A 144,179-nucleotide genomic window follows, 5' to 3' on the forward strand; every position below is an offset into this window, starting at 1 on the left:
GTATCACCACCTGGTACGGCAATTGCACCATGCGCAACCGCAGGGCTACCCAGATAGGGGAGCGGTCAGCCCAAACCATCATCGAGGGTCAGGGTTGGGGAGTAACGGATTACATGTAATCCGATACATGTAAGGGATTACAAAAAAGCGGTAACTGTAAACCGTTACATTACTAGCTAAAATAGATTGGATACTTTTGATCAGATTAAGGATACTTTTGAAATATTAGATGAGTACTTTGAGGATTACTTTTAAATTCAGAAAGGGTGTTTGCGGTTTCCATTGAAAAAAGTCGCAAGTTTAAGTTTGTTCCACCAGAGCGAATCTGACCACAAATCAGAGACCACTATGATGACACACCAAATGGGTTTGATGGATCGTGGAAAAAGAGCAGGAATAGGCTTTTGTGGGTTACAGTCCAAGCTATGTCTTCCAATGGTGCGACTGCTGTCATCATCCAAAGATTATCCAATTTAAATAAACGCTTGGAGGTAAGGATGAAGCAGTGGTATAGTCTACGGCGATACGGATATCACCTATTATTGATATCTACATAGCGCATTGATGTGATTCACACTGCTGCTCTCTCATTTAGCTAGTTGCACCTTACGGATTGTGGTTGTTGTGGATGGCTGTTCACAAATCTAAATGTGTATTTGAACCCAATAATGCTGCCTATCAATCATTGTTTTTGAAACCAGTGGACAGACAGTGAAAAATGCGCTCTTGCAACAGCTGCACAGTGCGGATCACAGTCTATGGAATAAAAGTGGGGCTTTTATTGCTCAATCTATTTCATGCTGATAAAAAAAAATTATTCATAGACCTAAATAAACACTTTTTTACGTATAAATATATATATATACATATCCATTGATTCTTGAAGAATATAAAATTTAAGCTTGTTTTTTCCCAATGTTGTAAATGTAAACAAACACTGTACAGCCTCATAACATGGTTAAAACATCTATAGCTATGTTTATTAATCTGAGAGTGGTTACATTTCTCCAGGCCCATGCATCATATGGCATTCGTTTTCACATGTAAATAGCACTTTTCAGTAGTGCTCAGAGCATGCCATTCCATGAGCGCAGCATTTATGAGCCCAATCAGTCCTCCATGACAAGCAAATCATAAACAACAGAGTAGGGCTGGCTAATAAGTCCTTAGATTTAGGGTCATGCTCAGGTAAAACAATTTTGCTAATCTACTGTATACTTCCAAGTCCTATTCTTGAAGATCAAGGGGTATACCATTTATTGGAATGATTGGAATTCTGATAGACTTTGGATTTGAATGTAAAGATATCATTTAATCATATTATTATATGTAGTAGAAAGCGATGGGTTAGAAGAAGCCAACATAACCAACCCACAAGTTAAATATAACATCCATATATGGCCAGCTATATAAACTTTAACATTGATTTATCCTGGAATAGATGTCATTCAATTGGTAACAAACATTTTTGTCTTCTTCTAATGCCTCAAGGGAAAAGTAATCTAAAAGTAACGGAATGTAATCAGATTACGTTACTGAGTTTGGGTAATCCAAAAGTTACGTTACTGATATGTATGTATATGTACTCCATATGTATAGACAGTACTCTATATCATCTACTTGTCACGCTTCTACTAAAGTTGAACCCAGAAGCAGACCAGGACAAGGAGAGTAAGACGAAGGTGAGTATTTATCTACAAGTTTGAATGTTGTGATAGAAAAATCCAAGTGGCGGAGCGGGCAGCGGAGGTGAGTTAATGGGGTTGAATAGGCAGATCCAATGAAGTAACTGAAGTCACCGGCGACCAGGTAGGGATGAGATGAGTGTTCCGGGTGAATGACTGTAGACAGAAAAAACGGAGGTGAGTTCAAGGCAAGCAAGACGTACAAAACAACAAAACAAACTCTATCAAACTGGAGGCTGATACACTGGCACAACATACTGTTCATGGCTAACGATCCGGCAGGGAATGGATGTCAGGTCAAAGCTTATGAAGTGGAAGGGTGATGATCAGGACCAGGTGTGCAGATAGCTGATGGGATACAGGTGCGGGTAATCAGAGATCTCCCAACTAGCTACGTCGTCCGGCAACCAGATAGGGTGCGTTCCAGGACACCGGAAAAACACTTCTGAACAGAACACAGGCAAAAACAGACTCAGGAAACGGGATTCGTGACACTACTACATTTTGCCTATGCCGCACGGCCATCGCTCATCCATATATTTATATGTACACATTCTTATTCATTCCTTTACATTTGTGTGTATAAGGTAGTTGTAGCGAAATTGTTAGATTACTTGTTAGATATTACTGCATGGTCGGAACTAGAAGCACAAGCATTTCGCTACACTCGCATTAACATCTGCTAACCATGTGTATGTGACCAATAAATTTGATTTGATTACAATTTTGGATAGGTAACTAGTAACTGTAACGGATTCCAATTTGAAAATAACCTACCCAACCCTGCCGGAGGTACACTGCCTGCACTCCAGGACATCTACAGCACCGAGTGTCACAGGAAGGCCTAGAAGATCATCAAGGACCTCAGCCACCCGAGCCACGGCCTGTTCACCCCACTACCATTTGGAAGGCGGAGACAATACAGGTGCATCAAAGCTGGGACCGAGAAACTGATAAAGAGCTTCCATCTCCAGGGCATCAGTTACCACTAGCCGGCCTCCGCCCAGTACCCTGCCCTGAACCTCAAACACTGTCACTAGCCGGCTACCACCCAGTACTCAACCCTGCACCGTAGAGACCGCTGCCCTATGTACATAGTTATTGAGCACTGATCACTTTAATAATGTTTACATACAGTTTTACCCACTTCAGATCTTTTTTTTTACAGTATTCTAGTCAAGACTCATCCTATATAACTACTGCTATACAGACTTTTCTATTCACATACTGTCTATACACACCATTCACAGACATATCATTGATATTCTCAGGTCCGGAAGCTAATTTCATGAAATTAAATCCATTTTGCGAAGGAGTCTTGCATTGTGTATTTATCTGCTGGATTCTTGCCATAGCTCACACTAATATATCTAATGCTGTACATATCATTCCTAGTATATCTTGTGTACATTCATCTGGTATAGATACGTATACATTTCTTGATTTCTTGTTGTTCTTTCAGGTTTTTAAATGGATTATTTGTGTACCTGTTTGCCATTTTACTGCATTGTCAGGCGCTAGTAACAGAAGCACTATAACATCTGCTACTCTGTGTACGCGACCAATAAACTTTGATTTGCATCCGAGGGCTTCAGAGGTGCACCACGATGTGAGAGAAAAGAGGTATTGACTTGTCGTTCTATCACTATCCTCCTCTCCCTTTGTCTCTCTCTTATTTACTTACTTACTTACTGACTTTATTGTCCCCATGGGGAAATTTTGTTGCAGTGTCATGTACACATTTAAAGTGGTATTTAAATACAAAACAAAATTGACAATACAACTTTCATAACAGTTACATACCAATAAAACATTTTAAAAATAAAATAAAAAATAATAAAAACTAGCCTGCTGGCCTTACTGAGTTGATAAGAACATTAGCCCAAGCTATTTAGGAGGGATATCACACCTAGCACAAATTATTGTCTAGTTCTGTTTTTACTGCCAAGGGGTGCCCTATACCTGCGCCCAGAGGGGAGTATTTCAAAGTCCGGGTACAGGGGGTGGCTTGGGTCTAAAATTATTTTGTGAGCCTTGCGGAGGGCCCTGACCTTAAAGATCTCATCCAGGCCTGATTAAAAACATAAAAGAACGTCACACACACTGCAGGATGCAACAGAGCCGCGCCCCTAGGAGTGATTAGGTCATTCTGAGGCCCTGTTCCAGGAAGTAAGTGTGCATTTTATGCTTCCAGTTGTGATATTCTTTAGTTGTTGTTGTGAGACTGTGTGTGCGTGCAAACGAGAGAGAGAGCTAGTGAATTCTCAACACTCCATGCCTCAGCACACTTAACACAACAACAGATGGCTGTGTGTCATCAGAGCATTCATTCAGGCTGCACATAGAGTATGCATGGAAGAAGTAACAGCAGAGAGAGGCTGTTTACTCCACCACAAGCTGTCCCTAGGGGTAGATGAAGGAAGATGTAGGCCTCTTTTCAGCACTGAGTTTATCATGGAGGCCTATGGCCAGAGCTGCTTGGGACATCATCTTCATTGATTAGCAGCATTGCCATGCATGGGCTTTCAATTAAGTTTGTTTACCCAATACCCATCACCATGCCAAGTTCAATCGAGTACAGGCTTAACTGAATGAACAACAAGGATGGAATATGACATTTTATTAAATAGTTTGGGGAATGGCCTCGTCTCCAAGGGAAGATCCTCAGAGCCAGATGATGTGATGGCAGGTAGCTCTATGCAGTGCTGCTGGCATCAAACCCCCCCCCCCCCCCCCCCCCCCCCCCTGGGGAAAAGGAGTTCCAATGACGAGTCTTAAGGTTATTATAGCTGGTGTTTGTGGGGAGGTGGATGGTTGTCAAAAACTGCTGCTGAAAAACAGCAAGTGAGAGAACAAGGGTAAGTTGACATATAAAGTCAGTATTCAGACCCCTTGACTTTTTCCACATTTTGTTACGTTACAGCCTTATTCTAAAATGGATAAACAATATAAAAATCCTCAGCAATGTACTCAATACCCAATAATGACAAAGCAAAAACAGGTTGTAAGATTTTTTTGCACATTCATTAACAATTTAAAAGAGATCTTATTTAAATAAGTATTCAGACCCTTTGCTATGAGATTCTAAATTGAGTTCAGGTGCATCCTGTTTCCATTGATCATCCTTGAGATGTTTCTACAACTTGATTGGAGTCCACTTGTGGTAAATTCAATTGTTTGGACATGATTTGGAAAGGCACACACCTGTCTATATAAAGTCCCACAGTTGACAGTGCATGTCAGAGCAAAAACCAAGCCAGGAGGTCGAAGGAATTGTCTGTAGAGCGCCAAGACAGGATTGTGTTGAGGCACAGATCTGGTCAAGGGTACCAAAACATTTCTGCAGCATTGAAGGTCCCCAAGAACACAGTGGCCTGCATCATTGTTATATGGAAGAAATTTGAAACCTTCAAGACTCTTCCTCGAGCTGACCGCCCGGCCAATCAGCAATCGGGGGAGAAGGGCTTTGATCAGGGAGGTGATCAAGAACCTGATGGTCACTCTGACAGAGCTCCAGAGTTTCTCTGTGGTGATGGGAGAAACTTCCAGAAGGACAACCATCTCTGCAGTACTCCACCAATTAGACCTTTATGGTAGAGTGGCCAGACGGAAGCCACTACTCAGTAAAAGGCACATGACAGCCCGCTTGGAGTTTGCCAAACGGCACTTAAAGACTATCAGACCATGAGAAACAAGATGCTCTCGTCTGATGAAACCAAGATTGAACTCTGAATGCCAAGCATCACATCTGGAGGGAAACCTGGCACCATCCTACGGTGAAGCATGGTGGTGGCAGAATCATGCTGTGGGGGTGTTTTTCAGCAACAGGGACTGGGAGACGAGTCAGGATTGAGGCAAAGATGAACAGAGTAAAGTACAGAGAGATCCTTGATGAAAACCTGCTCCAGAGCGCTCAGGACCTCAGTCTGGGGAAAAGGTTCACCTTTCAAAAGGACAACGACCCTAAGCACACAGCCAAGACAACACAGGAGTGGCTTTGGTGTAACGGTCCTGACCAGTTTTATGTTGTTTTTGTATGTGTAATTGGTCAGGGCGTTAGTTTTGGGTGGGCAGTCTATGTTATCTGTTTCTATGTTGGTTTTGGTTGCCTGGTATGGCTCTTAATTAGAGGCAGGTGTTTTGCGTTCTCCTCTAATTAAGAGTCATATTTAGGTAGGGTGTTCTCACTGTTTGTTTGTGGGTGATTGTCTTCCGTGTTTGTGTTATGTTTGCACCATACGGGACTGTTCGGTTGTTCGTGTCATTTCGATGTAGTCTGTTCCTGTCCGTAAGTGTTACGTTTAGTTATGTAAGTTTATGTGCAGGTTTCGTCTACTTCGTTTTTCTTGTTTTGTTATTTCGTAAGTGTTTTGGTTTTTTCGTGTTGCCATCATCATTGCAAATAAAGAGATGGCTTATTTCCCAAATGCTGCGTATTGGTCTGATGATCCTTCTCTCCTCTCCTCATCTGAGGAGGAGGAGAGCGACAGCCGTTACAGAATCACCCACCATACCAGAGCCAAGCAGCGGAGTCAACGGAGTAAGGGACAGGAAAAGAAGGAGCAATGGACATGGGACGATATATTGGACGGAAAGGGTTGCTACACTTGGGAGGAGATCCTGGCTGGTAGGGATCGCCTCCCATGGGAACAGCTGGAGGCACTGAGAAGAGCAGAGGCTACCGGAGAGAGGAACCGGAGCTATGAGGGAACGCGTCTGGCACGGAAGCCCAAAAAGCCCGTAAGTAATTCCCAAAAATTTATTGGGGGGGGGCTAGAAGGTAGTGGGCCAAGGGCAGGTAGGAGACCTGCGCCCACTTCCCAGGCTTACCGTGGAGAGCGGGAGTACGGGCAGGCGCCGTGTTACGCAGTAGAGCGCACGGTGTCTCCTGTACGAGTGCATAGCCCAGTGCGGGTTATTCCACCTCCCCGCACTGGGAGGGCTAGATTGGGTATTGAGCCAGGTGTCATGAGGCCGGCTCAACGCGTCTGGTCTCCAGTGCGTCTCCTCGGGCCGGCATACATGGCACCTGCCTTACGCATGGTTTCCCCGGTTCGCCTGCATAGTGCGGGTTATTCCACCTCCCCGCACTGGTCGGGCAACCGGGAGTATTCAACCAGGTAAGGTTGGGCAGGCTCAATGCTCAAGAGTGCCAGTACGCCTCCACGGTCCGGTATTTCCGGCGCCACCTCCCCGCCCCAGCCTAGTACCTACAGTGCCTACACTACGCACTAGGCTACCAGTGCGTCTCCTGAGCCCAGTTCCTCCTCCATGCACTCTCTCTGTAGTGCGTGTATCCAGTTCGGTGCCTCCAGTTCCGGCCCCACGCACTAAGCTACCAGTGCGTCTCCAGAGCCCTGTACACACTGTATCTTCTTCCCCTACTAATCCTGATGTGCTTGTCCTCAGCCCGGTGTCACCAGTGCCGGTACCACGCATCAGTTATAGAGTGGGCTTTGAGAATACAGTGTGCCCTGTCCCTGCTCCCCGCACTAGTAGGAAGGTGCTTATCCTTAGCCCGGTGCCTCCAGTTCCGGCACCACGCACCAGGTCTACAGTGCGCCGTATCCGGCCAGAGCCATCCGTCTCCCCAGCGCCATCTGAGCCATCCGTCTCCCCAGCGCCATCTGAGCCATCCGTCTCCCCAGCGCCATCTGAGCCATCCGTCTCCCCAGCGCCGTCTGAGCCGCCCGTCTGCCATGAGCCTGCAAAGCCGCCCGTCTGCCATGAGCCTGCAAAGCCGCTCGTCTGCCATGAGCCTACAGAGCCGTCCGCCAGACAGGAGCCGCTAGAGCCGTCCGCCAGACAGGGGCCGCTAGAGCCGTCCGCCAGACAGGAGCCGCTAGAGCCGTCCGCCAGACAGGATCTGCCAGAGCCGCCAACCAGACAGGATCTGCCAGAGCCGCCAACCAGACAGGATCTGCCAGAGCCGCCAACCAGACAGGATCTGCCAGAGCCGCCAACCAGACAGGATCTGCCAGAGCCGCCAACCAGACTGGATCTGCCAGAGCCGCCAGCAAGCCATGAGCGTCGAGAGCCGTCAGCCCGCCATGAGCGTCGAGAGCCGTCAGCCCGCCATGAGCGTCGAGAGCCGTCAGCCCGCCATGAGCGTCGAGAGCCGTCAGCCCGTCATGAGCGTCGAGAGCCGTCAGCCTGCCATGAGCGTCGAGAGCCGTCAGCCTGCCATGAGCGTCGAGAGCCGTCAGCCCGCCATGAGCGTCGAGAGCCGTCAGCCTGCCATGAGCGTCGAGAGCCGTCAGCCTGCATAGACCTGCCAGAGTCCCTCAGCCGGGATCGGCCAGAGTTTATCAGCCGGGATCTGCCCCTTGTCCCGGTGCTGCCCCTTGTCCCGGTGCTGCCCCTTGTCCCGGTGCTGCCCCTTGTCCCGGTGCTGCCCCTTGTCTCGGTGCTGGTCTTTATCCTGGTGCTGCCCCTTATCCTGGTGCTGCCCCTTGTCCCGGTGCTGCCCCTTGTCCCGGTGCTGCCCCTTGTCCCGGTGCTGGCCGTTTATTTAGGGGATGTGAGTTTTAGGGTGGTCATTTGGAGGGGAAGACAAAAACGGGGAGTGACTATGGTGGTGTGGGGACAGCGTCCAGAGCCGGAGCCACCACCGTGGTCACCTGCCCACCCAGACCCTCCCCTGGACTTTGTGCTGGTGCGCCCGGAGTTCGCACCTTGAGGGGGGGGTTATGTAACGGTCCTGACCAGTTTTATGTTGTTTTTGTATGTGTAATTGGTCAGGGCGTTAGTTTTGGGTGCGCAGTCTATGTTATCTGTTTCTATGTTGGTTTTGGTTGCCTGGTATGGCTCTTAATTAGAGGCAGGTGTTTTGCGTTCTCCTCTAATTAAGAGTCATATTTAGGTAGGGTGTTCTCACTGTTTGTTTGTGGGTGATTGTCTTCCGTGTTTGTGTTATGTTTGCACCATACGGGACTGTTCGGTTGTTCGTGTCATTTCGATGTAGTCTGTTCCTGTCCGTAAGTGTTACGTTTAGTTATGTAAGTTTATGTGCAGGTTTCGTCTACTTCGTTTTTCTTGTTTTGTTATTTCGTAAGTGTTTTGGTTTTTTCGTGTTGCCATCATCATTGCAAATAAAGAGATGGCTTATTTCCCAAATGCTGCGTATTGGTCTGATGATCCTTCTCTCCTCTCCTCATCTGAGGAGGAGGAGAGCGACAGCCGTTACATTTGGGATAAGAATCTGAATGTCCTTGAGTGACCCAGCCAGAGCCTGGACTTAAACCTGATCAAACATCTCTGGAGATACCTGAAAATAACTGTGCAGCAACGCTCCCCATCCAACCTGACAGCTTGAGAGGATCTGCAGAGAAGAATGGAAGAAACTCCCCAAGTACAGGTGTACCAAGCCTAGCGTCATACCCAAGAAGACTCGAGGCTGTAAAGGTGCTTGAACAAAGTACTGAGTAAAGAGTCTGAATACTTAAGTAAATGTAATATTTCATTATTTTTTTTAATTAGCAAAAATGTCTAAAAAACTGTTTTTGCTTTGTCATTATGGGGTACTGTGTGTAGATTGATGAAAGACTATTTAATGCATTTTAGAATAAGGCTGTAGCCTAACAAAATGTGGAAAAAGTCAAGGGGTCTGAAAACATTGTGAAGGCACTGTAAATACATTCCAAAATATACATAAAAAATGATGTATTATTAACTAGCTAACTCAAATGAGCTGCTAATGTAATGTTTGCTACTGTTAGATAATAGTTTAATTCACACATTGTTTGCATTGTTCAGCTATATGTTCTCATTTTAAAAGTGCTACCAGTAGACAATGTATGAGGCTAATCATTATACTGGATTTTGTACATGCCTTGTGCTGACATGAAATTGTTTAGTGCAAATCCAACCCTTGTAATCTAGGTTGTGAAATGTCTTGAAGCAGGAGATGATGGGGTCCTTAGCTCAAAACATACAACTACAACCAAGTTCAATGCCAGATACTTTTTTCCCCAGAAGGTCTGAGTGGCACTTGGAGGTGCTGCTGTGATAATGAAGATGGTTTGCCTAAAACTACCACAACAATTACATTGTCTATGCTAAATGTGTTTAAATTGTAAATAAATACAATAGTTGTGCTATAATAAATATTTTTATTAAATGGTGCTAGGCAAAACAGAGATTACAAAATACTTTTCATTTCACCTATACAACAATAGTCTATTATTAAAGTACAGAATGTTTAATATATCAACAATTGTCTTTTAGACGTCCTAAATTACATTACATATATTAATAGTTTAAGGCGGCACTTTTGGTTTAAGGCGGCACTTTTGTCATGATGACAAGGTGAAGGTGCTCTCCACGTAAATGACACAACAGAATCATTGAGATTGTCCGAAGCACAGCCTATGACCATCTCGTATAACGGAGGGTTGGCTTCTTTCATATCTGGAAAATGACAAGTAGAAACTGATGCTGCTGCAGAATTGTTCATTTTCACAGTGGGAATCCAATCGACATGGGTGTCTTCTTCAGGTCACCTATACTATCAGGGCTCTTAAGTGTTTGGTTGTTTTAAATTCATTCAAGGTGTTTTAGTGTTAAATAAAGATTACATCTATTGTAGGGCTTGGACAACCAATAGATAGGACAACCTGGTGTGTTCTCATTGAGGCCTTTGTCCTATGCTGTAATGTCCATACATCTTCCCTCATGAATGAAGTTATCAAATGATCATTGTGTTGGAGTTTTATTGGATAATAATGTCCTTCAGGCTATATGGACATCATATTGTACAATTTGCTTCTCCCCTTTTCACAGTCATGGCTAGAAGGGTTCCAGCTTTTGTCAAATTAAAGTAATATTTGACATTTCATAGTAGATTAGGATAATTTAGCAGGTTTGTAAAAAAAAGTTATGTTTAGCTAAAATGCAAAAATATAACTTTTTACATTAATTTGACAAAAGCTATATATCCCTTTTAGCTAGGACCCTTTTTCCTAGAATACATGGTTTCTTTCAAGACGAGGTCGTTTTGGTTGATTTGTTGTCAGTGTCAGAGTAGGCCTAGAATACCATCGTATTAACAATGATTCTGCTAATGTCTCCAGTCATATAAAGTGTAGTAGAATTGCATGAAATGTTTATGAAAGGCCACATTTCTTCTGTGCAAAGGAAAGAAATGTATCTGACAGCCTATAAACCTATGTTACTGCACATTTATTAATAACATAAATTATCACTATCCAATCTACTCATCATTTTAGGAATAGTAGGCTTACATTAATCTGTAAATGCAATGATAGAGGCATACAATCCTTTGTTATAAAGGGGAATTTCAATGGTGAAAAAACTCACGCGACACATGCTAATAGCTAGACTACAAGTTATCGAGCTAGCTAATTTTGGCTAATTTAGTGTTGTTGTTAACACCTGGTTAGCACAACTGCAAAACTAAACTCGAAATTGATCATACTTTATTTCCCAGTGATTCAATTATAAAGCAAACCCTGTTTTGACAGCTGCCTGGGTTCAGGTCTTGACGGGCAAAAATGTTTCTTCGCTTTTCTGACAGTTCTTGAGTCTTGGTGTCACCAATGGTGTTTCATGATTGCGGGGAATCTGTAAACATGTTTTTTTCCCTGTTGTCTTTCCTGCCTTGTTAGAGCAGCCAAATACTCCACAGAGGCGACTCCGGGATGCTGGCCTTTTAGGCAGAGTTGCAAAGAAATAGCCATAACTCAGACTGGCCAATAAAAAGAAAAGATTAAGATGGGCAAAAGAACACAGACACTGGACAGAGGAACTCTGCCTAGAAGGCCAGCATCCCGGAGTCGCCTCTTCACTGTTGACGTTGAGACTGGTGTTTTGCGGATACTATTTAATGAAGCTGCCAGATGAGGACTTGTGAGGCGTCTGTTTCTCAAACTAGACACTCTAATGTACGTCTCCTCTTACTCAGTTGTGCACCGGGGCCTCCCAATCCTCTTTCTATTTTGGTTAGAGCCAGTTTGCGTTGTTCTGTGAAGGGAGTAGTATACAGCGTTGTACGAGATCTTCAGTTTCTTGGTAATTTCTCGCATGAAATAGCCTTCATTTCGCAGAACAAGAATAGACTGACGAGTTTCAGAAGAAAGGTCTTTGTTTCTGGCCCGTTTGAGACTGTAAACAAACCCACAAATGCTGTTGTTCCAGATACTCAACTAGTCTAAAGAAGGCCAGTTTTATTGCTTCTTTAATCAGGACAACAGTTTTCAGCTGTGCTAACATAATTGCAAAAGGGGTTTCTAATGATCAATTAGCCTTTTAAAATGATAAACTTGGATTAGCTAACAGTTCTGCCATTGGAACACACACACGCAGTGATGGTTGCTGATAATGGGCCTCTGTACGTAGATATTCCATGACAAATCAGCCATTTCCAGCTACAATAGTCCTTCACAACATTAACAATGTCTACAATGTATTTCTTATCAATTTGATGTTATTTTAATGGAACATTTTTTTTTTTTTTCTTTCAAAAACAAGAACATTTCTAAGTGACCCGAAACTTTTGAACGGTAGTGTAGGTAATGAGGTAAATAGTGAAGGACATTCCACACATGGCTAACAGGAAAGAGGAGAAGGAACAGGAGGATATGCTGACAGTGATACGTTTCTATTCACACCCACTATGCCCTTAGAATAGGAAACAAAAGTGTTATGTTATCCTTACTGGAGGAAGTTAAATGAGCATTCAGACCAACGTTCCTTATTGATCTTTCATAAACTACATTTCATCTAGCAGCTAGCTATGTTATCCTGATATGGACACACATTAGCCAGGCCGTAAGTGTTCTTTTATAGGAACTGGCTCAGAGTTAATAACTTGGCTGTATTACAAATGCATTAGAAGTAGGCCTACATTATGACCATAGAAGTAAAATGGAGTTCATATATTTTACTGAACCTTGTGTATTTCCTGTGAAGCCAGTTCTGACAAGCTTCTCTCATTGGTTTGCCCTCTCCTTTGGTCCTGCCCCAAAAGGACATGATTGACAGAAAATAGCTATATTAGCCAGGCCTGTGTGAGTGTGGCTCAGTAGATGTGGTAGCATGTAGGCTACGTAGGCTATGCTGTAGGCTGGCCTTAATGGTTATTTCTTCACCACTAGAGACGACCTCCTAGTCTAACCCAGGAGTCCACTATTTCAACAGGAGATTGAAGATGGAGAGACTTTTCGTGTGGAGAGAGAGAAAACAAATAAGGCTATTTAGATTATTTTTTCCAGTTGAGCTATGTGCTGCACGGAGCTGGCTGGCTTCACTCTGTTGTCAGTTAGATTTGTTCTGGACTGATAGGGCTTTACACTTCTGTCTGCCAGAATAGGTCAGACAGAAAAGACAGGCAGCCTCCTCCCCTCCTCAAACCTTCTCTGCTTATTGAATTCACAGTATTCTCATAAAACAGACAGGCTGCGAGATACAGGGAGAGAGATAGAGGGAGAGAGATACACAGGGAATTCTAACAGAGAGGGTGAAATGAGACGGTAGGGGGAGAGAGGGAGGATTACTGACAAAAAGGATGAAATGATGTGGCGGAAGAGAGAGAGAAAAAGAGAGAAGGGTGGATACTGACAGATAGAGGATGAAATGAGAGGTTGGAGGACACGGATGAGTACAGAGAGAGAGAGAGTGAGGGGGCAAGCTGACAGGAAGGTGAAGGAAGCAGAAAGAGAGGGGTTAGTTGAATGGTGTGATGGTTGGAGGAGAATAGAAAGGGGTGGACAGCTCTCTTTATGGACATCATGTGCTGGGAGGGAGAAGCAACATTCAGCTCAGAGAGAGAAAGAGGTCAGTAACCATACAAGACTGGCTTCCCTACCTGCTGTATAGTCAATGTTCCACAACAACATAAAAGTAAGATGCACTGGTTTGAGGGGTGAATGATACCGACTGCCCTTTAGAGTGTGTTATTAGGTGAACAATGACACTACAGGCTGCTTCGGAGTGGAGCTCACCGCTACATATTACATGTGAAGGTTGCATCATAATCTAGGTTATTTATCTGACTGCAAAGTATGTGTATGTGCTTCCTTGTAAACCATGTCTTAAGCACTTATACACCAATGTTGAGTGTGCAAGCAGTAGTGTCTGTGTGTTTGTGCTTTTCTGACATTTTCTAGCCTTGTGAAACCAGCCTGAGGTCACAATAGTTCACACTGTGAGTTCAAATATGAACACAGACATGAAACTGACCTACCTATAAAAGCAATGTCTTCTTTTCCCTGCTTTTCTTTGTTTTCCTGATCACTCACTGTTAGTTACAACCGTCAAACCTCATCCTGTCAGGGCAAAGCAGTCACCATGGCAACTGCCCCTTGTAGCAACTTTTTCCAGGGAGGATATTGAGGTGAAGGTGTGGGTAAGGTAGGGTACTAGGGGGTAGGGTAACCTATACTACACTAGCTGGCAGGCTGGGTGGGTGAGGTGAAGGTATGGGTAAGGTAGGGTACTAGGGGGTAGGGTAACCTATACTACACTAGCTGGCAGGCTGGGTGGGTGAGGTGAATGTGTGGGTAAGGTAGGGTACTAGGGGGTAGGGTAACCTATACTACACTATCTGGCAGGCTGGGTGGGTGAGGTGAAGGTATGGGTAAGGTAGGGTACTAGGGGGTAGGTTAATCTATACTACACTAGCTGGCAGGCTGGGTGGGTGAGGTGAAGGTGTGGGTAAGGTAGGGTACTAGGGGGTAGGGTAACCTATACTACACTATCTGGCAGGCTGGGTGGGTGAGGTGAAGGTGTGGGTAAGGTAGGGTACTAGGGGGTAGGGTAACCTATACTACACTAGCTGGCAGGCTGGGTGGGTGAGGTGAAGGTGTGGGTAAGGTAGGGTACTAGGGGGTAGGGTAACCTATACTACACTAGCTGGCAGGCTGGGTGGGTGAGGTGAATGTGTGGGTAAGGTAGGGTACTAGGGGGTAGGGTAACCTATACTACACTATCTGGCAGGCTGGGTGGGTGAGGTGAAGGTATGGGTAAGGTAGGGTACTAGGGGGTAGGTTAATCTATACTACACTAGCTGGCAGGCTGGGTGGGTGAGGTGAAGGTGTGGGTAAGGTAGGGTACTAGGGGTAGGGTAACCTATACTACACTAGCTGGCAGGCTGGGTGGGTGAGGTGAAGGTATGGGTAAGGTAGGGTACTAGGGGGTAGGGTAACCTATACTACACTAGCTGGCAGGCTGGGTGGGTGAGGTGAATGTGTGGGTAAGGTAGGGTACTAGGGGGTAGGGTAACCTATACTACACTAGCTGGCAGGCTGGGTGGGTGAGGTGGAGCGGCACCCATATTTCTTCTCCTTATCAGATCACTCTGTCTTCATGAAGCTGTCCATTGCCATACAGAGGGTTTAGACAGGACAGGACTACTCTCTCTACAGCCAGCACACAGCTAAGGCAGGAGAAAGGTCCTGGTCAAGGTTTCTGGAGAAAAAAATTACAATAAAATATATAACATTTGGTGACAACTTTTTTGTCTTTTAAATTCAAGATTTGGAGAGCTGCCTGGATGCATGGATAGATGTTAATAATAAAAAATAATAATAATTGGGAACTCAGTTGAGGTCTCAAATAACTGTTAAGAGGTAGAATAGTAGAATACACAAGGTACAATTCAGATATTTGGTTTTGCATCAGCAGTTTTTCACACAGTCATTCAATTAGCCATGTCAGCTAACAATTTTTAGATTGGTAAGTTAGTCTAGCCAGCTATCTAAACTTGTAGTAACCATGGCCGAATACTGATCGGGGCTCATGCCCAGGAAAGAATGGTGCTGGAATGGATAGCTACCGCTTTACGGCTCCTAAACAATTTACACTGATCTTAGCTATTTTTTTTGTACATGTTTCCTCCATCGTTTCCTTTGACCTAAAATTTGGATGAAGATTTCTACTTCTAGTCTGCGGCGCAGGACATACTACTTACCCGGGATCAGGTCCTAATCTTAGAGACTTTGAAGAGAAAGAGACAGTGCAAGAGAGGCTGACGTGCGGGCACCCTGACAAAACTACATCGGCGAGTAGATAAAGCGCCTCTACCCTCCGTTCTATTAGCAAACGTACAATCACTGGAGAACAAACTGGACAAGCTCCGTTCGAGACTGTCCTATCAACAGGACCGGAAGAACTGAAATATCCTGTTTCTCAGAGTCGTGGTTGAACAAGGACATGGATAATATACATCTAACTGTTTTTCTATGCATCGGCAGGACAGAATGGCAGCTTTGGGTAAGAAACTCTAGATCAACTTTACTCCCATACAGAATCGAATACAAAGCTCTCTCTCGTCCCCCATTTGGAAAATCTGACCATGACTCTATCCTCCTGATTCCTGCTTATAAGCAAAAACTCAAACAGGAAGTACCAGTGACGCGCCCAATAAGGAAGTGGTCCAATGAAGCGTATGCTAACCTACAGGACTGTTTCGCCAGCACAGACTGGAATATGTTCTGGGATTCATTCGATGGCATTGAGGAGTTTACCACATCAGTCACCAGCTTCATTAATAAGTGCATTGACGATGTCATCCCAACAATGACCATACGTACATATCCCATACAGAAGCCTTGGATTACAGGCAACATCCACACTGAGCTAAAGGCTAGAGTTGCCAATTTCAAAGAACGAGAAATTAATAGGGACGCTTATAAGAAGTCCCCTACGACCTCTGAACAGCTATCAAAGCAGGACTAAGATCGTATCCTACTATGCCGGCTCTGACGCTCGTCAGATGTGTCAGGGCTTGCAAACTATTACAGATTACAAAGGGAAATCCAGCCGCGAGCTGCCCAGTGATGCGATCTTACCAGACAAGCTAAATGCCTTCTATGCTCGCTTCGAGGCAAGCAACACTGAACCATGCATGAGAGCACCAGCTGTTCCAGACAACTGTGTGATCCCGCTCTCTATAGTCGATGTGAGTAAGACCTTTAAACAGGTTAACATTCACAAAGCCGCAGGGCCAGATGGATTAACAGGACACGTACTCAGAGCATGCGCTGACCAGCTGGCAAGTGTCTTCACTGACATTTTCATCCTCTCCCTGACCGAGTCTGTAATACCATAATCCCTGTGCCCAAGAACGCCAATGTAAATGAATATCGCCCCATCGCACTCACATCTGTAGCCAGGAAATGCTTTGAAAGGTTGGGTCATGGCTCACATCAACACCGTCATTCCAGACACCCTAGACCCACTCCAATTTGCATACCTCCCCAACAGATCCACAGATGAGGCAATCTATATTACTGCACTCTCCCACCTGGACAAGAGGAACACCTGTGAGAATGCTTTTCATTGACTACATCTCAGCGTTCCACACCATAGTGCCCTCCAAGCCTATCACTAAGCTAAGGACCCTGGGACTGAACACCTACCTCTGCACCTGGATCCTGGACTTCCTGACGGGCCGCTCCTAGGTGGTAGGCAACAACACAGCCATCATGCTGACCCTCAAAACGGGTGCGTGCTTAGTCCCCTCCTTTACTCCCTGTTCCCCCACGACTGCGTGGCCACACACAACTCCAACACCATCATTAAGTTTGCTGAAGACACAACAGTGGTAGGCCTGATCACCGAAAACGATGAGACAGCCTGAAGAGAGGAGGTCAGAGAACTGCCAGTGTGGTGCCAGGACAACAACCTCTCCAACGTCAGCAAGACTAAGGAGCTGATAATTGACTACAGGAAACGGAAGGCCGAGCATGCTCCCATTCACATCAAAGGGGCTGTAGTGAAGTGGGTCGAGAGTTCCTCTGTGTCCACATCACTAAGGATCTGTCATGCTCCACACACATCAACACAGTCGTGTAGAAGGCACGACATTAATGGTCTCTTCCCACTCTGAAATGCTGAAATTATTTGGCATTTGACCGCAAAATCCTCAAAAAGTTATATAGCTGCACCATTGAGAGCATCTTGACTGGCTCCATCACCGCTTGGTAATAGTTCATCCGGGTAGCTATTTGGTGTAACGAATGTCGTCGGGAGAAGGAGAAGAGGACCAAGGTGCAGCGTGGTACGTGTCCATAATACTTTTAATAAATACGAACACTGAACACTGAACATAAACAACAAAGCGACAAATGAACAGTTCTGCAAGGTGCAATACACAAAACAGAAAACAACTACCCACAAACACAGGTGGGAACAGGCTACCTAAGTATGGTTCTCAATCAGAGACAACGATAGACAGCTGCCTCTGATTGGGAACCATACCAGGCCAAACACATAGAAATACAAAACATAGAACAACATAGAACACCAGACATAGAATGCCCACCCAAATTCACGCCCTGACCAACCAAAATAGAGACATAAAAATAATCTCAGGGCGTGACATTTGGTTAACTATTTAACTGTCTGCATTGACCCTTTGGCAGGAAATTTACTTTTTTTTAAAAACCCGCCGTCGAGGGTGTCCACTAAAATATTTTGCCCCAAAAGGCTTGAGCCGGCCCTGTAGAGTACTGTCCCAGTTTTGTGCCATGGCTGGCATTACTAAGGGGCAATGTCCCCGTCAATAGAACCTCTTTGGGACTGTGGGTGGTGTGTGTGTGTGTGCGTATGTGTGTGTGTGCGTGTGCCTGTGTTTGTGTGCGTGTGCGTGTGTGTGTGTGCGTGTGCGTGTGCCTGTGCGTGTGTGCGTGTGCCTGTGCGTGTGTGCGTGTGCGTGTGTGTGTGCGCGCACGCGGAGGCGTAGGGGTGTGTTAAAGCAGGTGATGGAGTTTAACAGGGTCTGTTCAGGGTTCAACGAGCACACACAGCTCATCCCTCGTAGCAGAGGAGAATCACTGATTGGCTGCCGTTCCTACTGCCACAGCAACCCCTCAAACATCCGTTCCCCTCCTCCCTCCTCCCTTCTGCTCCTCCCTCCTCCCCCTGGTCTCATCGCAGCCTGGCAGATGAATCGCTCAGACAGGTGAGAAGGCTCATCAATATTCATGAGGAGGGATTTCATCTGACTGTACGTGGCCCCTTCCCCTCTCCACTCTTCTCCACTGCGCTGCGTTCGTCCTTCATGGTGAGCAGCACTGTGCCCTCCCTCCCATCCTGCAGGTTAATCTGGGCCTTCTGTGTGTGTGTGTGTGTGTGTGTGTGTGTGTGTGTGTGTGTGTGTGTGTGCGTGCGTGCGTGCGTGCGTGTGTGTGTGTGTGATGGGTGACTGTGTGCCCCCCTAGTGAGGATGGGTGAGGCAGGCCTGTCATATGGTCCCGCTGAGAGAAAGAGCACCTCACACCCCTCCCCCACTCACCAGGTCGGTTAAATCAAAAATATGAAGTGCCTGCTGCACTCCAGGACCAGGATTGCCTAGCCCATGGGCTAAGGTATATAGTAAATTCACTAAAGGTAGGCATACTCAGTGTGTAGCCTGCCTGCATGCTTTGTTGAGACTGAGACTTCCGCTCTGAGGTGGTTGTGATGAAAACGGCTGACAGAAATACTGTGGGGGATTTTTCACGTTATTGTCTCAGAATGCTCCTTTCTTAAAACTGCCGTAGATCCATTTTTCATGTGATGATGGGTTCACTCTCTTCTCTGGTGAAGCACAAGAATATGTAACAGTGTGTGTAGCCTATACTGTTCCTCCTCTGTGAGCCTGTTTGGGTAGTATTGTTGTGCATTATTATATTATAGCCTGTATTATGTATTATTAGAAGGAGTATTGTATTATAGCCTGTATTATGTATTATTAGAAGGAGTATTGTATTATAGCCTGTATTATGTATTATTAGAAGGAGTATTGTATTATAGCCTGTATTATGTATTATTAGAAGGAGTATTGTATTATAGCCTGTATTATGTATTATTAGAAGGAGTATTATATTATAGCCTTTATTATGTATTATTAGAAGGGTATTGTATTATAGCCTGTATTATGTATTATTAGAAGGAGTATTATATTATAGCCTGTATTATGTATTATTAGAAGGAGTATTGTATTATAGCCTGTATTATGTATTATTAGAAGGAGTATTGTATTATAGCCTGTATTATGTATTATTAGAAGGAGTATTATATTATAGCCTGTATTATGTATTATTAGAAGGAGTATTGTATTACAACAAGGTCAATGTTCAGAAGGGACGACCCTATTAAATCAAACCATAGTTTTTTAGGATGATCTGTTTTGATTGTGGGTTCTGTTGCAGCTGTAATTGGATGGAGTGTATAATAAAATATGTTTATACGTTTATCTTACCCTGAAACAGACAGTGGAGAGAGGTTTACCCCTGACAGATGGTCAGATGGGTGGATGGACCTCCTGTAACGGTTTCTCTCCTCCTCTTCGTTTGAAGAGGAGGAGTAGGGATCAGACCAAAATGCAGCGGGTTTTGAAAACATAATGATTTATTAAACGACGAAGACGAACACGAAACAACACTTGTAATGATTACAAAATAACAAAACGAACGTAGACAGACCTGAACTAGAGAACTTACATAAAACACGAAGAACGCACGAACAGGTACAGACTACAAACAAACCGTTACAGTCCCGGGTGGTACGAACATACATACAGACACGGAAGACAACCACCCACAAACAAACAGTGAAACCAGCCTACCCTAATATGGTTCTCAATCAGAGGAAACGTCAAACACCTGCCTCTAATTGAGAACCATATCAGGCAACACATTAAACCCAACATAGAAACACAAGGCATAGAATGCCCAACCCAACTCACGCCCTGACCAACTAAACACATACAAAACAACAGAAAGCAGGTCAGGAACGTGACACCTCCCGTGTGTGTGCGTGTCTGTGCGTGTGTGTATGAGTGTGTGTATGAGTGTGTGTGTGCGTGCGTGCGTGCGTGCGTGTCTATGTGTCTTTGTGTGTGTGTGTGCATGTAGGCACGGGTTTCAGTGTGGTGGGAGGAATGGGCTTGTTTCATAAATATATATGTACATATTTGTTATTCAAATCCAAGGATAAAAGCCATGGTGGAAGGATTTACTCATGCCTGCAATGCAAGGCAAGGCAAGACGAGGGGAGCCTAGGGAAGCCTAGGGCGGCAGGTAGCCTAACGGTTAAGAGCGTTGGCCCGGTAACTGAATCTCCGAGCCAACTAGGTGAAAACGCTGTCTATGTGCCTTTGAGCAAGGTACTTAACCCTAATTGCTCCTGTAAATTACTCTGGATAAGAGTGTCTGCTAAATTAGTAAAATGTCAAATGTACATGTAAGCCATGTTAGAGGGAGAGAGAGAGGGAGGGAGTTGGAGAGAGAGAGAGAGAGAGAGAGAGAGAGAGAGAGAGAGAGAGATGGAGGGAGGGAGTTGGAGAGAGAGAGGTAGATGTGTTAGAGAAAGAGGGAGTGATTGCTTCTATTCATTCTTATTAGCTAAGCGCTAGCTAAATATAACGCTAGTAGGGATTGTACTACAATTCCACCAGATATTTATCCTCCACCACACACACCCAATGCAAATGTGGATAAGACCTGTTTATAATTAGCTTACTACCTGTTTTAAGGTATTTATTGGTATTGCCTAGAGATGCCAGGCTTATGTTTGAATTGTAGGTTGTGGCGGTTTTTCTATGAAGCTGCTCTAAGCTGAATGATAAAGACATGCATGTAAACAAATAGAACGATTATACAATCTCTTTTCTCATAGGCTGAACCAATTGATAGGCCCGGCTACTATGTAGGCTACCCTGCAGTGTGTCTATATAGCTTAGTAACTACTGTACACCAAGGGTCTAGACCAGGGCTCTCAACTCTTACCCTACGAGGTTTTTCTGCCTTTAAATTATCCATTAGTCTAGACTATAGCTAAGAACTTAAGAGAGGTAGGCTATTTAGCCTGATTACTATGGGTGTATCTCAATAGCGTTATGGGCTTTCCTTTCCTCATCTCCTTCCTTTCCTCGTCTTCTTCCTTTCCTCGTCTCCTTTTCTTCATCTGCACTGATGTGATGGAAAATGTGACAGGTGAAACAAATAGACCTACTTGGCCTGAATCTTATTGCTTTCACCTGTCCTGTGTCTTAAGATCCGTGCAAACGAAGGAAAGGAGATGAAGAGAAGAGGCCATGTATGTTGGACATAGTCCTCTACTGCCTCATCCATCCACATGTCACATCTATCTGTTATCCTTGAACCAACAGAAGGCTCATCAGTCTGATCTCTCTGTGTGTGTGTGTGTGTGTGTCTGTGTGTGTGTGTGTGTGTGTGTGTGTGTGTGTGTGTGTGTGTGTGTGTGTGTGTGTGTGTGTGTGTGTGTGTGTGTGTGTGTGTGTGTGTGTGTGTGTGTGTGTGTGTGTGTGCGTGTGCGTGTGTGTGTGTGTTTGTTTGTGTGTCTGTGTAGTTGTGCCATTTGTCAATGTCCACTGTCTTCAGCTCTGTGAAGACTGGAGTGGAATGGTGATGGAATGTTGACAGATTGATGTTGCTTGAAGCTTGTCCATCCATTCATCCTTCACAACAGCAAATGTGCATTGCATTTGCCACAGATCATCTCTCTCTAGCCGCTACATTCATAATGTAGAGCCCGACCCCTCTCTCACTCTCACTCTAACTCTAACTCACACTCTCTCACCCACTCTCACTCTCTCACTCACTCTCACTCTCTCACTCTTACTCTTACTCTCACACACACACACTTCTGGGAATGTGAAACAGACATCATTAAGGAATGTTGTGAGAACCTTTACTGCTCAATCATTTTCTCTCCATCCCTCTCCATCCCTCTCTTCATCTGGATGTCACTGTGCCTGCTCGACTTGTTTAATCAGCAGTTTCCCCCCCAGATAATTGGTGTTGGTCCTGCTAGTAGCGCTGTAGAATACAGAATGGGACAGAGGGTTTTAGTATGCCTCTCAGCTCATCTCTCTTCTGTTGCCTGTGATATCTGACCTCTCTTGTCTCCTATACGGCTTGACGTTGATTTGGAGGGCATTGTTAGCGGAGGGCTGCAATTAGATGAGGGTGGCAGTGAGGGTGGAGGGGAAGGGCTGTGGTTGGTGGGTTAGGGGGGCTGATTTACATAAGGCTTAGCCCAGATTTGGACACACTCTGAGAGATCTGAGGAGCAGGCCTGAGGGCCACGAGCTAATCATCCATGGCCTGTCAGAACACTGTCACCCCTCGTGTGTTTGTGTGTGTGTGTGTGTGTGTGTGCGTGTGTTTCACGTACGTACAATAGTGCTAGGCAACAACAAACTCTACTAGAACGAACATGAATCACCTATTTATTCAGAAATGTATTCATGAATGTATCAAGGGCACCCTATCTGACAATCTCAAAAACTGTTTCCATTTTCCGCACAACTAGATAGGAAAAGTTATCTGTCTCTTACTTGCCTTAGAGAAGGAGGGAGCGATAGATGGAGAGAGAGAGGTTAATCCAAGGATCAGAGAAGAAGAGATCTACTGTCTCTTTCTTTATGCTGTATAGTAGTTTAAATGTGTACATTACTACAGTATCCTCTCTGCTTAGACTGGTAAATCACAGAGATACCATATTCTAGCTGTTATCGTGTCATGTATCGCACTGGAATTCTAAAGAAAGGAAACAGGCAAAATTCTGTTCAGATCACTTACTATTTAGTTAGATATTGTGTTACTTTAACTACACAGTTAAACAAGTGATTCCATGCCGTTACATTAGATGTCAAGTGTAACGAACCGTTTACACTATGAAGCGGCATGGCGCGGTGAACCATCGGAAGCTATTCCCTTTCAATGGAAGGAAAGTGAAAGAAGCGGAGTGGGCGGGGACCGTTGAGTGATGTGAGCATGGGCGAGGGAGCTGAACAGGGCCGGACTAAAATTAGGGAAAGCTGAACTTTATTCAAATCCTCTGCGATATTGCGACGCGACTGACCATAGCTTTCAAGCCCGGCTGGATTGACTGACAATGGCTGTTGATATGTAGCACCCACATGAGGGCAAGGCTAGCGTGGCCAAGCGAGTGCAGCTTCTATAGTGTAAATGGCCGGTAACTGTTCATTTTGTTTGTGCAGTGGTGTGGGTGTTCTAACTCTCATCTGTCTGTTCCCTTCTCCAGGAAGCAAGGAAGCAGCCCCCTCCATTGAAGTGTGTACCCCTGCTGTGTTTGTGGGAGCTTTTGGGGACTGGGTATGGGGAGGGAAGAGTCTAGGAGAAACACTTTGTTTAGCTTTTTCTCCATTTTCAACAGAGCCAGGAAATATTGGGGGACGGGTGTTGAGTAAATAGCTCTGTCTTTCTGTGTCCGTCTGTCTGTTTGGCAGAAGTTGGGACAGGTTGTGGGTGGTGAGAGTAAATCATAGAGAATAAAAGAGGCCTCTAGTGGCCAAAAGGCTGTGTTAGCTTGGGTAGCACCATTGAGGACTTCCACCATTTCAATGTAGTCAACTGGGTGGGACTTTCAACTTCATTGTCTGATCCCTCCTGGTGACCCTGTTGGAGTCATGTCCAACCGGGTCATCAGGAAGGATCAGCCAATCGTGAAGAAGATAATTGACTACTTCAAAAGGGAGATTGCCTCAATGGCGCTGCCCATGCTGTCACAGACTCTATAATGGCACAGATACAAAGATGAGCCCTCTATCTATCTCTATGGGCTCAACCGTCACACTTCTCAGTTTGGTGGTGTCCCAAATGGCACCCTATTCCCTATGTGGTGCATTACTTTAGACCAGGGCCATAGCTAGACATCAAAGGCTAGGCCTACGTCACAGAACAGGATCAAAGAATTAGCCTGCTAACTTTCCTATTCTCAAACGTGGAGGCTATGGGAAAGCCTCTACAAGGCTAATACCCAGGCAGCCCCTCTCTGTATACTCCATCCCAATGCCGTTCCTACCTCAGTGTTGCCAGAACATTCTATTCCAATTTTCTGCGTACTGTCTGCCCAGTGCAGTCGTCCACAGCTGGACAGTGGTGTAGCCAAAACCGCTCCCCTGGCACTTTATGCCCCCCTTCCTTAACGCTTCATTTTGTCCCTGTCCAAGTTGACATAAATTGATTGGATTAAATCCTGTCATTAACAGGCTGGAAAAGCGGTTCAATATGCTCGCCTCGCTCCCCAAAGCAGGGCTGTTTGGCCCTGGTCTCCCCTCTCCCTTCACAGCCTGCTCGTTCTGCTGCCAACACACAACAGCAACAAGTCCAGGCATCCCTCCCTGGCCATGGCTCTCTGGCTCTGCCAAGGCAAAACTAACACCATGGACTAGACAGTAGCTTTAGCTGCTGCTGATGTGTGACGTTCAGGGTTGAGCTCTTATGGATGAGTTGTTAGAGGACTCCTAACTATCCCTTCAAAAAGAGTGTGTTCAAAAGCCTTGGTTTTACCTCTGATATTAAATCTGTGTGTGTGTGTGCCCTTCACAGTAGCTGGTGAGGAACCAGAACTACAGGGAGCACACAAAAGGCAAGGCAAGGGAGGTGGAGGAGAGAGAGAGCTGCTTCCTAAGGAGTACGAGGAGGGGCTAGTGGCTTGGCCTGCTCAGACCATAGCCGAGGGCCACACCGCCTTCAGCTGGGTCCATCAGACCATAGCCGAGGGCCACGCCGCCTTCAGCTGGGGCCATCAGACCATAGCCGAGGGCCACGCCGCCTTCAGCTGGGGCCATCAGACCATAGCCGAGGGCCACGCCGCCTTCAGCTGGGGCCATCAGACCATAGCCGAGGGCCACGCCGCCTTCAGCTGGGGCCATCAGACCATAGCCGAGGGCCACGCCGCCTTCAGCTTCGGCCAGCGACGAGCATGTCAGTACAGCTAACACATTCCAGCCTGGCTCCTGGACACCAGCAGCCAAGAAAAAAATAATACACACACACACACAAAAAAAAACAAATGGGTCACCATACGAGTATTGCGATGCCACGATACTGGATTTTCCAGGGTGAAACATAAAACCCGAAGCAGTCTGAACTCTATGGTCTTTTAAAAACCTGCTGTTGTGTGAACTGTTTACCTTAAGAAATGTCTGCTTATGTTTGGTTCCTAATTTCCTTGCCATGATACTGAGTATAGTGATACTGGTACCTAACACACTATGGTATACACACAATACAGTATAAACACGAAATAGGCCTTCACAAGTTTCCCTCCATCCTTGCCACCATTGTTCAGTGACCCACCTGAAAAGACTGGTCAATTGAAAGCAGCAAGGTAGAAGAAGGATGATGGGAAGGACGCTTCATAATCCCTCTCCTTTAGTACAGGGAACTTGAGGATGGAAGGTGGACTGGATCGTATTCATTAGTGCACACCTTAGCAAAATGCTTGGCAATGGAAACCGGTCATTTCAAACAGATTTGACAAAAGCGGTTTCCACCACAACGTGTTTTATTACGGTTTTCAGTAATGAATACAACAACGGACATGATGTAAACTAATGGGAGCTCTCAGCTCTGTTATATGAAAAAACCTTTCGTGTTGAATCAGGGAATACTTGATATAGTGGGTGGCATTCATGGGGTGTGGAAGACACATTTTCTGATCTCCCCAACTATACTGTAAAGGCTTTGTATATGAGTTGTGTTGTAGGTAATCAAGGTATATTTGATGATTTTTTTGTGGATTGCAAATTAAACTACCAGGCTTGAGGAAACTGGGATGTGATGTAGGTGCTGGCAAGTAGGTGGTACAGTGTTGCTCAGTTGGTAGATCATGGTGATAGCAATGTCATAATGGTGGGTTTGATTCCCGCTGGGGCCACCCATAAAAAATAAAGGTATGCACACACTATTGTAAATTGATTTGGATAAAGTGTTTGCCCAAATGGCATATATATATATTAAATATTTTCAGTGACTTTTTTTTTTATGGCTTTACATATGTGGTATGATATACACCCCATCATCTGACACCACAAACCTTTTAACCAAATGAAGCCCATGCATGAAAACTGCCTGGAACACATCTTGGTCGAGTTCCTGCCCGAGTCCATACCAGACTCCTGCCAGATCTCAAAACGATTGGATAGGTGTTTAATTATCAACTATGATATAGCAGTCTATACCCGACTGAACAGTTGATGACATAAAACCATTGGTTGATGCAGTGCAATGCCTGCGCATCAAGTCAGGTTGGAACTCAACCGCTTTCAATTAAGCATCATACAGGCAGGGTTATGGGAAATTATGTTTTGAAGAAATACAAGCCTATTATATTTAGAACTTAATTTAATAAAAACAAGCAAGTGATTCAGAAATGTAACAAGTAATTTAAAATAGAGAAAAACAAAGTAGTTTATGAAATCATTGGAGTTGAATTGTTACAAATGGAATGCTAAGTACAGCAACACCAGCATAATCAGACAATCCCGGTTTACACGCTGATAGCTCAAATCAAACGAGCATCCTCTGTCTATACAGTTCCCTCTCAGCTCTGTAAGGCCACCATTTAGGGCCTACAATCCTTCCTACACTGGACAGGAATGATGGTCTGTGGTCCTGCACTGGACTGGGTTTAGGAGGCGAGGGGGAGCGGTGTTGCAAGTGAAGAGAGTGTTGAGCATAGCTGTGTACTGTAGCTCTTCTTTCTCCCTCCACAGCTCAGTCTTTCTTGGTCCTCTTGGCCTTGGCGATATTCTCCTGACGTTTCTGCTTCTTCTTCTGTTCGCGGTCGCGCACTTCAATCATCTTGGCCAGTTTCCACGACAACAGGGCGCTGGCGATGAAGAGGGGTGTAAGCGCCAGGATGACAGTGGTCAGAAAGCCGTACGGGTCCTTGGCCGCCCATTCCACCAGGTACTCCGCCCACGCCCGCACGTCAATCATCCTGATCGCCAACAGCAACTCCAATCCCAAACCTGGAACATGGGAATGAGGAGAAGGTTTATTATTTACACATAAGAAGCTTGCAACAAAACATTGCCACTGCCTACACACTGTTGCCCTGCTGAACATTAAACTGCTGACTGGGTACAATTTACTCACCACCAACAGGTGCTGCTACTCCCCCCAACAATAAAACACACTTGTCTTTTCCTACTAGCAATGACTTTGATAAATTGTTGAGGGGAAATGTACTTTATACAAATGATGTGGTCTCACCTAGCTATCTTAAGATGAATGCACTAATTTTAAGTTGCTCTGGATAAGAGCCTCTGCTAAATTACTTAATGTCAAATGGAAGTAGCCTTGGCTCTGTTGCTACAGCCACACAGTTTCAGATTCTGGTGACATCTGTTAATTTCAAATCTAACCAATGTTATGTTTACATTGGATGTCTTGTATGCAAGACTTTATACCTACCGTGTACTGGTATACAAGTGAAAAACAGTCAAATTGCCTCTGTAATTTTAAAGTCTCAACCACAGATAGTTCCACGCCAATAAGAGATATTCAATGAGCATGAAATAGCCTATGCACAACGCAGTGAATAGACACATTACTTTAGTACTGAGTCGCTCTGGATAAGAGCGTCTGCTAAATGACTTAAATGTAAATGTAAACAAGACAGATTGCCTCTTTACAACTAACATTAGCTTAGCCACTAACCGTTAGCTACATAAACTCAGCGTCTGTAATCAATTAAGCTAGCGTTAGGTAGGTAGCTATCTTATTTGCATGGTAAAACAGCCTCATCGCCCTAGCAACTTTGATCTAGTTTCGCAGTAGACACAGCGGCAACTATTTAAATCAAGGCTATATAACATTGGTATAATTAAGTTAACATACTCACTTAACAGAGTTTTCTATTTTTATCCCACGCTGATCCGGCACCCTACCACCAGGAAGTTGGTTCTTGCAATTGGTTATGACGTGTACAGCCTGGCATGTATGGAATTGTAGTTTTATTGTGATAGAAGAATACCAGTGACCTGACTCAAGACAAATTAAATTAGGTTAATGCGTGCGTTTGAGCAGATCCATGTTGTCAAGCCGCTTTACATTGTGTTGCACTATTAGACCAAAATTGGGCTTATTCGACATTGCAGCCGACTGACTATTTATAGATCAGTCAGTCAGTCAATCACAATTTACCCACAATGCATCATGGATTTGATGCTCTTGAGCTGATCACTTTTGTCAATCGGTGACAGTCGTTGGTCACTACCTTTCAAAGTGTATTTATTGTATTATAAGTACCAAAATTGGTCTTGTTCGACGTTGAAGCCGATAGTACAGGCGACTGCTGACTGACAGTTGTGTAAAGTACTTAAGAAAAAAAGTAGTAAGATACTACTTAGGTAGTTTTGGGCATACTTTACTATTCATGTTTTTGACAACTTTTACTTAACTGCATTCCTAAAGAAAATAATATACTTTTTATTCCATACATTTTCACTGACACCAAAAAGTACTCGTTACATTACGAATGCTTAGCAGGACAGGAAAATGGTCAAATTCTCACACTTATCAAGAAAACATCCCTGGTCATCCCTGCTGGCTCTGATCTGGCAGATTCACTAAATAAAAATGCTTTGTTTGTAAATTATGTCTGAGTGTTGGAGTGTGCCCCTGGTTATCCTTAATTTTTTTATATATATATATAAATATATATTGTGCCGTGTACTACTCAAATCATGCTACTCATTATTATTTGTAGCTCATTCAGTCACCATTTACCAACAATACATCATGGATTTGATGCTATCGAACACGGCCCATTGGGTGCTTTCAAGTGGATCACTTTTGTCAAGTCGGTGACCATCGTTGGTCACTGACTTTCAAAGTGTGTTGAATTGTGGGAATAAAAATTGTCTGACTTGCACCTAAATGTCGACTGTATGAACTTTATGAAAATCCTGTTATCAAAGGTGTCCACCTCACCAACGATCTATCATGGTCCAAACACACCAAGACAGTCGTGAAGAGGGCACGACAAAACCTTTTCCCCCTCAGGAGGCTGAAAAGATTTGGCATGGGTCCTCAGATCCTCAAAAAGTTCTACAGCTGCACCATCAAGAGCATCCTGACCAGTTGCATCACTGCCTGGTATGGCAACTGCTCGGCATCTGACAGTAAGGCGCTACAGAGGGTAGTGCGTACAGCCCAGTACATCACTGGGGCCAAGCTTCCTGCAGTCCAAGACCTATATAATAGCCGGTGTCAGAGGAAAGCCCATAAAATTGTCAGAGACTCCAGTCACCCAAGTCATAGATTGTTTTCTCTGCTACCGCACGGCAAGCGGTACCAGAGCGCCAAGTCTAGGACCAAAATACTCCTTAACAGCTTCTACCCCCAAGCCATAAGACTGCTGAACAACCAATCAAATGGCCACCGGAATATTACATTGACCCCGCCCCCTCCATTTGTTTTGTACTATTACATTGACCCCGCATGTGACAAATAAAGTTTGATTTGATTTGAAGTTTTGACTGCAATTGACTGCAAGTTTCTGCAATTGCTCTTAACCAACTTCATGCTGCAGTCATCACCTGCATTGTGGGAGGTTCTATTGCCAATAATAGAGTGGATATACAAATTTTATGTGATATTTGAGGTTCTCTCTCACTAATTGATTATACAATGTACACACACCACAGGAGGTTGGTGGCACCTTAACTTGGGAGAACGGGCCCGTGGTTATGGCTGGAGTGGAATTAGTGGAATGGTAACTAATACACCAAATACATGGCTTCCGTGTGTTCGATGCCATTTCATTCCCGCCGTTCCAGACATTATTATGAGTCATCCTCCCCTGACGCACATATATTTCAGTTTGTGATTGTGTGATCAGGGGGTTGGAGACATGTTTATTTCGACATTAAAAGGAAAAACTTATATTTAAGCTACCCTTAAGGTAAATATAATTTACTTAAGTAAAGCTACTTTGAATAAAGTAGTTCACTACCTCCAAATGACTTTCTGAAAAATTATCATACGTAAATCTGAAATATCAATGACTACAAATTGCAAGAACAAATCATTTTGCAGTCATATGTTAACTTACTGTCTAAATTAGCCTATTAAACACAACTACATTTCCAATGAGAAATAGAATTAGGCAAATGTGATGCAAAAGGAAAAGATTGCCTACTTCACCCATATTTTATTTTTGGAAAAAAAGTTGTGTAGTTCAAGTAGCTAGCTACACCGTTAAATGTCAAAAACATTTAACTACTGAAAACACTACCTAGATTTGAAATTAGTTAAACTACCAGCAAGCTACTGCAAAATGTAGTTAACTTACTGGTGGAACTACATGTAGTTCATTACTCCCCAACACTGGTTACAAGTGTGCTTCTTTGAAGGCAACCATCTTGAGACCATGCTGTTTTGACAATTGTTTGGGGTAGGCCAATGGTGGAAAGTGCTCAAAACACAGGCCTATGTAACTTTATCTGCATCAGTGTTTGTTTATTTGAGTTTAAACCGTAGAAGGCAGTGTTAAATGTAATTAGAATCGATGGTCAAAAGTTTTGGTCACCAGTTTTCTGATATTTAATGAGAAAATAAAAAAGTTGAACTTCACAACAAAGGAGCATCAGGCTGTCTGAACTTCCTGTGTGGAAGTATTGAAACCAAATCGGGGGTTGGTCACACCTGCAGTTCAAAGGCTTCTGCACACAGGGGAGGAGAGGGTTCGCCTGAAACGCATGCTGGACAACCAGACAGGCAAATGCACATACCAAGCAGAGGGTTTGCTTTTAGTTGGGATTAATAATGTTCATTATTAGACGGCAAGGTTTTTCTTTTCTGTTCAGTGAATGAGCCCATGAGTTTCCATGTATTTTTGTGATGGCAAATTTGAATAATAGAAAATAAAATAAAAATCACAGCATGCAAGGTTTGTACTAGATCAAATTATGATTTGTCCACTTGGAATGTGAACCTTTCTGGGCCTAAGCTTTATTGCCTTTACAAATGATATGTATTGGTAAGTTGTTAACAGAATATTCCTTATTTAATCAGTAAGATAACATTTAGTTTATTCAGTCATGTTGGGGCTTGAGCTGTGAGATGGATGAAAAGGCTGCTATGAACTGGATAATATATTTATTGTTCCATTTCTAAACCAGCCTATTGTTTCAACATAGAATAACATGCTGTCAGCCTATACCAAAGTCTAGGCCTATAGGCTAGTTATAACGTTAATCTATTCACAAACTCTTTATGAATATGGGCATTTATAAAAAGGTACCCAAGTTAACTTACAACACAGGAAAAAAAACTGAAGGCACTTTTGTCCAACGTGTGCGTGTGAGTCCTTGATGAGCTAGAATGCAATGTTGGAATTTATTCTTGGTATTTACTTTTGTTCATTCGACAGAAAGAGAGAGAGGCCATTGTTAATTGAATAAGGCCCGTATTGATAAAATGATTAGAGAATGGACGAGCCGTCCATATCCTTGCGTTCCTCCCACGCCCTCTCCCTCACTGACAGTTGAGCCCTCTGAACTTGCTAAGAAAACAACCCAGTCACTCGTGATGTTATTGAGAGGAGAGAGCCTACGGTTGTAGATGTCTTCTTCAATACCAAAAATGCGGCTTCAACTCTTGCCCCTTTTACCCCTGTGGGAAACTATAAGACCGCCCTTGGATAAGACCCCGCCTTTAAACTCAAACACTAACAAACTTCAGAGTATTTTCATCTTTTAGTATCCCCCCTCCACCACCACACACTGGGCCCCGCCTTCTAGCTCCGGAATGGCTTCACAAAGGATTTGCCGACGTTTGGGAATTCCGCCTATAGCTCCTTTTTTACCACCACTTGTGCGCTGGAATCGGCCCAGGATGACCAAGGATCCCACCCATCTCGGTTAATTTGACAACACAAAGGACTTCGCCGAACCCAAAAGAAACCGCCTACTATTCCAAATAAGGGTCGTCTCTCCATGTACGGCAAACAATCGTCTGGAGTGTCTTTTTCTCTTCCGCATCCCGTTTATATGGTCGGGGAGACTGTGCTGCAAGTTACAGCAGTGCAATCATGGCGGAGCGAGTCCAGCAGCCCCCGGCCAAGCGGCTCTGCTGCAGGCCCGGCTACAACCCGGCATGCAGGCAGGGGCAGCGGGCTGGAGGAGTACTGTGTGGTGGTCCGGGGTCCGCTCCAGGGGGATCGGGAAAAACACACAACCCCGAATCGCTGCTAGACATAGCGGCGCGGAAAGTCGCGGAGAAGTGGCCCTTCCAAAGGGTGGAGGAACGGTTCGAACGTATTCCAGAACCCGTCCAGAGAAGGATCGTGTACTGGTCCTTTCCGAGGAGCGAAAAGGAGATATGCATGTATTCGTCGTTCAACGCCGGGGGAGAAGAGAGTGGAACTAGCGGGGAAAACAATGAAGAGACCCAGCTGCCTTTCCTACGGGGTGTCACTCTGCTGGAGGGCGGCTGGGTGGACAACGTACTGCAAGTCGGTGAGTATCTTTCGCTAGGCTACTGGGAAATATGATGCTGGCCGGGGAATAACAGTTAGCTAACCCACGTTGGTATATCTGTCATGTGGGAGAGAGAATTGACATTCTCTACCCGCATTCATTCCATGCTTTTCTGTAATTTCCAGTGAAGGGGTAGAGTAACAAACAGTTTCCCCCTTGTTTTTGCCCAGTGCGCATATAAAATTGCCCCGAACCGTTCCCATTTGAACGCTTAGCACTTTGTTCTTATTTTCGTGATCGTTTGTTCAGCTTTCTGTCCACCTCCAATGGGTAACCAAACAAAAGCCCCTATATCTTTTCACCACTGGATAAATGGAACATATTTAGAAAGGTTGGGAGGGACAGCGATTTAAAGCCACAGCGCTTCTACTTTGTTTGCCAAACACCTTTTGTGAGATGTAAGCTTTTTTTTCTGCTGCTTTTCAGCTTTCGTGGGAGATTTTTCCAAGCACAAGAAAATGAGTAGGCTATGAGATGGCACGAGCTAGTGTAGGCTATGCCATTGCCAATATCGCACAGTCATGCGTCCTATTCCATAATGCATTATTTGTAGGATATCGAGTCTAAATAAATACAGGCATATAGCCTGCTGTGGCCTCATACCTCCTGCCTCCCTTTACCAGAGCCATAATATTCCTGCATTCATCAGTGCAATAGGCTCAGCTGTCACTCTGCCCCCAACCCTTGGAAACGCTTCAGCATTTTAATTTCATTACCCTCCCCAGTTCATCTGAATTCTAATGCAATCTGCAAACTTGATTATATATGCAGGATCTTTCCCCGTCCCTCCTCCCCTGGTTCTCTCCCTTCAGAAGGATCTGTAGTTCTCCAGCTCTTTGGGTCTTGGATCATATGTTGTGCACACCAGTATCCCTCCACCAGCTCCTAGCTGTTTACCAGATTCCTCAGCATTAGTGCTTATTTGTGTGCTGCCTGCCATGTTAGCAAATGTGTGTGTGTGTGTGTGTGTGTGTGTGTGTGTGTGTGTGTGTGTGTGTAAAAGTGGGAGATGGATGGAAAGAGGAGTTTGTGTGTTGTCTGTCTCATTCTGCATGCTAGCAGGGAGAGGGAGGATGATGGGTGAACCCACAGCAGGAGGAGGGCCTGTTGTACTGATTGCAATTTTCGCCCCAGCATTTTTGCAGGTAAAATAAAGTGATAAATAAAAGATGCAATCTTCTCCCAGGGGATAGGCTGCCACAGGAGGAACGGCTTAAAAGCAGGGCGACATGAGAGGGAGGGGGCTGTCAACCGCTGGTGTGTGTGTGTACTATTGGGGTGTTGATGAAAGACAGTACATGAACAGAGCGAGAAGGCAGAGATTGTTGTGTGTAAAAGCTAATATAGTTGAATGAGTCTGTACTCTCCCCCTCTCCTCGGTGAACAGCTATAAAACACTCCATATTTACTCCCCTAAGGCCAACTACCAGCCCCCTGGTCTCCTGATTATTTATCTGTTTCTCAAAGACATTAATCACCCCCCTGTACATCAATGCTGAGTTTGAAGAATAGACCAGGATGGGGGATGCAGTATAAGGAGAGAATGGGTAGAAGAGAGAGAGAGAGTGAGCCCCAGGACAGCAACACAATTAGACCCAACCAAATCATGAGAAAACAAAAATGCTATATGGCAGAATACCATTATTTAAGGAAACTTTGACTATGTACAGACTCAGTAACTATTTGCTCATTGTTACAACACTATATATATATATATATATTAATATATAGCCATAATATGACATTTGAAATGTCTCTATCCTTTGGCATGAGTGTAGTGTTTACTGTATAAAAAAAAAACGTTTAAAAATCTATTTCACTTGCTTGAGAGAGAGAAATCCACTGGCAGTTGCTGGACCCAGGTTTGAGTTCCTTTACCAGATCCATAATATTCCTGCATTCATCAGTGCAATAGGCTCAGCTGTTACTCTGCCTCCCCAAAACACACACACAGCCATTGATTGATTGATTGGAGGCCGCTTGTGTTAATTACAGAACATTTCCTAGGAATTCCTACCTGCAGCAACACTAGTGGACAATGCTGGAAAACCGGTAAAAGCACAGTGCCTCAAAGTGCCCCAAAACTCCTGGCCTTAATTATGGAGTGGATTATGATATCATGTTGCAGTTATCTGAAAGTAATTGACTTCATGCTTTCGCTGTGTGTGTGCCTCCTAGTAAACCATGTCTTAAGCATTTATACGCCAATAATGAGTGTGCAAGCAGTAGTGCCATCAGTTTGTATTTCATCCCAATTTAGGCCTTCATATCGACTTCATATTGCCTATAAATAGACCTTTATTTATCAGCAGCAGTGAGCTGAACGTTGGGCACTATGTCATGGGCACAGCACGGGGTAAATCACTCCAGAGAGAAGATGGAGGAGGGGGGGAAAGGAGAGGGAGAGGACTAGCCTCATTAGCAGGTGAAAAAACAACCGTGACCTCTTAAGGCGTACGCATGCTTAATAGTTCAGAAGAGTTTGTGCTTATATTATGACGACATTATGTGACGTTTTTGTTAGGCTTGGACTTCGGTAAGTTTCAAACCATTTTTTTGTCTGTTCGGGAACAACGTTTTTGTGCAAGCTGAAGTTCGGCGCTGAAGTCTACACCACTTCATCGGTGATTGGTCAACAGTAGGGATTCTTCAATAAAGTCTTTGTTGTCATTCAACGAGAACTCGTTTTCATGCACATTATTTTATTTGACTGTCAAAATGAATGACAGATTTCTATTACTGCTTTTTTCTCGTTGTTCAAGCGAAGGTCGGTTCGGCTAGCAGAGTTTGGCTAGGTTTAGGGTTACTACTCACATGTGCATGAGAGGACGAAAATTGGCGTACGTATTCGTGGTCTTAAATGTCTCTGCCTGTGACTAAGACAGTGACATTGAACATGTGTGTATTGAGAACACACACAACCTCACTTCTCTGCTTCAGTTCTTCAGCAAAAGCCACATTTTCAGGGGCCTCCTTTGACATTTCAGGCATTGTCAAATGAAAACCTTTTATCTGTCACATGCTTAGTCTACATGTGGTGTTTACGAACAGTGAAAAGTTTACTTATTGGCCTTTCACAGAAATGCAGAGAGAAAGAAAAATAGAGAAGTAATAGAAAAGTAACACGTGATAATTAAAGTAATTACATACACAATGAATAACGATAATTTGGCTATATAGAAGACGTACCATGTTCAGGGGTACAAGGAAATTGAGGTAGATACAGTGCCTTCAGAAAGTAGTCAGATCCCTTGACTTTTTCCACATTTTGTTACATTACAGCCTTATTAAAAAATAGATTAAATTGTTGTTGTTTTTCTTCGCCTGTCTACACACAATGCACATAAAGACAAAGTGAAAACAGGTTTTTAGAGAATAAATAAATAAAATACACAACATCTAATTTAGGTAAGTATTCACACCCCTGAGTCGATACATGTTAGAATCACCTTTGGCAGCAATGACAGCTCTGAGTCTATCTGGGTAAGTCTCTTAAGATCTTTGCACAAATATTTAATTCAAAACTGTGACTGCCACGCAGGAACATTCACCATTGTCTTGGTAAGCAACTCCAGTGTAGATTAGGCCTTGTGTTTTAAGGTATTGTCCTGCTGAAAGGTGAATTCATCTTCCAGTGTCTGGTGGAAAGCAGACTGAACCAGGTTTTCCTCTAGGATTTTGCTTGTGCTTAGCTCCAGTTACTTTTTTTATTCTGAAAGTCCTGAGTCCTTAACAAGTACAAGCATACCCATAACATGACGTTATTTTAACATAGCACAGCTATTTTCAGGTCTCCAGAGATGTTCTATCAAGTCCGGCCTCTGGCTGGGCCACTCAAGGACATTCAGAGACTTGTCCCAAAGCCACTCCTGTGTTGTCTTGGCTGTGTGCTTAGGGTCATTGTCCAGTTGGAAGGTGAACCTTCGCCCCAGTCTGAGGTCCTAAGTACTCTGGAGCAGGTTTTCAACAAGGATCTCTCTGTACTTTGCGCCGTTCATCTTTCCCTCGATCTTGACTTGTCTCCCAGTCCCTGCTGCTAAAAACATGCCCACAGCATGATGCTGCCACCACCATGCTTCACCGTAGGGATGGTGCCAGATTTCCTCCAGATGTGATGCTTGGCATTCGGGCCAAAGAGTTCAGTCTTGGTTTCATCAGAAATAGAGAATCTTGTTTCTCATGGTCTGAGAGTCCTTTAGGTGCATTTTGGCAAACTCCAAGAGGGCTGTCGTGTCTTTTACTGAGGAGTGGCTTCTGTCTGGACACTACCATAAAGGCCTGATTAGTGGAGTGATGCAGAGAAGGTTGTCCTTCTCCCATCTCCACAGAGGAACTCTGGAGCTTTGTAAGAGTGACTATCGGGCTCTTGTTCACCTCCCTGACCAAGGCCCTTCTCCTCGATTTGCTCAGTTTAGCAAGGTAACCTGCTCTAGGAAGTGTCTTGGTGATTCCAAACTTCTTCCAATTTAAGAATGATGGAGGCCACTGTGTTCTTGGGGACGGTCAATGTGGGGACTGTCGTCGATGCACTTATTAATGAAGCCGGTGACTGATGTGGTAAACTCATCAATGCCATCAGATGAATCCCGGAACATATTCCAGTCTGTGTTAACAAAACAGTCCTGTGGCTTAGCATCTGCTTCGTCGGACCACTTCCGTATTGGATGCGTCACTGGTACTTCCTGTTAGAGTTTTTGCTTGTAAGCTGGAATGAGGAGGGTAGAGTTTTGGTCAGATTTGCCAAGTGGAGGACAAGGGAAAACTGCGTGTGTTTCTGGCTGTGGAGTAAAGGTGACCTAGAGTTAATAAAGAAATGTTGCCTCTAATTTCCCAGGTGCTGGTAGAAATGAGGTAAAACATATTTCAGTTTCCCTGCATTAAAATCACTGGCCACTAGGAGTGCTGCCTCTGGATGAACATTTTCTTGTTTTCTTATGGCCCTATACCACTCCTTCAGTGCAGTCTTAGTGTCAGCATGGGTTTGTGGTGGTAAATAGACTGCTATGAAAAATATAGATGAAAACTCTCTTCAAATTGTATGGTCTACAGATTATCATGAGGTATTCTAACTCGAGACCTCGAGACTTCCTAAATACAGACAGCGCATCAGCTGTTAACAAAGACACACACCTCCCCCCTTGAGCTTACCCGACGCTGCTGTTCTGTCCTGCCAATGCATAGAAAAAACAGCTAGATGTAGGATATATTGTCCTCGTCCTTGTTCAGCCACGACTCAGAGAAACATAGGATATTACAGTTCTTCAGGTCCTGTTGATAAGATAGAGCTCCTCCAGTTTGTTCTCAATTGATTGAATGAAAGATATTTAGTTCACAGAAGTGCATGATTTATGATCTGGAACTTAAATCTGGCATGACCATGTTGTCTTTGAGTCTCTCTGTGGCTCCATTTGGGCACTATGCAAGCAGAAAGCTCTAGGCCTCTACACTCTCCTGTTGTAGAGGAGCCTTTATTTCCTTATGGTTGATTCCATTATTATTTCAGGTTAGTTATCTGAGCACAGTTTCTTTTAAAACAACCACCTGGCCTTTGGGTTGTTTAGATGTATCTCCTTCATGGCCACTTCTTAAAGTATGCTAACTGTTCAGTGAAATATTCTGTTAACTCATACCCAAATAATGTCATTGACTCATCCTATACTCATATTTGTGGCCAAAGCATAAATTGGAGACAACCCACAAACCCCCACCTCAAACTTGTATCTGATGCCATCTTGCTGAGGAGGATCAGCTGGCCAATCAGCGGTCTACTCGCATTAATATTTTAAGGACCGTTATACGCCCACATCATTCTGTTAAGGTACGCCAACACCATTCCAACACAGAAAAGCTGCTTTTTAACGTATTTAATAAAAAAATATTTGGAAGGAAAATCATTTCACTCATATTGTAATTAATTAGAGGTCATATTTCATAGACATCTGGAAACGCTGGACAGCTACTTTAAAGGACACTTGGAAGGCATTTAGACACTGCTACTCTATTTTACTGTGTGAAACAGAAAATAAACTGAAGCACGTAACCTTTCAGACATACAGTAGGCCACTCGGGGGGGTTATTTTTTTTACCTTAACCCAGTAACCTGGTTAGCTTGTTGTGATTGAATTAGGCCCTGAGACTCCCTTTTACCCTTGCCATGTGACTGACCCTGGGATCCTATCGTCATAGAAACATGGCCGGGTCTGGGCTTTCCAAAGGGAACAGGAGCACCAGAGACGGAAGAGGAAGCGTGACACCACACTCGCTGTTTGTTTTTTCCTTTTCTTTTTTCTGGTTCAATAATCGTAAATGAACTAAGTAGACCAGACCTCGCTGCTATAGTATGGGATACACACACAGTTAAGTAGACCTGAACTCACCATTTTTTTTTCATTAGTTCACTCAGGCCGTTTACTATCTTCATTTATCCATCATCTTTGGGAGCCCCATCCAAGGGTAAGGAGTGTTTTAGGGAAAACCGGTATCCTACCACTCAGTTTCATTCGTATGGCTGACTGGATACAAGATGGGCTTCGTTTCAGCTGCTTTGTCATGGAAACACATTAACCGAGGTGGGAGCTTAAAGATAGGCAGAGGATACACAGAGTGTAGCCTAGTTCTGAAGAAGCTCACGGATACTTCAGCTGTATTCCAGCTTCCAGTTCCCAGCTCATATTCCCCTCCCCAACTTCCAGTAAAAATGTATGCACACATGACTGTAAGTCGCTATGGATAAAAGCATCAGCTAAATGGCTATTATTATTATTATTATTGTTATTTCTTTCCAGCCCTCAGCCCATGTTTCCCTCCCCACCTTCCAGACCTCAGCTGCTGTTCCCCTCTCCACCTTCCATGTTCCAGCCCTCAGCTCCTCACCCTATAGCCCCAGGCCCAACTGTTATGGATCTTCCAGCCCCAGCCCACTTCTCCAGTCATACAGCCCCCTTCTCCAGTCATACAGCCCCCTTCTCCAGTCATACAGTCCCCTTCTCCAGTCATACAGCCCCCTTCTCCAGTCATACAGCCCCCTCCTCCAGTCATACAGCCCCCTCCTCCAGTCATACAGCCCCCTTCTCCAGTCATACATCCCCCTTCTCCAGTTCCAGTTTCCAGCCCATTCTCCAGCCTCAGTCTTCAGCCCCAGCCTGTGGTGTTTTCCTGTCTCCAGTCTTGGCCTGTGGCTGGGTTGTGTCATGACTCTTTCCAAGAATCCGGTTTTCCCCAGAATGGCACTCATACGCTCTCGTCTCAAACCAGAGGAGAGAGGGAGGGAACAAAGAGAAAGGAGAGATGGCTATAGCACCAATGACAAGACCCCATTAAATGTTCTCAATTTAATTTCATTACTTTTATTACCAGTCCTCTCTTCTTTCGATTTGGCAATAATAACAGCAGAGGAATGCCAAACTCAGCATTCGGCTCTATCTTTTTCTTGATAATTAATTCCTCTTTGCACCAATGTGCTGCTGCTGAAATAAGCACTAAGCTCGTCAAGCCAATGCTGACTGGGAGGAAGGTTATCCAGTCGTGTTTGCGTGCGTACGCGCAGCGTGGGTGTGTACTAACCATGTGATACACATGCTTTCATTATGACCATAGAACAGTGCTTCTCTGTTGTGTGGTCAACAGCTGGTTCTTCCCTAACACATCCAGAAGCTGAAGAGCTTTGAATCAGCCCAAAGGCTACATCTGAAAGGTGTGGATGTGTGTGTGTGCATGAGAGTCATTTCAACTCCACAGCACCTGATAAACTGGACCCTGCCCCCATCCTGCCTGGATTTCGTTTCTGTGTGTGTGCGTTCGGGCCCCCATCCGTGCCTCAGTCTGTAAGCCAGGAGTAAAGTGGTTGATGGTTATCCTACCTGCTGTCGTTACTGATTTGAGAACAAACATCTCTATCTGCCCAAAAACAAACATGGTGAGCGACCACCGGGGCCACTGGAGGGCTGGGTGGTGTGAAGGTTGCTTCCTGTCCCTATCTGAACCACAACTGGTTTGGGTTGTTTACGGCTCAACGGTTACTGTTGCGTTTGGAAAATGTTATGCAAATCTGAAATAATTTGATATGTTGTTAAAGGTAGGCAAAATTGTAGATATGGCCCTGTGTGTGTGTTTCAGCCTGGATACAGTCTAGGCATTCTAAAGATGAGGGTGGATGGCATTCCTGTCAATCTTCGTTCTCATCCTATCTTTGTTTCCATTCACACACACACACTTGTCTCATAGCCTTAGGGCGCCAGGCAAGTTATTTAGTTTTTTTTTTGGCACCTTTTTTGTTTGGCCCCTCAGAATGAACAGTTTACCTGGCGATGACCCCTCACACACACTCCTCAAGGGGTGGAGGTGTTCACTCAATCTCCTCCTCCATGGAGCTGGCCTCAGTCTGACCTCATCACTTGACCCCTCGGGGACTAGGTCAAAGGTCAGACTGTCCCCAGCTGTGTCATTCCGCTCCAGGGACTGCCCACAGGCACACGACTGTTTTCTAATAAACACATCCTAACTGGCGGAAGATCTGTTAATAGAAGCTCATGTCTTCCAGTTTCCCTCCGGTAGGCATGTTAATAGAAGCTCATGTCTTCCAGTTTCCCTCCGGTAAGCATGTTAACCTTTTACGGGGGCAGCCCGACACCGGTACACTTATGACAACATCCAGCTCAAAGTGCACGGCGCGAAATTCAAATTGAAAAGAGCATCGATTTCTGACATTTTACTTCCTGGTCAGGAAAAGTGCTGTAGAAGGACTTCTGTTTCACTCAGAGAAATAATTCCAACTCTTTTAGAAACTAGAAAGTGTTTTCTATCCAAAAAGAATAATAATATTCATATTGCACGAGCAAGATTTGAGTAGGAGGCCGTTTGAAATGGGCACGATTTCACTGGCTACTCAACACTTTCTTGCAGCCATAAGAAGTTAATAGAAACTCATGTTTTCCAGTTACCCTCCGGTAAGCATGTTAATAGACGCTCATGTCTTCCAGTTTCTCTCCGGTAAGCATGTTAATAGAAGCTCATGTCTTCCAGTTTCCCTCCGGTAAGCATGTTAATAGAAGCTCATGTCTTCCAGTTTCCCTCCGGTAAGCATGTTAATAGAAGCTCATGTCTTCCAGTTTCCCTCCGGTAAGCATGTTAATAGATGCTCATGTCTTCCAGTGTCCCTCCGGTAAGCATGTTAATAGATGCTCATGTCTTCCAGTGTCCCTCCGGTAAGCATGTTAATAGAAGCTCATGTCTTCCAGTTGCCCTCCGGTAAGCATGTTAATAGACGCTCATGTCTTCCAGTTGCCCTCCGGTAAGCATGTTAATAGACGCTCATGTCTTCCAGTTGCCCCCCGGTAAGCATGTTAATAGAAGCTCATGTCTTCCAGTTGCCCTCCGGTAAGCATGTTAATAGAAGCTCATGTCTTCCAGTTTCCCTCCGGTAAGCATGTTAATAGAAGCTCATGTCTTCCAGTTGCCCTCCGGTAAGCATGTTAATAGAAGCTCATGTCTTCCAGTTGCCCTCCGGTAAGCATGTTAATAGAAGCTCATATTTTTCTCCATTTACATTTGACATTTGAGTCATTTAGGAGAGCACATATCACAGTCATAGTAAATACATTTTCCTCAAAGTAGCTATCAGCAAAGTCAGAGCTAGTAACCCTCCTGTAATGTTAATAGAAGCTCATGTTTATTTACGCTCATCCATCTAGAATGGAAATACACTGTAGGCCTTTCTACTTCCTGTGTCCGTGAGGCTCCCACAGGAAACTCTGCTCTAGTACCATGAGCCAGACCTGACCTGGGGCTCTATGCTCTCTGAACCACACCATTCCTATCCAAAGCATCATTCAGTGGTGGGGAGTGGGGGACACCAGTGGCCATATTTCTTACAGGCTACCATTTGGAGTGCCGGATTAGCATAATTGATGCATGTATCTAGTAGTAGGCTGTGTCTGTCTGATGTGGCCCATTCTGGCCTGCATGTTCCCATAAACAGCAGAACCCAGTCAGGCCTTAGTCCCAGCAGAACCCAGTCAGGCCCTCCTCCTAGCAGAACCCAGTCAGGCCTTAGTCCCAGCAGAACCCAGTCAGACCCTCCTCCTAGCAGAACCCAGTCAGGCCTTAGTCCCAGCAGAACCCAGTCAGGCCCTCCTCCTAGCAGAACCCAGTCAGGCCTTAGTCCCAGCAGAACCCAGTCAGACCCTCCTCCTAGCAGAACCCAGTCAGGCCCTCCTCCCAGCAGAACCCAGTCAGGCCTTAGTCCCAGCAGAACCCAGTCAGGCCCTCCTCCTAGCAGAACCCAGTCAGGCCTTAGTCCCAGCAGAACCCAGTCAGGCCCTCCTCCTAGCAGAACCCAGTCAGGCCTTAGTCCCAGCAGAACCCAGTCAGGCCCTCCTCCTAGCAGAACCCAGTCAGGCCCTCCTCCTAGCAGAACCCAGTCAGGCCTTAGTCCCAGCAGAACCCAGTCAGGCCCTCCTCCTAGCAGAACCCAGTCAGGCCTTAGTCCCAGCAGAACCCAGTCAGACCCTCCTCCTAGCAGAACCCAGTCAGGCCTTAGTCCCAGCAGAACCCAGTCAGGCCCTCCTCCTAGCAGAACCCAGTCAGGCCTTAGTCCCAGCAGAACCCAGTCAGACCCTCCTCCTAGCAGAACCCAGTCAGGCCCTCCTCCCAGCAGAACCCAGTCAGGCCTTAGTCCCAGCAGAACCCAGTCAGGCCCTCCTCCTAGCAGAACCCAGTCAGGCCTTAGTCCCAGCAGAACCCAGTCAGGCCCTCCTCCTAGCAGAACCCAGTCAGGCCTTAGTCCCAGCAGAACCCAGTCAGGCCCTCCTCCTAGCAGAACCCAGTCAGGCCCTCCTCCTAGCAGAACCCAGTCAGGCCTTAGTCCCAGCAGAACCCAGTCAGGCCCTCCTCCTAGCAGAACCCAGTCAGGCCTTAGTCCCAGCAGAACCCAGTCAGGCCCTCCTCCTAGCAGAACCCAGTCAGACCCTCCTCCTAGCAGAACCCAGTCAGGCCCTCCTCCTAGCAGAACCCAGTCAGGCCCTCCTCCTAGCAGAACCCAGTCAGACCCTCCTCCTAGCAGAACCCAGTCAGTCCCTCCTCCCAGCCTCAGCAGGGCTCTGTACTGAGACATGTGTAATCCAGGGAGTGATGGGTAATGGCCTTCTCTCTGATTTACAGTCAGTCTATTGGACTGGATGGATGGCAGACACGCCTATAAAAACAAAAGAAAGCAAAGAGAGAGAGGGGAGGGAGAGAGCGGGCGATCGATAGAGTAGGGACACGTCTCTTAATAAAGATTTATTCCTTTTTTCATTCCCTCCATTCGCCCTGGCCGGGAGGGGGGGGGGGGGAATGTGATTACCAGCTTGGTTTTCCCAGGATGCCCCTGGTGTGTGTGTGTGCACTTTGCAGTTAACATGTCTCTGTGTGTATTGTGTGTGTCTGCCGGTGTGTGTTGCGTTTGCATGTGTGCGTCTCTCTCCAGTGAATATGGAGGATAAAAGCATTCTCCATAGTCCTACAGGCAGCAGCAGTAGCAGCAGCTGTCTGTCCCCTGTGTTTGTGTCAGCTAATATTTAGTTAATCTCTGATCTGGGACCTGCGGGATCGAGTAGAGCTCTTGGTCCACCATCCATCTCCCAATGATCTATATTCCACACTCTCCCTCCGCCATCAACCCCCACATAGAGAGAGGGGGAGAGAAGAGGACCAGGGGAGCGATGGGGAGAGAGGCAGGGAGACCAGGGGTTTATTTGTGGACGAAGGGGGGTGGAGAGAGGGATTGAGTGGGAGGAGAGTTGGAATGAGGGAGGGGTTAGTTTGTGAAGGAGAAGGAAGAGGGTCTGTGTGCACCCTCTGCATATGCCAATCAAGGGGAGGGGTGTGTGTGTGTGTGTCCTTCCCTCATGCACTATTTCCCTCACTATAGCCTATTATCTCATTGTTATGCAGTGTGTAGTTATGACTGTCCACCTGCAGCTCATTGTTATGCAGTGTGTAGTTATGACTGTCCACCTGCAGTGTCTCAAAACTGCTGACTCAAGTGAACACATAGACAAATGCTTTTATCACAGAGTGACTTGCTCATCTGAATGGATATATAATAGCCTGGAAAGTGATTTTCTCCCAGCAGCAGCTTGTCCTGTGGCAAAACCTCACCCACTCTCCCTCGTCTTCAAAACTCATCTCAACACTTTTCTAGAAACAAGGCCGGTATACGTGCTGCTCTGCTCTTAATTACACACCCTTTCAACTCTCTCTCTCTCCACCTGTTAGGGAGCTCAGTGTGTCATGACTACAGGCCTAAAGAATAGCTTTACTGCTGCAGAGCCACAACTGGTAGGGAGGGAGGTAGAGAATACAGCAGGGAGGAAGGGTTGGATGGAGAGAGAGGCCTGGAGAGTCGGAGGGAAGGAAGAGGAGTGAAAGAGAAAGAGTTGTCGCAAACACAGTGAGCCTTAACCACATTCTCTGTCAGTCAGTCTCTGTCTTTTCTCTCTCTAACAGGCCTCTAATGGGTTTTCCACTGTCCCGCTTCCAAACTTCTTTTTCTCTCTCTTTCTCTTTCCCCTCTGCCTATCACCTCTCTCCTTCCAGCAGCTGGCCAGGAGAACAGCTGACTAAATCTGGAGCTTGGGGCCCCTGGCCCTGGTTCTGCCCCAGCCTCCTCCCGTTCCCAGACTCCTCTCGTTCCCAGCCCCCTCCCTCCTCTCCTGGCCCCTTGCCTTGGCTCCAGCCCTAGTCCTGCCTCAGCTGAGCTTTGGCTCTATAGCTCTGGTTCTCTCTGGCCCCCACTTTCACCCCTCAACCACACGCTAGCTCCCTCACACACACATGCATGCACGCTGCACGTACTCCTGCAGGTATATGATCATTTCCATGTAAAAGAATCAATGAGCACCAATGTGAAGTTCGTAGGTGCATGTCAAACTGGGTGTCAAATGAAAGATACGAAAAAATACATAGACATTTTTAAACAATTTTCCATCCTGAAAAATTGGAATGAACAAAGGCTTTCATTTCTTGTCAAACAGATGGAAAATGGGTCTTAGAAAACATCTAGCAGAACAAGTCTTAGGTATTAGAAATACATCAGAACACAATAAGGCAAGACCCCCGCCAACAAATATCAACACTTTTTTATTTCATTTTGGACAAAAAATTTGCCATCTATAGGTTTAAGAAACATTGTCTAGTGTCTTAATTCCATTTCCCAAAACCCACATCTTGAAAATATTTTCTGATTTCTCTTCTTCATGAGGACAGAGGTAATGAAAGTATACAGAAGTAACAAGTAAAGGTAGACCTATTAATTAGTTATAGTAGGGGTTGGCAACAGGCGGCACATGGGCCAAAATGATCCCACAAGTGTTTTTAGTAATAATTTATATACACACACACACACATACACGTTTTCACAAGTGTTTTTTTTCATCATATGTGATCGTGTCTCAATGTAATCAAACTATGAAATTATTGTTATTTTCAAATACAATCTATTGTTGGCCTTTTTATTTTTTGGGGGTTCCATTTGCAGTGTACAAATTATTATAATTATGTTCGACCATCTGCTCTGACATAAATCAGCCCTTGGCTGAATGGAGTTGCCTACACCTGAGTATTTTTCTTTAATAATTATTGATTAAAACTCGATATTCTGTTGTCAAATTGGTAACAGAATTTTTTTTAAATCGGTAAGTCAATTTCTGCAATTGACTTCGCTACAAAGGGAAATCATAGTATTCACTAAAAGTTGGGTCTTACTGTCCTCCCTTCCACTGACATACTGTTATGTTCAGTACTACTGTCCTCTCTTCTACTGACATACTGTTATGTTCAGTACTACTGTCCTCTCTTCTACTGACATACTGTTATGTTCAGTACTACTGTCCTCTCTTCTACTGACATACTGTTATGTTCAGTACTACTGTCCTCTCTTCTACTGACATACTGTTATGTTCAGTACTACTGTCCTCTCTTCTACTGACATACTGTTATGTTCAGTACTACTGTCCTCTCTTCTACTGACATACTGTTATGTTCAGTACTACTGTCCTCTCTTCTACTGACATACTGTTATGTTCAGTACTACTGTCCTCTCTTCTACTGACATACTGTTATGTTCAGTACTACTGTCCTCTCTTCTACTGACATACTGTTATGTTCAGTACTACTGTCCTCTCTTCTACTGACATACTGTTATGTTCAGTACTACTGTCCTCTCTTCTACTGTCATACTGTTATGTTCAGTACTACTGTCCTCTCTTCTACTGACATACTGTTATGTTCAGTACTACTGTCCTCTCTTCCACTGACATACTGTTATGTTCAGTACTACTGTCCTCTCTTCCACTGACATACTGTTATGTTCAGTACTACTGTCCTCTCTTCTACTGACATACTGTTATGTTCAGTACTACTGTCCTCTCTTCTACTGACATACTGTTATGTTCAGTACTACTGTCCTCTCTTCTACTGACATACTGTTATGTTCAGTACTACTGTCCTCCCACTGACATACTGTTATGTTCAGTACTACTGTCCTCTCTTCTACTGACATACTGTTATGTTCAGTACTACTGTCCTCTCTTCCACTGACATACTGTTATGTTCAGTACTACTGTCCTCTCTTCTACTGACATACTGTTATGTTCAGTACTACTGTCCTCTCTTCTACTGACATACTGTTATGTTCAGTACTACTGTCCTCTCTTCTACTGACATACTGTTATGTTCAGTACTACTGTCCTCTCTTCCACTGTCATTCTGTTATGTTCAGTACTACTGTCCTCTCTTCTACTGACATACTGTTATGTTCAGTACTACTGTCCTCTCTTCTACTGACATACTGTTATGTTCAGTACTACTGTCCTCTCTTCTACTGACATACTGTTATGTTCAGTACTACTGTCCTCCCTTCCACTGTCATTCTGTTATGTTCAGTACTACTGTCCTCTCTTCCACTGGCATACTGTTATGTTCAGCTACTTTCTCCTTCTGTGGTCTGGACAACCCCTCCCTTTCTTCTCTCTTTCTCACCAATGAATGACACCCAGCTCTTACTGGCACCGGACGTCCGTGGATGTTTGGTCAGTCTGCAGGCGTCGGGACCGGCCTTCATTTGGCCCAATAATTGGTTCAGAAGTTTGGATAGCACATTACATTACAGTAGAGTATAGTCAGCACATTTCCATTATCGTGGATTTGCCCACACACACACACACACACACACACACACACACACACACACACACACACACACACACACACACACACACACACACACACACACACACACACTAACTCTCCCTGGCCCCTGCAATAGCCCAGCCCGATCTCTTGCTCTCGCTCTCGCTCTCGCTCTCGCTCTCACTGACTGCTATCTCTAGCCCTGGCTGGCTGCAGTCTCTAGTCTTGGCTTAAAACCTGTTGAGGATGGGGGCGCTGTTGTGACTATTTATGCTAATCGTGTAATTTTTGAAACGGCTTCCCACAAAACTCTTGATCGTACAATATGCATATTATTATTATTATTATTGGATAGAAAACAGTCTATAGTTTCTATAGGAGTTGAAATTTTGTCTCTAAGTGGAACAGAGCCCATTCTACAGCAATTTCCCTGACATGGAGTCAGATTTCAGAAATTTTGGCCACTGTTCTGGAGTCAGTTAAAAGGGCACTGTTATTGCTATGAGTATACGGACACTGCTTACGTCTTCCCCTGGATGCCTTTACGTGATGACGATTTGAATGGGGTCGATTGCGCGTTCACAGGCACTATAAATTAAAAAAACCTGTAGCTAGCAAGTCTTTTCTTGCTGCGTAATGCGCCTGGAGGACATCGACCCGCACTTGTTCCAAGCATTAGTGGAGGGAGTAATATTACTCTGGTCATGTTTCTACTCGTTATGGGAGTTAAAAACATCATACGGTAGTTAATTTAAAGCGTTTTATAGCAATTTATATCCGTTTAGTGCGATTTTGGGACATTTATTTCTGAAACGCTGTGAATTGCTGGGCACGCTTCCAGTTCATCCCGAACGCAGTTGGCATTTCCACATGGCAAGAGGACAGCTTTCCACCAAAAGACGATTAGACCCAAGAAAGGATCCTTTGCCCAAGATACTGATGGAAGAACAGCTCAAAGTAGGACATTTTTATTATGATAAATCGTGTTTCTGTCGAAAAATGTTAGTGGCTTAGGACGCCATGTTTATGAGTATTTATGTATAAGAGTAGATCACTGTCTAATATGGCGCACGGACATTTTCTCACCAGCTGGGCTACATTTCACATTGTCTAACCATGATTTTGGTGGCTAAATATAAACATTTTCGATCAAACTCTATATGGATTGTGTAATATGATGTTACAGGAGTGTCATCTGAAGAATTCTGAGAAGGTTAGTGAAAAAATTAATATATTTTGGCGATGTTGACTTTCATCGCTCACTTTGGCTAGAATCAATGCTGGGCTGCTATGTGCTATGTGCAATGCTAATATAACGATTTATTGTGTTTTCGCTGTAAGACACTTAGAAAATCTGAAATATTGTCTGTATTCACAGGATCTGTGTCTTTCGATTAGTGTATGCTGTGTATTTTTACGAAATGTTTGATGATTAGTAAGTAGGTAAACACGTTGCTCAATGTAGTTTTTCTAGTCCATTTGTGACGGTGGGTGCAATTGTAACCTATGCCATCTACCTGAAATATGCACTTTTTTCTAACAAAACCTATCCCATACCATAAATATGTTATCAGACTGTCATCTGATTAGTTTTTTTCTTGGTTAGGGGCTATAAATATCTTAGTTTAGCCGAATTGGTGATAGCTACTGGTGTTGGTGGACAAATAAAAGATGGTGGATTATGCTAATGTGTTTTTAGGTAATAGATGTACATCTTTACATATTGTGTCTTCCCTGTAAAACATTTAAAAAATCGGACATGTTGGCTGGATTCACAAGATCTGTGTCTTTCATTAGCTGTATTGGACTTTAATGTGTGAAAGTTAAATATTTAAAAAAAATATTTTTTTTGAATTTCGCGGCACTGGTTTTTCAGTGGGGGTGGGGGGGGAGTGCCGCTAGCGGCACCCTCATCCTAGACAGGTTAACTACAGCCACCCGTTGCCTGGCTCCCAGATCCTGTCCTGCTCCAGCCCTATAGAGCAAGGGTTCCCAATCTATTTCACTCAGGTCCACCTTCCAGCATTGGGGAACACCTCACGCCCCACGTCTATTTCTATGGGCACAAGCACTGTTCATGACACCCTGTTCACACCGCTCTTGTTGAAGAGAATTTTGCAGGTTATTTCCCGCAATTCTACACATTTTGTCATGGGGTGCAGACAACTTTCTGCCGTTTTGAAGCTCATTTTCTTGCAAGTCTATACTTGACTCAAACATTACAACAAAATGTATAGGATAAAAAACCTAGCAAAATGTTTTTTGCTGGGCCAGTTGAACTGGACATTTATGACAAGTTATAGATAGCTCTCTAGGGTATGCAATGGCTGACATGAGGAAAACTGATGATGCACTTCCTAATTTTGAAATTGCACCTTGTGCATTCTACTACTCCAACTTTCAAGAGTAAGTGAAAGCTGGACTGAGTTCCTTAAAAAAAAAAAAAAAAAAAAACGGCCCCTAAAGAGGCTTATCTCCATAACACAATTTTGGTGTACTGTAGGGTTAAGGTCTGAAATAACACAACCCCTTTCGCCCCACCCTGACCCTACACACAGCCTGTTCTGCCTGTCTCCCCCCACCCCCACCCTACAAACAGCCTGTTCTGCCTGTCCACCCCCCCCCCACCCTGACCCTACACACAGCCTGTTCTGCCTGTCCCCCCCCCCCCCCCCCCACCCTAACCCTACACGCAGCCTGTTCTGCCTGTCTCCCCCCCCCCACCCTGACCCCACACACAGCCTGTTCTGCCTGTCTCCCCCCCACCCTGACCTTACACACAGCCTGGTCTGCCTGTCTCCCCCCCACCCTGACCCTACAAACAGCCTGGTCTGCCTGTCTCCCCCCACCCTGACCCTACACACAGCCTGGTCTGCCTGTCTCCCCCCCCACCCTGACCCTACACACAGCCTGGTCTGCCTGTCTCCCCCCCACCCTGACCTTACACACAGCCTGGTCTGCCTGTCTCCCCCCCCACCCTGACCTTACACACAGCCTGGTCTGCCTGTCTCCCCCCCCACCCTGACCTTACACACAGCCTGGTCTGCCTGTCTCCCCCCCCCCCCCCCACCCTGACCCTACACACAGCCTGTTCTGCCTGTCTCCCCCCACGCCCACCCTGACCCTACACACAGCCTGTTCTGCCGGTCCCCCCCCCCCACCCTGACCCTACACACAGCCTGTTCTGCCTGTCTCCCCCCGCCCTGACCCTACACACAGCCTGTTCTGCCTGTCTCCCCCCACCCTGACCCTACACACAGCCTGTTCTGCCTGTCTCCCCCCACCCTGACCCTACACACAGCCTGTTCTGCCTGTCCCCCCCCCCCCCCCACCCTGACCCTACACACAGCCTGGTCTGCCTGTCTCCCCCCCACCCTGACCCTACACACAGCCTGGTCTGCCTGTCTCCCTCCCCACCCTGACCCTACACACAGCCTGTTCTGCCTGTCTCCCCCCACCCTGACCCTAAACAGCCTGTTCTGCCTGTTTCCCCCCACCCTGACCCTACACACAGCCTGATCTGCCTGTCTCCCCCCACCCTGACTGCCTGTCCCCCCCCATACCCCCCCCCCCTGATCCTACACACAGCATGTTCTGCCTGTCTCCCCCCCCCCCCCCCACCCTGACCCTACACATAGCCTGTTCTGCCTGTCTCCCCCCACCCTGACCCTACACACAGCCTGTTCTGCCTGTCTCCCCCCCCCCCACCCTGACCCTACACACAGCCTGTTCTGCCTGTCTCCCCCCACCCTGACCCTACACACAGCCTGTTCTGCCTGTCTCCCCCCCACCCTGACCCTACACACAGCCTGTTCTGCCTGTCTCCCCCCCACCCTGACCCTACACACAGCCTGGTCTGCCTGTCCCCCCCCCCCCCCCCCTGACCCTACACACAGCCTGTTCTGCCTGTCTCCCCCCCCCCCCTACAAACAGCCTGTTCTGCCTGTCCCCCCCCCCCCCACCCTGACCCTACACACAGCCTGTTCTGCCTGTCCCCCCCCCCCCCCCCTAACCCTACACGCAGCCTGTTCTGCCTGTCTCCCCCCCCCCACCCTGACCCCACACACAGCCTGTTCTGCCTGTCTCCCCCCCACCCTGACCTTACACACAGCCTGGTCTGCCTGTCTCCCCCCCACCCTGACCCTACAAACAGCCTGGTCTGCCTGTCTCCCCCCACCCTGACCCTACACACAGCCTGGTCTGCCTGTCTCCCCCCCCACCCTGACCCTACACACAGCCTGGTCTGCCTGTCTCCCCCCACCCTGACCCTACACACAGCCTGTTCTGCCTGTCTCCCCCCCACCCTGACCTTACACACAGCCTGGTCTGCCTGTCTCCCCCCCCACCCTGACCTTACACACAGCCTGGTCTGCCTGTCTCCCCCCCCCCCCCCCACCCTGACCCTACACACAGCCTGTTCTGCCTGTCCCCCCCCCCCCCCCCCCACCCTGACCCTACACACAGCCTGTTCTGCCTGTCTCCCCCCACGCCCACCCTGACCCTACACACAGCCTGTTCTGCCGGTCCCCCCCCCCCCACCCTGACCCTACACACAGCCTGTTCTGCCTGTCTCCCCCCGCCCTGACCCTACACACAGCCTGTTCTGCCTGTCTCCCCCCACCCTGACCCTACACACAGCCTGTTCTGCCTGTCTCCCCCCACCCTGACCCTACACACAGCCTGTTCTGCCTGTCCCCCCCCCCCCCACCCTGACCCTACACACAGCCTGGTCTGCCTGTCTCCCCCCCACCCTGACCCTACACACAGCCTGGTCTGCCTGTCTCCCTCCCCACCCTGACCCTACACACAGCCTGTTCTGCCTGTCTCCCCCCACCCTGACCCTACACAGCCTGTTCTGCCTGTTTCCCCCCACCCTGACCCTACACACAGCCTGGTCTGCCTGTCTCCCCCCACCCTGACTGCCTGTCCCCCCCCATACCCCCCCCCCGAACCTACACACAGCATGTTCTGCCTGTCTCCCCCCCCCCCCCCCACCCTGACCCTACACATAGCCTGTTCTGCCTGTCTCCCCCCACCCTGACCCTACACACAGCCTGTTCTGCCTGTCTCCCCCCCCCCCACCCTGACCCTACACACAGCCTGTTCTGCCTGTCTCCCCCCACCCTGACCCTACACACAGCCTGTTCTGCCTGTCTCCCCCCCACCCTGACCCTACACACAGCCTGTTCTGCCTGTCTCCCCCCCACCCTGACCCTACACACAGCCTGGTCTGCCTGTCTCCCCCCCCCCCCCCTGACCCTACACACAGCCTGCTCTGCCTGTCTCCCCCCCCCCCCCCCGCTAGCGGCACCCTCATCCTAGACAGGTTAAAAACAGCCACCCGTTGCCTGGCTCCCAGATCCTGTCCTGCTCCAGCCCTATAGAGCAAGGGTTCCCAATCTATTTCACTCAGGTCCACCTTCCAGCATTGGGGAACACCTCACGCCCCACGTCTATTTCTATGGGCACAAGCACTGTTCATGACACCCTGTTCACACCGCTCTTGTTGAAGAGAATTTTGCAGGTTATTTCCCGCAATTCTACACATTTTGTCATGGGGTGCAGACAACTTTCTGCCGTTTTGAAGCTCATTTTCTTGCAAGTCTATACTTGACTCAAACATTACAACAAAATGTATAGGATAAAAAACCTAGCAAAATGTTTTTTGCTGGGCCAGTTGAACTGGACATTTATGACAAGTTATAGATAGCTCTCTAGGGTATGCAATGGCTGACATGAGGAAAACTGATGATGCACTTCCTAATTTTGAAATTGCACCTTGTGCATTCTACTACTCCAACTTTCAAGAGTAAGTGAAAGCTGGACTGAGTTCCTTAAAAAAAAAAAAAAAAAAAAAAAACACGGCCCCTAAAGAGGCTTATCTCCATAACACAATTTTGGTGTACTGTAGGGTTAAGGTCTGAAATAACACAACCCCTTTCGCCCCACCCTGACCCTACACACAGCCTGTTCTGCCTGTCTCCCCCCACCCCCACCCTACAAACAGCCTGTTCTGCCTGTCTCCCCCCCCCCCCCCCCACCCTGACCCTACACACAGCCTGTTCTGCCTGCCCCCCCCCCCCCCCCACCCTAACCCTACACGCAGCCTGTTCTGCCTGTCTCCCCCCCACCCTGACCCTACACACAGCCTGTTCTGCCTGTCTCCCCCCCACCCTGACCCTACACACAGCCTGTTCTGCCTGTCTCCCCCCACCCTGACCCTACACACAGCCTGGTCTGCCTGCCCCCCCCCCCCCCCCCCCCCCCCCCCCCCCCTGCCCCCACCTCCCCCACCCTGACCCTACACACAGCCTGGTCTGCCTGTCTCCCCCCCCACCCTGACCCTACACACAGCCTGGTCTGCCTGTCTCCCCCCCACCCTGACCCTACACACAGCCTGGTCTGCCTGTCTCCCCCCCCACCCTGACCCTACACACAGCCTGTTCTGCCTGTCTCCCCCCCCACCCTGACCCTACACACAGCCTGTTCTGCCTGTCTCCCCCCACCCTGACCCTACACACAGCCTGTTCTGCCTGTCTCCCCCCACCCCCAGCCTGACCCTACACACAGCCTGGTCTGCCTGTCTCCCCCCACCCCCAGCCTGACCCTACACACAGCCTGTTCTGCCTGTCTCCCCCCCACCCTGACCCTACACACAGCCTGTTCTGCCTGTCCCCCCCCCCACCCTGACCCTACACACAGCCTGGTCTGCCTGTCTCCCCCCCACCCTGACCCTACACACAGCCTGTTCTGCCTGTCTCCCCCCCCACCCTGACCCTACACACAGCCTGTTCTGCCTGTCTCCCCCCACCCTGACCCTACACACAGCCTGGGCACACACTAACACACAGAGAGAATAATACATATGATGTGACATATGATTGACGGCAGGGGAGGTTTGGAAACGCATGCGCGCTCACACACACACTCACTCTTTGGGAATGAAACATGTGAAATACGATTGACGACAATGGCCAGGAATAGTGGGCCTTGTCACTTCCCGAGGCAAGCCAGACCAGGGGTTTGAGTTTGATGGTTGCCCAGGAGGGGGAGTGCCTTTATTCCCCATCACTGTCTGTCAGACTGGAGGATGCTGTGACGAGGCACAACCAGGCCTCGGGTCCATCACACATCAGTGGGAGACATGTACCATGTAAGACACCTGTTGGTGTTTCTCTGTGTGTTTGACAGCCTGCTGAAGGTAGGTTCATTTGCCTCTTAAAGAAGAAGTTACAGGTCTGTGAGAGCCAGAAATCTTGCTTGTTTGTAGGTGACCAAATACTTATTTTCCACCATAATTTGCAAATAAATTCATTCAAAATCCTACAATGTGATTTCTGGATATTTTTTTTCTCATTTTGTCTGTCATAGTTGAAGTGTACCTATGAGGAAAATTACAGGCCTCTCATCTTTTTAAGTGGGAGAACTTGCACAATTGGTGGCTGACTAAATACTTTTTTGCCCCATTGTAAGTATTTGATACATCAGAAAAACATAACTTAATATTTGGTACAGCAACCTCTGTTTGCAATTACAGAGATCATACGTTTCCTGTAGTTCTTGACCAGGTTTGCACACACTGCAGCAGGGATTTTGGCCCACTTCTCCATACAGACCTTCTCCAGATCCTTCAGGTTTCGGGGCTGTCGCTGGGCAATACGGACTTTCAGCTCCCTCCGAAGATTTTCTATTGGGTTCAGGTCTGGAGACTGGCTAGGCCACTCCAGGACCTTGAGATGCTTCTTACGGAGCCACTCCTCAGTTGCCCTGGCTGTGTGTTTCGGGTCGTTGTCATGCTGGACGAACCAGCCACAACCCATCTTCATTGCTCTTACTGAGGGAAGGAGGTTGTTGGCCAAGATCTCGCGATACATGGCCCCATCCATCCTCCCCTCAATACGGTGCAGTCGTCCTGTCCCCTTTGCAGAAAAGCATCCCCAAAGAATGATGTTTCCACCTCCATGCTTCAAGGTTGGGATGGTGTTCTTGTGGTTGTACTCATCCTTATTCTTCCTCCAAACACGGCGAGTGTAGTTTCGACCAAAAAGCTCTATTTCTGTCTCATCAGACCACATGACCTTCTCCCATTCCTCCTCTGGATCATCCAGATGGTCATTGGCAAACTTCAGACGGGCCTGGACATGCGCTGGCTTGAGCAGGGGGACCTTGCGTGCGCTTCAGGATTTTAATCCATGACGGCATAGTGTGTTACTAATGGTTTTCTTTGAGACTGTGGTCTCAGCTCTCTTCAGGTCATCGACCAGGTCCTGCCGTGTAGTTCTGGGCTGATCCCTCACCTTCCTCATGATCATTGATGCCCCACGAGGTGAGATCTTGCATGGAGCCCCAGACCGAGGGTGATTGACCGTCATCTTGAACTTCTTCCATTTTCTAATAATTGTGCCAACAGTTGTTGCCTTCTCACCAAGCTGCCTGCCTATTGTCCTGTAGCCCGTCCCAGCCTTGTGCAGGTCTACAATTTTATCCCTGATGTCCTTACACAGCTCTCTGGTCTTGGCCATTGTGGAGAGGTTGGAGTCTGTTTGATTGAGTGTGTGGACTGGTGTCTTTTATACAGGTAACAAGTTCAAACAGGTGCAGTTAATACAGGTAATGAGTGGAGAACAGGAGGGCTTCTTAAAGAAAAACTAACAGGTCTGTGAGAGCCGGAATTCTTACTGGTTGGTAGGTGATCAAATACTTATGTCATGCATTAAAATGCTAATTAATTACTTAAAAATCATACAATGTGATTTTCTGGATTTTTTGTTTTAGATTCCGTCTCTCACAGTTGAAGTGTACCTATGATAAAAATGACAGACCTCTACATGCTTTGTAAGTAGGAAAATCGGCAGTGTATCAAATACTTGTTCTCACCACTGTAGTAAGATTAGGGAGGTAAGGCAATAAATAGGCCATAGTAGCAAAATAATTACAATTTAGGAATTAAACACTGGAGTGATAGATGTGCAGAAGATGAATGTGCAAGTAGAATGTGCTAAAGAGCAAAAAAATAACAATATGGGGATGGGGTAGTTGGGTGGGCTATTTACAGATGGGCTGTGTACAGGTGTAGTGATCGGTAAGCTGCTCTGACAGCTGATGCTTAAAGTTAGTGAGGAAGATATGACTCCACTTCAGTGATTTTTGCAGTTCATTCCAGTCATTGGCAGCAGAGAACTGGAAGGAAAGACGGCCAAAGGAGGAGTTGGCTTTGGGGATGACCAGTGAAATATACCTGCTGGAGTGTGCGATACGGGTGGGTGCTGCTATGGTGACCAGTGAGCTAAGGCGGGGCTTTACCTAGCAAAGACGTATAGATGACCTGGAGCCAGTGGGTTTCGCGACGAATATGAAGCGAGGGCCAGCCAACGAGAGCACACAGGTTGCAGTGGTGGGTAGTTTATGGGGCTTTGTTGACAAAACGGATGGCACTGTGATAGACTGCATCCAGTTTGCTGAGTAGAGTGTTGGAGGCTATTTTGTAAATGACATCGCCAAAGTCAAGGATCGGTAGGATGGTCAGTTTTTTATGAGGGTATGTTTGGCAGCATGAGTGAAGGATGCTTTGTTGCGAAATAGGAAGCCGATTCTAGATGTAATTTTGGATTGGAGATGCTTAATGTGAGTCTGGAAGGAGAGCTTACAGTCTAATCAGACACCTAGGTATTTGTAGTTGTCCACATATTCTAAGTCAGAACCATCCAGAGTGATGCTCGGCGGGCGGGCGCAGGCAGCGATTGGTTGAAGATAATGCATTTAGTTTTACTTGCATTTAAGAGCAGTTGGAGGCCACGGAAGGAGAGTTGTATGGAATTGAAGCTCGTCTGGAGGTTTGTTAACAGTGTCCAAAGAAGGGCCAGAAGTATACAGAATGGTGTTGTCTGCGTAGAGGTGGATCAGAGAATCACCAGCCGCAAGAGCGACATCATTGATGTATACAGAGAAGAGAGTTGGCCTAAGAGTTGAACCCTGTGGCACCCCCATAGAGACTGCAAGAGATCCGGACAACCGGCCCTTCGCTTTGACACACTGACATCAGGTCGATGAATACGGCTGCACAGTATTGTTTTTTATCGATGGCGGTTATGATATTGTTTAGGACCTTGAGCGTGGCTGAGGTGCACCCATGACCCGCTCGGAAACCAGATTGCATAGTGGAGAAGGTACGGTGGGATTCTAAATGGTCGGTGATCTGGTTAACTTGGCTTTCGGAGACTTTAGAAAGGCAGGGCAGGATGGATATAGGTCTGTAACAGTTTGGGTCTAGAGTGTCTCCCCCTTTGAATAGGGAGATGACCGCAGCAGCTTTCCAATCTTTGGGGATCTCAGACGATACGAAAGAGAGGTTGAACAGGCTAGTGATAGGGGTTGCAATAATTGCGGTGGATAATTTTAGAAAGAGCGGGTCCAGATTGTCTAGCCCAGCGTGGGGATGTGTAGCGTGGGGTTTTGTAGTAAATGGTTGTTTAGCGTGGGGTTGTGTAGTATATGGTTGTTTAGCGTGGGGTTGTGTAGTATATGGTTGTGTAGTGTGGGGTTGTGTAGTATATGGTTGTGTAGTGTGGGGTTGTGTTGCGTGGGGTTGTGTAGTATATGGTTGTAGTGTGGGGTTGTGTAGTATGGGCTTTTGTAGTGTGGGTTTGTGTAGCATATGGTTGTGTAGTAGATGGTTGTGTTGGGTTGTGTTGCGTGGGGTTGTGTAGTATATGGTTGTAGTGTGGGGTTGTGTAGTATATGGTTGTAGTGTGGGGTTGTGTAGTGTGGGGTTGTGTAGTGTGGGGTTGTGTAGTGTGGGGTTGTGTAGTGTGGGGTTGTGTAGTGTGGGGTTGTGTAGTGTGGGGTTGTGTAGTGTGGGGTTGTGTAGTGTGGGGTTGTGTAGCGTGGGGTTGTGTAGCGTGGGGTTGTGTAGTATATGGTTGTGTAGTATATGGTTGTGTAGTGTGGGGTTGTGTAGCACAGGGTTGTGTAGTGTGGGGTTGTGTAGTATATGGTTGTGTAGTGTGGGGTTGTGTAGCATATGGTTGTGTAGTGTGGGGTTGTGTAGCATATGGTTGTGTAGTGTGGGGTTGTGTAGCATATGGTTGTGTAGTGTGGGGTTGTGTAGTATATGGTTGTGTTGCGTGGGGTTGTGTAGTATATGGTTGTGTAGTATATGGTTGTGTAGTATATGGTTGTGTAGCATATGGTTGTGTAGCATATGGTTGTGTAGCATATGATTGTGTAGTATATGGTTGTGTAGTGTGGGGTTGTGTAGTATATGGTTGTGTAGTGTGGGGTTGTGTAGTATATGGTTGTGTAGTGTGGGGTTGTGTAGCGTGGGGTTGTGTAGTATATGGTAGTGTAGTGTGGGGTTGTGTAGTATATGGTTGTGTTGCGTGGGGTTGTGTAGTATATGGTTGTAGTGTGGGGTTGTGTAGTATATGGTTGTAGTGTGGGGTTGTGTAGTATATGGTTGTGTAGTGTGGGGTTGTGTAGCATATGGTAGTGTGGGGTTGTGTAGTATATGGTTGTAGTGTGGGGTTGTGTAGTATATGGTTGTGTAGTGTGGGGTTGTGTAGTATATGGTTGTGTAGTGTGGGGTTGTGTAGCGTGGGGTTGTGTAGTATATGGTAGTGTAGTGTGGGGTTGTGTAGTATATGGTTGTGTTGCGTGGGGTTGTGTAGTATATGGTTGTAGTGTGGGGTTGTGTAGTATATGGTTGTAGTGTGGGGTTGTGTAGTATATGGTTGTGTAGTGTGGGGTTGTGTAGCATATGGTAGTGTGGGGTTGTGTAGTATATGGTTGTAGTGTGGGGTTGTGTAGTATATGGTTGTAGTGTGGGGTTGTGTAGTATATGGTTGTAGTGTGGGGTTGTGTAGTATATGGTTGTGTAGTGTGGGGTTGTGTAGCATATGGTAGTGTGGGGTTGTGTAGTATATGGTTGTAGTGTGGGGTTGTGTAGTATATGGTTGTGTAGTGTGGGGTTGTGTAGTATATGGTTGTGTAGTGTGGGGTTGTGTAGCGTGGGGTTGTGTAGTATATGGTAGTGTAGTGTGGGGTTGTGTAGTATATGGTTGTGTTGCGTGGGGTTGTGTAGTATATGGTTGTGTTGCGTGGGGTTGTGTAGTATATGGTTGTAGTGTGGAGTTGTGTAGTATATGGTTGTAGTGTGGGGTTGTGTAGTATATGGTTGTGTAGTGTGGGGTTGTGTAGCATATGGTAGTGTGGGGTTGTGTAGTATATGGTTGTAGTGTGGGGTTGTGTAGTATATGGTTGTGTAGTGTGGGGTTGTGTAGTAAATGGTTGTAGTGTGGGGTTGTGTGGGGTTGTGTAGTATATGGTTGTAGTGTGGGGTTGTGTAGTATATGGTTGTGTGGGGTTGTGTAGCATGTGTAGCGTGGGGTTGTGTAGTAAATGGTAGCGTGGGGTTGTGTAGTATATGGTTGTAGTGTGGGGTTGTGTAGGATATGGTTGTAGTGTGGGGTTGTGTAGTATATGGTTGTAGTGTGGGGTTGTGTAGTATATGGTTGTAGTGTGGGGTTGTGTAGGATATGGTTGTAGTGTGGGGTTGTGTAGTATATGGTTGTAGTGTGGGGTTGTGTAGTATATGGTTGTAGTGTGGGGTTGTGAGGTATATGGTTGTGGTGTGGGGTTGTGTAGTATATGGTTGTAGTGTGGGGTTGTGTAGTATATGGTTGTAGTGTGGGGTTGTGTAGTATATGGTTGTAGTGTGGGGTTGTGTAGTATATGGTTGTAGTGTGGGGTTGTGTAGCGTGGGGTTGTGTAGTAAATGGTAGTGTGGGGTTGTGTAGCATGTGTAGCGTGGGGTTGTGTAGTAAATGGTAGCGTGGGGTTGTGTAGTAAATGGTAGCGTGGGGTTGTGTAGTATATGGTTGTAGTGTGGGGTTGTGTAGTATATGGTTGTAGCGTGGGGTTGTGTAGTATATGGTTGTAGCGTGGGGTTGTGTAGCGTGGGGTTGTGTAGTAAATGGTAGCGTGGGGTTGTGTAGTAAATGGTAGCGTGGGGTTGTGTAGTAAATGGTAGCGTGGGGTTGTGTAGTATATGGTTGTGTAGTGTGGGGTTGTGTAGCATATGGTAGTGTGGGGTTGTGTAGCATATGGTAGTGTGGGGTTGTGTAGTATATGGTTGTAGTGTGGGGTTGTGTAGTATATGGTTGTGTAGTGTGGGGTTGTGTAGTAAATGGTTGTAGTGTGGGGTTGTGTAGTATATGGTTGTAGTGTGGGGTTGTGTAGTATATGGTTGTGTGGGGTTGTGTAGCATGTGTAGCGTGGGGTTGTGTAGTAAATGGTAGCGTGGGGTTGTGTAGTAAATGGTAGCGTGGGGTTGTGTAGTATATGGTTGTAGTGTGGGGTTGTGTAGTATATGGTTGTAGTGTGGGGTTGTGTAGTATATGGTTGTAGTGTGGGGTTGTGTAGTATATGGTTGTAGTGTGGGGTTGTGTGGGGTTGTGTAGGATATGGTTGTAGTGTGGGGTTGTGTAGTATATGGTTGTAGTGTGGGGTTGTGTAGTATATGGTTGTAGTGTGGGGTTGTGTAGTATATGGTTGTAGTGTGGGGTTGTGTAGTATATGGTTGTAGTGTGGGGTTGTGTAGTATATGGTTGTAGTGTGGGGTTGTGTAGTATATGGTTGTAGTGTGGGGTTGTGTAGTATATGGTTGTAGTGTGGGGTTGTGTAGCGTGGGGTTGTGTAGTAAATGGTAGCGTGGGGTTGTGTAGTAAATGGTAGCGTGGGGTTGTGTAGTAAATGGTAGCGTGGGGTTGTGTAGTAAATGGTAGCGTGGGGTTGTGTAGTAAATGGTAGCGTGGGGTTGTGTAGTAAATGGTAGCGTGGGGTTGTGTAGTAAATGGTAGCGTGGGGTTGTGTAGTAAATGGTAGCGTGGGGTTGTGTAGTAAATGGTAGCGTGGGGTTGTGTAGTAAATGGTAGCGTGGGGTTGTGTAGTAAATGGTAGCGTGGGGTTGTGTAGTAAATGGTAGCGTGGGGTTGTGTAGTAAATGGTAGCGTGGGGTTGTGTAGTAAATGGTAGCGTGGGGTTGTGTAGTAAATGGTAGCGTGGGGTTGTGTAGTAAATGGTAGCGTGGGGTTGTGTAGTAAATGGTAGCGTGGGGTTGTGTAGTAAATGGTAGCGTGGGGTTGTGTAGTAAATGGTAGCGTGGGGTTGTGTAGTAAATGGTAGCGTGGGGTTGTGTAGTAAATGGTAGCGTGGGGTTGTGTAGTAAATGGTAGCGTGGGGTTGTGTAGTAAATGGTAGCGTGGGGTTGTGTAGTAAATGGTAGCGTGGGGTTGTGTAGTAAATGGTAGCGTGGGGTTGTGTAGTAAATGGTAGCGTGGGGTTGTGTAGTAAATGGTAGCGTGGGGTTGTGTAGTAAATGGTAGCGTGGGGTTGTGTAGTAAATGGTAGCGTGGGGTTGTGTAGTAAATGGTAGCGTGGGGTTGTGTAGTAAATGGTAGCGTGGGGTTGTGTAGTAAATGGTAGCGTGGGGTTGTGTAGTAAATGGTAGCGTGGGGTTGTGTAGTAAATGGTAGCGTGGGGTTGTGTAGTAAATGGTAGCGTGGGGTTGTGTAGTAAATGGTAGCGTGGGGTTGTGTAGTAAATGGTAGCGTGGGGTTGTGTAGTAAATGGTAGCGTGGGGTTGTGTAGTAAATGGTAGCGTGGGGTTGTGTAGTAAATGGTAGCGTGGGGTTGTGTAGTATATGGTAGCGTGGGGTTGTGTAGTATATGGTTGTGTAGCGTGTGTAGTATATGGTTGGGTTGTGTAGCATGTGTAGCGTGGGGTTGTGTAGCGTGGGGTTGTGTAGTATATGGTAGTGTGGTATATGGTAGTGTGGGGTTGTGTAGTATATGGTAGTGTGGGGTTGTGTAGTAAATGGTTGTGTGGGGTTGTGTAGCGTGTGTAGTATATGGTTGGGTTGTGTAGCATGTGTAGCGTGGGGTTGTGTAGCATGGGGTTGTGTAGTATAGGGTTTTAGCGTGGGGTTGTGTAGCGTGGGGTTGTGTAGTAAATGGTAGTGTGGGGTTGTGTAGCATGTGTAGCGTGGGGCTGTGTAGTATATGGTTGTGTAGCGTGGGGCTGTGTAGTATATGGTTGTGTAGCGTGGGGCTGTGTAGTATATGGTTGGGGTTGTGCAGCGTGGGGTTGTGTAGCATATGGTTGTGTAGCATATGGTTGTGTAGTAAATGGTTGTGTAGCATATGGTTGTGTAGTAAATGGTTGTGTAGTGTGGGGTTGTGTAGTAAATGGTTGTGTAGTGTGGGGTTGTGTAGTATATGGTTGTGTAGCGTGGGGTTGTGTAGTAAATGGTTGTTTAAAGTGGGGTTGTGTAGTATATGGTTGTGTAGCGTGGGGTTGTGTAGTATATGGCTGTTTAGCGTGGGGTTGTGTAGTATATGGTTGTGTAGCGTGGGGTTGTGTAGCGTGGGGTTTTGTAGTATACTCACTAACCAGGACAGTAATGGACAAGGCATATTGATATTAGGGAGAGGCATGCGTAGCCGGGTGATCATAGGGGTCCAGTGAGTGGTTGGCCTGTCTGGAGATGCGGCGATTCAGACAGCTAGCAGGCCAGGGCTAGCAAGCTAGCAGAAGGGCCTTAGAAGGACGTCTCAACGGAGGAAAGTGTTTTAGCCTCCGCATGCGGTGACGTCGATAGACCAGTCGTGATGGATTATTAGGGTTCCGAGTAGCTGAGGGGTCCACAAGTCCAATTGGCAAAATAGGTATAGCGGCCCAAGATATTGGCCGATGGATCTATTCAGCTAACAGTCCAATATGCTCTAGACAGCTAGCTGGCCAATATGCTCTAGACAGCTAGCTGGCCATGGCTAGCAGCTAGCGGGCCGCAGACAGCAGGCTAGCAGAATGGCGTTCAGGGGACATCGCGATGTAGGGGCCAGTTGAGTACCCCACCTCGAGCATATTACGTTGTAATCCAGTCGTGAAGGATCGGCGGGGTTCCGTGCCCCCTACCGGCAGAAGAAGGGGGCCGGGTATTGTAGCCCAGGAGTGGCTGATGGTCCTCTTCAGCTAGCCGGGAGAATGGGCTACTCGGGTAGCAGCTAGCTAGCTGCAATGATCCAGGTGAAAAGGTCCAGAGCTTGCGGTAGGAATCCGGGGGTATGGAGCTAAAACAAACAAACTAATTGCGGACAGGCAAATCCAGCTCATAAAGTTATACAAGCATAGTTAGTAGCTACCAAATGTCATTTTCGGTGTGTGTGGATATATACAAGCGAAAGTGAACAAGATAAATTGTGCAAATTAACAAAGTTGTGATAGATGCTTTTCTGAAGGAAGAGCAGCTTTTCTGAAGGAAGAGCAGCATGTGTACATGGAGCAGATGGGAGAAGAACGGAAGAGAAAAAAACGTTAGTAGGAAGCGCAAGGAAAATAATAGCAGCTGTAGAGAGAACTCATCCAGAGCTCTTTGACCTCTGGCAGAAAGCCATAAGATATCTGATGGCAAACATTTAGTAGTGAATTGCATACTGTAACTTCGCCTCATTTGCACCGCACAACAGAGACGCACCAATAGATATAGAACGCTATGGACTCACCAGCTCCTGCTGTCTCCCATTGTGACATTCACAAACAAACACGTGACAGGCTCAAATGTTCTGGGGAACTACGGTAAGCTTCATTTAAAATAATGTGACAGGTGAAATGTTCTGGGGAACTACGGTAAGCTTCATAATTTAAAATAATGTGACAGGTGAAATCCAGATAGCTGATGTGCTGAAAAAGCTGCAAAATCTGGACCCCATCAAATCAGCCGGGCTAGACAATCTGGACCCTCTTTCTAAAATGATCTGCCGAAATTGTTGCAACCCCTATAACTAGCCTGTTCAACCTCTCTTTCGCATCGTCTGAGATTCCCAAAGATTGGAAAGCTTCTGCGGTCATCCCCCTATTCAAAGGGGGAGACATCCTAGACCCAAACTGCTACAGACCTATATCTATCCTACCCTGCTTTTTAAGGTCTTCGAAAGTCAAGTTATCAAACAGATCACTGACCATTTCGAATCCCACCGTACGATCTCTGCTATGCAATCTGGTTTCAGAGCTGAGTTCCTAAACGATATCATAACTGCCATCGATAAGAGACTTTACTGTGCAGCCGTATTCATCGACCTAGCCAAGACTTTCGACTCGGTCAATCACCACATTCTTATCGGCATACTCAACAGCCTTGGTTTCTCAAATGATTGCCTCACCTGGTTCACCAACTACTTCTCTGATAGTTCAGTGTGTCAAATCGGAGGGCATGTTGTCCCGACCTCTGGCAGTCTCTACAGGGTTCAATTCTCGGGCCGACTCTCTTGTCTATATACATCAATGATGTTACTCTTGCTGCTGATGATTCTCTGATCCACCTCTACGCAGACGACACCATTCTGTATACTTCTGGCCCTTCTTTGGACACTGTGTTAACAACCCTCCAGGCGAGCTTCAATGCCATACAACTCTCCTTCTGTGGCCACCAACTGCTCTTAAATGCAAGTAAAACTAAATGCATGCTCTTCAACCGATCGCTGCGCACACCTGCCTTCCCATCCAGCATCACTACTCTGGACGGTTCTGACTTAGAATATGTGGACAACTACAAATACCTAGGTGTCTGGTTAGACTGTAAACTCTCCTTCCAGACTCACATTAAACATCTCCAATCAAACATTTAATCTAGAATCGGCGTCCTATTTCGCAACAAAGCATCCTTCACTCCTGCTGCCAAACATACCCTCATAAAACTGACCATACTACCGATCCTCGACTTTGACGATGTCATTTACAAAATAGCCTCCCACACTCTACTCAACAAATTGGATGCAGTCTATCACAGTGCCATCCGTTTTGTCACCAAAGCCTCATATAATACCCACCACTGTGACCTGTATGCTCTCGTTGGCTGGCCCTAGCTTCATACCCGTCGCCAAACCCCCTGGCTCCAGGCCATCTACAAGTCTCTGCTAGGTAAAGCCCTGCCTTCTCAGCTCACTGGTCACCATAGCAACACCCACCCGTAGCACGCGCTCCAGCAAGTATATCTCACTGGTCACCCCCAAAGCCAACTCATCCGTTGGCCGCCTTTCCTTCCAGTTCTCTGCTGCCAATGACTGGAACGAATGGCAAAAATCACTGAAGCTGGAGTCTCTTACCTCCCTCACTAGCTTTAAGCATCAGCTTTCAGAGCAGCTCACAGATCACTGCACCTGTACATAGCCCATCTGTAAATAGCCCATCCAACTACCTCATCCCCATACTGTATTTATTTATTTATCTTGATCCTTTGCACCCTGGTATCTCTACTTGCACATTCATATATATATATATATATATATATATATTCTGCACATCTACCATTCCAGTGTTTAATTGCTATATGGTAATTACTTCGCCACCATGGCCTATTTATTGCCTTACCTCCCTTATCCTACCTCATTTGCACGTACTGTATATAAACTTTTTCTACTGTATTATTGACTGTACGTTTGTTTATTTCATGTGTAACTCTGTTTTGTTGAATGTGTCAAACTGCTTTGCTTTCTTGGCCAGGTCGCAGTTGCAAATGAGAACTTGTTCTCAACTAGCCTACCTGGTTAAATAAAGGTGAAAGCAATTAGCTAACATTTTTTATGTGATTTCGCTATTACTTTGTGCTAATTCTTTTAGCATTCTGGTAATAGATGCCCAATGTGCTTTTCTGTTTTTTTAGCAGCCCCTTGTGTGCTATCCTGGTAATACCTTAAATTCTGGTACGAGGGGAGGTCTGTTAGACTTGGGCGGTATCCAGATTTGTCAATTAATTGATCTGGAAATGATTCTGGAAAATAAATGTTCAGTTTGTCGTGTGCACATAACGCTGCAAGATTTCAGCCAAAGAATGTTATACTAGCTTTCTAGTCTGTGTTTTATAAATGTGCAATAATCATAAAACACAATTTATATAAGGAATTTGCAATTCGTTCTCATTCTGAGAAATAAGGTAAGCCACTTGATTTCAACATCTGAACAAATTGAACATACTATTAAAAGTTGGAGATGGACAGAAGGGTGTGTTCGTAACAGTTCAACTGTTCCACCATGTTAGCTAGCAGATCCAAGTTGGCTAAACTTGAAATATAAAAACTAGCTGGCTACTCACTAGCACGGGGTGCTTGAGAGATTGTTTAAGAGACCTGTGTTCATTTTCAATAATGCCTGCTACAAGAAGTTTGTCAATAGTGAATGTGTATTATGCATGGTTCTGGTTAAATTTGTAGCAAAAAGGGCATTTTATAGACCGACTTGAAAGCCAGATTAGTGTGAATTGCAAAAGCAGGTTATGGAAGGTTTATATTCAGCCTCGGTATAATTTCACGAACTCTGAATTCATTATATTATTACTGACTGTTTGAAATGCTGTGTATTTGACCTTTTAGGCCCTCTTGAGACAATTTCCACAGCCCCACGGAAATCTAATTACATAATAAAAAAAATCTGTCTGTTTAAGCGAGAGTTATCGATTTTGGCCTTCCACATCTGCGGTGAAAGGTGGCAGAGCTACAGTGGTGTGTCTGACCATGAGACATCCCGAAAATCGCTCTTCTCACGAAAACGTCTGTACGGTTTGGCCTACAAACTATCTCCCCTATATGGAATGTACATGTTGCTTGTTTTGCTCTAGGACGCCCACAAGACTCGCCTGAAGGTAGTCTGGTACCTGTTAAATATGGAAGTAGTGCCTAAAAGGGGTCAAATAATGTGTCCATTAAATTTTTTTTTTTTTTTTAAATAAATAAAATCCTGATCTTATATCTCTCAGAAATAGGACAGGCACTTTAAAATAAACTTCCTGTGTTTTTAGGATATTGTCCTCCTGAAAGGTGAATTAATCTCCCAGTGTCTGGTGAAAGCAGACTGAACAATGTTTTCCTCTAGGATTTTGACAGTGGTTAGCACTATTCTGTAAAAAAGAAAATCCTGAAAGACTCACCAGTCCTTAATGATTACAAGCATTCCCATTACTTGATGCAGCCACCACTATGCTATTTTATTCTGTACAGGCATCCTTTACACTCTGTCAATTAGGTTAGTATTGTGGAGTAACTACAATGTTGTTGATCCATCTTCTGTTTTCTCTCATCACAGCCGTTGAATTTGAACTGTTTTAAAGTCACCATTGGCCTCATGGTGAAATCCCTGAGTTAAGAAGGACACCTGTATCGTTGTGGTGACTGGGTGTATTGATACACCATCCAAAGTGTAATTAATAACTTCACCATGCTCAAAGGGATTTTCATTGTCTGCTTTTTTTATCTTCCAATAGGTGCCCTTTGTGACGCATTGAGAAACATCGCTGGTCTTTGGTTTAATCTGTGTTTGTAATTCACTGCGCAACTGGGGGACATTACAGATAATTGTATGTTTGGGGTACAGAGATGAGGAGTCATTAAAAAATCATGTTAGACACTATTATTGCACACAGTGACTTGTTAAGCTCATTTTTACTCCTGAATTTAGGCTTGCCATAACAAAGGGGCTGAATACTTATTGACGCATTTTTAATTCATTTGTAAAAAAAATAATCTAAAAACATAATTCCACTTTGACATTATGGGGTATTGTGTGTAGGCCAGTGACTAAAACATCTCAATTGAATAAATTTTAAATTTGGGGTGTGAATATATTCTGAAGGGACTGTAAATGATCCTCAGGATAACCATCTTAAAACGATTCTATATGCTAGCTGAGCAGACCCCCCCCCACTCAGCTTCTTTTAGATAGATGGCCCAAAAATCGAGATACATATTTTGAACCCCCATGATTTTTAGGCCATATCGCCCAGCCCTAGTGTGTGTGTGTGTGTATGTGTTTCCACATGTAAGTGTATTGGCCTGTAGCAGTAATTAGCTGTCTAACCAATGTGATGAATATGATGAACTCTGCTTAAATCAGCTGCTTGGTTCTGCTCCCATAACCCAATTAGTCCAGAGATCTCCCTCGCTCGCTCTCTCTCATTTTGACAAACTCATTGACCTAATTCAAGGATGGATGCCATCTTGATCAGCAGGTGGTGGGATCTCTCAACCCCATTCAACCCCACCCAATCCCTGCCCTCTGTATCCACTGTATCATCTCAAATGGAAACACACAACACACAACAGATGAAACATTTAATTAATATGATTAGTCAGAGGTAGCATATTTACAGATGGTGTTGATTTAAGCAGTTAATAACATAGCCTTGTTTTGTCTAATGTAATATAATGGAATAGAATAGACACCAGCTAGACTTGTGAATCATTGGTGGGCTAACCTGCCAGACGGTGTGTTGTGGCTGCCTACTTGGTGATGGTCAAATACCACTCCCTGTGGGTGATCGCTTACAGACAGACAGCCAGCATTATCATGGCTACTCCCATGTCAACAAAGAGCTCTAGGGAAAATATTCCCTTCTCTCTAGTAGTGGGCAATTTCTCTCAATCATCCGTCAATAAAGGGTAGTTATTTACATGTAATGAGAGCCATTTCACCGGAATAGGGTTCTGAAAGGTTTTTTGATAAGATCAGCTGTCTGTGTTTAGCTGGAGAGACGAAACCTAAAGTATCTACAGACCTATTCAGAGGGCTCAGTTCCCTATTCTAGTAACCGCTCATAGGCAAGTCATTGACGCATTCAGTAGGCCCACTCTTTGCCTCCATGTGTTTGTGTGAGATAACAAAAATGCTACTGTATAATGTCAGATGCTTACAGCGTTAAGAGACAATGTTAGCTATCCATTTATAGCCTGTCCATGAGAGAATATCCTTCACCTCAACGTCAATATTTACAGGAATTGCCTACAGGCAGGAGTTTCGACCACAGTATTTACAGGCAGGAGTTTCGACCACAGTATTTACAGGCAGGAGTTTCGACCACAGTATTTACAGGCAGATGAATAGAACAGTATTTCTCTCTCCTCCTCAGTATCTGTCAATAGCAGCGCTGGGCTAGTGAGATGTTTGTCTTGGTCTTTGTTTGATGTGTGTGTGTGACGGCTGAGGCTTTTACACAGCCTCAGCGGAGGGCTGAGAGATGCTAGATGACGCATGTCAAGTGATATTAAACGTGAGCGGCCCCCCCCCCCCCCCATCCCCTCCTCCATTCCATCCTTCCTCCTGTTGCTGGCTTTGTCCAGTGTGGTTAGTGTGAAGAATGACACTTGTCATCTCTGTTTGCGGGTAAAAGATGTCATGTCTGATGTATTACCTCTGACATGGTACTGGTTCAGCGCCGCACGGCCCACTCTGGGAAACATAGCTAGACAAAGGCAGGTTCAGGAAGGACAAAGACAAGCTCAAATAACACCCTATCCTGAACATATTCCCCAGTGGCTTTGGTCGAAAGTAGTGCACTGAATAGGGAGCAACAGGGCTCTGTGTAGGTCTATGTGAAGTCCCCTAAATGCAAAGGTAAGACGGCGTAGTGATATGCGTGTCTCGCACCGTATGTGCCGTCACATGCCTTTGTGATTCGTATGGGAGATAATCAGCTCCTGGAGCAGTGAGGGGATTAGTGTATAGGATGTTGTGCTTCTGTGCCCTCTCTGCAGCCTTCTTTGTCCTTTGAATGAGGAATTGTGTATAGGCTACTACTTGAAACCAGGTCATTCATAAATTGATATTAATTGTGTGACTGCAAACCAAGAGATGATAGGAGTAATGTTTGAGTAGTGTGGGAGTTTGAGAGGTGTAGTCTTATTGATTTGGGCTCTCAGGACAGTAAGCAGGAAATGCACTACTACAGTGAATGCAAAACAAAGATGTTTTATATTTTCCAAGCTGCCCTTATCTGTTTCATTTTTACTCTCTGCGTGACGGGACGAGGGGGTGACGTGCTTATGTGCACGTGTATGTGTGTTCCAAGGTATCCCCACTCCTTCTCTCACCCATGCATTCTGGATTAGTGGTGGCAGGTAGCCTAGTGGTTAGAGCGTTGGACTAGTAACTGAAAGGTTGCAAGATCGAATCCCCGAGCTGACAAAGTAAAAATCTGTCGTTCTGCCCTGAACAAGGCAGTTAACCCATTGTTCCTAGGCCGTCATTGAAAATAAGAATTTGTTCTTAACTGACTTGCCTAGTTAAAAAAGGTAAAATAATACAAAATGTTTATTTTTTGCTAGTTAAATGTATGTGTGTGCTTTTAGCCATCCTTATCTTGGACTGTGGGCTGCTTGTGGGTGTGGAGCGTGGGGGTTGTGGCGTTTTGTAAATCAGAATGGGAACACTGCAGATGCTGGTAAATTACCTGGGTGACTCCAGGAAGGGAGGGGTTAAGTTCGAACTGGCAGTGCTGCTTTACGCAAACTGTGGCTGGCTGGAGCAGAAAGGGGAAGAGCTCAGAGGAACTCTGGCTCACGGCCAAATCCCTCCCTCCCTCACCCTTTGCTACAGCTGAGTGCTTCCTGTGTGTTTGTGAACACAGTGCTGGAATGCTGCTTCCCCCTCGTCTAAGGCCGTTAAATGTGTGTGTCTGGAGTGGTGCCTCTTGTCTGGTGTGTGACGTCAGCACACACACAGCAGGTCAGCTTAGGGCTAGGCAGCACTGAGTGAGTGTTGGAGGGAGGGAGAAAGAAAGAGGGGCTGTGTTTTTTGGAGTAGGAAGCATACTTTAGTAGTCAGGTAGGTGTGTGTGTTTGGTTTTACTATCCTTGATAGGGTTTAGGGGAAAAAAATTGGTCCCCACAAGGATAGTAAAACAAAATGTGTGTGTGTGTGTGTGTGTGTGTGTGTGTGTGTGTATGTGTGCGCGTGCGCACTGCGGGATACTTGCGTGTCAGTTGACTTTCCAACGGAATGGGAGGGGCAAAGGGAAGGTTACTTCCTGACTAGTCGCCCCTAACACACACACTCTTTTTACTTCCCCTCTGATTCTCTGTTCGAAGGTGTGTGAGAAGCACATTCAGACTTCCCTTGGCCATCGTCATCAAAACTCAACCATGTTTTTCATGTGGGTTTTTTTGTGTTTGGATTTGTACCAGTCTCGTGACATTGTAGCTGTTTAGGTCTAGCCTCATGTGTCACTGTCTGTAATCCCCTTCCTGATGTAGAGGCTTGTCCTTACAAACACACTTAGCCTAAGCTTTAAAGAGCTGACTATGGCTTTTCAATAGATCCTCAGTACATTCATCTTCACAGACACACTTACACACACACACACAAACACCAACCACTTGCGTTCATCTTCAGCCAAGAGACTCTTGAGGGACTTCTCTTGGTAATTACACATGCTAATTTCCATACATCTCTAATTTCCCTCCTAACTCTTCACATGGTTGTGACGGATGTATAGACCGAGAGTCCAAAGCAGGCATGTGGTTTCAAAGAGGCTTGCTAAAACCCTGCTGTCCAAATAATTCAGTTGAATGTCTCACGGCTAGTCAGACAGCCGTCCTCTGCCAAGCTCCAGAATCACTCAACAGGCCAGTAAAACAGACTGGGTCTGACTGTCCAATCCAACAAAATTAGACTCCATTTTGTAAGTGATAGTTTGGAAATTGCAAGTCATTCCTGATGGATCGCGTGGCTGCTTCACCCGGCTAGACCAGAGTCGACTGTCATTTAAGTAGCCGCAGGATGACACCTCCAATCTCACACACACACACACACACACACACACACACACACACACACACACACACACACACACACACACACACACACACACACACACACACACACACACACACTCCATCCTGATGATCAATATGCACATTTGCCGTCAAATTCACATGTAGAAGTAATGGAATTGAAATTCATAGAATGTTAAAAAAAGGGGTTATTTTCTAGGCTACAGCTGGCTCTGGTTGGTGTGACTGCTCCTGTGGAGGACAAGGCCTTTGATCTTTCAGAGAGGTCATAGCACAAACATGGCCACCCTTGGTGCTCAGCTGTGCTATTCCAGCTTGACCTTCACCTAGACCACACACACACTACAGCACTCCTAAAGCAGCGTCCCTTGTGTAAATGTATTGATCAGTGTTTATGGTCTCTGTATGAGGGCTTCCTTATAGGACCACTCTCATTCTTCTGGCTCTCTCTCACATGGGAATATACCACAGGAGGCTGGTGGCACCTTAATTGGGGCTCGTGGTAGTGACTGGAGGGGAATCAGTGGAATAGTATCAAAAACAAATGCCATTCCATTTGTGCCGTTCTGGCCATTATTATGTGCCGTCCTCCCCTCAGCAGCCGCCACTGGAATACACATAAGCCCCTCCACTCCCAGTAAGACTGAGGTGTACACCCACACCCTAAAACCTCTGAATCGTTCCTTCTCAGATTTCCTCTGGAGTTATACAGCCAGCCCTTCGGAGGTTGTTTTAGATAATGACATCACTAATATAGGCCTAAGGGCTGAACAGATTGCTCACTCACTTTTCAAAGGGTTCTTAGTTCCACCCAGACCTCCAAGTGTCCATCCCAAATAGCGTCCTGTTCCCTATCTAGTGCACTACTTTTGACCAGGGCCCATAGGGATATTCATCCCATATCTCTAGTTCCACCCCGCCCTCTCTCCTCTACTGCAGTAGAGCACCATTCTTCACATGCTGGTCAGATCTTCTCTCAGGTCCTCTGACTCAGGCCATATGGAATTCCAAACGAGCACTGTGCTTTTTTAGTAATATTGGATGATTCCTCTGACTACCATAGGATCCATTCCCCTTCTACTGCGGTCTTCTACTGAGCTGAAATGGACCTTGGCTCTGGCTTGCTTTGGTACAGAGCTGGATTGAGCTGTTCCCTGTCTGTCTGTTGCTCATGTGGTAATGTGATTAAATGTCAAAGCTAAAGCCTCACTTCTCTTGTCCTCTCTCTATCCTCGTCTATATAGGCCTACATCTTTCTTTCACACACAGGCCTTTTCTTATTTGGACAAATCTGCCGTCTCTCCTCCGTCTCTAAGTGGTTGAGGAGAGTGTTAATTCATTAGTAGGCAACAGACGGTCCTCCCCTCCTCGATAGGCTCCTTTAGGTGAGGAAGCACAAGTGTATCCTTTCTGAAATTTTTGCGGAAGAGTTTTGAAATCTGCCACGCCCCATTTGAACCAGCTATTGTTTTCTTCGAAGGAGAAAAGAATGCAAAAGTTTAAACGATACGCTACTTATTTAAACAACATGTATTACACAACTACTAGCGAAGTAGTTATCACCTTTATACTTTTATATTTGGATTCCACCCTGTAAACGTCATTGGCATGATGCCGCGCGATTGGAGAAGGAGAGTCTCATTTCATACAAGCATATTTTCTACCACTTTCCCTCTCCTCTCGTCTATTACCTTTGACCTTTTTTTAAAAGGAGGCCAGAGAAGACGGAGGAGAGAGGACACAGGAGTTGAGCGAATCCAATTGAGGAAAAAGACACACACACACACACACACACGACTGTGTCATATTAGATTTAAAGTGATAATAATGTTAATGATCCACCCGCCCCTGTGGCTGAATTTTCTCCATTGACTTGGAATCTTAATTTGATTGAGCATCACACATATATTTCCCCAATCTAATTGATTTATTCTAGTGGGTGGTTGCACACTGAGAGCTTTTGTGCTTAGGCAAGCAGCCTTCCAGCCTCGACTAGGTCTCTTAATGTGGGAATGCCCAACCCAATATTATAAGACCCATATATAAAGGCTACATTCTTGCTCCTGTGGGTCTGCATGGGTTAATTTTGGAGGGGCTGTGGCCTCTCCTTCTCCCTGAAATGAGAGCAGGAGTTTGGTATTTTGGGGGCCCCATGTTTTTGAATGTGAGGAAGGAGGGCTTGTAGCTGGTCAAGAGAGCTTGCTGGCTTATCAACACTCATACGGTTTCCAAAGCGCAGAGGGAGTATCTGGGCTAGTGCTTTGATGTGGGCCGCCAAGTGTATGGGTGGTCTGGGGGCCCTTGTGCATTTACTTACACACACACACTATCTACTGCTTGCGTTCTCGCTCTCTCTCGCTCTGTTTCTCTCTCGAAGCCAAGTGTGATTTCACCAGAGTGGTCATGAGGGTGTTTCTAGGGCAACCTCACACAGGCCTTGTTCTAAAAATGTCTGCCCTGGCCTCTCCAACACACAGCAGCCCTTAGCTGCACTTTGGGAGGGGGCTCAGGGGGGAGGGTAACACAGTCTAATAGCTAGCACATGAGATACTGAAGATTTCATACCAACCAGCAGTCGGGAAGAAGAGGGAGAGAAGTGAATAGTTATATTCCTGTGCTCAGCGATTAGCTAAATTAAAAGTGCATTTTTCACGTGGGACTAGTTTGTGGTGTCCAAACCGATGTACAGGAGAGAAAGAAGAAAGGTCATTACTGACCCATCTGTCAAACAGAGAGGGAGAGAACTAAGATGGATGGAGAAAAGGAAGGAAAAGGAGGGAGGTTCCACTAAAGAGCCCAGGCAGCAGTCTTAATGTGATAGACCTTGGTGTTTGTTATCTTATGGAATTTATCTTCTTGTAAGAGATTGACATTGGTTTTGTATTTCTTCTAACTTTTTATTGCTATTCACTCTGTTGTGGATTTCTGGTCTGCTAAAGATAAATGACAGTAGGTGCTACTTTTCCAAAGGGGTGTATCAGAGCTGCCAAGTTGTCTTTGAGCCGCGTGTTTCTGATGTTCTGTTATTCAACTCCTTGGACTGGGAAAGGCTGGAGAACACACACTGAACCTGTTTTTGACGCACACACACACACACACACACACACACACACACACACACACACACACACACACACACACACACACACACACACACACACACACACACACACACACACACTCACACAGGCCCTATGTCGAGTAGCTGTGGCAGCTTAGATATCCCTGTTAATACACGCCTGAAATCACAGCACCCACAGATCTTTGATAAGTGGATTTATACATGCATGTCTCCACTTGGCCCCGATACGTTCTCATCTTTATCTCTCTAACTCTCTCCTCAGCGCATAAATTAATTCATAACACACTCTGTCTCCCTGGCCCCTCCCCAATATTAATAAATGCATGATCTCACGCTGGCTGTGTCTCTTTCATATGCTCATCAGTGTGTGTTCAAGACTGGCACTTGCAGCCCCGCCCTCCTCATGCATATTCATAGATGCATAATTACCCCCCGCCTCTGGAAGCGCAGAGCTCAGGAGATCAAACACTATTCAAATGAGCCAGCTCTATTATTCACTCTAAAACACAGTATCTGTCTTGCTATCATTGCTGACCCAACCTGCCCTCTCTGTTTCCGTTGATTTTATGACCGTGCCACAGGACTTTGTATTCAATGTATTCAATGTGGTCATAATTTGATGTTAGGTGTATATGGAATATATCTTTGCACCTCTTTCATAAGGTTTATGAAGGTCTACCATTACACATGGCATGCCTTTATTGAAAGGACATGGCTTTGTAATGAATTGTTTGATTTAATAAACACCACCCATGCCTGATGTTTTTGTGTATGTTTTTTAGAGGTTTGGGCTTCTATGTCCTCAGTCCTGTGTGATGTACCAATCAGAATGGGCTTGAAATGTAAATCCTCTATATCCTCCCTCCCTCTTTTTCTCCCTCTATATCCTCCCTCCCTCCCTCTTTCTCTCCCTCTATATCCTCCCTCCCTCCCTCTTTCTCTCCCTCTATATCCTCCCTCCCTCCCTCTTTCTCTCAATCTATATCCTCCCTCCCTCCCTCTTTCTCTCCCTCTATATCCTCCCTCTTTATCTCCCTCTATCCTCCCTCCCTCCCTCCTCTTTCTCTCCCTCTATATCCTCCCCCCCTCCCTCCCTCCTCTTTCTCTCCCTCTATATCCTCCCTCCCTCCCTCCTCTTTCTCTCCCTCTATATGCTTCCTCCCTCCCTCCTCTTTCTCTCCCTCTATATCCTCCCTCCCTCCCTCCTCTTTCTCTCCCTCTATATCCTCCCTCCCTCCCCCCTCTTTCTCTCCCTCTATATCCTCCCTCCCTCTTTCTCTCCCTCTATATCCTCCCTCTTTCTCTCCCTCTATCCTCCCTCCCTCCCTCCTCTTTCTCTCCCTCTATATCCTCCCTCCCTCCCTCCTCTTTCTCTCCCTCTATATCCTCCCTCCCTCCCTCTTTCTCTCCCTCTATATCCTCCCTCTTTCTCTCCCTCTATATCCTCCCTCCTTCACTTTTATTTTATAGTCAATGCCACATTGAAGGCTTGTACAATAAAGGCTTGTTAAAACTCATACTCTTTTTTTTTTTCTTCCCAGGGTTTCATCTGAGTGGTACGGTAACAGACCCGGCCACGTCCTCTCAGCCTGAGATAATTTGCAGCGTGAGCGTCAGCTTCGACCGCTGTAAGATCACCGCAGTAACCTGTAGCTGCGGCAACAAGGACATCTTCTACTGCGCCCACGTTGTAGCGCTGGCCCTGTACCGCGTACGGAAGCCCGATCAGGTCAAACTGCACCTGCCCATCTCAGAGACGCTGTTCCAGATGAGCCGAGATCAGCTGCAGAAGTTTGTCCAGTACCTGATATCAGTGCATCATACGGAGGTGTTGCCCACCGCACAGAAACTGGCTGATGAGATACTGTCAACCAACTCCGAGATCAACCAGGTCCACGGTGTGTGTGTGTGTGTGCGCACGTAGGCCCCACTGAGGACATTGATTGTAAGGTAGAGGCAGATCAATGCTGCTCATTAGTCTGATGCTGCCTGCAAACGAAACACTCTGTCCACCTCTAATCAACACTATAGACCTGGCTTTTATTTACCTTAGAGAGGAGGGAGAGGGATATAATCAAATTGTATTTGTCACATGCTTGGTGAACAACCGATGTAGACTAACAGTGAAATGGTTACTTCCCGGGCCCTTCCCAACAAAGCAGAGAGAAAATAATAGAAATAATATAGAGGAAATATGACTCCTTTCTCAGGTTTCTCCAGCTCCACAAGTTGCCTAATGTATATATATTATTTTAGAGTTATTTATTAAATTAATAAATTGTGTCGTATCTCTGTGTAAAGGGACCCAGGGTTCCACGGCAGGGACCAGTATGGATGATGAGACTGTGTTTTACTAACTTCTCTGTCTGTCTGTGCAGGGGCCCCGGACCCCACAGCAGGAGCCAGTGTAGATGATGAGAACTGTTGGCACTTGGATGAGGAGCAGGTCCAGGAGCAGGTGAAACTCTTCCTTTCTCAGGGAGGATACCACGGCTCTGGGAAACAACTCAACCTGCTGTTCAGCAAGGTAACCCCCCCTCTCCTCCTTTAGACACTGAATATTTTCACTCTCCTCACAACAAACTCATTAACATCAAAATGCTGCATGCATTCCTACCAAGGAATTTCCATAGCCAAGTTGTTTCTGTTCAAATCAAAGCCTCTGTTAGTCTGAAGGACCATTACCATGCCAGTTGGCATGTACATTAAACAGTGCCATTTTTGAGGTTTGACGTTGTTTTTACTCTTTGATGTACACTTACAATCCTCTGGTGTAGAGAATACTAAATGCTGTGTCAACTTCTGCATTGTCATATGCTCTTCTAGTGTAGATTTAACCTAATGTCAAATATTTAGCCTGAATCTCAATTCCCTACTTTTGATCTGGACCCATCTGGTCAGAAGGAGTGCATTACATTACATTTAAGTCATTTAGCAGACGCTCGTCCAGAGCGACTTACAAATTGGAAAGTTCATACATATTCATCCTGGTCCCCCCGTGGGAATTGAACCCACAACCCTGGCTCTACCAACTGAGCCACATGGGACCACAATGAATATGTTATGGACTCTAGTCAGAAGTAGTGCATTACATAATGAATATGTTTTGGACTCTGGTCAGAAGTAGTGCATTACATAATGAATATGTTATGGACTCTGGTCAGAAGTAGTGCATTACATAATGAATATGTTATGGACTCTGGTCAGAAGTAGTGCATTACATAATGAATATGTTATGGACTCTGGTCAGAAGTAGTGCATTACATAATGAATATGTTATGGACTCTGGTCAGAAGTAGCGCATTACATAATGAATATGTTATGGACTCTGGTCAGAAGTAGTGCATTACATAATGAATATGTTATGGACTCTGGTCAGAAGTAGTGCATTACATAATGAATATGTTATGGACTCTGGTCAGAAGTAGTGCATTACATAATGAATATGTTATGGACTCTGGTCAGAAGTAGCGCATTACATAATGAATATGTTATGGACTCTGGTCAGAAGTAGTGCATTACATAATGAACATGTTATGGACTTTGGTCAGAAGTAGTGCATTACATAATGAATATGTTATGGACTCTGGTCAGAAGTAGTGCATTACATAATGAATATGTTATGGACTCTGGTCAGAAGTAGTGCATTACATAATGAATATGTTATGGACTCTGGTCAGAAGTAGTGCATTACATAGGGATAGGGTGCCATTAGGGACACAGCCTAAACCCTAGCGCTAATGGGAAATATTTTGTTAGCACTAACGTATTGACCGTTGTGTAAAGACTGGCTGACCATTAACACCCCTGCCCCGCCCCTGGTTTTAATGTCTGCCTGCTTTAAGCTCTCTGATTCCTTTACACACACGGATGCTGTCCTCCTTGCCCCATAGGTGAGGGAGATGCTTCGTATGCGTGACTCCAACGGTGCCAGGATGTTAACACTGATCACAGAACAGTTCATGGCCGACCCTCGCCTGGCACTGTGGAGACAGCAGGGCACCTCCATGACCGACAAGTACAGACAGCTCTGGGATGAACTAGGTGAGCACACACACTAATGAGCAGCAGAATTCATTCAGATTTAGTTAATTCAAATCAAATGTTATTGTTCACATACACATGGTTAGCAGATGTTAATGCCAGTGTAGCGAAATGCTTGTGCTTCTAGTGGCCCGTCAGGAAGTCCAGGACCCAGTTGCACAGGGTGGGGTCGAGACCCAGGGGCTCAAGTTTAATGACAAGTTTGGAGGGTACTATGTTGTTAAATGCTGAGCTGTAGTCGATGAACAGCATTCTTACATAGTTATTCCTCTTGTCCAGATGGGTTAGGGTAGTGTGATTGCGTTGTATGTGGACCTATTGGGGCGGTAAGCAAATTGCCGTGGATCTAGGGTATCAGGTAGGGTGGAGGTGATATGATCCTTGACTAGTCTCAAAGAACTTCATGATGACAGAAGTGAGTGCTAAGGGGCGATAGTTGTTTAGCTCTGTTACCTTAGCTTTCTTTGGTACAGGAACAATGGTGGCCCCCTTGAAGCATGTGGGCACAGCAGACTGGGATAGGGATTGATTGAATATGTCCGTAAACACACCAGCCAGCTGGTCCGCGCATGCTCTGAGGAAGCGGCTAGGGATGCTGTCTGGGCCGGCAGGGTTTTACTCACGTTGGCCACGGTGAAGGAGAGCCCACAGGTTTTGGTCGCGGGCCGTGTCAGTGGCACTGTATTGTCCTCAAAGCGAGCAAAGAAGTTGTTTAATTTGTCTGGGAGCAAGACGTTGTTGTCCGCGACGGGGCTGGTTTTCTTTTTGTAATCCGTGATTGACTGTAGACCCGGCCACATGTGTCGCGTGTTTGAGCCGTTGAATTGCGACTCTACTTTTTTCTTTATTCTGACGCTTAGCTTGTTTGATTGCCTTGATGAGGGAATAGCTACACTGTTTGTATTCGGTCATGTTTTCGGGCGCCTTGCCATGATTAAAAGTAGTGGTTCGCGCTTTGCTTTGCGCGAATGCTGCTCACCGTGGGTTCAACATCACCAATGCACTTGCTAATATACTCGCTAATCGAGTCAGCGTATACATCAATGTTGTCTGAGGCCATCCGGAACATATCCCAGTCCACGTGATCGAAGCAATTTTGAAGCGTGGAATCCGATTGGTCAGACCTGCGTTGAAAAGACCTGAGCACGGGCGTTTCCTGGCCGGTGAGTACACACATACTCACCGGCCAGTTTATTAGGTACACAACCCCGTTTCCGAAAATGAGTCACATGGCCGTAGCTGGCTATATAAAGCAGGCAGACGGACATCGAGGCATTCAGTTACTGTTTGATTGAACGTTAGGTCGATCGTTTTGCGCATTCTAAGTGACTTTGAGAGTGGTATGATCGTCGGTGTCAGGCCCGCCGGTTCCAGTACCTCAGAAATGTCCAGCCTCCTAGGCTTTTCACGCACAACAGTGTCTAGCGTTTACAGAGAATGGTGTGACAAACGAAAAACATCCAGTCAGCGGCAGTCCTGTGGACAAAAATAGCTTGTTGATGAGAGGTCGAAGATGATGACAAGAATCGTGCAAGCTAACAGGCAAATAATGGCGCAGTACAACAGTGGTGTGCAGAACGGTATCTCGGAACACACACAACATATCGGTCCTTGTCACGGTTAGGCTATTGCTGCAGACGACCACACCGGGTTCCACTCCTATCAGCTAAAAACAGGAAGAAGCTTCTCCAGTGGGCACGCGATCACCAACACTGGACAATTGAGGAGGGGAAAAATGTTGCCTGGAACATGACTGCGAGTTCAGTTTATTTGAGTGGCCTGCGCAATCCCCAGACCTCAACCCAATAGAGCATCTTTTGGATGAGATGGAACGGGCTGTTCGCAGCATGAATGTACCATCGTCCAATCTGCAGCAACTGCGTGATGCCGTCGCGTCAGCTTGGACCAACATCCCTGTGGAACGTTTCCAACAACTTGTAGAATGCCCTGAAGAGTTCAGGCTGTTCTGGATGCAAAGGAGGGTCCGACCCGGTACTACATCAGTGTACCTAATAAACTGGCCGGTGTGTACAGTAGGATATTTTATGTACTGTACCACAAACACTCTTCCTTGCCTGCTGTTGTTTTTATTATGAATCTATGCCACTGTCACCAACACACGCTATCCACCATACTACTCTGGATAGGAAGTACTCACATTAATACAGATCACACACACACACACACACACACACACACACACACACACACACACACACACACACACACACACACACACACACACACACACACACACACACACACACACACACACACACACATCACTAGCCCTGTGGGTAGGCGCGGAGACTAAGCGTCGGTCTTTGAATGGATTACTGGCTGTTTACTCCTAATCACTAGACGGACAGTCAGAACTCAGAATCCCACTGGTCTGTTACCATGACAATGACTGCTGTTTTATCTCCAGCCTTTGTTGTTTTGTTTAGTTGTCTCTTTTTTTGCTTCTGGTCTTGTTCTCTGCTTTTTAGGGATGGCTTCGTCAGACACATGAACACACAACCACACTGTGGAAGTTTTGCTGCTTTACTTTGTGTTTTTGGAAGTGTAACGATGCTTTAAAGTCCAGACATCATTCTCTCCCAGAGTCCTTCTCTGACTGCTTGATGTGTGGCACATGCTGCCTCTCGGCTGCTTTCGTCTTTTGTCTTTCACTCCACCTCAGGGCCGTCACTCCTCTCCTCCAGACACAAAGCCTCTCTACTTCATCTCCATTTCTTTTTTCTCTCTCTCGCTCTCTCCTTGTCCCTCTCTGCATTTCTCAACATTTTCCTCCCCCTTTTGTCCATCAATCGTTGCCTAATGTCCAATTATAGGTATGTGTGTGTGTGTGTGTGTGTCTGTGTGTGTACATGCATGTGTTTTTGGTTTGTCTTTGTGACACCATCGTCCTATATATCCCTGAATGTGTTGTGATATCCTCTGAGACTTCTTCACTTTTTGTCTTTAGTTTGTTTCTGTTTACCTAGCTAGTACTGATGTGTGTCTGTGACAGTACGTGATCAGTTGTATCAACTGTTCTGCCTGCGGTTGTGGAATCCCTACCTGTCCCAGACTTGCTGTTTTCAACTCTTAATGATCGGCTATGAAAAGCCAACTGACATTTATTCCTGATTTATTATTTGACCATGCTTGTCATTTATGAACATTTTGAACATCTTGGCCATGTTCTGTTATAATCTCCACCCGGCACAGCCAGAAGAGCACTGGCCACCCCTCATAGCCTGGTTCCTCTCTAGGTTTCTTCCTAGGTTTTGGCCTTTCTAGGGAGTTTTTCCTAGCCACCATGCTTCTACACCTGCATTGCTTGCTGTTTGGGTTTTTTGGCTGGGTTTCTGTACAGCACTTCGAGATATTAGCTGATGTACTCATTCAAGACTGACACACAATACTGTCGTCCAATCAGTATTGTTTGTATGCGACTCCCTTCAAATTGTTTGGAGTGAAAAAATTGATCGGATAACTTTCTAAACCCTAGACTTTGAAAAGTTGGATGAACTTTATAACCCATTTCTTTAGTGTCGCTAAATAACAACACTGGACACATTTTTGGGTGAAAAACAAAAGATGGGTGGCACCTCTGTTACCTGCAGTTTGGTTTAGTTCTGTGTGTTTACCACCTTTATAATAATCTCCTGATCTGAGTCTTAAGTCAAACATGACCTTGGTAGGATGAGACCTGACGTGTGTGTGTGTGTGTGTGTGTGTGTGTGTGTGTGTGTGTGTGTGTGTGTGTGTGTGTGTGTGTGTGTGTGTGTGTGTGTGTACAGGTGCTCTGTGGATGTGCATCGTGCTAAACCCCCACTGTAAGACGGAGCAGAAGTGTTGGTGGCTCAAACAGCTGAGGAGGTGGAACAGCGTGGACGTGTGTCCCTGGGAGGACGGTAACCATGGCAACGATCTGCCCAACCTCACCCACTCCCTGCCTCAGGGTGCCCATGGCAACCAAGGTGCGAGACAGGTCTCTCTTTCTTTTCTCTTTCGTTCTCTCCCTCCCCTGTGTTTCTCTCTGTTTGAACTCTCTCTCCCTCCCCTCAATCTAATGCTAGTTTCTCCCTCCCTCCCTCCCCTCAATCTAATGCTAGTTTCTCTCTCCCTCCCCCCCCTCAATCTAATGCTAGTTTCTCTCTCCCTCCCTCCCCTCAATCTAATGCTAGTCCCTCCCTCCCTCTCTCCCTCCCTCCCCTCAATCTAATGCTAGTTTCTCTCTCCCTCCCTCCCCCCAATCTAATGCTAGTTTCTCTCTCACTCCCTCCCCTCAATCTAATGCTAGTTTCTCTCTCCCTCCCTCCCCTCAATCTAATGCCAGTTTCTCTCTCCCTCCCTCCCCTCAATCTAATGCCAGTTTCTCTCTCCCTCCCTCCCCTCAATCTAATGCCAGTTTCTCTCTCCCTCCCTCCCCTCAATCTAATGCTAGTTTCTCTCTCCCTCCCTCCCCTCAATCTAATGCTAGTTTCTCTCTCCCTCCCTCCCCCCAACCTAATGCTAGTTTCTCTCTCCCTCCCTCCCCTCAATCTAATGCCAGTTTCTCTCTCCCTCCCTCCCCTCAATCTAATGCTAGTTTCTCTCTCCCTCCCTCCCCTCAATCTAATGCTAGTTTCTCCCTCCCCTCAATCTAATGTCAGTTTCTCTCTCCCTCCCTCCCCTCAATCTAATGCCAGTTTCTCTCTCCCTCCACCCCTCAATCTAATGCTAGTTTCTCTCTCCCTCCCTCCCCTCAATCTAATGCTAGTTTCTCTCTCCCTCCCTCCCCTCAATCTAATGCTAGTTTCTCTCTCCCTCCCTCCCCTCAATCTAATGCTAGTTTCTCTCTCCCTCCCTCCCCTCAATCTAATGCTAGTTTCTCTCTCCCTCCCTCCCCCCAACATAATGCTAGTTTCTCTCTCCCTCCCTCCCCTCAATCTAATGCCAGTTTCTCTCTCCCTCCCTCCCCTCAATCTAATGCCAGTTTCTCTCTCCCTCCCTCCCCTCAATCTAATGCTAGTTTCTCTCTCTCCCCTCAATCTAATGCCAGTTTCTCTCTCCCTCCCTCCCCTCAATCTAATGCTAGTTTCTCTCTCCCTCCCTCCCCTCAATCTAATGCTAGTTTCTCCCTCCCTCCCTCCCCTCAATCTAATGCTAGTTTCTCTCTCCCTCCCTCCCCTCAATCTAATGCTAGTTTCTCTCTCCCTCCCTCCCCTCAATCTAATGCTAGTTTCTCTCTCCCTCCCTCCCCCCAACATAATGCTAGTTTCTCTCTCCCTCCCTCCCCTCAATCTAATGCCAGTTTCTCTCTCCCTCCCTCCCCTCAATCTAATGCTAGTTTCTCTCTCTCCCCTCAATCTAATGCCAGTTTCTCTCTCCCTCCCTCCCCTCAATCTAATGCTAGTTTCTCTCTCTCCCCTCAATCTAATGCCAGTTTCTCTCTCCCTCCCTCCCCTCAATCTAATGCTAGTTTCTCTCTCCCTCCCTCCCCTCAATCTAATGCTAGTTTCTCCCTCCCCTCAATCTAATGTCAGTTTCTCTCTCCCTCCCTCCCCTCAATCTAATGCCAGTTTCTCTCTCCCTCCACCCCTCAATCTAATGCTAGTTTCTCTCTCCCTCCCTCCCCTCAATCTAATGCTAGTTTCTCTCTCCCTCCCTCCCCTCAATCTAATGCTAGTTTCTCTCTCCCTCCCTCCCCTCAATCTAATGCTAGTTTCTCTCTCCCTCCCTCCCCCCAACATAATGCTAGTTTCTCTCTCCCTCCCTCCCCTCAATCTAATGCCAGTTTCTCTCTCCCTCCCTCCCCTCAATCTAATGCTAGTTTCTCTCTCTCCCCTCAATCTAATGCCAGTTTCTCTCTCCCTCCCTCCCCTCAATCTAATGCTAGTTTCTCTCTCCCTCCCTCCCCTCAATCTAATGCTAGTTTCTCTCTCCCTCCCTCCCCTCAATCTAATGCTAGTTTCTCTCTCCCTCCCTCCCCTCAATCTAATGCTAGTTTCTCTCTCCCTCCCTCCCCTCAATCTAATGCTAGTTTCTCTCTCCCTCCCTCCCCTCAATCTAATGCTAGTTTCTCTCTCCCTCCCTCCCCTCAATCTAATGCTAGTTTCTCTCTCCCTCCCTCCCCTCAATCTAATGCTAGTTTCTCTCTCTCTCCCTCCCCTCAATCTAATGCTAGTTTCTCTCTCTCTCCCTCCCCTCAATCTAATGCCAGTTTCTCTCTCCCTCCCTCCCCTCAATCTAATGCTAGTTCCTCCCTCCCTCCCTCCCTCCCTCCCTCCCTCCCTCCCTCCCTCCCTCCCCTCAATCTAATGCTAGTTTCTCTCTCTCTCCCTCCCCTCAATCTAATGCTAGTTTCTCTCTCCCTCCCTCCCCTCAATCTAATGCTAGTTTCTCTCTCCCTCTCTCCCTCCCCTCAATCTAATGCTAGTTTCTCTCTCCCTCTCTCCCTCCCCTCAATCTAATGCTAGTTTCTCCCTCCCCTCAATCTAATGCTAGTTTCTCTCTCCCTCCCTCCCCTCAATCTAATGCCAGTTTCTCTCTCCCTCCCTCCCCTCAATCTAATGCTAGTCCCTCCCTCCCTCCCTCCCTCCCTCCCTCCCTCCCTCCCTCCCTCCCCTCAATCTAATGCTGGTCTCTCTCTCTCTCCCTCCCCTCAATCTAATGCCAGTTTCTCTCTCCCTCCCTCCCCTCAATCTAATGCTAGTTTCTCCCTCCTTCCCTCCCTCCCTCCCTCCCTCCCTCCCTCCCTCCCCTCAATCTAATGCTGGTCTCTCTCTCCCTCCCTCCCTCCCCTCAATCTAATGCTAGTTCCTCCCTCCCTCACTCCCTCCCTCCCCTCAATCTAATGCTGGTCTCTCTCTCCCTCCCTCCCCTCAATATAATGCTAGTTTCTCTCTCTCTCCCTCCCCTCAATCTAATGCCAGTTTCTCTCTCCCTCCCTCCCCTCAATCTAATGCTAGTTTCTCTCGCTCTCCCTCCCCTCAATTTAATGCTAGTTTCTCTCGCTCTCCCTCCCCTCAATTTAATGCTAGTTTCTCTCTCTCTCCCTCCCCTCAATCTAATGCTAGTTTCTCTCGCTCTCCCTCCCCTCAATCTAATGTCAGTTTCTCTCTCTCTCCCTCCCCTCAATCTAATGCTGGTCTCTCTCTCCCTCCCTCCCTCCCCTCAATCTAATGCTAGTTTCTCTCTCTCTCCCTACCCTCAATCTAATCCTAGTTTCTCTCTCCCTCCCTCCCCTCAATCTAATGCTAGTTTCTCTCTCCCTCCCTCCCCTCAATCTAATGCTAGTTTCTCTCTCCCTCCCTCCCCTCAATCTAATGCCAGTTTCTCTCTCCCTCCCTCCCCTCAATCTAATGCTAGTCCCTCCCTCCCTCCCTCCCCTCAATCTAATGCTGGTCTCTCTCTCCCTCCCTCCCTCCCCTCAATCTAATGCTGGTCTCTCTCTCCCTCCCTCCCTCCCCTCAATCTAATGCTGGTCTCTCTCTCCCTCCCTCCCCCCCTCAATCTAATGCTGGTCTCTCTCTCCCTCCCTCCCTCCCCTCAATCTAATGCTGGTTTCTCTCTCTCTCCCTCCCCTCAATCTAATGCCAGTTTCTCTCTCCCTCCCTCCCCTCAATCTAATGCTAGTTTCTCTCTCCCTCCCTCCCCTCAATCTAATGCTAGTTTCTCTCTCTCTCCCTCCCCTCAATCTAATGCCAGTTTCTCTCTACCTCCCTCCCCTCAATCTAATGCTAGTTCCTCGCTCCCTCCCTCCCTCCCTCCCCTCAATCTAATGCTGGTCTCTCTCTCCCTCCCTCCCTCCCTCCCTCCCCTCAATCTAATGCTGGTCTCTCTCTCCCTCCCTCCCTCCCCTCAATCTAATGCTGGTCTCTCTCTCCCTCCCTCCCTCCCCTCAATCTAATGCCGGTTTCTCTCTCCCTCCCTCCCCTCAATCTAATGCTAGTTCCTCCCTCCCTCCCTCCCTCCCCTCAATCTAATGCTGGTCTCTCTCCCTCCCTCCCCTCAATCTAATGCTAGTTTCTCTCTCCCTCCCTCCCCTCAATCTAATGCCAGTTTCTCTCTCCCTCCCTCCCCTCAATCTAATGCCAGTTTCTCTCTCCCTCCCTCCCCTCAATCTAATGCTAGTTTCTCTCGCTCTCCCTCCCCTCAATTTAATGCTAGTTTCTCTCTCTCTCCCTCCCCTCAATCTAATGCTGGTCTCTCTCTCCCTCCCCTCAATCTAATGCTAGTTTCTCTCTCTCTCCCTCCCCTCAATCTAATGCTGGTCTCTCTCTCCCTCCCTCCCTCCCCTCAATCTAATGCTAGTTTCTCTCTCTCTCCCTACCCTCAATCTAATGCTAGTTTCTCTCTCCCTCCCTCCCCTCAATCTAATGCTAGTTTCTCTCTCCCTCCCTCCCCTCAATCTAATGCTAGTTTCTGTCTCCCTCCCTCCCTTCAATCTAATGCTAGTTTTTCTCCCTCCCCTCAATGCTAGTTTCTCCCTCCCTCCTCTCTCCCCTCAATCTAATGCTAGTTTCTCTCCTGTCAGAGTTGCGTCCCCACAGGACGGTTTTCACGCGGGCCATCGAGGCATGTGACCTCCATTGGCAGGACCGTCACCTGCAGCACATCATCGCCAGTGATCTCTACGCCAACTACTGTTACCACGACAACCAGGACGGCTCGCTCTTCGACACACGCGGATGGCCCATGTGGCACGGTGAGTGTTTTTTGTTGGTGTGTATTGGGATTATGGGTGTGTAAAGAGGACAGTGTGGACGGTGTTTGTGTGGGGGGGCGGTGTGTGTTTCTGTGTGTGGGGGCGGTGTGGGTGTGTGTTTCGGTGGGTGTGTGTGGGAGCGGGGTGTGGTGGCGGTTTGTGTGTGTGGAGGCCGTGTGGGGCGGTTTGTGTGGGGCGGTGCGGGGTGTGTGTGTGGGGGTGGGGAATTTGTGTATGTGGGGGGGGCGGTGTTTGTGTGGGGGTGTTTCGAGGAGCGGTGTGTGTGTGTGTGTGTGTGTGGACGGTGGGTGTGTGTGTGGGGGTGTGTGTGTTTGGATAGTGGGGGTGTGTGTGTGTGTGGGGGGACGTGTGTGTGTGTGTGGGGGCGGTGTGTTTGTGTATTGTGTGTGGACGGTGGATGTGTGTGTGGACGGTGGGTGTGTGTGTGTGTGTGAACGGTGTGTGTGTGTGTGGACAATGGGGGCGGTGTATGCGGGGGGGGGGGCTGTGTGTGTGTGTGTGTGTGGGGGGGGCTGTGTGTGTGTGTGTGGGGGGGGGCTGTGTGGACAGTGAATGTTGGTGTGGACAATGGGTGTGTGTGTGTGTCTGTTTGTGTGTGTGTGGGGGGGTGTGTGGACTCGTGTGTGTGTGTGTGTGTGTGTGTGTGTGTGGGGGGGGGGGGGGGGGGTTGTGTGTGTGGACGTGTGTGTGGGGGCGGTGTGTTTGGGGACTTGAGTGTGTGGACGATGTGTGTTTGTGGGGGTGTGTGTGGGGGGGGTGTGTGTGTGTGTGGACGGTGGGGGACGTGTGTGTGTGGACATGGTTCTGTGTTTGTGTGGACTTGTGTGTGTGTGGGGATGTGTGTGTGTGTGTGTGTGTGTGTGTGTGTGTGTGTGTGTGTGTGTGGGTGGAAGGTGGGGGATGTGTGTGTGTGTGTGGGTGGAAGGTGGGGGATGTGTGTGTGTGTGGAAGGTGGGGAGGGTGGGCGGTGGGGGGGGGTACGTGTGTGGACTGTCGGTGTGTGTGGATTGTCGGGGTGTGTGTGTGTATGGAAGGTTGTGTGTGCGTGTGTGGATGGTGTTTCTGTGTGTGTGTGTGTGGAAGGGGTGTGTGTGTGTGTGTGTGGACGGTGTGTGTGGTGGGACGGTGTTTCTCTGTGTGTGTGTGGACGGTGTGACTGTGTGTGTGGACGGAGTGTCTGTGGACGGTGCGTGTGTGTGTCTGTGGATGGTCCGTCTGTTGCCTTATGCCAATATGAGTGGTCACAAGCCAAAAGCCTTAAAGAATGTGATCAAGACACGCAGCATCTGTCTCTCTCTCGCTCTCAGAACACGTTCCGACGGCTTGTGCTCGGGTGGACGCCCTGCGTTCCCATGGTTACCCCCGTGAATCGCTGCGATTGGCCATTGCCGTGGTGAATACACTACGGCGGCAGCAGCAGAGACAGCTGGAGCATTTCCGCAGACATAAGAAAGGTCAGACTGCCCTTATTAGACCAAATATGAATATTATACCACAGTTCTATACCCCCATTAAGTACCAAAGCGTTGTCCACCAATTTAATGTGACTTATACAGTGGGGCAAAAAAGTATTTAGTCAGCCACCAATTGTGCAAGTTCTCCCACTTAAAAAGATGAGAGAGGCCTGTCATTTTCATCATAGGTACACTTCAACTATGACAGACAAAATGAGAAAAAAAATCCAGAAAATCACATTGTAGGATTTTTAATGAATTTATTTGCAAATTATGGTGGAAAAGAATAATTTGGTCAGCTACAAACAAGCAAGATTTCTGGCTCTCACAGACCTGTAACTTCTTTAAGAGGCTCCTCTGTCCTCCACTCGTTACCTGTATTAATGGCACCTGTTTGAACTTGTTATCAGTATAAAAGACACCTGTCGACAACCTCAAACAGTCCCACTCCAAACTCCACTATGGCCAAGACCAAAGAGCTGTCAAAGGACACCAGAAACAAAATTGTAGACCTGTACCAGGCTGGGAAGACTGAATCTGCAATAGGTAAGCAGCTTGGTTTGAAGAAATCAACTGTGGGAGCAATTATTAGGAAATGGAAGACATACAAGACCACTGATAATCTCCTTCGATCTGGGGCTCCATGCAAGATCTCACCCCGTGGGGTCAAAATGATCACAAGAACGGTGAGCAAAAATCCCAGAACCACACGGGGGGACCTAGTGAATGATCTGCAGAGAGCTGGGACCAAAGTAAAAAAGCCTACCATCAGTAACACACTACGCCGCCAGGGACTCAAATCCTGCAGTGCCAGACGTGTCCCCCTGCTTAAGCCAGTACATGTCCAGGCCCGTCTGAAGTTTGCTAGAGAGCATTTGGATGATCCAGAAGAAGATTGGGAGAATGTCATATGGTCAGATGAAACCAAAATAGAACTTTTTGGTAAAAACTCAACTCGTCGTGTTTGGAGGACAAAGAATGCTGAGTTGCATCCAAAGAACACCATACCTACTGTGAAGCAAGGGGGTGGAAACATCATGCTTTTTCTGCAAAGGGACCAGGACGACTGATCCGTGTAAAGGAAAGAAGGAATGGGGCCATGTATCGTGAGATTTTGAGTGAAAACCTCCTTCCATCAGCAAGGGCATTGAAGATGAAACGTGGCTGGGTCTTTCAGTGTGACAATGATCCCAAACACACCGCCCGGGCAACAAAGGAGTGGCTTCGTAAGAAGCATTTCAAGGTCCTGGAGTGGCCTAGCCAGTCTCCAGATCTCAACCCCATAGAAAATCTTTGGAGGGAGTTGAAAGTCCGTGTTACCCAGCAACAGCCCCAAAACATCACTGCTCTAGAGGATATCTGCATGGAGGAATGGGCCAAAATACCAGCAACAGTGTGTGAAAACCTTGTGAAAACTTACAGAAAACGTTTGACCTCTGTCATTGCCAACAAAGGGTATATAACAAAGTATTGAGAAACTTTTGTTATTGACCAAATACTTATTTTCCACCATAATTTGCAAATAAATTCATTAAAAATCGTACAATGTGATTTTCTAGATTTTTTTTCTTCTCATTTTGTCTGTCATAGTTGAAGTGTACATATGATGAAAATTACAGGCCTCTCTCATCTTTTTAAGTGGGAGAACATGCACAATTGGTGGCTGACTAAATACTTTTTTGCCCCACTGTACCTGCTGAAAACCTTTTTACAATAAATAGTTGAGGCACACAGTGTTGTTAATTGGGACGTTGCTGCAGCATCGTTGATGTTGTCCGTAGGGATTAGGGTTGTACAATTTTCTGGAAAATCCCGGTTGGAGGAAGTTTGGGAAGTTACTGCAACTTTTCAACCCTAATAGGGTTGTGAGCGGTAGTTTACATGTGTTGTCCTGTTCGTGACAGAGCTGCTCCATAAAGGTATCACCTCCATAACCAACATGGAGGGCTGGGTGGGTCACCCTCTGGATCCCATCGGCACCCTGTTCAGCACCCTCACTGTGACGGGACGGGGGGCAGAGGAGGGGGCCAACACCTGCCTTGACCTTTCAGGTACTAAACATATTCATATAGTCTTCTGTCTCTCTGTCTACTTTTCTTTGAAACTTTTTGTCTCATCTCCCTCACTCAGATGGTCTCTTTCCTCCCTCACCATTCGCTCACATTCCTCTTGTCTCTTCTCTCCTCTCCTAGTCAAACATAGTCAAGGCATACCCTAAGCTTGGCCCAGTGATATGGGAAAAAAGTATCTGCAGATCTCGGGCCTGTCCCAAATACTGTGGTCAACGGTAGTGCACTATATATGGAATAGGGTTCTATTTGGGACAGCCTGACCCTCAGTGGTGTGGAATAGAGTTCTATTTGGGACAGCCTGACCCTCAGTGGTGTGGAATATGGTTCTATTTGGGACAGCCTGACCCTCAGTGGTGTGGAATAGGGTTCTATTTGGGACAGCCTGACCCTCAGTGGTGTGGAATAGGGTTCTATTTGGGACAGCCTGACCCTCAGTGGTGTGGAATAGGGTTCTATTTGGGACAGCCTGACCCTCAGTGGTGTGGAATAGGGTTCTATTTGGGACAGCCTGACCCTCAGTGGTGTGGAATAGGGTTCTATTTGGGACAGCCTGACCCTCAGTGGTGTGGAATAGGGTTCTATTTGGGACAGCCTGACCCTCAGTGGTGTGGAATAGGGTTCTATTTGGGACAGCCTGGCCCTCAGTGGTGTGGAATAGGGTTCTATTTGGGACAGCCTGACCCTCAGTGGTCTGGAATAGGGTTCTATTTGGGACAGCCTGACCCTCAGTGGTGTGGAATAGGGTTCTATTTGGGACAGCCTGACCCTCAGTGGTGTGGAATAGAGTTCTATTTGGGACAGCCTGACCCCCAGTGGTCTGGAATAGGGTTCTTTTTGGGACAGCCTGACCCTCAGTGGTGTGGAATAGGGTTCTTTTTGGGACAGCCTGACCCTCAGTGGTGTGGAATAGGGTTCTTTTTGGGACAGCCTGACCCTCAGTGGTCTGGAATAGGGTTCTATTTGGGACAGCCTGACCCTCAGTGGTGTGGAATAGGGTTCTATTTGGGACAGCCTGACCCTCAGTGGTGTGGAATAGAGTTCTATTTGGGACAGCCTGACCCCCAGTGGTCTGGAATAGGAGGGATCCTCCAAACCTCAAAGAACAGATAAACTGATTACAGGACATTGACCTCTCACTCTTCTCTTTCTTTTGTTTTTCTCTTTCTCTTCTCTCTCAGACTGTTCCAGCGTGGTGAGTCGTGCAGAGCTGCAGCGGTTGCCAGTGCAGCGCTTGCTAGGCGAGGGGGAATCGTACGTGGCGCTTGCCGTGGAGACTGCTCTGATTGGCTTAGGCCAGCAGAGGGTGATGCCTGACGGGCTGTACGCCCAGGAGAAGGTGTGTCGCAACGAAGAGCAGCTATTAGCCAAGCTGCAGGAAGTGGAGCTGGATGAAACGCTGGTCAAGATCTTCCGCAAGCAAGCCGTCTTCCTGTTAGAGAGTGAGGACACACTATTGGTTAAAGTGTAATATAATCTTCCATAGGGTTGCGTTGGATATGTGTGTTACTGTAGCTGTGAAAGCAGAAAGGGCTTTTTCTCTTTCCTTCCTCTCTCTCCTAGTCTCTCCTTTCCTCTCTCCTAGTCTCTCCTCTCCTCGGCCTGTTCAGTGTAAAATAACCCAGCGGAGGCGAGGGGAGGGAGGCCTAGCCTCCCATTCAACACGTCATGGAGAGCGCTTTGTGATGCGTGACCCTTTCTCGTCTGGACTAGGACGAGGAAACTATGAAAGCCACTGTCTAGCTACTTAAAACACACACAAGTATACTGTACGCACACATTCTCCATTCTTTTTAAACACATTTAAAATATATATATATTTCACCTTTATTTAACCAGGTAGGCTAGTTGAGAACAAGTTCTCATTTGCAATTGTGACCTGGCCAAGATAAAGCAGTGCGACACAAACAACAACACAGAGTTACACATGGAATAAACAAACATACAGTCAATAGGGGGAAAAATCTATATACAGCATGTGCAAATGAGGTAAGATTAGGGAGGTATGGCAATAAATAGGCCGTTGTGGCGAAGTAATTACAATTTAGCAATTAACACATTCTCCTTAACTCTACCAACATTAAATGAAATGCATTTCCTGTTTTTGCAACTGATAATTCTGTCTTTGATTGTTCCATCAGCAAACTGTTTCACCCTGTCTTCCTGTCTGAACCACGTGTCTTCTGTCCCGTGTTAACATGTTCTTCTTCTCTCCTTGTACCTCCAGGTGGGCCGTACAGCGGCCACGGAGAGATTGTCCACAGAGAGAGTGTTCCCATGCACACCTTCACCCGCTACTTCTTCACCTCTCTCCTACCTCACGACGCTGAACTGGCGTACAAGATTGCACTCAGAGCCATGCGGTGAGGCTCTGTTTTATCATAATTTGTGTGTGCAGTGAGGCTCTGTTTCATCATTAGTTGTGTGTGCAGTGAGGCTCTGTTTTATCATTAGTTGTGTGTGCAGTGAGGCTCTGTTTTATCATTAGTTGTGTGTGCAATGAGGCTCTGTTTTATCATTAGTTGTGTGTGCAGTGAGGCTCTGTTTCATCATTAGTTGTGTGTGCGGTGAGGCTCTGTTTCATCATTAGTTGTGTGTGCAGTGAGGCTCTGTTTCATCATTAGTTGTGTGTGCAGTGAGGCTCTGTTTTATCATTAGTTGTGTGTGCAGTGAGGCTCTGTTTCATCATTAGTTGTGTGTGCAGTGAGGCTCTGTTTTATCATTAGTTGTGTGTGCGGTGAGGTTCTGTTTTATCATTAGTTGTGTGTGCGGTGAGGCTCTGTTTCATCATTAGTTGTGTGTGTGGTGAGGCTCTGTTTCATCATTAGTTGTGTGTGCAGTGAGGCTCTGTTTCATCATTAGTTGTGTGTGCAGTGAGGCTCTGTTTTATCATTAGTTGTGTGTGCAGTGAGGCTCTGTTTTATCATTAGTTGTGTGTGCAGTGAGGCTCTGTTTTATCATTAGTTGTGTGTGCAGTGAGGCTCTGTTTTATCATTAGTTGTGTGTGCAGTGAGGCTCTGTTTTATCATTAGTTGTGTGTGCAATGAGGCTCTGTTTTATCATTAGTTGTGTGTGCGGTGAGGCTCTGTTTCATCATTAGTTGTGTGTGCGGTGAGGCTCTGTTTCATCATTAGTTGTGTGTGCAGTGAGGCTCTGTTTCATCATTAGTTGTGTGTGCAGTGAGGCTCTGTTTTATCATTAGTTGTGTGTGCAGTGAGGCTCTGTTTTATCATTAGTTGTGTGTGCAGTGAGGCTCTGTTTTATCATTAGTTGTGTGTGCGGTGAGGCTCTGTTTCATCATTAGTTGTGTGTGCGGTGAGGCTCTGTTTCATCATTAGTTGTGTGTGCGGTGAGGCTCTGTTTCATCATTAGTTGTGTGTGCGGTGAGGCTCTGTTTTATCATTAGTTGTGTGTGTGGTGAGGCTCTGTTTTATCATTAGTTGTGTGTGCAGTGAGGCTCTGTTTCATCATTAGTTGTGTGTGTAGTGAGGCTCTGTTTTATCATTAGTTGTGTGTGCGGTGAGGCTCTGTTTTATCATTAGTTGTGTGTGTGGTGAGGCTCTGTTTTATCATTAGTTGTGTGTGCAGTGAGGCTCTGTTTCATCATTAGTTGTGTGTGCAGTGAGGCTCTGTTTCATCATTAGTTGTGTGTGCAGTGAGGCTCTGTTTCATCATTAGTTGTGTGTGCAGTGAGGCTCTGTTTCATCATTAGTTGTGTGTGCAGTGAGGCTCTGTTTCATCATTAGTTGTGTGTGCAGTGAGGCTCTGTTTTATCATTAGTTGTGTGTGCAGTGAGGCTCTGTTTCATCATTAGTTGTGTGTGCAGTGAGGCTCTGTTTTATCATTAGTTGTGTGTGCAGTGAGGCTCTGTTTTATCATTAGTTGTGTGTGTGGTGAGGCTGTTTTATCATTAGTTGTGTGTGCGGTGAGGCTCTGTTTTATCATAATTTGTGTGTGCAGTGAGGCTCTGTTTCATCATTAGTTGTGTGTGCAGTGAGGCTCTGTTTCATCATTAGTTGTGTGTGCAGTGAGGCTCTGTTTTATCATTAGTTGTGTGTGCGGAGTGGCTCTGTTTTGATATTGTTTTGGAAGGGGGAGCTGGATCAGTGAATATTAATGATTTTAATGAGATTTTAATGACTGTGTAATGAGTAGGTTCTCACACACCTGGTCTACAGTGTCAGGACAGCTACATGGCTAACACCAAATCCTCTCTGCCATTGGCTTCTCATTGAGATGCTCTGTGAACACTGCTAACACTGGCGACGCTTAATGATTGTCAATGAATGAGAGCTACTTCACGTATCATTGGGCACTGAAATATGCAAGCCGAAAAACTTTGTCTTGAGTAGTGCCCAAACTGTACCTTAGTCAGGCCTTGCCTCCCACCCTCCCAACCCGCCTCTCTCCCCACCCAGCCCTGTGGAAGGAAAGGGTGAGGTAGAATATTGTGGCCACGTCTAGCTACTCCAGGGACCCGGGTGTCTGTCTTTCTGTCACATAATGAATTTGTTCAATGTGGTACTGGTGTAATATGATATCAGCGTATACCTTCCCACTCCCACGGGACAGGGGCTGCTGGTTAAATATAGAGGCCAGGTAAAAGGACTGGCTTTTATCAACCCATTAGAACACTATCATAGACTTACACAGCCTCTCCTTATTCACACCACTGCTTAGTGCTAAGGAGTTGTGTTCAGCACAAGGCAGTAGTGTGTATGTACTGAACACACACCCCTCACTAGTGCAGGGGGGTTGGAATATCACATGAATTTAGGAAGATTGGTATCCAGCTAATGTGAAAGGACAGTCTGCGGTGGCTTGGGGAGCTTTTGTATATAAGGAAGATGTCTTGAGTAGAGGTCTTCCAGCAGCTCCTGTGATGGATAGATTGGGGAAGTGAAATGACGTTTGTGAAGTGTTTACTTTGTCTGAGGGTGAAAACCAGGAGGTAAAGAGTTCAGTAGTCTCACTGATGTTCACTAGAAACCAGGACCAGACTATGAAAGAACTGGATATATAGTTGCTCTCTTTCACCTCTATCTATTTTGCATTCGGAAAGTATTCTGACCCCTTCCCTTTTTCTCCACATGTTGTTACGTTACAGCCTTATTCTAAAATAGATTAAATACATGTTTTTCCTCATCAATCTTCACACAATACCCCATAATGACATCACAATACCCCATAATGACATCACAATACCCCATAATGACATCACAATACCCCATAATGACACCACAATACCCCATAATGACATCACAATACCCCATAATGACATCACAATACCCCATAATGACATCACACTATCCCATAATGACAAAGCAAAAACAGTTTTCTTTTTTTATTGTTGCAAATGTAAAAAACAGAAACCTTATTTACATAAGTATTCAGATCCTTTGCTATGAGACTCGATATTGAGTTCAGGTGCATCCTGTTTCAATTGATCATCCTTGAGATGTTTCTACAACTTGATTGGAGTCCACCTGCCTGTGGTAAATTCAAGTGATTGGACATGATTTGGAAAGGCACACACCTGTCTATATAAGGTCCCACAGTTGACAGTGCATGTCAGAGCAAAAACCAAGACATGAGTTTGAAGGAATTGTCTGTAGAGCTCCAAGACAGGATTGTCGGCACAGATATGGAGAAAGGTAACAAAGAATGTCTGCAGCAATGAAGGTCAGCCAGAACACAGTGGCCTCCATCATTCTTAAATGGAAGAAGTTTGGAACCACCAAGACTCTTCCTAGAGCTGGCCGCCCGGCCATACTGCGCAATCGGGGGAGAAGGACCTTGGTCAGGGAGGTTACCAAGAACCCTATGGTCACTCTGACAGAGCTGCAGAGTTCCTCTATGGAGATGGGAGAACCTTGCAGAATGACAACCATCTCTGCAGCACTCCACCAATCAGGCCAGACGGAAGCCACTCCTCAGTAAAAGGCACATGACAGCCCGCTTGCAGAGATGGAAACCAGGCACCATCCCTACGGGGAAGCATGGTGGTGGCAGCATCATGCTGTGGGGATATTTTTCAGCGGCAGGGACTTGGAGACTAGTCAGGATCGAGGGAAAGATCAACGGGGCAAAGTACAGAGAGATCCTTGATGAAAACCTGCTCAAGAGCGCTCAGGACCTCAGACTGGGGTGAAAGTTCACGTTCCAACAGGACAACGACCCTAATCACACAGCCAAGACAACGCAGGAGTGGCTTCGGGACAATATATGTTCCTCTCCCCCTCTCTCTCTCTATCATAGCATCCCACCCTGCCGTGACAGGGCGCTATAGTGCCACAGGACCAATCTGACACCACAGCTGCCCTCATCAGTCGCTTGGGACTGATGGTGTGTTATGGCTTACTGTTAAATGGATTCAAGTCAAGGCTAAGTGTCTTCATGAAAGTATGTGTGTTCCCACTTGTGCCAGTGAATAGTTAGCTTTTCGCCGGATGCCGACTGGTAAAACGCATCAGGAGGGCGGTCACATGTGCTAACAAGGCAGAGGTCCGGACTTTGCTCTAGGTATGGGAGGAAGTGAGCAGTGTGACGTACTTTACACTAGCAATGGATTCGTTTTTATGTGGAATAGATGCCGCTTCTGTGTCATTGCATTGAACAACAACATTTTAAAAAATCAATATTTAACCTTTATTTAACTTGGCAAGTCAGTTAAGAACAAATTCTTATTTACAATGACGGCTTACCAAAGGCAAAAGGCCTCCTGCTGGGACGGGGGCTGGGATTAAAATAAATAAATAAATACAAAATAAATACAAAATAAATATAGGACAAAACACACATCACAACAAGAGAGACAACTCAACACTACAAAGAGAGACCTAAGACAACAACATAGCAAGGCAGCAACACATGACAGCACAGCATGGTAGCAACACAAAACATGGTAGCAGCACAAAACATGGTACAAACATTATTGGGCACAGACAACAGCGCAAAGGGCAAGAAGGTAGAGACAACAATACATCACACAAAGCAGCCACAACGGTCAGTAAGAGTGTCTATGATTGAGTCTTAGAATGAAGAGATTGAGATAAAACTGACCAGTTTGAGTGTTTGTTGCAGCTTGTTCCAGTCGCTAGCTGCAGCGAACTGAAAAGAGGAGCGACCCAGGGATGTGTGTGCTTTGGGGACCTTTAACAGAATGTGACTGGCAGAACAGGTGTTGTATGTGGAGGATGAGGGCTGCAGTAGGTATCTCAGATAGGAGGGAATGAGGCCTAAGAGAGTTTTATAAATAAGCATCAACCAGTGGGTCTTGCGACAGGTATACAGAGATGACCAGTTTACAGAGGAGTATAGTGTGCAGTGATGTGTCCTATAAGGAGCATTGGTGGCAAATATGATGGCAATCGCCCAGACAGTTCGGATTTTCACTCAAACATTGAGTACTTTCCAAGCTTGGCTTATAAAATCTCCACAATCAGTCCCCACCAGTGGGTCTCTGTAAGGCACACAAAGGTAGGAATGTTGACGAGGGTTCCTTCTTTAGGGAGAGACCTTTTGCTTAGTTCCACCCCAGCAATGGTCCAGAATCCCCCTGTGTTTTAGCAGATCTTTAGATGTGTTTGGAACAAACCCCTTGTCGCTATGGCATCCGCACGTCTCCATTTCACACCAAGTCTCGTCTTGCTTTCTCTCACCTTTATCTAGTGAGACTGTTGGCCAGGCTTTTACCTTGTCAGACACACTTCAGTTAATAATCAACGTTAGAGCCGGACTTGGAGGTATTCCTCACATAGCAATAATGTCTGGCCCTTTTCTCTGAAATCAAACTGCCATTTAGCATAACCTTGTAACATTGCTTTTATGTGTGTGGGTGGGTGGGTGGGTGGGTGGGTGGGTGCATATGGGTTTGATGTGTGTCCAGGCATAGAGGGCTGGAAGGTGAATCCGCTCATTTCCCCATGGACTCCATTAGCTTTGTGATTGGTTGAGATCTGCCCAGGTTCTCATCTCTTTCCAAGGCAGCAAGAGAGACCTTTGCAACTGGGCTGGAAGATGAGGTTTTAATTTGAGATGAGCTGCCCCCAGTAGCACACATAAAGACAAGAATACTGTATACTTCAATGTCTGTCTGTCTGCAGATGCGTAAGACCTATAAAGCCTGTTTACACTAGCGTCTTTTAATGTACACTGTTATGGATCCACATACCGGTATGGATCTTTACAATACTGTCTATAACGGTATTTGTATAAAGTGCTAAGTAAATGAAAAGATCTACAAATTGGACTACTTAACTGTCAGTTTGGTTGAGTATAAAACCATCAGAATAGAGAAAGACATTAAAACAACTTATAATTAATTTACTGCCTTCCTAGGGTCATGCACTACTCATAACATATTTAGACTATTATTCAGAAACAGAAAATGACATCAAAAATAAGAAAAATATTGTGATATATTTTGGACATTTTGCCCTGCACTATTCTACACCGGCAGGTGTAGCAGGCCTATGTTCTGAATTACCAGTCATTCAAGTCAAGAAAACAGTCATTATGCTACTGTTGCTTCAGTTCTGTAATGAAGGACTTGGTTGGAAGTAAATTGCAGTATGCCGACACCTTTAATGTACTCCAGAACACTGACAAAATCTTTCTGATTATACTTTGTGCACGTGCTTGTGTTTGTGTGTGTGTGATCCAAATCAGCCTTGTGGTTTTTCTGTGCTCCTCAGGTTGCCTGTGTTGGAGTCTACAGCCTCGTCAGGTGACCTGTCGCGACCCCATCACATGGTGTCTGTGGTCCCTAACCGTTACCCCCGCTGGTTCACACTCACCCACATAGAGTCCCAGCAGTGTGAACTGGCCTCCACCATGCTCACTGCAGCCAAAGGTATACATACATACATACATACATACATACATACATACATACATACATACATACATACATACATACATACATACATACATACATACATACATACATACATACATACATACATACATCCATCCATCCATCCATCCATCCATCCATACATACATACATACATTTATTTGTCATTGTACTGTATGTGGTTGTTCTGTTGGTCCAGGGGATAGTCGTAAGCTGGAGACTGTACTAGAGTCCATCCAGAAGAACATCCATTCCTCATCTCACATCTTTAAACTGGGCCAGGATGCCTTCAAGATCGCTACTCTGATGGACAGCCTGCCAGACATCACACTGCTCAAAGTCTCACTGGAGCTGGGGCTGCAGGTACACACACACACACACACACACACACACACACACACACACACACACACACACACACACACACACACACACACACACACACACACACACACACACACACACACACACACACACACACACACCTCTCTACTATCCCTAACTGTCTCTCATTCACAGGTGATGAGGATAACCCTGTCTACGTTGAACTGGAGGAGGAGGGAGATGGTACGGTGGTTAGTTACCTGTGCCACTGAAGTAGGTAAGTATACAACGTTTTCCCTTCCTATGATATACCACATACAGTGAGCTCCAGAAGTATCATTGTTTTGGCTCTCTACGCCAGCACTTTGGATTTGAAATAATACAATACTAAACGAATGAACGGTAAGTTAGAGGCATAAATATCATACCCCCCCAAAAATGCTAACCTCCCCTGTTATTGTAATGGTGAGAGGTTAGCATGTCTTGGGGGTATGATATAAAATGCTAACCTCCCTTTTTATTGTAATGGTGAGAGGTTAGCATGTCTTGGGGGTATGATATAAAATGCTAAACTCCCCTGTTATGGTAATGGTGAGAGGTTAGCATGTCTTGGGGGTATGATATAAAATGCTAACCTCCCCTGTTATTGTAATGGTGAGAGGTTGGCATGTCTTGGGGGTATGATATAAAATGCTAACCTCCCCTGTTATTGTAATGGTGAGAGGTTAGCATGTCTTGGGGGTATGATATAAAATGCTAACCTCCCCTGTTATTGTAATGGTGAGAGGTTGGCATGTCTTGGGGGTATGATATAAAATGCTAACCTCCCCTGTTATTGTAATGGTGAGAGGTTGGCATGTCTTGGGGGTATGATATTTGTGCCTCTAACTTTCTCCCTCATCATTATTCACAATTAATTCAGGATTATCCGTAATCATGGTAACATCCACATTAATGTAGAAGTGTTCAGAAACATGTTATATTCTTATTTACAATAAAAGTGACTCCAAAATGACACAATAATACATTATTTACCATTCATTTCTAAAATGATATGAAACACAATCAAAACAAACCGCAAAAGCATCTGACAAATTTGTAGAGTCACAAGGTTGAAGTAATTATTGTGTGCTATGAATATGGGACCAAATATGAGACTTTACTTTTTTTAATACCCAAGTGAAATTGTCCCATTTAGTTTTGGTCCCCTAAAATGGGGGGACTATGTACAAAAAGTGCTTTAATTTCTAAACGGTACACCCGATATGGATGTACCGTGGAAATTGAATTAACATAATACAAACATCCCCATGAACACCCGTTTTAAGCTAGAGATATCTGCTATTTTGCATGGGCTCAATCTACTGCATCCGCCGATATCCCCCTTCTGCATCTGCGGTAAAAGGTGGCAGAGCTAGAGCGGTGTTTGTCAGACCATGAGACATCCTGAAAATCTGTCTTCTCACGACAATGTCTGTAGTATCCGAACGGTTTGGCCTACAAACAAAGATGAGACTCTCGCGAACATGACGGTGTTCTCCGTTTTGCTCTACGACCCCCCCACAAGCATCTTGGGACTGGTCTGAAGTCGGTACAGCCAATCTGCCAACTTATGTCTGTAGTGTTTGAGCTACACACTAATACCTCTGAGGAAAGGTGAGTCTCTCAAGAACACGTACATGTTGGTTGTTTTGCTCTACAAGCCCACAAGACTCGTCTAAAGGTCCCCGGTACCAGTTTAAAAAATGATGGAAGTATATATGGATCTAGTTTAGTGCCTAAAATAAGGGGTTAAATGTAAAAAAAAAAATATATATATATATATATAAATATATAAAATGTTTCCTGATCTTTCTTATACTGTATCTCTCTGATATAGGACAGTCACTTCAGAACAAACTTCCTTTAGATGTTTTGGGGGACTATCTTGTTCCATGTTGTGAATCTGTTAATAGCAGTGATGCCAAATTCAATGTTTCATCAAATAAACCCTTTAAGGGGTCTTATATTTCAAAATCAAATAGCTAAATGATCCTTGCTATGGCCGTCTTAAAACTACTCCGTACATTAGTTTAGGACCACTTTTTATTATTTCAAATCCAAAGTGCTGGAGTACAGAGCCAAAACAACATCACGTGTGTCACTGTCTCACTACTGTTGGAGCTCACTGTACTTAGTTCATATTTAGTTAAGTATATATTTAGTTCAATATGAGGGCTTCAAAATAAATATTGTTATTCAAATTACTCTGCTAATCCTCTGACTTCTTGTGTGTGTGTGTGTGTGTGTGTGTGTCAGGGGTGTATGCGTTGGACAGCATCATGCAGAGTTGGTTCACCCTGTTCACCCCGACCGAGGCCACCAGCATCGTGGCCACCACCGTCATGTCCAACACCACCATCGTGAGGCTGCACCTGGACTGTCACCAGCAGGAGAACCTGGCCTCCTCCGCCCGGACCCTGGCCCTGCAGTGTGCCATGAAGGACCCCCAGAACTGTGCCCTCTCCGCACTCACGCTCTGCGAGAAGGACCACATCGCCTTCGAGACGGCCTACCAGATCGTTCTGGACGCGGCCGCCACGGGGATGAGCTACACACAGCTGTTCACGATAGCCAGGTACATGGAGCACAGGGGGTACCCTATGAGGGCGTACAAGCTAGCCACGCTAGCCATGGCTCATCTAAACCTCAGCTACAACCAGGATACCCACCCAGCCATCAACGACGTGCTGTGGGCCTGCGCTCTGAGTCACTCGCTGGGAAAGAACGAGCTGGCCGCCGTCATCCCCCTGGTGGTGAAGAGTGTGAAGTGCGCCACGGTGCTGTCGGATATTTTGCGGCGGTGCACACTGACCACGCCGGGGCTGGTGTCAGCGCTGCACAGCCGCAGGAACTCTGGGAAGCTGATGTCACTGGACAAAGCTCCTCTCAGGCAGCTGCTGGACGCCACCATCGGGGCCTACATTAACACCACGCACTCTCGCCTCACGCACATCAGCCCACGCCACTACAGCGAGTTCATAGAGTTCCTGGGGAAGACCCGGGAGACGTTCCTCATGGCCCAAGATGGACACATCCAGTTCACACAGTTCATAGACAACCTCAAACAGATCTACAAGGGAAAGAAGAAACTCATGATGCTGGTGAGGGAGAGGTTCGGCTGACCAGGGTCGGCCCCTAGGGAGAGGTTCGGCTGACCAGGGTCGGCCCCTAGGGAGAGGTTCGGCTGACCAGGGTCGGCCCCGAGGGGGAGGTTTCGGCTGACCAGGGTCGGCCCCGAGGGGGAGGTTCGGCTGACCAGGGTCGGCCCCGAGGGGGAGGTTCGGCTGACCAGGGTCGGCCCCGAGGGGGAGGTTCGGCTGACCAGGGTCGGCCCCGAGGGGGAGGTTCGGCTGACCAGGGTCGGCCCCGAGGGGGAGGTTCGGCTGACCAGGTTCGGCCCCGAGGGGGAGGTTCGGCTGACCAGGGTCGGCCCCGAGGGGGAGGTTCGGCTGACCAGGGTCGGCTCCTAGTACTTTTATATTAACTTGAGTCTGCCTTTTGAACTTCTTTGGACTTAAACATGGACAAGTAAAGAGTTGGAGGACAAAGCAAAAGAAGAAGGAAAAAACTATTTCCAGAGCCACACAGTATTATCCTTCTTGCTGTTATTGTTCTAAACATTATTACTGTGTACAGTACTATGTGTGTTTTATTTTCAGAAGAGGAAATGTCACGTTGTGAATGTTGTGTGTTTTTCTTTGTGTGTGCGAGAGGAAAAAGCAGATAACAGAAATGTTTATTATTATTATTAGCATCCCCCTGTTTTATATCTTGGTTTTATACTGAGTATATGTCAAGTGGCTTAAAGTCCCTTGTGTAAAAACACATTGTCAGCCTCAAAGAGACACTATGGCTTTAAAACCACACAGACCTGACTATTGGAAGCGCACAGCTCGGCTCCATGAGAAAACCACCATTAGCATTTCTGTTGACTCGTCACTTGTGTTTTCTCTGTGTCATAGGTATTAGTTAGATTCTAGTTTTGGAATAATTGTCTTAACAGACTGGTGTTGTTTCAGATGCAGTAATCATAACTATCTGTGTTAGATTAAGGACAACAATGCAGGACTACAGTAATGGCACATGGGCCATAAGATGAGGATATGGAGTATTATCAGAGTACCAGCATTTGATGTATTATGCCAGAAATATCCCACACTGTAAAAACAAATCATGTTTACAGTAAAGTTTAGAGTAATGTACTGTTAAACAAAAGTTTCTTTGGAATTTACGGTAACCTTTTTTTACAGTAACTTACAGGTAACTAACTGGCTGCCAGTAAGTTACCGTAAAAACAACAGGATATATTTTTTTTTTTACAGTGCACAATGTACTTAGGACCAACAAACCTGTAATTGTGGGTTAGTTACTGGTTCAAGTCTTACGATGAACAGTTGCTGGAGACTAGCCTGGTCACCTGACTGTTTCTGTATTCACAAGACTAACCTTCACAAGACTAGCCGGGTTACCTGACTGTTTCTGTATTCACAAGACTAACCTTCACAAGACTAGCCCGGTCACCTGACTGTTTCTGTATTCACAAGACTAATCTTCACAAGACTAGCCCGGTCACCTGACTGTTTCTGTATTCACAAGACTAACCTTCACAAGACTAGCCCGGTCACCTGACTGTTTCTGTATTCACAAAACTAACCTTCACAAGACTAGCCGGGTTACCTGACTGTTTCTGTATTCACAAGACTAACCTTCACAAGACTAGCCCGGTCACCTGACTGTTTCTGTATTCACAAGACTAACCTTCACAAGACTAGCCGGGTTACCTGACTGTTTCTGTATTCACAAGACTAACCTTCACAAGACTAGCCGGGTTACCTGACTGTTTCTGTATTCACAAGACTAACCTTCACAAGACTAGCCCGGTCACCTGACTGTTTCTGTATTCACAAAACTAACCTGGTGACCTGGCTGTTTCTGTGTTCACAAGACTAACCTTCACAAGACTAGCCCGGTCACCTGACTGTTTCTGTATTCACAAGACTAACCTTCACAAGACTAGCCCGGTCACCTGACTGTTTCTGTATTCACAAGACTAACCTTCACAAGACTAGCCGGGTTACCTGACTGTTTCTGTATTCACAAGACTAACCTTCACAAGACTAGCCGGGTTACCTGACTGTTTATGTATTCACAAGACTAACCTTCACAAGACTAGCCTGGTCACCTGACTGTTTCTGTATTCACAAAACTAACCTGGTGACCTGGCTGTTTCTGTGTTCACAAGAATACAGGCTGGGTAACTAATTACAGTGCCAAAGTTACCAGGGTTCTAGTTGTACAGATGTAGGATCTTAATTGGATCACCTGCAACACAGGAAATGTTTTACTTGTATTTTGAGGTTTAAAGTGGTTTAATTTCCACTTTTCCAAAATTTCGGACTTGATTTTCCCCTTAAGAAAAATATATCAACCCCTACAAAAATGTCAATTTATTTTATACATAGTTCAAATGTCCTGTTGCTGCAGGATTATTTTCCTGCTGTAGCAAACAGGATCAAATTAGGATCCCACATCTGTAGAATCGGTGAGTGTAGCTCCAGAATGGGCCAGTGTCAATACTTCTGTGCATGTGGAATCATAGGATAATTCGAATTCCATTATAATACAGTTTTAATAGGCCTATTCTGTGTATAACCTTCAGCAACTGTCAAAAGACGTTCTCAGGGATTTCTCTAAAACTAACAGGAAGAAGGAACGAGTACAGGAAACAATGATTCGAGCAAGCATGTATTGTACTGTGTATATATATATATATATATATACGATAGTGTAAGTCTAAATATGGAGGATTCAAAAGTATATGTTAACTAATTTATACAGAGTATTCTATGTAATGTGAAATACTTGAAGCCGCTGTAGCTTGCTCTTTTTCTCTGTGTTTTTTCTTTCAATTTTATTTTACCACAGAACACATCAGAAAGTGAATTGGCCTTGCTAATGGAGGGTTACTGTAGGCTCACAAGGGTTGTGTCAGTACTAAGACATTGGTTCAGATTATTGAACTGCTATCAACAGTTTGATTTGGTATCTATTCAAGGTATTGGAGCACAGTGAAAATATTATCTTGTTCTCTCAAGGGTCACTTTTCACAATGAACAGATTTATGTATTTGACTGATGTACAGTATTCCATTGAAATGTCATATGATAACCCGAGCATTGATTTTTTATTACGTGGCATCATAACATTGATCAGCTGTTGAGAAATGACCAACATCCAGTTGTGTATAACTGGTCCCCGAAGGCCACGGGGTCTGCTGGTTCTCTTCCTTACCTGGTAATCCCAGACTTTAGAGTTATACCTGGCTAATCAGTGGTGTGAAAGCTAGGTCAGTCAGTGATACTAACTGATCTATTAAAACCAGCAGGGCTGTCACCCTTCAGGACAAGAGTTGTGCTCTGCTGAAATGTCCGCTTGCATCTGAACACGCCACAGACCAGACCAGTGTGTGTCTCTCTTCCTGTACGAGGTCCTGCTATTGTACTAATAACTTGTCTTGTTTCTTTATTTTTCTGGTTTTTGTTGAAGTGCTTTCTCTTTTGTTCTTTAAAGAATAAACAGCCTTCTCTCTTGCCTTGTTTTGAAGTAACCAAGCAGGAGTTCTAACAACCAAACACGTTCCAAGAAGTGAAAGCCAAGTCACCTTGGTCCCAGCTTTAGTGTCCTTAATTAGTAACTGAATGGCTCTGTAAACACTGTGCTTTTAACGAAGCATTTCCTTGTGTGTTTGTTGGAAAACTTTGTCCTGTGTGTCTCGTCCTCTAATGAGTGGATTTCCTCTGTTTCTTTCTAGCTGTTTATTTTCTGTTTGTGTAAGAAATGGAATCTTCTGTTTTCCCACTTTATTTATTACAATGATCCATGTATACATGCTTATGAAATTAAGATTTGATACACCAATATCAATTTATTTATGTAACTAAAATCACTGTTTTATAATCTTTTTTTTGTTTTAATTAAAGTGATTTTTTTTTTTAAGGTACATTTTGGGCTCCTTGGTTTTGTATTCGTGTGGTTACAGTACATCTCATTCTGATACACAAGGTTGCTCGAAAAGATGGTCAGCATAGAAACAGACCAGCGAGTGCAGCTCAATCAGGAAAATCACTAAGAATCACTCATTGAATCCAGTTGTTCTGTTTGCAGTTTTCAACTCTATCACAATAGTATTCAATGACATCCATAGTTTGTGAATCAATTTAGACCAGTCTATGTCACACACCTGTTTACAGGTTTGTAACATTGACAATGTTGCCACAGCATCCCCAATTCCCCACATTGTTGAGAGAACATGGTTTATTAGTTAGTGTGTGTGTGTGTGTGTTTGGGGATTTGGGAACAGGTGGTACTTCCAGACAGACTCCTGACAGCCGTGGAGTCCCCAGACTCCCGTCCCTCATTAAATATTGACACAAACACTGAAATTGTCTGTGTGTGAACAGTAATAAGGCACAAACACACAGAGGTGGGTACAGCAACACAGCAGCACAAGCTGTGTGTGTAACCAGTGCATTCGGAAAGTATTCAGACCGCCTCACTTTTTCCACATTGGTACGATACAGCCTTATTCTAAAATGGATTAAGTAATATTTTCCCCTCATCAATAATGGCAAAGCAAAAACAGTTTTAAGTATTCAGACCTTTTACTCAGTACTTTGTTGAAGCACCTTTAGTTGCGATTACATCCTCGAGTCTTCTTGGGTATGATGCTACAAGCTTGGCACACCTGTATTTGGGGAGTTTCTCCCATTCTCTGCAGATCCTCTCAAGTTCTATTAGGTTGGATGGGGAGCATGGCTGCACAGCTATTTTCAGATCTCCAGAGATGTTTGATACGGTTCATGTCTGGGCTCTGGCTGGGCCACTCAAGGACATTCAGAGACTTTGGCCGATGCCACTCCTTCGGTGTCTAGGCTGTGTGCTTAGCGTCGTTGTCCTGTTGAGGTCAGTCTGAGGTCTGACCCCAGTCTGAGGTCCTGAGTGCTCTGGAGCACGTTTTCATCAAGGATCTCTCTGTACTTTGCTTCCTTCCTCTTTCCCTTGATCCTGACTAGTCTCCCAGTCCCCGCCACTGAAAAACATCCCCAATGAATGATGTTGCCACCACCATGCTTGGGATGGTATTGGCGAGGTGATGAGCGGTGCCTGGTTTCCTCCAGATGTGACACTTGGCATTCAGGCCAAAGAGTTCAATCTTGGTTTCATCAGACCAGAGAATTTTGTTTCTCATGGTTTGAGAGTCCTGTTAGGTACCTTTTTGGCAAACTCCAAGCATGCTGTCATGTGCCTTTTACTGAGGAGTGGCTTCCGTCTGGCCACTACCATAAAGGTCTGATTGGTAGAGTGCTGCAGAGATGGTTGTCCTTCTGGAAGGTTCTCCCATCTCCACAGAGGAACTCTGGAGCTCTGTCAGAGTGACCATCGGGTTCTTGGTCACCTCCCTGACCAAGGCCCTTCTCCCTTGATTGCTCAGTTTGGCTGGGCGGCCAGCTCTAGGAAGAGTCTTAGTGGTTCCAAACTTCTTCCATTTAAGAATGATGGAGGCCACTGTGTTCTTGGACCTTCAATGCCGCAGAAATGTTTTGGTACCCTTCCCCAGATCTGTGCCTCGCCACCGTCCTGTCACAGAGCTCTACGGACAATTCCTTCAACCTCATGCCTTGGTTTTTGCTCTGACATGTACTGTCAACTGTGGGACCTTATATAGACAGGTGTGTGCCTTTCCAAATCATGTCAATTCCAAAACCAATTGAATTTACCACAGGTGGACTCCAACCAAGTTGTAGAAACATCTCAAGGATGATCAATTGAAACAGGATGCACCTGAACTTAATTTAGAGTCTCATAGCAAAGGATCTGAATACTTATGTAAATAAGGTACTGTCGTGTCTTTGGCTATGCCGTATTAAGTGATATGGCATGCTATTCTTTAAAATCCTTTCTCTGTAATTAATATTACCTTATTGAGCTAATCATGTAAATATAGTTAACTAGAAAGTCGGGGCACCACTAAATAATATTTATAGAGCAGTTATCTTCCGAATAAACTCTTAAAGACCTAGTAATATTTTACATCAATAGCAGTCAATTAATCGTCACCTTATTTCAGTCTCATCTGAAAGTTGCAAATTCTTGGTTTTCTTCACGAACCCTGGCTAACAAGTTGAATCAGCAATACAAAATTGGGTTTAATTATTTATTTACTAAATACCAAACTATCACACAGAATGAATCATACCTTGATTACAAATTATGTCATCAAGGAAAACGTCCCTAGCGGACGGAACAGATATGACAGCTGGTTACACAAAGAAAAGGGGGTTGGGTTTGAGTGAAAGTGCGGGAAGACTGAGGAACAAAGGGAGAAGCTCTGCTATCGTAAATACAGTATCCTATGCATTCTAAATTACCGCCCATTTGGAAAAGGAAAATGCAATAAATATTTACACTCAGCTTCGCTTCAATAGGTTGGCGGTAGATGGAAGGCCGTGTTGCCCAAGATAGTACTTTGTCCTTTTGAAGAGTGTCTCTGGTGGTGAACGGGAAACGTTGTAGTGTCGTTGTTGTGTGGTAGACAGGGTACTCTGTCCGTCCTTTCCTAGCCCACGTTTACAGCGGCCGCTGCTAACTCAACGGCTAGGAGGTATCACTTCTGTAGCGAATAAGAGTTCAAAGTTCATACCATTCGCAACCAAAGCTCACGCTGAGGTTGGCTTCGTTCTGTAGTTATTATCTGAATCCTTCTGACATCGGACCGTCGTCCTAATGTACCCGGAACAGGAGGTTACATTTTCATCAAGGGCTTTTATAGTGGAGGGAGAGAAGGGTGTGTTTCATAGTTTGTAACCCATGTCTCTTCACAGGGGCGGGCCACTCATTGAGCAGAGCTCTAATCTTATGAAAACCCAATTCTCTCATTTGGAAGCTAAAATTACGTTTAATCTTTTCACAAATAGTTTAATTTAAATTGCATTTAAATTGCACAAAAATTCCATGTAAATCTGATAACTATAATGTGTAGACTTTCCCAGATACAGTTTATGTCGTCCTGTCATCAGTCATAATGTCTCAGATGACAACCGAACTGACATCATATTCATTAAGTACCGACGCATATTTTCAACTGGTTCTATTACCAAAATATGGTTCCTTTCCCCCCACTTGTTTGATGTTCCCAGACTCTCTATGTTTAACAAAGGCTATTCAAAAAGTCCTTCAATAGAGTCCGAGAGAGAGAGAAGGGAGAAAGGTATTTATGGGGGGGGGGTCATAAACCTTACCCACAGCCCAACGTCATGACAGTACATTTCTAAAAACCTGTTTTTGCTTTGTCATTATGGGGAATTGTGTGTAGATTGAATCCATTTTAGAATAAAGTTGTAACGTAACAATGTGGAAAAGGTGAAGGGGTCTGAATACTTCCCGAATGTAGGCCTACTCTCTCTCTGTGTGTGTGTGTGTGTGTGTGTGTGTGTGTTGGTACTGTAATTAGGTTAGTTTGTTGGCAGTGCACATGGATACTCAGAATGTATATCTTCCTGATTAATTATTATCGCTCACCGAAAATAACATTGTGACGTATACTCCCTCCCTGGCGCTCTAGGTCACCAGGCTGCTCATTATTACGCACACCTGTCACCATCGTTACACCACCAGCGCCTCATCAGACTCACCTGGACTCCACCACCTCCTTGATTACCTTCCTTATATATACATTTACATTTAAGTCATTTAGCAGACGCTCTTATCCAGAGCGACTTACAAATTGGTGCATTCACCTTATGACATCCAGTGGAACAGCCACTTTACAATAGTTTGTTTGTTTGTTTTGTTTTACCGTTATTTTACCAGGTAAGTTGACTGAGAACACGTTCTCATTTGCAGCAACGACCTGGGGAGTAGTTACAGGGGAGAGGAGGGGGATGAATGAGCCAATTGTAAACTGGGGATTATTAGGTGACCATGATGGTTTGAGGGCCAGATTGGGAATTTAGCCAGGACACCGGGGTTAACACCCCTACTCTTACGATAAGTGCCATGGGATCTTTAATGACCTCAGAGAGTCAGGACACCCGTTTAACGTCCCATCCGAAAGACGGCACCCTACACAGGGCAGTGTCCCCAATCACTGCCCTGGGGCATTGGGATATTTTTTAGACCAGAGGAAAGAGTGCCTCCTACTGGCCCTCCAACACCACTTCCAGCAGCATCTGGTCTCCCATCCAGGGAGTGACCAGGACCAACCCTGCTTAGCTTCAGAAGCAAGCCAGCAGTGGTATGCAGGGTGGTATGCTGCTGGCTTGGTACCTTAGTGCATCTAATGCTTTTAAGGGGGGGGGGGGGGGGTCAGAAGGATTACTTTATCCTATCCTAGGTATTCCTTAAAGAGGTGGGGTTTCAGGTGTCTCCGGAAGGTGGTGATTGACTCCGCTGTCCTGGCGTCGTGAGGGAGTTTGTTCCACCATTGGGGGGCCAGAGCAGCGAACAGTTTTGACTGGGCTGAGCGGGAACTGTACTTCCTCAGTGGTAGGGAGGCGAGCAGGCCAGAGGTGGATATATGTCACTCCCTTTAGGTCCTTCCCCAGGTGTTGTTTCTGTTTCAGTGTTTCATGTCTGTGCATTGCTTGTGTTTTTTGTTTTGTCCATGTTCTTTTATTTATTAAATTATTCACTCCCTGAACATGCTCCCCGACTCCCAGCGTACACGTTACAAACATCAAAGAGAAGTTAGACGTGTCCATTTGTTGTGTTGTCTTGATGCATGTAACATTGACGCATTCAGTTTTTCATGGTCCTTTGAGCCAGATTTAAGCCAAGAACCTACCCAAGGACAGCATACAACAACCTCTGAAAAGCTAGTGTGCATGCTCACTAGGGCTACTCCGCAGCAGTGCGTAGTGTTCTGGTCACCAGTGGGATCTCCTCCTCTTCTCTGACTGTTTAAATTTGATAGACCTTTATATTAGGTCTGGATCTTTATGGCACAAGAGATTAGTTACCTAGCCTTTGTATTAATCTAAACCACCATACACGAGGAGAGATCATAGGCCTCTTCATGATATGCTAGCGAGCAGTGCGCCCAGCAGTTTGGTCACCAGTGGGACTGTCTTCTTTCCCCTCTTCTATGGCTGTTACAGTTTGATCTTCTCCTCTCCCCTCCAACGGCCCCGGGGCATCTGATTAAATGCTAATTAAAGCCGTTAGCCGTGCTATCACTGGCGCTAACTCCTCTCCCTGTCATGGAGATTAATGCCCCTCGTTCATCATTCCACCTCTTCGACCCGGGGTACCTGCCCACAAAACCCGATCAAGACATCCGCTCCCCACTCTCCACTCCCCTCCCGCCACCTGCCTCACGGAGATCGAGGAGGGTTTCGAAAATTTAATTTGAAAATTGCCCTCAATTACATTTACAGAGAGTGACCACTTGCTAGAGCGCTCTCTCTGGTTGAGTGGGAAGGGGCGAGACGGGTCAGTGAGCGCGATGAGCGATAAGGGGACATTAATAAAAGCAAGAAGTTCATTTCAAGCCGAAGGGGGGACTTCAGGGCGGTAGCAGCTCTCATTATTTAACTCCAGCTTTATTTAAAGGACTTTATTTAAGGGTACCAAATGAATATGTCCTCCAGGACAGAGAGTTAAAGCGCCTGACACAGTGAGAAAGTAATGTCCATAAGTTATACCCCGTGGAAACACAACAGACTCATCTTTTTATTCCTTTGACAAATAAACCTTTTAAAAAGCCATGATAACATTTAGAGGCCTATAAACTTGATAGAACAGTGTTACACGTAGCATTTATTTTTATACTTTCACAATCATTGGGCCACAAAGGTCAAACTTGTTGCATTAGAGCTAGTCAGAATGGTTATGCATAGTAACAGGGCAGCCAAGTGCAGTTTCAACATCCCCAGGATGATCATTTTGACAAGAGGACCTTGTCCTTCAAAGTAATGTGATGAATCTCAATTTCGGTTTCTCACATTCGTTCTGTGAGTTGCTATGAAATGGTTTCCAAGGACAATGATCAAATATACTGTAAGGAGATTTATGCTGCAGTGACCTGTTCCCTGTAACAGTTTCTCACTTTAACACTGTCAGTGCCAGGACACTGGCAAGCCTCCAAATCTCTCTCCCAGATACCCATACATTTTGGTATTTGGTATTTTATTAGGATCTCCATTACCTGTTGCAAAAGCAGCAGCTTTTCTTCCTGGGGTCCACACAAAACATGAAGCATAATACAGAATGACATAATACAGAACATCAATAGACAAGAACAACTCAAGGACGGAATTACAAAAATGTATTAAAAAAGGCACACGTAGCCTACACACAGCACACACACAAACTATCTAGGTCAAATAGGGGAGAAGCGTTGTGCCGTGAGGTGTTGCTTTATCTGTTTTTTGAAACCAGGTTTGCTGTTCATTTGAGCGATATGATATGGAATGTAGTTCCATGCAATAAGGGCTACATATAATACTGTACACTTACTTGAATTTGTTCTGGATTTGGGGACTGTGAAAAGACCCCTGGTGGCATGTCTGGTGGGGTAAGTGTGTGTGTGTGTGTCAGATCTGTGTGTAAGTTGACTATGCAAAAAATGTGGGATTTTCAACACGTTAACGTTTCTTATAAAAAGAAGTGATGCAGTCAGTCTCTCCTCAACTCTGAGCCAAGAGAGACTGGCATGCATAGTATTTATATCAGCCCTCTGATTACAGTGAAGAGCAAGACGTGCCGCTCTGTTCTGGGCCAGCTGCAGCTTAACTAGGTCTGTCCTTGCAGCACTGGACCACACGACTGGACAATAATCAAGATAAGACTAAACTAGAGCCTGAAGGACTTGCTTTTTAGAATGTGGTGTTAAAAAAAGAATCATGTTATATGATAATCGTGTTATATGATAATCCTGTTATATGAAAAGGGAGAAATAGAGTAAAAACACTCCTCACTCCTCTTCTCAATGCCTTTCTGCCACTTGGCCCTAACAGTCCTATTGTTCACAGTAAAGGACCACAGTAAAGAATGTTTTTTTTTAATGTATAGAATTTTACCTGCTGTTGTTGTCTTAGCTGAAATTGTCTTACCCGTTGTTGTCTTAGCTAGCTCTCCCAATCAATATCTGTGATCTCGCTTTATGTCTGTCTCAAATGTCAATATGCCTTGTATACTGTTAATAGTCCCACTCTACATGCCTCAGATACCTCCTTTGTCCCACCCCCCACACATGCGGTGACCTCCCCCAGTATAACCAGCACGTCCAGAGATGCAACCTCTCTTATCGTCACTCAGTGCCTGGGTTTACCTCCATGTACCCACACCCCACCATACCCCTGTCTGCATATTATGCCCTGAATCTGTTCTACCACACCCAGAAATCTGCACCTTTTATTCTCTGTCCCCAACGCACTAGACAACCAGTTTTGATAGCCTTTAGCCGTACCCTCATCCTACTCCTCTGTTCCTCAGGTGATGTGGAGGTCAACCCAAGTCCTGCGTGTCCCCAGGCACTCTCATTTGTTGACTTCTGTAATCAAAAAAGCCTTGGTTTCATGCATGTTAACATCAGAAGCCTCCTCCCTAAGTTTGTTTGACTCACTGCTTTAGCACACTCCGCCAACCCTGATGTCCTTGCTGTGGCTGAATCCTGGCTTAGGAAGGCCACCAAAAATTTGGAGATTTCCATACCCAACTACAACATTTTCCGTCAAGATAGAACTGCCAATGGGGGAGGAGTTGCAATCTACTGCAGAGATAGCCTGCAAAGTTCTGTCACACTTTACAGGTCTATTCCCAAACAGTTCAAAACTTCTAATTGTAAAAATAAATCTCTCCAGAAATAAGTCTCTCACTGTTGCCGCCTGTTATAGACCCCCCTCAGCTCCCAGCTTTGCCCTAGACACGATATGTGAATTGATTGCCCCTCATCTATCTTCAGAGTTTGTTCTGCTAGGTGACCTAAACTGGGATATGCTTGACACCCTGGCAGTCCTACAATCTAAACTAGATGCCCTCAATCTCACACAAATCATCAAGGAACCCACCAGGTACAACCCTAAATCCGTAAACATGGGCACCCTTATAGATATTATCCTGACCAACTCGCCCTCCAAATACACCTCTTCTGTTTTCAATCAGGATCTCAGCGATCACTGCCTCATTGCCTGTATCCGCTTTGGGTTCGCGGTCAAAGGACCACCCCTCATCACTGTCAAATGCTCCCTAGAACACTTCTGCGAGCAGGCCTTTCTAATCGACCTGGCCCGGGTATCCTGGAAGGATATTGACCTAATCCCGTCAGTCGAGGATGCCTGGTTATTCTTTAAAAGTAATTTCCTCACCATCTTAAATATGCATGCCCCTTTCAAAAAATGTAGAACTAAGAACAGATATAGCCCTTGGTTCACTCCAGACCTGACTGCCCTTGACCAGCACAAAAACATCCTGATGCGGACTGCAATTGCATCGAATAATCTCTGCGATATGCAACTGTTCAGGGAAGTCAGGAACCAATACACACAGTCAGTCAGGAAAGCAAAGGCTAGCTTTTTCAATCAGAAATTTGCATCCTGTAGCTCTAACTCCAAAACGTTTTGGGACACTGTAAAGTCCATGAAGAACAAGAGCACATCCTCCCAGCTGCCCACTGCACTGAGGCTAGGTAATACGGTCACCACTGATAAATCCATGATAATCAAAATTTCAATAAGCATTTCTCTACGGCTGGCCATGCTGTCCTCCTGGCTACTCCAACCCCGGCCAACAGCTCCGCCCCCTCGCAGCTACTTGCCCGAGCCTCCCCAGCTTCTTCTTCACCTAAATCCAGATAGTAGATGTTCTGAAAGAGCTGCAAAACCTGGACCCGTACAAATCAGCTGGGCTAGACAATCTGGACCCTCTCTTTCTAAAACTGTCCACCGCCATTGTTGCAACACCTACTACCAGACTGTTCAACCTCTCTTTCGTATCATCCGAGATCCCTAAAAATTGGAAAGCTGCCACGGTCATCTCCCTCTTCAAAGGGGGGGACACTCTAGACCCAAACTGTTATATAGCTATACCCATCCTGCCCTGCCTCTCTAAAGTCTTCGAAAGCCAAGTTAATAAACAGATCACTGACCATTTCGAATCCCACCGTACCTTCTCCGCTGTCCAATCCGGTTTCCGAGCTGGTCACGTGTGCACCTCAGCCACACTCAAGGTACCCAACGATATCATAACCGCCATGGATAAAAAACAGTACTGTGCAGCCGTCTTCATCGACCTGGCCAAGGCTTTCGACTCAATCACCGTATTCTTATCCACAGACTCAATAGCCTTGGTTTCTCAAATGACTACCTCGCATGGTTCACCAACTATTTCTCTGATAGTTCAGTGTGTCAAGTCAGAGGGCCTGTTGTCCGGACCTCTGGCAGTCTCTATGGGGGTACCACAGGGTTCAATTCTCTGGCCGACTCTTTCCTCTGTATATATCAATGATGTCGCTCCTGCTGTGGGTGATTCCTGGAATCACCTCTACGCAGACGACACCATTCTGTATACATCTGGCACTTCTTTGGACAATGTGTTAACTAACCTCCAAACGAGCTTCAATGCCATACAACACTCCTTCCGTGATCTCCAACTGCTCTTAAATGCTAGTAAAACCAAATGCATGCGTTTCAACTGTTTGCTGCCCGCATCCGCCCGACCGACTAGCATCACCACCCTGGACGGTTCTGACCTAGAATATGTGGACAACTACAAATACCTAGATGTCTGGCTAGACTGTAAACTCTCCTTCCAGACTCATATTAAACATCTCCAATCCAAAATCAAATCTAGAATCGGCTTTCTATTTCGCAACAAAGCCTCCTTCACTCACACCGCCAAACTTACCCTAGTAAAACTGACTATCCCACTGATCCTCGACTTTGGCGATGTCATCTATAAAATAGCTTCCAATACTCTACTCAGCAAACTGGATGCAGTCTATCACAGTGCCATCCGTTTTGTTACCAAAGCCTCTTATACCACCCACCACTGTGACCTGTACGCTCTCATTGGCTGGCCCTCGATTCATATTCATCGCCAAACCCTTTGGCTCGAGGTCATCTATAAGTCTCTGCTAGGTAAAGCCCCGCCTTATCTCAGCTCACTGGTCACAATAACAACACCTACCCGTAGCACACGCTCCAGCAGGTATATCTCACTGGTCATCCCCAAAGCCAACACCTCATTTGGCCACCCTTCCTTCAAGTTCTCTGCTGCCAGTGACTGGAACAAATTGCAAAAATCGCTGAAGCTGGAGACTTATATTTCCCTCACTAACTTTAAACATCAGCTATCTGAGCAGCTAACCGATCGCTGCAGCTGTACATAGTCCATCTGTAAATAGCCCACCCAATCTACCTACCTCATCCCCATATTGTTTTTTAAAACTTTTTTGCACACCAGTATCTCTACTTGCACATCATCATCTGCTCCTTTATCAATCCAGTGTTAATCTGCTAAATTGTAATTACTTCGATACTATGGCCTATTTATTGCCTACCTCCTCACGCCATTTGCACACACTGTATATAGACTTTCTTTTTTTCTATTGTGTTATTGACTGTACGCTTTTTTATTCCATGTGTAACTCTGTGTTGTTGTTTGTGTTGCACTGCTTTGCTTTATCTTGGCCAGGTTGCAGTTGTAAATGAGAACTTGTTCTCAACTGGCCTACCTGGTTAAATAAAGGTGAAATATAAAAAAAGGCACTTAAATCTTTTGTCTTGCTCATTCACTCTCTGAATGGCACACATAGTACATAATCCATGTCTCAAGGCTTAAAAATCCTTCTTTAACCTGTCTCCTCCCCTTCATATACACTGATTGGAGCGGGTTTAGCAAGTGGTATCAATAAGGGATCGTAGCTATCACCTGGTAAGTCTATGTCATGGAAAGAGCAGGTGTTCTTAACGTGAGCTGGAGACATAATTTACATTCCATGTGTGACAACAGGGCTAAATAAGAAACTGAGATAGGCTCTGCGGTTAGCCAGCCTTCTCTCCTCTGCAGCAGGCTTTCTGTGTCCAATTAACAGAAACACAGGAAGGAAAGAGAGGGATAGAGTGAGAAATTAACAAGAGCATATATTTTCAGTCAGCAAGATTTCCGCACAATGTAGAATAGTCATGAAGACTACAGAATAACAAACTATGGTCATTAACAATATTTCCTTGTACTATATCATCTGGGGACTGAACATCTTTGCATTTCTGTGTGAAGACAAAACTACTGGTGTTAGGTGGTAAGGACATTACCACTGGTAGGACTTAACTGTCGCCTATTGCTAGCTCTTTTGAGCGTGCTGGCCTACGCTGCTCAGTACTTTGTGGCAAATAAAGTTGTGAAAAGTGTTAGCTATGTAAATCAAATGATTAGTTGATTGAATACTATAGTTATTTGTATAAAATGCATGGGTCTGTTGCTGTTCTACAGATATGACACATAGTAAAGAATTTAGAACTTGCATGGTTCACACGCTTTTCACACTATCGTACCAACCCAAATTTGGATATCCTATACCGCTGACATGCTGTGCCTCCCTACCAGTCACTGTCTTCTCTTGCTCTGCTGTACAGAGATACGGAGTCAAAGGGATGCAAATTTCATCACTACCCCATTCCCTTCCCCCACCCGCAAATGCAGATGGCCTCAGGCTAGTCCCATGCTTCTCTATTATGCAGAACCAGTGACAGGAGTTACACACCATTTCCCCCCACTGTTAAAAACTGTTCCCCTTAACAAGCTGCCACTGTGTCCCTCTGGAAGTCCCTCACTCAGTATGGAGGGTTGTGATTGGACCAGGCACCCCGATGAAGGCTTGTAATGAGGAAACATGTTTATTAATGGTGGATGAATATTTCCTGTACTTTGTCTGTCATTCAATTAATGGACATTTATTGACTGCGAGGAAACAAAAGTACAATGTTTAATTTAGCCACAGCATAAGAATGTAACTATGCGCTATTTGTACTCTCTGTGGGTGCGTTTGTAAATTCGCTCTGGCTATCTACTCCGATTTCAGAGCACTTGTCTGAGTGTGCCAGCAAGCAGAATAACTGATGAATTTAAGAACGCTCAACACAAGTTGAATATGGCTGGTGTCAGTAAATGTCGGCAAAAAAGCGTAATTAAATTGTTTCCAATAGCACAGTTACAGTCACCAACACTCTACATAACATGAAAAGAGCCTAATCAGGTCTGCTAGGGCGAGTAAAATGGTCAGAGTGAGGTGTTCTCTCATTTGTGTCTGGAAGTAGCTAGATAGCAAGCTAGCCAACTTTAGCCAGTTAGCTTGGGTGCTTGACTGCCGTTGTGAGGTCAGAATGCTCAGATCAACCCTACTCCTCAGCCAGAGCATCCAGTGTGCACTCTGAACACTCCGAGAGCAAAACGCTCTGAATTTATGAACAATGCTCTGAATTTATGAAGGCCCAGAGCGCACTCTGGCACTCCAGAGTGAATTTACGAACACACCATATATGTAGATACTACATTTAATTTCTTCTACTCCTCCCTTTAATTGTCATTGATTCTCTATCACTCATCCCTATTTTTAAACATCCCTATCCTCTTCTCCTCTCTTTTTATTTTCACTGAGAGATAAGGTGACCATGTGTTTGTGTGAATGAGTGTGTCGACGCAAGCTTGTGCCAGTGTACGTATGTGTGAGTGCGCTCGGTGCCAGTTCCAGGTTCATTACTTTAGACTGTCTCTGGGCCAGGTATAATCCATGCCTTCTACAGGAAGATATCCAAACGTACTAATTCAATCCTAAGCGGGAGATGGAAAGAAAAGGACAAGTAGAATGAGAGAGAGACGGGGAAAGAAAAGGACAAGTAGAGTGAGAGGGAAGGGGGAAGAATAGGACAGGTAGAATGAGAGAGGGAAGGGGAAAGAAAAGGACAGGTAGAATGAGAGGGGGAGGAGGGATGAAAAGGACAGGTAGAATGAGAGAGGGAAGGGGGAAAAAAGGACAGGTAGAAAGAGAGAGGGAAGGGGAATGGGGGAAGCAAAGGGCAGGTAGAATGAGAGAGGGAAGGGGAAAGAAAAGGACAGGTAGAATGAGAGAGTGAAGGGGGAAGAAAAGGACAGGTAGAATGAGAGAGGGAAGGGGAAAGAAAAGGACAGGTAGAATGAGAGAGGGAAGGGGAAAGAAAAGGACAGGTAGAATGAGAGAGGGAGGAGGGATGAAAAGGACAGGTAGAATGAGAGAGGGAAGGGGGAAGAAAAGGACAGGTAGAATGAGAGAGGGAAGGGGGAAGAAAAGGACAGGAAAAGGGAGGAAGAGAGAGGGTGCAGGAAGTGGGGCATTGAATAGAGGAAGAGGAAAATGAAAAAGATGAGAACTAGAGAGAAAGAGAACATAAAGTGGGGTTTTGAATAGAGGAGAGAGAGGAGGAGAACATAGTGGGGTATTGAATAGAGGAGAGAGAGCAGGCAAACATAGTGGGGTATTGAATAGAGGAGAGAGAGCAGGATAACATAGTGGGGTATTGAATAGAGGAGAGAGAGCAGGAGAACATAGTGGGGTATTGAATAGAGGAGAGAGAGCAGGAGAACATAAAGTGGGATATTGAATAGAGGAGAGAGAGCATGAAAACATAAAGTGGGGTATTGAATAGAGGAGACAGAGCAGGAGAACATAAAGTGAGTTATTGAATAGAGGACAGAGAGGAGGAGAACATAGTGGGGTATTGAATAGAGGAGAGAGAGGAGGAGAACATAAAGTGGGGTATTGAATAGAGGAGAGAGAGCACGAGAACATAAAGTGAGGTATTGAATAGAGGAGAGAGAGCAGGCGAACATAAAGTGGGGTATTGAATAGAGGAGAGAGAGGAGGAGAACATAAAGTGGGGTATTGAATAGAGGAGAAAGAGCAGGCTAACATAAAGTGGGGTATTGAATAGAGGAGAGAGAGCAGGAGAACATAAAGTGGGGTATTGAATAGAGGAGAGAGAGCAGGAGAACATAAAGTGAGGTATTGAATAGAGGAGAGAGAGCAGGAGAACATAAAGTGAGGTATTGAATAGAGGAGAGAGAGCAGGAGAACATAAAGTGAGGTATTGAATAGAGGAGAGAGAGCAGGAGAACATAAAGTGGGGTATTGAATAGAGGAGAGAGAGGAGGAGAACATAGTGGGGTATTGAATAGAGGAGAGAGAGGAGGTTAACATAGTTGGGTATTGAATAGAGGAGAGAGAGCAGGCAAACATAGTGGGGTATTGAATAGAGGAGAGAGAGCAGGATAACATAGTGGGGTATTGAATAGAGGAGAGAGAGCAGGAGAACATAGTGGGGTATTGAATAGAGGAGAGAGAGCAGGATAACATAGTGGGGTATTGAATAGAGGAGAGAGAGCATGAAAACATAAAGTGGGGTATTGAATAGAGGAGACAGAGCAGGAGAACATAAAGTGAGTTATTGAATAGAGGACAGAGAGGAGGAGAACATAGTGGGGTATTGAATAGAGGAGAGAGAGGAGGAGAACATAAAGTGGGGTATTGAATAGAGGAGAGAGAGCACGAGAACATAAAGTGAGGTATTGAATAGAGGAGAGAGAGCAGGCGAACATAAAGTGGGGTATTGAATAGAGGAGAGAGAGGAGGAGAACATAAAGTGGGGTATTGAATAGAGGAGAAAGAGCAGGCTAACATAAAGTGGGGTATTGAATAGAGGAGAGAGAGCAGGAGAACATAAAGTGGGGTATTGAATAGAGGAGAGAGAGCAGGAGAACATAAAGTGAGGTATTGAATAGAGGAGAGAGAGCAGGAGAACCTAAAGTGAGGTATTGAATAGAGGAGAGAGAGCAGGAGAACATAAAGTGAGGTATTGAATAGAGGAGAGAGAGCAGGAGAACATAAAGTGGGGTATTGAATAGAGGAGAGAGAGCACGAGAACATAAAGTGAGGTATTGAATAGAGGAGAGAGAGCAGGAGAACATAAAGTGGGGTATTGAATAGAGGAGAGAGAGCAGGAGAACATAAAGTGGGGTATTGAATAGAGGAGAGAGAGCAGGAGAACATAAAGTGGGGTATTGAATAGAGGAGAGAGAGCAGGAGAACATAAAGTGAGGTATTGAATAGAGGAGAGAGAGGAGGGGAACATAGTGGGGTATTGAATAGAGGAGAGAGAGGAGGAGAACATAAAGTGGGGTATTGAATAGAGGAGAGAGAGCATGAAAACATAAAGTGGGGTATTGAATAGAGGAGAGAGAGCAGGAGAACATAAAGTGGGGTATTGAATAGAGGAGAGAGAGCAGGAGAACATAGTGGGGTATTGAATAGAGGAGAGAGAGCAGGAGAACATAAAGTGGGGTATTGAATAGAGGAGAGAGAGCACGAGAACATAAAGTGAGGTATTGAATAGAGGAGAGAGAGCAGGAGAACATAAAGTGGGGTATTGAATAGAGGAGAGAGAGCAGGAGAACATAAAGTGGGGTATTGAATAGAGGAGAGAGAGCAGGAGAACATAAAGTGGGGTATTGAATAGAGGAGAGAGCAGGAGAACATAAAGTGGGGTATTGAATAGAGGAGAGAGAGCACGAGAACATAAAGTGAGGTATTGAATAGAGGAGAGAGAGCAGGAGAACATAAAGTGGGGTATTGAATAGAGGAGAGAGAGCAGGAGAACATAAAGTGGGGTATTGAATAGAGGAGAGAGAGCAGGAGAACATAAAGTGGGGTATTGAATAGAGGAGAGAGAGCAGGAGAACATAAAGTGAGGTATTGAATAGAGGAGAGAGAGGAGGAGAACATAGTGGGGTATTGAATAGAGGAGAGAGAGGAGGAGAACATAAAGTGGGGTATTGAATAGAGGAGAGAGAGCATGAAAACATAAAGTGGGGTATTGAATAGAGGAGAGAGAGCAGGAGAACATAAAGTGGGGTATTGAATAGAGGAGAGAGAGCAGGAGAACATAGTGGGGTATTGAATAGAGGAGAGAGAGCAGGAGAACATAAAGTGGGGTATTGAATAGAGGAGAGAGAGCACGAGAACATAAAGTGAGGTATTGAATAGAGGAGAGAGAGCAGGAGAACATAAAGTGGGGTATTGAATAGAGGAGAGAGAGCAGGAGAACATAAAGTGGGGTATTGAATAGAGGAGAGAGAGCAGGAGAACATAAAGTGGGGTATTGAATAGAGGAGAGAGAGCAGGAGAACATAAAGTGGGGTATTGAATAGAGGAGAGAGAGCAGGAGAACATAAAGTGGGGTATTGAATAGAGGAGAGAAAGGGGCAGAGTAAACAGAGCAATCGAGACAGCGTCGGCTTTCTACAGTGTCTGTGCTCTCTGACACATTAGTCTTGACTTGAATAGGACTCAGGCCCAGAACCATTCTCCGTCAGGGCCGCACTCGCCCCTGGGATTGGATTAGGGTAACCCCATTATACTGTTGCCATGGTGTCCCTGACACCTCCACGGATGAAGTGAGTGTCTGAGAGCAATAACAAGGATGAGTTGCAGAGGTGTGTGTGTGTTCATGCAACTCAACGATCCAAACTTAAAACATTTGAATTGATGGTATTATATTTCAGATAATTTTGATTTCAATCCCCTCAATGACCTTTCTTTGACTATTGAAATGTCAGTGCTGGCTGCCCTGCATGTTGCTGTGTATGGGCTCGACTGTGCCCACTTCACACACAAAATACAAAGGAAACACTGGGCAATACAGTAAAACCATTCACAGAAGAACAATGATCTTCAATCCTGCCTGGTCCTGGGGAATTCAGCTTATCAAGGGCTTGATGATTCGTTGACTAGTTGAATCTGGTTTGTTATGGCTGGGCTAGAACAAAAGCCTGCACAGCCTGTCTTTGGATGGCTGGAAAAGAGATGCCACCCAACGCACCATCTGGCTAATGCCAGAATACAAATATACAATATCCCCTAGTTTTAATGGATGGTATTTATCCAGTACCTTTCCTTCAGCTTTGACATGGATTTGCATTGTGTGAGGAGTGTGAATAACTCACCCGCCCACCATTGTGTTAGATCAGGTGAGATCTATGTGTTAGATAGCATCCTGGTCTGGTGAAGCATCACAAACAGCAGCCATTTTGTGCAAGAACCCAGACCACCCAGACCTGAAAGTGCTTTACATTGGAAAGAGGAGTAACTCACCTCACCGATCGGTGATGTGTAGCAAACACCTGGAGGATGCACGCTAGCCATTTTGTGCCAGAACGTTCTCCGCATCACGTGTGAGTGAGCTATTGTTAGCTATCGCAATGGACCACAGTGAGATATCTCATCATCTGTCTATTTCTCCATACATCCCAGTGTTACTGGTAATAAAGACTGGGCCCCCTCAGTGAGTGACTGGGGGATAGAGAAGCCCAATAGGGAGAGATGTGGACAGGAGAACTGGTCTGTTTTTGAATTGACTACAGTGTTCTGTGGCCAGGCAGATGGGGGAGGTGGAGGTGGGAATAAAACATGCACGAGTCATCTGCAGCCCAGGAAAGAATTACTGTCATTTAGCAGACATGTAGAGGGTGCAGAACAGCCAAATCTGCCCCCACCGCCCTCACTGCTACAGCAAGACCCTGCCTGCATACCGATGAACAGAGAGAGAAGAGAGAATAGCCACTCAATAGGAGAACAATGGAGTTACACGTGTGTGTGTGTGCTTCCGTCTGCGTGTTACCCTGTAGAGGAATAAAGTGTACTGTTTTTATCCTAGTGGAAATACTGATAATACCAAGCCAAATGCACTATATTTAATCCTAATTCTCTGTCTAAACTCCAATTCTATGACGGCATGTACTCATCACCTGAGAAAATTACTCTCACTCACTCACTCTCACTGTCTCTCAGCCTGAACTTGAGTCACTACAGATTTATACTACATGGAGTCCTGCCAAAGTAGGTCAAATTCATGAGCTGGTTCCTAGTGACTCCCTATCATTCTTTATGGTTGATCAACTTGTCCTGTGTTCATTAACCTGAGTTATACAATGTGATTATTACCTTCCCCAGCCCTAGCCTCAGCCATCCCCTCTAGCCCCAGCCTCAGCCAGTCCCCTCAGCCCCAGCCTCAGCCATCCCCTCAGCCCCAGCCACCCCCTAGCCTAAGCCATCCCCCCCAGCCTCAGCCATCCGCCTCAGCCATCCGCCTCAGCCCCAGCCTCAGCCATCCCCCCAGCCCCAGCACCAGCCATCCCTTCAGCACAAGCCTCAGCCATCCCCCAGCCCCAGCCATCCCCCAGCCTCAGCCCCAGCCATCCCCCAGCCTCAGCCTTAGCTTCAGTCTCAGCCCCTGCCAGGTCTGTCTCTCAGATGGCACCATATTCTCTAAATACTGCACTGTACAGGGAATAGGGTGCCATTTAGGAAGCAGCCCAGGTGTAGTAACTATACATCTCTTCACCTCCATGGTATGTATGACTGATCAGAGAACATCCAAGGACACTTATATGAGATACGTAGCTGAGTAAGGAGCAACAGACTTAAAGCATTGGCGACAAACAGTTAGACTTTAATACCCTACCCATACAAATGCACTTGTTAATGTAAACCACTGTGCTATAGAATGTTGCAGGGTGTCATGAAAAGTGTCAATAGAGAACCCAGTGTGTGACATCTGTCTGCTGAGCCCCCTGCTGAGTGTGTATGTGTGTGTATGTGTGTGTATGTTTGTGTATGGACCAGCTGGAGAGCAGTGCAGGACTATTAGGACTCCCTGGGATTCCATCGATCTCCACATTGATCCTCTACTGCTCCTGCCTCCACCTAACAGGGACCGTCTAGATCAGTGGTTCTCCCTCAAAAAAACCCTCCTGTGGCTTATTTTTCAAATTGCCGTGTTTTGTTTCTAAATGTCTGCGCAAGAGTGAAGGTTTCACTGAGTTGTGAGATAGTCCTTTTGCACATATAACACACTGTGGCTGAAGAAAGGCACTACTCCCAATATAAATGAACACCAAATCAATGTAATTCTCATCATATTTGCGTCTCTTCGATGGTCCAACGTCCCTGTCTGTTGTTCGGTGCTTTCCCAGGTAAGGGTGCAGCTCTCCGGCTGCATCAGATTCACAACTGTCAGTATCCATGCTAGCAGGGCTAACAACAAAATGTAGAATTACTGATGCTAGCATTGGATGTGCTTGTGGAAGCAGAACAACTTGTGTCGTCAACAGGTGCAGGTGTAGTACAGTACTACCAGTAGAGATGGTATGTGTCTCTATGGCCGTACTTTTTTTAAACCATTTATCATTTTTTGAGCAAACGGAATGAGCAGAAGCTACGTTTGGCTACATACAGACCGTTAGTGGAATTCCCGTGAGAGAGTAATGGTTAATGTGATTGGTTGCTAATTATTTGACTAGGCTACCTGTATTTGACACTAGATGGTTTAATTTTATTTTTGGTAGTGAAATGAGGCTACTCAGGCGAGAAAGCAAACTCACCCAAATGTATAGCCCCGTTGGATTATAGAAACGGACTGTTTGAAAATGTGGAGATTTTTTGTTGTAAAAAAAAAAAAAAAAATGTGAATCACAATTTGATTTGCCATACCCCCAACGGCATTGCTCATAACTCAGTTTGGGAATACCTGGTCTAGATAACTAAAAGCCTGGATATCCTCCACTACTAGAGGGGGAAGCAATGTTCCACAATACCATGGTCCCCATTCAACACCCTACACACAATACCATGGTCCCCATTCAACACCCTACACACAATACCACGGTCCCCATTCAACACCCTACACACAATACCACGGTCCCCATTCAACACCCTACACAGAATACCATGGTCCCCATTCAACACCCTACACACAATACCACGGTCCCCATTCAACACCCTACACACAATACGACGGTCCCCATTCAACACCCTCCACACAACAACCTGGTCCACATTCAACACCCTACACACAATACCATAGTCCCCATTCAACACCCTACACACAACAACCTGGTCCTCATTCAACATCAACACACAAATCAAATCAAACTTTATTTGTCAGATACGCCAAATACATTACATTGAATTGCTTACTTACAAGCCCTTAACCAACAGTGCAGTTAAAGAAGCGTTAAGAAAATATTTACCAAATAAGCTAAAGTAAAAAATAATAAAAAGTAATAAAATAGTTTTCTACAATAAAATAGTAGTCTACTAATATGGATTTAATTAAATTATGTGAGCATCATAATGCTGAAGCCGCACCGGGAAAACCCCCATCATAAATTCTGTTGTGGTTTCACTCACTATGAGAAAGCCCAAGAGGGAAGAGTATGTATGGTGTGAAGGGGTGAATGGGTGAAGCACAATATGTATGTTGTGAAGAGGTGAAGTACATGTCTTTCCTGAGAGAATAGAAAATCAGGCCAGTGCCTGGAACTGCAAGAACCACACGCCCTTCACACTCCTGTCTTCACACACTGCACTGTATGTACACAATATTCCCCATATGCACCTATACATATGACACATCTGGCAAACACAACCTCTCCAGGGGCACGAGGGGTAGCCTAACACAGCGCCTCAGTGTTTGAGATTGTGACATGACCGCGACAATATTTCAAGTTGCTTGTGACAGGGATAATGCAAACATATCCACAGTGTTGTTATCTTATTGTTGAATGAATATTCACTTATACTACAAATCTGCCACACAAAATGTCAAGAAGCATTATGACCATCCTGTGTCACTTCACTTGAACTAAGAAAATACACTTTAAGACACCATCAAGAAGCATCATGACCCTCATAATCATATAAGCCAGATAGTCCCATCACGTACATGCCCTTATATCAGTTGCATAATGACATCCTCCTCGCCTCCAATGTTCATGGTTGAGTGATAAGACATTCTCCATGATAATAAAGAATCACATGGCTGTAAACCAAGTGCATAGTTTCTGACAGACGCTATCTGTAAGCTGGAACCCATGGGGGCTGTAAACTGAACCACAATTCCCTGTGTTGAATATTAGCTAGCTGTTAAAACCAGATTGACAGCATCCACCACATGCTCTCGAATGGTTCTGATTTGTTCCATAGAACTTAAGGTGTCATTACATTGACAGTTATGAAGATTATCTTTTGGTTTGCTTGTAATTTAGTTGATAAGAGACAGTAGGCTACTTTGGTATGGATGCAACACAATCGTGACACTGCTTCCAGCAGACCATGAATGCTTGATTCTGGTTCATTCTTTGAATATTCTAGTGCACAATGGTTATAGTTGATCACACATATATATTGCACACCCCTCTGACCAAACTGACCTTGCAATAGAAGTCACAAGGTTGTCTAATATTGCCCCCTACGGATCTCTGCAGGTGTTGCAGGAATCTGATGTAGGCTCTTCTCCACTCATTGTGTGTGTGTACAGTATGTGACTGCCTCTATGTGACATCCACGTATCCAAAGTAAAGGTGTGTTTAGAATTATTTTTGTTGTATTAATGCTATTTAATCTCTCCTCAGACTACTATTATTCTGTTTGTCCTGTGGGTACCTTTGCCACTGTTCCACCCCTTGTGTATTGCGCTGTCATGGTGTATTTGTTGGTCTCATAAACTGGTCTCATAGACAGATGGCACAGAACCAGGAGGGTTTAAATTAGTTGGGTTCTTTTCTCTTTTTTGGTTTTCAGTGTTTTTAATTATTTTTAGTACTACAGTACTGTCTAGCACTGGATATGTCTCTGTGCTGTGTCTCCATGTCTCTGTGCCACTGTGCTGTGTCTATGTGTCTCTGCGCCGTGCCACTGCCGTGTCTCTGCGCCGTGCCACTGCCGTGTCTCTGCGCCGTGTCACTGCCGTGTCTCTGTGCCGTGTGCCTCGGTGTCTCTGCGCCGTGCCTCGGTGTCTCTGCGCCGTGCCTCGGTGTCTCTGCGCCGTGCCTCGGTGTCTCTGCGCCGTGCCTCGGTGTCTCTGCGCCGTGCCTCGGTGTCTCTGCGCCGTGCCTCGGTGTCTCTGTCGTGCCTCGGTGTCTCTGTCGTGCCTCGGTGTCTCTGTCGTGCCGTGTCATGATATGTATGACAGCATAACAGATGAGTAGTATAGTTATATATATGGCTGAGTGTGCATGAGTGACTTTGTCATGTGTATTAATGGCGTTGGGAGGGATGGAGGAAGGGCAGGTCTTCATCACGGTCCAGCTGATTAATGAACAGTCCTTCAGCTCTGTCCCTGTCCCCAACACTAATGGGACTGGCTGCCTGATGGATCTCCATACATCTATAATTATAACTCAATTATCAGCCCTACATCAACTTCTGAAGACTGGCGCTGAACTCACACCAATGTTGTGTAGTGATTGTGTGTCTGGATGTTTGTTTAAGTTGTTGTAATTTTCATGCTGGTTGTAATCATGGGTTGAATTGGGGATTTGGAGGTAGGGGAGCTCTATTTGGAGGGGTTAGAGATATGGCTAGGGTAAAGGTTGAACCGGGGTGTGGACATAGGGTTAAGTTTACGGCTAGGGCTACATTTAGTCAAACTAGGGAACAGGGTTAGGGTTCGGGTTGGTCAAACCAGGGAACAGGGTTAGAGTTCGGGTTAGGGTTGAGGCTACGTTTAGTCAAACCAGGGAACAGATTTAGTCAAACCAGGGAACAGGGTTAGGGTTCGGGTTGGTCAAACCAGGGAACAGGGTTAGAGTTCGGATTAGAGTTGAGGCTACGTTTAGTCAAACCAGGGAACAGATTTAGTCAAACCAGGGAACAGGCCAGAGTAGTGCAACTGTATTGCGTATTTCTGTCAGTTTGTGCAAAACACAAGTTGGGAGAATCTTCATGGTACCGTCTCAAACAGTAATTTAGCATTTAGAACAGCTCATTAGAGATAAACAGTCTGCTCCACTGATAAAGACCCTCATTATCAGTTACTTTTATTGACCACTAATCACTAGCTACAGGTCAAAATTGTCTCATTTCAACCGATAGGCTGAAGTCAAAACGAGTGATATTTGAAATGGATGTTTATTAGTTTAGAGCAAAACCGTGGTTGAAATGTCTCTGGTCGAGACTATAGTATGCATTTGAGGTGCAGGACAACATTGCTTGTTGAATACTAGGCCTCAGGGCCTTGCTGTTCAAATCAGCAATAAACACAGGTCATTGAATTTCATTCTGTAATCATTCCATCTTCTTCCAGCAGGTTCAGTAATATCCAACAGTGTATTTCCAGTTCACTGTTTCTTTTATAATGCCCTTATTAATTAGCCTTATCTATCAGTCTCCACACCTTACATTCATTGCTAATACACTCAGAAAAAAGGGTTCCAAAAGGGGTTTTCGGCTGTCCCAATAGGATAACCGTTTTTGGTTCTAGGGAGAAACCTTTGTGGTTCCACGTAGAGCCCTTTTGCGTTCCATATAGAACCCTCTGTGGTTCTACATGGAACCCAAAGTGGTTCTAACTGGAAGCAAAAAAAGGTTCTCCTATCGGGACTGCCGAAGAACCATTTTAGGTCTTAGATTTCAAAAACAAAAAGATGCTAGGAGTGCAGAACATTCAATTGATGCCACATTTTATACTGTCCTGACAAGTTATCTTATTATAATCATCGAGTAAGGTTCTACCAAGGCTACACTTCAGGTGCCTTCAACACATTAATTGATTAAAGTCATTTGATTATTCATTCACAACATTGCCGGTGTAAACTAAACTGAACGAATCAGGGGTGAGTAAAAGCTTAAAGAAACACTACAGTATTGAAACATATAAAATATACACTGAGTGTACAAAACATTAAGAACCACACTGAGTGTACAAAACATTAAGAACCCCCCTGAGTGTACAAAACATTAAGAACCCCCCTGATAAGCGCAGGTCTTATAAAGCCTCTCACTGGGCACAAACGGGTTAAATCAACGTTGTTTCGACGTATTTTGTGAACATATTGTGAAGTGGAATCTACATGGAAAATACATTGGAATGAAAAAAGTAATCAACGTAAAATAACTTTTAGATGGTTTATTCACTTTTACAGGCATCGGGACCAAAGTATATGGTTCAAGGTTGTCACGCCCTGGCCTTAGTATTCTTTGTTTTCTTTATTATTTAAGTTAGGTCAGGGTGTGACATGGGGAATGTTTGTGTTTTGTTGGTTTTGGGTGTTTCTATGGTAAAGGGGTTATTGGGTGTAGTATATGGGTTTGTGTTGAGTTCAGGTGTCTAGCGTTGTCTATGTGATACGTTTGTAGCCTGTGTATGTGCACGACGTTTATTAGCTTCACGATCGTTTGTTGTTTTGTTAGTTTGTATTAAGTGTTTCGTGTTTATTCTTCGTCGTCTTTAAAATAAAAGGAGATGGCTTATTTTCCTAAAGCTGCGTATTGGTCCGTCAATCCTCCACACGATCGTGACAAAGGTCATCGCAACATGCCTTCAAACATCCAAATATACACTGCTCAAAAAAATAAAGGGAACACTTAAACAACACAATGTAACTCCAAGTTAATCACACTTCTGTGAAATCAAACTGTCCACTTCGGAAGCAACACTGATTGACAATAAATTTCACATGCTGTTGTGCAAATGGAATAGACAAAAGGTGGAAATTATAGGCAATTAGCAAGACACCCCCCAAAACAGGAGTGATTCTGCAGGTGGTGACCACAGACCACTTCTCAGTTCCTATGCTTCCTGGCTGATGTTTTGGTCACTTTTGAATGCTGGCGGTGCTATCACTCTAGTGGTAGCATGAGACGGAGTCTACAACCCACACAAGTGGCTCAGGTAGTGCAGTTCATCCAGGATGGCACATCAATGCAAACTGTGGCAAAAAGGTTTGCTGTGTCTGTCAGCTTAGTGTCCAGAGCATGCAGGCGCTACCAGGAGACAGGCCAGTACATCAGGAGACGTGGAGGAGGCCGTAGGAGGGTAACAACCCAGCAGCAGGACCGGTACCTCCGCCTTAGTGCAAGGAGGTGCACTGCCAGAGCCCTGCAAAATGACCTCCAGCAGGCCACTCTTCGGTTGAAGAGGAGGAGGAACACTGTTACAGAACCACCCACCAAATAACCAGAACCAAGCAGCGGTGTAACGGGAGGAACGGACAGCGCACTAAGCAGGATTTATGGTCTTGGGAGGAGATCATGGAAGGAAAAGGACCATGGGCTAAAGTGGAGGTGAATCGCCACCCATGGGAACAGCTGGAGGCAGCTCGGAGAGCGGAGGAAACTGGAGAGAGGAACCGGCATTATGAGGGGAGGAGTCTGGCACGAAAGCCCGAAAAGCCCGTGAGTACTACCCAAAAATTTATTGGGGGGGGGATAAGAGGTAGTGGGCCAAGGGCAGGTAGGAGACCTGCGCCCACTTCCCAGGCTAACCGTGGAGAGCGGGAGTACGGGCAGACACCGTGTTACGCAGTAGAGCGCACGGTGTCTCCTGTACGTGTGCATAGCCCAGTGCGGGTTATTCCACCTCCCCGCACTGGTATGGCTAGATCGAGCATTGAGCCAAGTGCCATGAAGCCGGCTCTACATATCTGGCCACCAGTACGTCTCCTTGGGCCGGCTTACATGGCACCAGCTTTACGCATGGTGTCCCCGGTTCGCCTACATAGCCAGGTGCGGGTTATTCCACCTCCCCGCACTGGGCGGGCTACGGGGAGCATTCAACCAGGTAAGGTTGGGCAGGCTCAGTGCTCAAGGGAGCCAGTACGCTTGCACGGTCCGGTATTTCCGGCACTACCTCCCCGCCCCAGCCCAGTACCACCAGTGCCTACACCACGCACCAGGCTTCCAGTGCGTTTCCAGAGCCCTGTTCCTCCTCCACGCACTCTCTCTATTGTGCGTGTCTCCAGCCCAGTGCCTCCAGTTCCGGCACCACGCACTAAGCCACCTGTGCGTCTCCAGAGCCCTGTACACACTGTTCCTTCTCCCCGTACTCGTCCTGATGTGCGTGCACTCAGCCCGGTGCCACCAGTGCCGGTACCACGCACCAGGCAAATAGTACGCTTTGAGAGTCCAGTGTGCCCTGTCCCTGCTCCCCGCACTAGGCTTGAAGTGCGTGTCTCCAGTCCGGTGCCTCCAGTTCCGGCACCACGCACCAGGCCTACAGTGCGTCTCAGCCGGCCAGAGTCTGCCGTCTGCCCAACGGCGCCTGAACTGTCCGTCTGCCAAGCGCCGCATGAACTGCTCGTCTGTATTGAGCCTTCAAAGCCGCCCGTCTGCCATGAGCCTACAGAGCCTTCCACCAGACTGGAGCCGCTAGAGCCTTCCGCCAGACTGGAGCCGCTAGAGCCTTCCGCCAGACAGGAGCCGCTAGAGCCTTCCACCAGACAGGAGCAGCCAAAGCCTTCCGCTAGACAGGATCAGTCTGAGCCATCCGTCTCCTCAGCGCCATCTGAGCCATCCGTCTCCTCAGCGCCATCTGAGCCATCCATCTCCTCAGCGCCGTCTGAGCCGTCCGTCTCCCCAGCGCCGTCTGAGCCATCCCTCTCCCCAGCGCCGTCTGAGCCATCCGTCTCCCCAGCGCCGTCTGAGCCATCCGTCTGCCCAGTGCCGTCTGAGCCATCCGTCTGTCCCGAGCCATTAGAGCCGCCCGTCTGTCCCGAGCCGTCAGAGCCGTTAGTCAGTCAGGAGCCGCTAGAGCCATTCGTCAGTCAGGATCTGCCAGAGCCGCCAACCAGACAGGATCTGCCAGAGCCGCCAACCAGACAGGATCTGCCAGAGCCGCCAACCAGACAGGATCTGCCAGAGCCGCCAACCAGACAGGATCTGCCAGAGCCGCCAACCAGACAGGATCTGCCAGAGCCGCCAGCCAGCCATGAGCGTCCAGAGCCGTCAGCCAGCCATGAGCGTCCAGAGCCGTCAGCCAGCCATGAGCGTCCAGAGCCGTCAGCCAGCCATGAGCGTCCAGAGCCGTCAGCCAGCCATGAGCGTCCAGAGCCGTCAGCCAGCCATGAGCGTCCAGAGCCGTCAGCCAGTCATGAGCTGCCCCTCAGCCCAGAGCGGCCATTAATCCAGAACTGCCCCTCAGTCCAGAGCTGTCTCTCTGTCCGGAGCTGCCTTTCAGTCCGGAGTTGCCCCTCTATTCTGAGCTACCTCTCTATCCTGAGCTACCTCTCTATCTACCTCTCTATTCTCACCTACCTCTATGTCCTGAGCTACCTTGTCCCAGAGCTGTCCCTTTATTTTGTGTTGCCTATATTAGGTGGGTGGAAGAGAGGGGTGGTCATTCTGAGAAGGGATTAACAAGCTGGGATTGACTATGGTGGGGTGGGGACCTCGTCCTGAGCCTGAGCCACCACCGTGGTCAGATGCCCACCCAGACCCTCCCCTAAACTTTGTGCTGGTGCGCCCGGAGTTCGCACCTTAAGGGGGGGGGGGGGGTTATGTCACGTTCCTGACCTATTTCTGTTAGTTTGTTGTATGTGTTAGTTGGTCAGGACGTGCGTTTGGGTGGGCATTCTATGTTTTCTGTTTCTATGTTGGTTTAAGGGTTGCCTGGTATGGCTCTCAATTAGAGGCAGGTGTTTGGCGTTCCTCTAATTGAGAGTCATATTAAGGTAGGTTGTTTCACATTGTTTGTTGTGGGTGGTTGTCTCCTGTGTCAGTGTTTGTCGCACCATACGGGACTGTTCGGTTTGTTTGTACATCGTTCCTTTTGTGTAGTCTATTTTCCCTGTTCGTGCGTTCTTAGTGTTATATGTAAGTTCGTATAGTTCAGGTTTGTCTACATTTGTTTTGTTATTTTGTTAATTATTTCAAGTGGTTTCGTGCTTTTCCTGTCTTGTTTTATTCAAATTATGTCATCACAACCTGCTGCGCCTTGGTTCAATCACTACTCCTCCTCTTCGGTTGAAGAGGAGGAGGAACACCGTTACAGTAACACAAACTCTAATAAACCCTTTTCCCCTTAAAGTATACAAAACAATTGCAAAAGCGAAGCTACTCTGTCCTGAAGGTCAAAGACTGATACAGTTCATAAGTGTGACATACCTGGAACACACCCTCAATGGCTGATTCAGTAATATGTTTTGATAACACTATTGAGTATTAAATATTATTACATATTAAATCACATTTTGTCACGAAACGCTTGCTTACGAGCCCTTTCCAACGATGCAGAGTAAAACAATAAATATATACATACAGTACCAGTCAAAGTTTGGACACACCTGTCACATGGAATGACTCTGGAGAGACGAAGCAGGTACGGGCAGTCAAACATTTAATAAAGAATGGCCATGGAACAAGACAGGACCAGCATCAGCAAACTAGTAACACAAACAAAAAAACTATTAATGCAGAAGCGGGGAACAGAGCTGGGCAACTGACAAATATAGGGGAGGTAATAACAGGTGATGAGTGAGTCCAGGTGAGTCCAATATCACTGATGCACGTGACGAGGGTAGGCAGGTGTGCGTAATGGATGATAGGAGTGCGTGATGCAGGGAAGCCAGGCGCCAGGGGGGAAGAGCGGGAGCAGACATGACAACACCTACTCATTCAAGGGTTTTTCTTTATTTTTAACATCAAAACTATGAAATAACACACATGGAGTAACCAAAAAAGTGTTAAACACACTATATTTTATATTTGAGATTCTTTAATGTAGCACGCCCCCATCCACATCGACGGGGCGGCAGTGGAGCAGGTCAACAGCTTCAAGTTCCTCAGTGTCCAAATCACTAAAGACTTCAAATGGTCCAAACACACACACACACAGTCGGTTGAAAAAGTTTGGCATGGGCCTTCAAATCCTGAAAATGTTCTACAGCTGTTCCATTGAGAGCATATTGACTGGCTGCGTCACTGCGTGGTATGGCAATAGCACCGCCCTCGATCGCATGGCGCTAGAGATGGTTGTGCGGACAGCCCAGTATATCACTGGGGCCGAGCTCCTTGCCATCAAGAAGGCCCTGAAAATTGTCAAAGACCCCAACCACCCAAGCCATAAAAGATTTTATTTGCTGCCACACTGCAAGAGGTAACGAAGTCTGGCACCGACAGCCTATTGAACAGCTTCTATCCCTAAGCAATACGACTGATAAATAGCTAACAAAATAGCTACACTGACCAAGTTTACCTTGTATCTTTATTGACCTTTCATTTTCTCTATGCACTCTCACAGGCCCTACACACTCACACACACAGTCCATCATCTGCTCACTTTAATCACTCACATACATTTATACTCGCATACAAGCTGCTGCTACTCTGTTTAACTTATATCCTGTTGCCTAATCACCTTACCCCTATACATATCTAACTCCATCACTCCAGTAACCCTGCACATGTAAATAGGGTTTTAGAACTGACTTTTTAAATATTTCCTGTATGTTGTATTCTTACTTACCTACTTTATTGTGTATTCATATTTCTTTTTTTTTTTTTTTGTCTTTCATGCCTTGTTTGAGCAGCCACATACGGCACAGAAATTGACCATGGTGATGAATCAAGTAGTTTTAGGCACTGTTATCATGCAGCTTGGGGTAGCTTCTCAACTGTTGTTGTCGGAAGAGTTGATGTGGTGGTCTGGGACAGTGATACACGTTTTCTTGTTTTCACTCTGTACTCCAGCACTTTGGATTTGAAATGATACAATAACAGAGGCATAAAAATCATACCCCCCCCCCCACCCCCCAAATGCTAACCAGCCCTGTTATTGTTACTGTAACCTCTACTTCCAACTCATACCCTCAAACACGTAGATCCCCTGAATGCAGCTCACTTTCCAGCTCACACTCTCAAACACCTAGATCCCCTGAACGCAGCTCACTCTCCAGATCACAATCACCTGAATTCTAATCAACTGTTTACACACCTGTATGTCATTATCACACACTATTTAGTTCAGTTCTTTGCACCCCATCACTGTAAGGTATTGGTTGCTTTGGGACACATGCCTTTCAGAGCTCTGGGTTTTCCCAAAATTTACTTCTCCCGTGCATGATACTTTTTGCCTGCTTCACTAACGAAGCCTTTTGCCTTTTCCCTGCCTTGTACTTTAGCCTATTGGATTTCCTGTTATTTACCTATTGCCTGATCTCCCGGACTACGTTACTATCCTTTTCCCTGCCTGTACTGTTGCCCTTTTGGACCCCCTGTGTATGACCTACTGCCTGCCCCTGGACCCAGCTACCTGCCTCCTCCTGTGTATGACCTACTGCCTGCCCCTGGACCCAGCTACCTGCCTCCTCCTGTGGTCCTTTGCAATAAACACCTGCTGCGCCCTGCGCTTGAAACCAGCTCTCTGTCTACCCTCGTGTTCATTACAGTCACTGTATGGTGAGAGGTTAGCATGTCTTGGGGGTATGATATTTGTGCCTCTGTAACTTTCTCACTCATCATTATTCCCAATTAATTCAGGATTATCTGTAATCATAGTAGCCTCCACATTAACGTAGAAGTGTTTATAATATAACATTCTATTATTATCTACATAATAGTGACTCAAATGACACATACATTATTTACCATTCAATTATATTGCGCAAACAGCAAATGCCTCCAACAAGTTTGTAGAGTCACAAGCTGGATGTAGTCATTGTGTGCTAGGAATATGGGACCAAATAAGAAACTTTCGACCACTTTAATACACATATAAATTAATACTTTTGGTCCCACAAAATGGGGGACGACAGTTGAAGTCGTAAGTTTACATACACTTGGAGTCATTAAAACTTGTTTTTCAACCACTCCACAAATTTCTTGTTTACAAACTATAGTTTTGGCAAGTCGGTTAGGACATCTACTTTGAGCATGACACTAGTAATTTTTTCAACAATTGTTTACAGACAGATTATTTCACTTATAATTCACTGTATCACAATTCCAGTGGGTCAGAAGTTTACATACACTAAGTTGACTGTGCCTTTAAACAGCTTGGAATATTCCAGAAAAATTATGTCATGGCCTTAGAAGCTTCTGATATGCTAATTGACATAAGTTGAGTCAATTGGAGGTGTACCTGTGGATGTATGTCACGTTCCTGACCTGTTTTCTGTTATTTTTGTATGTGTTTAGTTGGTCAGGGCGTGAGTTGGGGTGGGCATTCTATGTTTTGTGTTTCTATGTTTAGGTCATTGGAAATTAGCCTTATATGGTTCTCAATCAGGGTCAGGTGTTTGACGTTTCCTCTGATTGAGAACCATATAAAGGTAGGCTGTTCACACTGTTTGTTTGTGGGTGGTTGTCTTCCGTGTCTGTGTATGTTGCACCACACGGGACTGTTTCGGTTTGTTCGTTCGTTTATGTAGTCTGTACCTGTTACATGCGTTCTTCGTGTTTATGTAAGTTCGTTTGTTCAGGTCTGTTGACTTCGTTTGTTATTTTGTAGTTTGTTGAAGTGTTTTCGTGTCTTCGTCTTTTTCTTTAATAAACGTTATTATGGATTCAACATACGCTGCGCTTTGGTCCAATCCATCCTCCTCTTCGGACGAAGAGGAGGAGGACAACCGTTACAATGTATTTCAAGGCCAACCTTCAAACTCAGTGCCTCTTTGCTTGACATCATGAGAAAATTAAAAGAAATCAGCCAAGACATCAGAAAAAAAGTGTAGACCTCCACAAGTCTGGTTCATCCTTGGGAGCAAAAGCCTGAAGGTACCACGTGCATCTGTACAAACAATAGTACGCAAGTATAAACACCATGGGACCACGCAGCCGTCATACCGCTCAGGAAAGAGACGCGTTCTGTCTTCTAGAGATTAATGTACTTTGGTGCGAAAAGTGCCAATCGATCCCAGAACAACAGCAAAGGACCTTTTGAAGATGCTGGAGGAAACAGGTACAAAAGTATTTATATCCACAGTAAAACGAGTCCTATATCGACATAACCTGAAAGGCCGCTCAGCAAGGAAGAAGCCACTGCTCCAAAACCGCCATAAAAAGCCAGACTACGGTTTGCAACTGGACATGGGGACAAAGATCGTACCTTTTGGAGAAATGTCCTCTGTTCAGATGAATCAAAAAAAGAACTGTTTGGCCATAATGACCATCGTTTTGTTTGGAGGAAAAAGGGGGCCGCTTGCAAGCCGAAGAACACCATCCCAACCATGAAGCATGGGGGTGGCAGCATCATGTTGTGGGGGTGCTTTGCTGCAGGAGGGACTGGTGCATTTCACAAAATAGATGGCATTATTATGAAGGAAAACTAGGTGGATATATTGAAGCAACTTCAAAAGACATCAGTCAGGAAGTTAAAGCTTGGTCGCAAATGGGTCTTCCAAATGGACAATGACCCTAAACATACTTTCAAAGTTGTGGCAAAATGGCTTAAGGACAACAAAGTCAAGGTATTGGAGTGGCCATCACAAAGACCTCAATCCCATGGAAAATTTGTGGGCAGAACTGAAAAAGCGTGTGCGAGCAAGGAGGCCTACAAACCTGACTCAGTTACACCAGCTCTGTCAAGAGGAATGGGACAAAATTCACCCAACTTATTGTGGGAAGGTTGGGGAAGACTACCCGAAACGTTTGACCCAAGTTAAACAATATAAAGGCAATGCTACCAAATACTCATTGAGTGTATGTAAACTTGTGACTCACTGGGAATGTGATGAAAGAAATAAAAGCTGAAATAAATCATTCTCTCTACTATTATTCTGACATTTCACATTCTTAAAATAAAGTGGTGATCCTAACTGACATAAGACAGGGATTTTTACTCTGATTAAAAGTCAGGAATTGTGAAAAACTGAGTTTAAATGTATTTGGCTAAGGTGTATGTAAACTTCCGACTTCAACTGTATGTACAAGAAGTGATGTAATTTCAAAACGGTTCACCCGGTATGAATGAAAATACCCTCGAATTAAAGCTGACAGTCTGCACTTTAACCTCAATAATGCTCACAGGCAACTATACATAGACGAGATCCCACAAATCATAATAGGAAAATGGCTACCTAAATATGATCCCTAATCAGAGACAACGATAAACAGCTGCCTCTGATTGGGGACCATATTAGGCCAACATGGAAATATAATACACCTAGATGACCCACCCTTAATCACACCTAAACAACATAGAGAATAAAAGCTCTCTATGGTCAGGGCGTGACAGTTTCATCAGGTATTTCTCTATTCACTAAGTCAGACATAATCACTTTTACCATGTAACCTCATAAATACCCGGTAAACAGACTGTAAACTGAGTCATCCTGATTTTACACAGTCATCTCCTTAAGTCTCCACCCCTTCCCCTTTGTCTGACAGCATAAAGAGGGAAGGAACCACAGTGCACCTGCATCACCATAGTGGGACAACGTGACAACAGAACCTTCCTCCTTCTAGCAGTCATACTGTAGTAGAACGACAGTAAATGCTTGGTTTCTTCTGCACCATTCTGCTTCTGTAGGTGTACTGATAGCACCCTACCATCTACTAAACCTGCCAACCAACCTTCAGTTCCCACCACCTCTCCTTCCACCTGCAGAGAGAGAGAGAAAAAAGAGGAAAAGCAATCACCTTAAGAAAGGGAGAGAAGACAGTTATCATGGATACGAGGAAGCACCTGTGTTCCCTGGCCCGTATGGTGCTGCCTGCCCTTGGCTTTGTCCTCATCTGTGTGGGGACCTACCTGATGTCCCTCCACAATGTCTACAACAGCTCCCTGCGTTACATCCTGGCCTACGTCCTCATTGCCTGTGGCTTATGGTGCCTCCTCACCGGGGTCTTCTGGACCATCTGCCATGGCATGAAGAGGAAGAGGCAGCACCAGAGGAGCAGGCGCCACCACACCGCTGCACACGTCCATGTCTACACCGTTGACAGGTACGCCTCTGCTCTCTCACTCACCTGGCGACAGATTCAATTAGTACTTATATACTGAACAAAAAATATATAAATTCAACATGCAACAATTTCAAAGATTGTACTGAGTTAGTTCATATGAGGAAATCAGTCAATTGAAACACATGAATTAGTCCCTAATCTATGGATTTCACAACTGGGATACAGATATGCATCTGTTGGGAAACAGATACCTAAAAAAAAGTGGCCTCAGGATAATACCTTGGATCTTTTATTTCAGCTCATGAAACATTGGACCAACACTTTACATGATGCGTTTATATTTTTTATCATTGTATATCATTCATATTTTCCATTTATTGAATAATTAATTTGAGTCTTTTACAGAGACTGATACAGCATCTATATATTCCTATTTGGTACACAAGCCTATGGGTTAGTGCATTGCCGGATAGCTGTCAAAATGTTTATAAACTGAACTCATAATACGGTTTCTTACATATGATATTTGTTGTAAAATGTACTGTACGCCTCATTCCTTTCAACAACACACCTGGAATGTGTCTGTTGTTCTCTGCAGACCCAGCTTCCACCTTCCTTCATATGAGGAGTCTCAGCAGAACCACACCTCTGCTACTGAAGGTGCAGCTTACTCTGTGCTGGGGCTCTCTGAAGATGGCCTGAGGTTCAACCTGGCCCCCCCTCTGTACACCCAGGACATCTCTGAGGCCCCAGATGACACCTTCAACCATGAAGATCCACCTGCTTACTCTGAGATGGCCATGCAGACACACAGGGAGCCACAGGGGCTTCCACAGCAACCAGAACATTCCCGCTTGGACAGAGTTCCATGTCCTGAGCTGGACGGTCGATAGGTGGTGGACTCTGGAAGGTGATGACATCACCTTTGTGTACTGTTTAAAACTAGTGTCTCCCTGCCTGACGTTTGACCTCTGACCTTTCAGGAGATGTAAACGGCATGGCCCTTTCAGCTCAGAGAGAGGTATGGCAGCAAAGCCTGCTGCTCCTGGCATCATGGTTGTCTGGAGAACGGAGACAGGTGGGAGTAATAGCTAGGAATGAGACTGTCTTGAGCTTTTGCTGAGACCCGAGATACTATGTGCCTGAAAACATCTTTGCTGTTTCATATGTGGCTGAACGGTAGTAACCTATAGCAACAGGTAGTACAGTGAGCTACAGGTTGATCAAGACAAATGTCTACAGAATGCTAGTGAAGGATGACAGTCTAGGTATGGATGTCTCTATAAATCTGATGCACTTTAAAATACACAGACCTGCTTGTTTTTGCTCGTTGTTGGATGTGACTCTGAGTGTATTGGTACACTATATATACAAAAGTATGTGGACACCCCTTCAAGTTAGTGGATTTGGTTATTTCAGCCACATTCGTTTCTGACAGGTGGATAAAATCAAGCACACAGCCATAGGATGTCACCTTTCCAACAAGTCAGCTGGGCAAATTTCTGCCCTGCTAGAGCTTCCCCAGTTAAATGTAAGTGCTGTTATTGTGAAGTGGAAACGTCTAGGAGCAACAACGGCTCAGCCGCAAAGTGGTAGGCCGCACAAGTTCACAGAATGGGACCACTAAGTGCTATAGCGCATAGCTACCAAGTTCCAAACTGCCTCTGGAAGCAACATCAGCACAAGAACTGCTCATCGGGTGCTTCATGAAATGGCTTTCCATGGACGAGCAGCCGCTCACAAGCCTAAGATCACCATGCGCAATGCCAAGCGCCGGCTGGAGTGGTGTAAAGCTCGCCGCCTTTGGACTCTGGAGCAGTGGAAACGCGTTCTCTGGAGTGATGAATCACACTTAACCGTCTGGTAGTCCAACGGACGAATCTGGGTTTGGTGGATGCCAGGAGAACGCTACCTGTCCCAAAGCACAGTGCCAACTGTAAAGTTTGGTGGATGAGGAATAATGGTCTGGGGCTGTTTTCAGGGTTCTGGCTAAGCCCCCTAGCATACAATGACATTCTAGATGATTCTGTGCTTCCATCTTTGTGGCAACAGTTTGGGTAAGGCCCTTTCCTGTTTCAGCATGACAATGCCCCCGTGCACAAAGCGAGGTCCATACAGAAATGGTTTGTCGAGATCGGTGTGGCGGAACTTGACTGGCCCCCACAGAGC

General features: G+C 45.7%; 3 protein-coding genes across 3 annotated transcripts; 2 read left to right on the forward strand and 1 right to left on the reverse strand.

Moving 5' to 3' along the window:
* Window positions 1-26,788: 26,788 nt before the first annotated feature.
* On the reverse strand, window positions 26,789-28,416 carry LOC129826753 (small integral membrane protein 15-like). Its single transcript, XM_055887808.1, has 2 exons — window positions 28,311-28,416; window positions 26,789-27,435 (listed from the first exon to the last, which is right to left on the reverse strand). The coding sequence occupies exon 2, from the start codon at window positions 27,401-27,403 to the stop codon at window positions 27,179-27,181; it is 225 nt and encodes a 74-aa protein (XP_055743783.1). The 5' UTR covers window positions 27,404-27,435; window positions 28,311-28,416; the 3' UTR covers window positions 26,789-27,178.
* A 3,599-nt stretch (window positions 28,417-32,015) lies between these two features.
* LOC129826754 (zinc finger SWIM domain-containing protein 6-like) lies at window positions 32,016-108,305 on the forward strand. Its single transcript, XM_055887809.1, has 14 exons — window positions 32,016-32,931; window positions 77,356-77,712; window positions 78,193-78,341; window positions 79,708-79,858; window positions 83,647-83,826; window positions 88,368-88,538; window positions 89,867-90,013; window positions 91,918-92,064; window positions 93,264-93,524; window positions 94,310-94,445; window positions 100,779-100,936; window positions 101,139-101,302; window positions 101,459-101,540; window positions 103,562-108,305. Exons 1-14 carry the CDS (start codon window positions 32,505-32,507, stop codon window positions 104,425-104,427), a joined length of 3,396 nt encoding a protein of 1,131 aa, XP_055743784.1. The 5' UTR covers window positions 32,016-32,504; the 3' UTR covers window positions 104,428-108,305.
* A 33,295-nt stretch (window positions 108,306-141,600) lies between these two features.
* On the forward strand, window positions 141,601-143,186 carry LOC129826755 (transmembrane protein 252-like). Its single transcript, XM_055887810.1, has 2 exons — window positions 141,601-142,049; window positions 142,609-143,186. The coding sequence occupies exons 1-2, from the start codon at window positions 141,772-141,774 to the stop codon at window positions 142,901-142,903; spliced, it is 573 nt and encodes a 190-aa protein (XP_055743785.1). The 5' UTR covers window positions 141,601-141,771; the 3' UTR covers window positions 142,904-143,186.
* Window positions 143,187-144,179: the final 993 nt, after the last annotated feature.

This window comes from Salvelinus fontinalis, chromosome 28 (assembly GCF_029448725.1).
Source record: "Salvelinus fontinalis isolate EN_2023a chromosome 28, ASM2944872v1, whole genome shotgun sequence".
NCBI lineage: Eukaryota > Metazoa > Chordata > Actinopteri > Salmoniformes > Salmonidae > Salvelinus > Salvelinus fontinalis.

What these genes read in the sequence shown, in the direction of transcription:
- LOC129826753 (XM_055887808.1), bottom strand. Translation starts at nt 27,403, where the DNA reads ATGATTGACGTGCGGGCGTGGGCGGAGTACCTGGTGGAATGGGCGGCC.
- LOC129826754 (XM_055887809.1), top strand. Translation starts at nt 32,505, where the DNA reads ATGGCGGAGCGAGTCCAGCAGCCCCCGGCCAAGCGGCTCTGCTGCAGG. An exon ending in CACCTGCCTTGACCTTTCAG is followed by an intron (nt 92,065 to 93,263) that starts GTACTAAACATA and finishes CTTCTCTCTCAG; the next exon opens with ACTGTTCCAGCGTGGTGAGT. An exon ending in CACTGGAGCTGGGGCTGCAG is followed by an intron (nt 101,303 to 101,458) that starts GTACACACACAC and finishes TCTCATTCACAG; the next exon opens with GTGATGAGGATAACCCTGTC.
- LOC129826755 (XM_055887810.1), top strand. Translation starts at nt 141,772, where the DNA reads ATGGATACGAGGAAGCACCTGTGTTCCCTGGCCCGTATGGTGCTGCCT. An exon ending in CATGTCTACACCGTTGACAG is followed by an intron (nt 142,050 to 142,608) that starts GTACGCCTCTGC and finishes TGTTCTCTGCAG; the next exon opens with ACCCAGCTTCCACCTTCCTT.